Consider the following 138,627-nt stretch of genomic DNA (forward strand, 5'->3'; position numbering starts at 1 on the left):
ACAGAGGGTTTCAATGTATCATCAATGATGACACCAAAGGCTCATACTTTATTGATAGTGAACACTATTTGCTAAGATCTTAGAGGCATATAGTCACACAGGCAATTGGTGATTTATTTGGATCAGCACATATCCTTTCACCCCTTTCAATTGGGATTAGAAAGGATTTTAGTACTGAAACATCTCTGTGTGCCTTGGTAACTAAAATTAAATATTGGTTATATAGAGATATTCAGATGTTGCTGATTCAGTTGATCTGTCAGCAGGCATTTGATGTGAACAATCATGAATACTTATATGGCTGCTAGATGGGATGGTTATAACTAACCCAGTATTGAATTGGTTTAAGGGATTTTTGACTCTTAGAACATACCAGGTCAAAACGCAAAATGAATTGTCTACTACTTGGGCTTCAAGTTGTGGTGTTCCCAGGGATCTCCATTGTCACCCATTATTTTTAATAGTTATTTCATCTCTTGGCAACATTTTAGATAGTACAGACAGAGAGGGTAATACAGTATACAATCAGAGAAACCAAAAGAAAAAGCAACACTGGGCCTTCAAGAATGGGACAACAGGAGTACTTTATTAGCCAAAGACTTGCATTGATTTCGCTATAGCGCGAGAAAAAGCGGGCTCCGGCGAGGGAGCCTTCTCCTGTTTAGTCCAAATAGATTTATCACCCAGGCTTTTTTAAGGCATTTACAACCTCAATTCTGAACGATCGCCATATTTACAAATTTGACCCCTGAGGCAGGCGGCCTTTTGGGCGCCAAAACACGGCCCGTGTCGGGTCTTTGGCTAATAAAGTACTCCTGTTGTCCCATTCTTGAAGGCCCAGTGTTGCTTTTTTCTTTTGGCAACATTTTAGATAGCCATGCATTGAAGAATTTTATTTACGCAGATGACATCACATTACTTGTCTCACTAGATAAGGGGAGAGTCCACAAGCTGCAAATTGTATTGTTAGTTGAGGACTGGGGTTATCACTCAAAGAGCAAAATTGAATGTAGATATAACTACTACGTTTTTTTTATCGCTTCTAATCCACAACAAGCATGTTTTATATCTTCAGTAATAGACTGGCTAAAGTAAAGTACTAAAAATGGCTTTAAACTAAATTTGCTGTGGATGGTGAGAAAAGCCCCAAAGTCATTAATAACCTTCAGAAAGGTAAGACATCAAATACCTTTATAGAAAAGGGGAAAAAAGAGTAACATCTGGAGATCTTGTATCCAATGCTCATAGTATGGGGAAACAAATTTCTAGATTTAGAGGCTACAGTGATAGAAGCCGATCTTGGATTTAGTGGCAGTCAAACGGAGAACCATGACTGGGATATAGTTATACCTGGCTATAATCTATTCAGGAAGGACAGGGTAGTAAAAAAAGGGTGAAGGAGTACCATTATAAGTTAAGAATAATATTAAAGTGACAGAATTGCAAGACATACAGGGATAAGGAAGTAGTACTGTGGGTTAAACTGGTAAGAGGGAAAGGAAAATGTATTTACATTGGCGCAATATTACAGGTCATCTTCACAGTCAGAAGAAATGGACAGAGACTTAATGAAGACATTCACAAGATAGCTAGGAAAGAAGAAGTACTACTGAAAGACGATTTTAATATTCCAGACATCGATTGGGGTGTCCCTGCTGCAAGGTCTATCTAGAAGCAAAGGGATCTTGGATTTTCTACAGGAAGAACTGTTCCAGCAGGTGGATAACAGAACCAACGTGGGATGGAGCTATTCTAGACCTGGTGCTTACAAACGGAAGAATGTTCTGATGTTATGTTGGGGGAGATCATTTGGCACCTAATAATCACCAAATGGTGTGGTTCAATTTTAAGACACGGGAGGAGAGGGCTTATTCAAGATTGAAGGTCCTAAATTTCTAAAGAACTAACTTTGCCAAGATGTGGGAATTTCTCAAGGAAGAGTTAGTTGGATGGGAACATTTGAAGGAAATAGAGCATCAGTGGGCAAAACTGAAGGAGCTATTTTAAAGGCGACAAACTTTTATGTTCGAAAATTACATAAAAGTAAGAGGAAAAGAAGGTCGCTCTGGTTCTCTAATGTAGTTAGTTGAAAAGGTAAGGGAAAGAAGGTTAGCTTTCATACGTACAGACAACTCAGAAAGAGGAAGACAGGCAAAAATACCTAGAAAAGCTAGAGAAGCTGTAAAGGCTGTCGGAAAGCAAAAGGCAAATAGAAGAAAAGATTGCCGAAACGGTAAAGTTTGAGGACAAGACATTTTTCAGATCTGTGACAGGAGGGAAATGCCATAATAGCATTGTGAAGCTCAAAGCTAAGGAGGAGGAATATGTAGAAGCTGATAAGGATAAAGCTGAACTGCTTAACGATTATTTCTGTTCTATGTTCATGGATGAAAGGCCAAGGGTTAGGACATAGAAAACAAATGCTAATGGGAATGGATGTATAGTAGACCAGGACCGATTCTCAGAAGACTGTGTTCATGAGGAGCTGGCTAAACTAAAAGTAGACAAAGCGATTGGGCCTGATGGAATACATCTGAGGCTACTCAAGGAGAAGTTCTGGCGGCTCTGTTGTCTCAGTTCTTCAATGCTTCCTTAGAGTCTGGAGTGATCCAGGAGGGACTGGAGAAGGGCAGATGTGGTCCCTCTACACAGTAATGAGGGACGTTGGGAATTTCAGACCTGTCAGTCTGACCTCAGTGGGAGTAAACTAATGGAAATACTTCTAAAGCAGAGGATTGTGAGGTTTCTCAAATCAAATGAACTGCAGGGCCTGAGGCAGCATTCTTTCACTAGAGGCAGCCACACAAAACAAGCAGAAGTATCCCCATAACAACAAACCACAAAAAAATGTGAAACATAAAGCAAAGAGCATGGGGTAGACCAAATCTGCTTCCAAACAGTGGGTTTATTTTTTAAAAAGGACTCAACGCATTCCTGCATTTCAGCGCCAACAGTGCCTGCCTAAGGAGTCACACAAATTGTCTCAGCCACTGATGACAACAGTACACAAATACGCTTAAAAAATCCCAAGGTACAGTATGGTTTATGCTGTATCTTTGGATTTTTTAAACCCTATTTATTTACCTTGAAGGGCCCTGGTGCTCTTTGCGGTCGCTGTGGGGCAGGAAAGAATCACACTCTTTCCTGCCTGCTACCACTACTCTGCTTGGCACTGCCATTTTTTAAAAATGGCTGCCCAAGACTGCCGAGACCTGCAAGACTACTGCAGGAAGTCTCAGCAGCCATTTTGAAAACATGGCAGCACTGGCCCGGGGCACAGTAGCGACATCAGGAAAGTAAAGAGTGGGATTCTTTCCTGCCCCCCGAAGCCACTAAACACCAGGGTCCTTCAAGGTAGGATCCACTTTGGCTCAGGCAGAGGTCTGTATGTGTGGGAGCGGGGCATTGGTGCAGCAGTGCGGCAACGGGCAGTGGCCAGGAGGGGGTGGGGCCAATGAGTTTTACTGCCCGGGGCCTCGACGCACTGTCAGTCCGCCCTGGGTACAAGCTTAGACTTTATAGGTCCTCTAGAGTCAGCAAAATACTCACAGAACCTGAACAGAACTTTTGCTGAGATACAATTGAAAAAGATATGAGATAATCCCTTCCCTTCTCCCATTTCTATGCATGGAGTTGGAGCGGTCCCAAGTGACACATGGATGTGCTCTGTACCTCAGGCTCCAGACCCAGGTATTCAGCAGACTCTTAATTTCGTCTTCTAGGGACCCTACCACATCCAGTACCAAATTCTTCAAGGGTTCCTACACACACTTATATTCCACCTACTCCTCCATAGACAGTTTACTCCTTCATTATGATAAATCACTTATTTGCCTCAGCAGTGCACATAACCAACCTTCACTAATGTTGAAAACGTCTGCACCAAATTCTTCATAGGCTTTTGAATATCATAATATTTAAAATCAAGTTTTTATCTTATTTATTCTTTTAGCTTAAAGTACTTAACTTAATAGTCGGTAATCGGACCAGGGGTTCTAACAGGCTCCAGAGGCAGAACAATTCAGAATGTGTGACATGCTTCCACCCCAGCCAAATAAGTAATGTCCCTTCACAACCAAGTGCTCATTCCCTGGGCAGCTCCAGAGACAACATATCAAGAGGCACACACCAAACTGCACAGCTAGAAGTTACAATAGCAATGAACCTCTTCTGTCAGTCAATGTGACTGGTACTCCCTGAAAAGCACAATTAGCTAGGAGAGAAGAGGGAGAGCAACAGAACTACAACTGTCTAGGAAAGGTACTGTATTGGGGGGGTAGAGAATAAGGAAAGAAAGAGCAAGGAGACCCCAGCTGTCCAGGAGAGGAAGAGAAAAGGGTAGGAGGCTCACAGCCACCTAAGGAAGGACCAAGAGACTTCTATCACACCATCTCCTTTACTAAAACTGGATGCTGTCTCTCCTTTTTTCTTTCATGCCCCAGATACATTTATGTTTTCCCTAATTCTTATCATTCTCATTGCTTCTTGTAAGTCTTTTTTCTTTTAACCTTTCTGTGTCTCTTGTTGTATTCCAGGACCCCTGTAGAGTTGAACACTTAGAATGAGGATGTTATTCTGGGTGAAATACAATAAAAGCTTTCAATGCTTCCTGTTCAATTATCTGACACACACATACAACTCTTATGGCCAACGTTGCCCAAAAGAGGGCAGCAAAAGGCCCGAAAACCACCCTGACTTGATCAGAGCTTTGGCAACTGAGCATCTGAGGGCATGAAGCAGAACCAGGGTTGTGTCAGATCCAGCTCCCAGCCGCAGCCTGGGTGAGTGGGTCTGGCTGCCAGGTTTTCTGTCCTTGTTTTTATTGAGATGGACCCCACCTTAGGCTCTGGTTCTACAGAAATTTTATAAAAAGGCAGAAATTGGCAGCCTCACTTTCTCCTCAATGCCAGACCCTGGCAACTGGGAATTCCAAAGCTGTCATAACACAGCACTTCAAAGTTTCAGGGTCTCATCACAGACCCCACAGATACCTCAGCAAGGCCCTCACAACGGGTGAGTGGCTCTGCTCATTTGACCTTCCTGCATATACTATAGCAGGACATGTCTATCCACTCCTAACCTAGCTAAGATCATTTTCAAGCACCATTCTGACCTCATGTGCAACTTTCTTTAAATGTATCCCTTTATTTTCTTACTCTTATCTATCTATATGTTCCATCTTTGCTTATACCCTATGCTATCTATTAAAATGTTTTATCATGTTTTTGTTGACATTGTGATGTAGCATACTATGTCATGTTTTGTATTGTTATTTTAATATTTTTACTGCTGTGTCTATTGTCTATGTTTGACTTACTCTTACTGTACACCAACTTGAGTGAATTCAACTTAGGAGAAAGCTAAAAACATTTCTTTTCCCAAAACCTTCGCCCTGATACCCAACACCACACTGTACTCATGAGTCTTCCTACCCATTCTTTATCTCCCTCCTAATCACACTTCTCTCGTCTCTCACAGCCTTCTACCAAGTGTCTTCATGCCTTGCTTCAATTAATGTGTTCTAATCACTGTAAACCGTACTGAACCCTAAATCAGGGATATTAGCAGTATATTCACCAGGGGGGGGGGGGGGGGGGAATAGGTTTGGAAATGGGTGTGAAAATAATCAATGCTTTGTCCTGAAACTACCTTGGGCAACAGGAACTGACAAGAGTAGCCCTGAATTTGTCTCACTGTATTGTGCAATCTATAGTGCAAGCAAAGAATGAATAAAGTTTACAGCACATGAAATGGATTTTCTAAAAGAATTACTGGCCCTGAAATACCTGGGTTCACCTGCTTGTCTTATTTCAGTACATGGCTCCAGAGTCAGAAAGAACAGGCTGAGCCAGTCCAGTTTTTTTCTCAATGTATTAAAGGTAGTGGGAAGGTACAAAAGTGCAGTGTTGAACACCATAATGTAACCCACAGGTGCTGGAGGGGGTTGGGTAGGGCCATTTTAGCCATTAGACCAGTGGTTCCCAAACCTGGTCCTGGAGGCACCCCAGCCAATCAAGTTTTCAGGATATCCACAATGAATGTTCATGAGAGAGAGATTTGCATGATGTAGAGGCAGTGCATGCAAATCTCACTCATGAATATTGATTGTGGGTATCCTGAAAACCTGACTGGCTGGGGTGCTTCCAGTATCAGGTTTGGGAACCACTGCATTAGTCAGATTAGGTCCTTGGTCTTCCCTCCAAGCCCTCAAGGGCCACCAATGGGTCAGGTTTTCAGGATATCCCTAATAAATATGAATACAGCATAATACATTATCACTTGACACTAGTTAAACCTTTATTACAATCTTCAAAACTACTTAAATAATCAATATAAGAAAATTATTAAAACAATCTGACTGCAGAAGTGATTATTTAAGTGGGTTTGAAGATTGTAATAAAGGTTTAACTAGTGTCAAGTGATAATGTATTATGCTGTATTGATTTTTTTTATTATATCTTTATAGATTGTGAGCCCAGTTATTTTTTACATTAATAAATATGCATAAGAGAGAGATTCTCATACAATGGAAGTTGTAAGCATGTATTGTTGGAAAAGGTTTATTTCCTTATCATCCATAGCTGTCCAGTCCTGACAAGTGGATGTTGTGTGCATCTCACCAGTGGAAGGACACAGAAAAAGAAAGTAGTTCTATGCGCTTTGTCCCTACAGGGGATTGTGGAGACATATAATACAATGTTCAATATTTCTCTGTCTCCAAGCAGATGGTGAACGAACCATGCAGCTCTTGGTTGGTTCTTCTCAGGTAGCTCCTGACCCAGATTTTGTTCTGTTGGTCAGTAGAGCAGGGTTTGTTTGTTTTGTTTTTTAAAGATTATGCTCCTCTTAGTGGAAGAGTAGCCTAGTGGTTAGTGGAGTAGATTGAGAATGAGTGGAACTGGGTTCTATTCCCACTGAAGCTCCTTGTGACTCTCACTTAACCCTCCATTACCCCAGGTACAAAATAAGTACCTATACATAATGTGTAAGCTGCACCTGCCGCTTACATGCATTCTTTCTCACACACACAGCCACACATTCACTCTGTCTCTCTCGCTCACACAGTCACTCTCACACACTCTCTCAAACATACATACTCCGAGGAAAACCTTGCTAGCGACCGTTTCATTGGTCTCAGAAACGGGCCTTTGTTATTAGTTATTGAATATCTCTCTTTTAAACAGTAGTAATAAACAATATTAAGTGCATTTTTATATTATACCACTGCATTCCACAAAACAAAAGGAGCAAGTTCCCACAAACATCTTTCTATTTGATCTAGGCAGAGGGAAAAAAAAAAAAGATTTTAAATGCTCCCAGGTTTCAACCCAATTCATGTTTAATGTGGGATATAAATGTCATAAATAAGTAAAAGAAATAAATAGAAACTCTGAATGTTGAGCACCTGATTCTCATAACATGATGTCTGTTTTAGAAGTGGCCCTTTACCAGGAGGAAAAAAAAATCTCTGCTACGAATATAACACATGCTAGGGCAGTGATGGGCAACCTTTTGAGCTTGGTGTGTCAAAATTCGCCAAAAAACCGAGCATAACTCGGGTGGTGTGTCACTTCGAGAAAAAAACCATAATTTCGCGATATTTATAGTTTAAATAACAAAAATGTATAATTGTAATATAAAACTGTATTTAATAAACCAAAAACTAATTATTTAACTTACCTACTTAGTGACTTCTTTGTTCATCTGTCAGTCGGTTTCTTTTGTTGGTCTTGATATTATTTAACTTGTGTGGGGTGCCATGAACTAAGATAAGTGAGGGGGAGGAGGAATTCTTTAACTAATCTGCCTATTAGTGACTTTTTTGTTGCTGAATTTCATTGGCTAAATCTTCAATTGAAGGTTGGTATTTTGTACACTTCAAGCCCAAGCAAGCGCTACTAACTTCATCTGTCAATCTGTTTCTTTTGTTGGTTTTGATATTATTTAACGCTGAGAATAAGGTTTCACAAAAGTACGTAGAGGGAAAAATTGTGAGTAAAGCCATTGCTATATTTTTCAGGGTGCTAAAAGTGTCTGGTAATCGGATCCAGGCACTCCAAATTTCCTGGTAACTCAGATATTCTCTTAATAATTGCATCTTTATTCTGCATATCGTGAAATAGAACTGGTGCACATCTTAGGAGAGTTTCTTTAATAAATTCTCCCTCACTGAGTGCTTTTCCATGCTGAGCTATGGAGTGAGCAATGCTCAAACTTGCAGATGTTAAATTTGTAGAACCTTTTACAAATTTAAGGATGGACTTAGATTGGCTCTTATAAAAGTGTAGCTGCCTGGAAATGTATTCCTTCCGTTCATCCTCACTTTTTTTCAAGAGCTGGGAATGATTAGTTTCAAAATGTCTATTTATATTCCACGTTCTGCTTACTACCGTTGCAGTACATAGAACGCAAAATGATTTGCCATTTTTTTCTATAATGCCATACATCTCGGTCCATGTCTCTTGAAAGGGTCGGCTACTGCTACTACCACTTCCTTTACTTAACCTTGGTTTTTTATTTTTTGAGTTCTCCATCAGGGGGGCAGAGACAGAAGATAGAATTATAGATAGCCTGTTAGCCCTAACTAGCCTAACTGACCACCTTATGTAAATTAAGATGGCTGCCGCTATTTCTAATGGCGGGAAACGGCACCCATAGCACATGCCCCTCGCCTCTCCCAGCCTCCCCCTCACCTATCTCAGTAATGGTGGTCAATTACAAATCCACGACACACCAGAACAGTAGATTGGATGATGGTTGCTGGTAATGGTGATCACAGGGCCCTCAGAGATGCGTCCCCCACGGCATTCCGCTGCTCTCTGCTCCGCCGGCCGGAAGTGAGGAGCCGGGGCAGAGGGAGCAGCAGGGAGGGAGCCAATAGGAGCGCACACGGCACACCCCCAGCGGGTAAACATGCACCGGGTGATTTCGCCGGGGGGGGGGGGAGGTCGCGCTGCACCGGGGGGGAGGGGGGGCGCATCGGCGATCCGCCCCGGGTGTCAGCAAGGAACTCCGCTGCTTCTCTGTATGCGGCCACATGCGGCCGCGTGTCACTGAAAATGGCTACACGTGTCAGTACTGACACGCGTGTCATAGGTTCGCCATCAGGGTGCTAGGGTGTCCCCTCCAAATGACACACACTGATTACGGTTTATAACAAATTACTACTCTACCTATGAAAAGTTATTCCATTATTATACTTCCTCTGTGTATCTCCGTATGCTGCACACGCTGGCATGTTTGAAAATAAAAGCGAGATTAAATAAAAATGCTACGAACAATCTAGAACGACAACGTGGATGCAGCAGCTCATAGGTTTGTGTTTGCTTTGTTTAGAATGTATGCAGAACGACGGCTGCGCGGGAAAGGGGAAACAAAGACTAACTTAATTGGCTTCAACGTTTTGACGTCATGCCGTCTCCTCTTCTCAATCAAACCTCTTTGAATACAATCGTCTGACTTCCTCATCAGCTGATGAGCTGCCTTGCTCTAAGATCACCGTTCAGACACACACAGGGCTGGAAACTCAAAGGAAGCTTTTAACGTTACCCAAGAAGTTTTATTCAAGACGAAACAACACTTTTCTGTCTCAGGAGAGGTGAGCGAGGAGGAAAGAAATGCTGATCTCGGCAACTGCTTCACTGCTTTTGGGGTTTCTTTACTCCTCAGCAGCTTTGCCAAAGCCAGGCAAAGGAAGGATCAACGAGAGACCCATCATCGGTAAGCTGAGGATGTCAATGATCATACAGGTCCAGCAGGTCCAAAGGGGCAGTTGAGCCACTCCTACTTTCCCAACTCCTGTTTCTAAGATTTCCAGACTGAAGGGTCGAAGCAGAAAGCTGCCACAAGCCTAACCACATGCACATTTTACTGGCCACACAATGCAGAGAGAGGGGTTGAACCCAGAACTTAACCTGTTCGATACCCATGACTGCACGGTGTATTAAAATGAATGGTAATGAGTCCACTAAGTATTTCTCCGCAGTGCACTGAAAGAAACAGTGGCTTTTCAGACCCACACAATGCAAGAAATTTTTTGTGAGGTCTGGAGCAGCATAGAAGGGTTGGTTGAGAGGATTTCGTGCCCTTTTTTGTGATTTAAATGCCTGATTTTTCTTTTTCTGCACTGCAGCCAAAGTATCAGCAACTTTAAAGACAGACCAGTGGTAACACCAGTACTGTGAGCATGTCTGAACAAAAACAAAAGTGTGATCACAATATCAGCAGCTGTAGTTCTGATCATAAATAGCCTCCCAAAAATACATTTTTGTAAGGCTAATATTTATGCACAGAACAGCTATAGATGTGTGCTAGCACTTCCATTTTCTTTGGTCATGCATGCAAAAAGCTGCACTTGCTGCTGAACCTTTTGGACTAAAAACTTTCTTATTTCAAATCACCTTTGGCCAATGACACTTGAGGCTAGATTCTATATATGGTGCCAAAAAAGCACTATTCTATAAGTCATGCTTAGTTAGGCATGGTTTATAGAATACAGCTTATGCCTGGAAATCACGTCTAACTTTAGACGTGACCATTTGCATCAACTGCAAATGCATGCACCTAAATTGGGCACATATCACCCTTTAATGTATAACAATGGATGTAAATACTAGAACACTCCTGTTCCGCCCATCACCCTCCCATTTCTGCTCCTCTGTTTGTTACTCGTGCATAAAATTTAGGTGCAGATCCCACGCTTAAATTTACACAAGTAAATTCCAATTAAATCTAATTAGTGCCAATAATTGCTTGTTAAAAAAAGTTATTGGTGCTAATTTGCTCATTCAATTAAATTGTGTGCTCAAATGGGCACACACCTAAATTTTCACATGTAGTTTTTGGTGACTTTTATAGAATTAGGTGGTTTATGCTGGCCGCCAATACTGGAGCTTGCTGAGCACAACTGTGTTGGATTGGCAACATGGCTCCACTCCCCCCCCCCCCCCCTACTTATCCACTCTCCTTCTTTCTCTGTTCTATCTTATTTTGTAGTTCCATTCTGTTCCTTAGTTTATGCCAGAGGAAAAGAGGGAGGGATTTGATGGTGACAGTGTTGGATCACTTCCCTGTCACCAGCAGTAGTGTGAAAATTCACTTTTTTGGAGTGGTTGTTGGGGGTTGGGTGCAGGCTGAGATTTGATATGAATATACTTAAAGAAAACTTTTACAAATTCTACAGAAGCCACTTCAGAGACATAAGATCTATTAAACCCATTGGATACTTGTTCCTTGTAGAGACTTCACACCTAGCATAGTGAAATAGTGGTTCTTGACTCCTCCCTCACCAGAACTGTCCATGTCTTCTCCCACAGGGATCCTGACTCAGGAAACTACAGATGAAACACTGAAGCCCTTTGGGAAGGCCTACATCCCAGCATCTTATGTCAAATATCTGGAGTCTGCTGGATGCAGAGTGGCCCCCATTAGGTAAGGAAAGGACTGCAGCCCCTGCCTCACTCAGTCCCTGCAGCTGATTCCTGATAGCAGGGTCAGCCTGTTGAGGGGGGGAGGGGTAGGCCAAGTGCAAAAAACAAAGCTGCTCATTGATAGAGCTGGCCCTGCCTGCCAGTGAAGCAAGTTTCATTAACCCTTTAGTGTCCAATGTCCCCATAATAAGCCATATGGGAACAGATTGATGGGAACATTGGACACTAATAGTAAGACTATCAGGTGGTGCCATATTATATAGATAGGCCAGTTCTTTGCTACATTAGGGAATCAGATCATTACGTTCATTAAATGAAGCAAGGCAGTAATCTGATATTTGTATAGTACTACCAGGCGTGCCCATCGCTTTACTAACACTAAGGGGCCCTTTTACAAAGGTGCAGTAGGGCTACCGCGTGGCAAAAGAGCATCACCGCTGGGTACTCCCAGGCGCCCTATGGTAGTTCTGCTTTTGCTGCATGCTGGTTCCCACGCTAGAAAATGATTTTTATTTTCTAGCATGGGGGGCACGGAGTAGGCGAGCCCGGCGGTAATCAGGTACACTGATATGCGCTGCCTGTTTACTGCACGAGTAGCGCGTGAGCCCTTACCACTTACTAAATAGGTGGTGGCAGGAGTGTAGCCAGGCTTGACATTTTGGGGGAGCTCAGAGTTCTCATGGGGGGTGGGGGACACTAGCATATAGGTGTGACTAGTGTTTAGGAGTATACCAAATAATGCCTTAGAGTGAACTTTATGATTGATTTCTAAGTAAACAGTCCGTTCTGTGTTAATATAAACCACATTCACAGTTATGGAAGCTTTGGAAACACTGACATTTGTAAATCTCTTACTTCAGTCACTCACAGAACACAGACCTATCTTCACCAATTACAGAATAAAGAACCAAAAATTAGAAAAGGAAACGCTAAGAAATCACATTTTCTATAAGCGGTACAGCACAGAAAAAAATAAAAATGCATTATCTACTGTAGGAAGGAAAATGCAAGATCACTTTCTACCCCAAAATAAAACCCACAAATAAATTATCTGGATACTCGTGAAATGTTAAAAAAAAAACTTGTGGGACACAGTGGGCCCGATATTCAGAACGCAGGATGCAGCAATCAGCACTGACCCTGGATATTCAATGCCAGGCTGTTTCCAAAACAGTGCAAAACAAGTAAAGTCATAAACAACACAGTTTATACCAAATTGTTTAACCGCCCTTAGGTTTTGCCTTTGGGTTTAACAAATAATACCATCTGCATGTAAGGTCTAGATAAACAAATTTAAACAATCTACGTTGAAGGTATATGCCCTAAGTATCTAGTACTTGGTAGCAATAATGAAACAGTGATGGAATATTCACACAGCAGGCAGCCAACAGATTTAGGGTCCTGTTTACTAAGGTGCGTTAGCATTTTTAGCACGTGGATAAAATTAGCGCGCGCTGTGCAGACACCCATAAGAATATTGTGGGCGCCTACATAACACGCGCTAAAAACGCTAATGTACCTCTAGTGCGACTTAGTAAACAGGGCCCTTAATTTCCACTGAAAATAATTAACTTTGTATGAACATGAATGTCATTCAGCTCCAACTGTTCTACTGCTGCTTCTCCTTAGTCATCATTATTCCAGGGACTCATCTATATACAAAGATTACTCAACCCCCCCCCCCCCCCAAAAAAAAAAAAAAAAAAAAAAAACCATGCCTTTTACAACCAAACAGACTTGAAGAAGAAATAAATATATACCACAGAAATGGAAAATGTTGGCACATTTAGACTGACTCTGGACTTCTGCATAAAGGTAGCTCTGCCTTCATTATTCAGTATTGTTCTTATAAATAGTAATAAACAATATTAAGTGCATTTTTATAATATACCACTGCATTCCACAAAACAAAAGGAGCAAGTTCTCACAAACCATCTTTCTCTTTTGATCTAGTCACAGGAAAAAAAGATTTTAAATGCTTCCAGGTTTCAACTTATTTCATGTTTAATGTGGGATATAAATATCATAAATAATTAAAATAGTTGAGCACCTGATTCTCATAACATGTCTGTTTTAGTGGCCCTTTACCAGGAGAAAAAAAATCTCTGCATGAATACAACATGTGCCAGTGTTGGCCCTATAACCAGCTCCTCCAAATCACACACTGATTTATAGCAAATTACTTTTTTACCTATGAAACGTTATTCCGTTTTTATACTTTCTCTGTGTACATCCATATGCTGCCCAAGCCAGCATGTTTGAAAACATAAGTAGGATCAAATAAAAATGGTACCAACAAGAACAAAAACATGGGTGAAGTAGCTCATAGGTTTGTTTGCTTTGAGGGTACAGGGAATCGATATGACGGTTGCGTGGGGGAACGGAACGAGAGAGAGATTAACCTCCATGGCTTCAGCTTTTTGACGTCTTGCTCCTATTCTTAAACCTCCTTGAGCAGTGAGCTATGCAGGCAGAGCTGAAGACATCTGCTTCTGGCAGCCCCGGTGACAGTCTGTCTCACTGCTTTCGGCTGCCCTCCTGATGGTCCATCTTGCTGCTTCGTCCCACTCACAGGAAGTTGAAAACACGACATGAAGCAGCGAACTGACCGGGGCAGCCGGAAGCAGCTGCCTTCAGCATGCTGCCAGCGCTGTGGCTCACTATTGGAAACAGGGAGGAGAGATGTAGCCAGCTGGACCCGAAAGAAGGGAGGGAAAGCTCAACTGCCTGACGCAGGGACAAGGAGCCTGAGGAAACAAAAAAACTGCTTGGCTGGCCACTATTGTTAGGGGGGCCTGAGACAGAACTAGGGGGCCTGGGCCCCCAAGGTATCCTGTTGCTACACCACTGGGTTGGTGGTAAGAGCTCAGGCGGTAAAGGCCATGCGCTAATTTGTAAATTACCGTGTGGTCGTTAATGGCAGAAATAAAAATTCGGCCATTTTAGAGGCATACTAAGAAGTGGCTGGAACATGTGGGAAACCCACATGCTAAACCCACATCCAGCCATTTTTAGTGTGGCTTAGTAAAAGGACCCTAGGCTTAGAGTTAAAACAGAGAAAGTGAGTGGGAAGAATTAAACCAGATGGGTTATAGGAGGGATTACTCAAGGGAGGAGCCACTTAAATTGAATATCAGTGCAAGGAATGATGCCTCTTAAGAGACTGAATAAAATAGCTAAGAGAGGAGCTTAATCCACGAAGTGTTAGCACTGTATTCTCCAACATACCCATCTGTGGACGGATGTCAACTCAAAACAACTAGGGGTGATAAACAATACAATTTTATACTGCAAAATACCAGCTCCCGATATTCAAAACCATTTAACTGGCCAGGAACCGCACCTTGTAGGTTAAAATGGCACTTAACCAGCTCTCCAGCAGTATTCAATGGGGGATAGCCAGCTATCCCTTCTGAATATTCCTGGTTAGCGCCTAGGAGCTAACTGGCTATATTGCGCGATATTTCATATCCTGCTATTGTAAGCAGCCACATCAGGCTGCTTAAATAGCTGGTATGTCTTTAGCCGGTTTAAAGTTAACCGGCTATCTTTGAATATCAACATAGCCGGTTAACTTTAAATCGGCTAAAAATATACCAGATATGCAATGCCAGTCACCTGGCATTGAATATCCAGGCTGACCGCAAGACTTAGCCAGGCCTAAGTATCGGCCCCTTATGTCTTTTCTAATTTTCAGAATTTTGTTTTGAAAAAAATTCAGCTAAGTTGTTGGCTGATAGAAGGGTGATCTGGGGAGAGTCAGTCAATGTTAACATTCGTAAGGTATTCTAGTATTTTAAACAGTTTCCTAGAATCAGTATTATCTAAACCAATAAGATTTGAGTAATACTTGTTTTTAGAATAATTAATGTATTTATGCTCTAAATGGCTTTTTTCCAGTTTTTACAACAGTGTCATTTGTTTTATTGCCATTGACGTCACAAGCATCTACAATTCTGTTTTAAAATTAGCAATTCATTATTGAACCAAGAAGTTTTAGTGTGCCTAAGGTTAAATGCTTCTAAATTACTTCTGCTAGGACAGGCTGATGTGCGTTGCCCAGTACTGGAGGAGATGGAGCATTCACAGAACTACCCCCCCCCCCCCCCCCCCGCATGGCCTCCAGCACGCCTCTGTCTATGTATATGGTCATGTAATCCTGTGCAGGATATAGGAAGTTTCTCACCATTCTGTTTCTTGGACCCTTAGGTTGACCCTTCAAGAGTCAGAGTATGAGAAGCTCTTCTACTCCATTAATGGGTGAGTGAGCAGTGAGCTTTCTGGGAAACCTTTTTCTGTCTCAGTGAGTGAGTCCTGGGCTTTTTCTCAGGTAACTCCATGTCACTAAGAGGTAGATGCACTAAACGTTTTTCATCGTTAAATGAGCCCTCAGGGAAGAATTTCCTATCCTTTCCATGCACTTAAGCCTATTTTCCGACGACAGTAGCAGCTAACGAAAACGGAATGGAGATGAGCAATTAGTGTGAAAACCCCATTGAAACGACATGCACTAACCTTTTCCGATTGCCTTTACGCAGGAAAAAGGCAGGAAAACTAACGAGAGGTCTGGACCACTCGTTAGGACAGCTCTGTGCCAGGAAAAATCATTAAGAGAAAAAATAAACTTTGAGCCAATCCCAGCGCATTAGCAGAGCTAAAAGCGCTGTGATTGGTCCAAAGGACGTCAGAAAAACATAAATAAATAAAATAAAAAAAGGATCGGGAGGGGGCAAGGGCGCTCATCAGGAGCGTCCTGTACGGACGGCCTTGCCCCCCCCCCCCCCCCCCCCCGCTGCTCCCCACTTTCCGCCGCTCCCCCCACCCCCGAAAAAGCAAAATTCAAGCAGCCCCTGCCCCCCTCCCTTCCTCACTACTCTCACCTCAGCTCCGCCTCCCGACATCCTCCGTCCTGTGCCCCGCCCCCTTTTGGGGTCGTCGCCGCCATTCCCCTCCTCCATCGGGCCCCCCTCCCTCTTACCGGGCCCGTGCAGCGCCTCTGTCCTCTGTCCGAAGGCGCTGCACGGGCAAGAAGAAAGCCTGATGCCTGCCTTTGCCCAGCTTCGATGGCGCGTCTTTCTCCTGCTGGGCCCGCCCCTTTCTGACGTCAGTAACCTACGGGCAGGCGGGGCACAGGACGGAGGATGTCGGGAGGCGGAGCTGAGGTGAGAGTAGTGAGGAAGGGAGGGGGGCAGGGGCTGCTTGAATTTTGCTTTTTCGGGGTGGGGGGAGCGGCGGAAAGTGGGGAGCAGCGGGGGGGGGGGGGGCAAGGCCGTCCGTACAGGACGCTCCTGATGAGCACCCTTGCCCCCTCCCGATCCTTTTTTTATTTTTATTTTGATTTGGGAGCCATGTGCTTGTGATTTGACTGTGTTTTGACTGTTTGTGGCATGCGCAGAGCAGCTAACATAACGCTTGGCTGCTCTGCGCATGATTTGGGGGCCGATTAACGATGTGTATTGTGATTCTTTGATACATTGTACGTTTCAATACCGATCTCAGCATGTGTGACTTTTTTTTTTGGTGCATTTTTCGTTATTTTAAAATCGTTAGGGACTTTAACGATTTAGATTTTTTTACGTTTGGTTGCTGCATCTGCCTCTAAGGGCAGACTTATTCAGTCCTAGTTTGGCCTCCATGTACATGAAGACATAGGTCTGATTAAAACTACTTCTCTATATATATGCAGTAGGGTAAAGCTAGCACTGGATCAAGTTGCTTTAGGCGATATGATGTCATCTGCTAACCCTGCTTCTTTTGAGTGACTGGGAGTGTTCTTCTGGTTTGCTGTTCTCTTTCTTCTTAGAAACCCAGGCGATAGCTGTGAAGAAGTGAAGTCGGTATAACAGAACCTGGCAGAACCAAAAATGGGACAGGAAGGTGATGCCCATATGTAGTGCAGTCACTGCTGACTATAGAGGGCTCTGTATGCACTGTTAGTATAAGACGAGGCGAGAGAACCCAAAAGGATTTAACATGGGAGACTTTGCTCTTGCCAGTCAGAGTTTTGTTTCAGTTTCTCCCAGGGAGAAGAATGTAGCACAGCCTCTGGGCATTGTACTAAAACTAAAAAAACAAAACCCACTGATGCACAGAGCACTGCAGGGGATGTCAGGACAGAAGCTGGTGGTGAGAGCAGCAAAATGAGAATCAGGGATGGCAGGGCTCAAATACTGCACTGGCTGCGTTTGATTTCTATTCTTATTTTAAAAAACTCAGGCTAAGTTAGAAAACAAAAGGAAATACTATTGGCTCTTGGCATTAGGAGTTTTACAGAACAGAGTCTAACAATAGGAAGGTAAAATTATGTATAATCATACCTGATAATTTTCTTTCCATTAATCATAGCTGATCAATCCATAGACTGGTGGGTTGTGTCCATCTACCAGCAGGTGGAGATAGAGAGCAAACTTTTGCCTCCCTATATGTGGTCATGTGCTGCCGGAAACTCCTCAGTATGTCGATATCAAAGCTCCATCCGCAGGACTCAGCACTTAGAGAATTACACCCACGAAGGGACACTCTGCCCAGCTCACCACCGCCGAAACGGGGGAGGGGAATTAACCCAGCTCATCCCCACACAAGTGGGGGAGGGGAATCCGTCCAGCTCATCCCCGCGGAGCGGGGGAGGGACACCACACCCGCCGATGCGGGGGGATCTGGCTTATCCTGCAACCGCAACCGCGGGAGGAGCTGACTGACCCTAACACCGCCGAAGCGGGAGGGGTACAAAGCTGCCCTACAGCCGCACGAAGCGGGAGGGAGTGCCGGCAGAATTTATGTCTCAATCCAGCCCCGTAAAACGGAGGGGAGAGGAATGCAGCAGCTCACTGTAACACAAACTCGTCTCAACTCTTGAAGAATCCAAGTGAAAGAACTTGAACACGAAGTCTTTCTGAAATAACTGAAGACTAAACTTGAACCTGAAATGCAACCAGAATAAAAACAGAACAGATATCTGGGAGGGGCTATGGATTGATCAGCTATGATTAATGGAAAGAAAATTATCAGGTATGATTATACATAATTTTACCTTCCATATCATCAAGCTGATCAATCCATAGACTGGTGGGATGTACCGAAGCAGTACTCACCCAGGGCGGGACATTGAAATCCCTGACCTCAACACTGAAGCTCCAAACCGGGCCTCCGCCCGTGCAGCCACAGTCAAACGGTAATGCTTGGAGAATGTATGAGCCGAAGCCCAAGTTGCCGCCTTGCATATCTCTTCCAAGGAGACGGACCCGGCCTCTGCCATCGAGGCCGCCTGAGCTCTCGTGGAGTGAGCCTTCAGCTGGATAGGCGGCACCTTCCCCGCGGCCACATAAGCCGCTGCAATGGCTTCCTTGACCCATCTTGCCACTGTAGGCTTAGCAGCCTGCAGACCCTTACGAGGACCTGCAAACAGGACAAACAGATGATCCGATTTCCGGAAATCATTGGTCACTTCCAAGTATCTGAAGATGACTCGTCTCACATCCAGATATTTAAGAGCAGAGTACTCCTCTGGGTAGTCCTCCCTACGAAAGGAAGGGAGACAGAGCTGCTGATTCACATGGAAGCGAGAAACAATCTTGGGCAGGAAGGAAGGCACTGTGCGAATAGTCACTCCTGCCTCAGTGAACTGCAGAAAAGGCTCTCGACATGAGAGCGCCTGGAGCTCGGAAACTCTTCTGGCTGAAGTGATAGCCACCAAAAAGACTGCTTTCAACGTCAGGTCTTTCAGAGATGCCCTCGACAAGGGTTCAAAAGGCGGCTTCTGCAATGCTCTCAGCACCAGGTTGAGATTCCACGCAGGCACCACTGAGTGCAGAGGAGGGCGCAGGTGATTAACTCCCTTGAGAAAGCGCACCACATCTGGCTGCGAAGCCAGGGAAGCACCCTTCAGGCGGCCCCTGAAGCAAGCCAGAGCCGCTACCTGGACTTTAAGGGAACTGAGCGACAGGCCTTTCTCCAGACCTTCTTGCAGGAACGCCAACACTGAAGAAATTGGAGCAGTGAAGGGAGAAAGTGAGCCTGCTTCACACCATGCTGCAAAGATACGCCAAACCCTGGCGTAAGCAGTAGAAGTAGAGCGTTTCCTCGCTCTCAGCATAGTGGCGATGACCTTGTCTGAGAAGCCCTTCTTCCTCAGACGCTGCCGCTCAATAGCCAGGCCGTAAGACCAAAGGGAGAGGGATCCTCCATCACCACGGGACCCTGATGTAACCGGCCCTGCTCCACTGACAGCCGCAGAGGATCGTCGACTGAGAGCCTGATCAAGTCCGCATACCAGGGACGTCTGGGCCAATCCGGACCCACCAGGATTACCCTGCCGGGATGCTTTGCCACCCGGTCTAGCACCCTGCCCAACATGGGCCAGGGCGGGAACACATAGAGGAGCTCTTGTGTCGGCCACTGTTGGAGAAGAGCATCTACTCCCAGGGATCGAGGGTCCCGTCCTCTGCTGAAAAAGCGCGGCACTTGGCAATTGGCCGATGACGCCATCAGATCTAGGCTCGGCTGGCCCCAGCGCTTCGTGATGTCCAAGAACGCCTGAGCAGATAGTTGCCACTCTCCGGGCTCCAAGGTATGGCGACTGAGAAAGTCCGCCTTGACATTCATGACTCCGGCAATGTGGGCCGCTGAAAGCTGCTCCAGGTTCGCTTCCGCCCACTGGCAAAGACTCATAGCCTCCTTGGCTAGAGGGGCGCTCTTGGTACCTCCCTGGCGGTTGATATAGGCCACAGCCGTGGCATTGTCCGACAGGACCCGTACAGGCTACAACACCAGTACCGGGATGAACTCCAATAACACCAACCGAATGGCTCTGAGTTCCAGGAGGTTGATAGACCACTTGCCTCTGCAGGAGACTAGAGCCCCTGCGCTGTCCTTCCCAAGCAGTGGGCTCCCCAGCCCATCAAAGAGGCGTCTGTCGAGACGACAATCCACTCCGGGGTCACCAGAGGCAATCCTGCAGACAACTTGTCTGTCTGCGTCCACCAGCTCAGCGCCTTGCGCACTGCTGGGTCCACGGGAAGGCGCACAGCATAATCCTCCGACATCGGAGTCCAGCGCAGCAGCAGAGATAGCTGTAGTGGTCTCATATGAGCCCTGGCCCAGGGCACTACTTCCATCGTGGCCGTCATAGAGCCCAACAGCTGCACGTAGTCCCAAGCCCGAATAGGAGAGGCTACTAGGAACTAGTCCACCTGAGCCTGAAGCTTGACAATCCGATTGTCTGGCAGGAACACTCTGCCCACTTGGGTGTCGAATCGAACTCCCAGATACTCCAGGGACTGAGTCGGGCGCAGCTGGCTCTTCTTCCAGTTGATGATCCATCCCAGGGAGCTCACAAGAGCAACTACCCGGTCCATAGCTTTGCCGCACTCTGCATAAGAGGGGGCTCGGATCAACCAGTCGTCCAGAGAAGGATGGACTTGTACTCCTTCCTTTAGCAGGAAGGCCGCTATGACCCCCATTACTTTGGAAAAGGTCCGCGGAGCAGTAGCCAACCCGAAAGGGAGGGCTCTGAACTGGAAGTGTCATCTCAGGACTGAAAAACGCAGAAAGCGTTGGAGAGGAGGCCAGATGGGAATATGCAGGTACGCTTCCTTGATGTCCAAGGAAGCCAAGAACTCTCCTGCCTTCACTGCCGCTATAACAGAGCGGAGAGTCTCCATGCGAAAGTGCCTCACTTTCCAGGCCCGATTGACCCCTTTGAGGTCGAGGATAGGCCGGACAGAACCTCCTTTCTTTGGAACCACAAAGTAAATGGAGTAACGTCCCTTGCCAATCTGATTTTTTGGCACCGGAACGACCGCACCCAGGTGGATCAGGTTGTCCAAGGTCTGCTGCACTGCCACAGCTTGACCGGAGACTTGCAGGGAGAGAGTACAAACCCGTCTCTTAAGGGTTGGCAGAACTCTAGCTTGTAGCCGTCTCTGATGACTTCCAGCACCCAAGCGTCTGAAGTTATAGTGGTCCACTCGCCCAGAAACGAGGACAGCCGTCCTCCAATCTGCACTGGGGCGTGGACCAAGGCCCCGACATTGGGTACGAGACCCTGGGGGAGGACCGGAGGGAGCACCTCCGGGACGGCGGTCTCTGCGAAAGGAATGCTGCTTGGGGAGAAATTCCTCTTGAAGGAAGAGGGGGCAGAGGAACCCGACTTGCCCGGGCGGTACCGACGGGCTTCCAGCAACCGTCCTCTGGAGGTACCGGGACGAGTACTAGCCCGAGCCCTGACCTCTGGTAATTTCTTGCCCTTAGACGTGCCGAGATCGGACACGATTTTGTCCAGCTCGACCCCAAAGAGCAGCTTGCCTTTAAAAGGCAATCTAGCCAGGCGGGATTTAGAGGCGTGGTCAGCAGACCAATGTTTCAGCCAAAGCCACCGCCGCGCAGAGACTGTCTGAGCCATGCCTTTAGCTGAGGCTCTCAAGACATCATACAGCAAGTCTGCCAAATAGGCTAAGCCCGATTCCAATCAGCCCTCAAGGAAAGATCCGAGGGGGAAGCCCGCTGCACCATAGTCAGGCACGCCCTGGCCACATAGGAGCCGCAAACTGAGGCCTGCAAACTTAAAGCAGCTGCCTCAAAGGACGACCTTAAGGCCGCCTCCAATCATCTGTCTTGGGCGTCCTTTAGGGCCGTGCCACCTTCCACCGGCAACGCCGTTTTCTTAGTCACCGCAGTGATTAAAGAATCCACGGTAGGCCACAGATAGGCCTCACGTTCACTCACAGCCAAAGGATAGAGGCGGGACATAGCCCTAGCCACTTTAAAGCTCGTTTCCGGGACATCCCATTGAGCCGCAATTAAGGTGTGCATGGCATCATGCACGTGGAAGGATCTAGGCGGGCGCTTCGTCCCCAGCATAATGGCAGAGCCAACAGGGGCTGAGGGAGAGACGTCCTCCGGAGAGGAAATCTTCAAAGTGTCCATGGCCTGTAAAAACAGGTTGGGCAAATCCTCTGGGCTAAAAAGCCGCGCTGCAGAGGGGTCATCCGCTCCATCCGAGCGGGGATCTATCTCCTCCAAGGAATCCGCAAAGGACCGTTGGGAGACCTCAGACACGCTGCCCTCATCTACATCGGAGGAGACAAAGTCCTCCAAGGCCTGGAAATCAACCCGAGGGCGTTTACCTCTGGGAACCTCAACCTCTTTATCAGAAGAGGGAGCAGGGGCAGCGTTTTGCATGAGGAAAGCCTGATGCAGCAGCAAAACAAACTCGGGGGAGAAACCCCCCAGACTGTGCACTTCCGCAGCCTGGGCAACAGCCCTAGACGCACTCTCAACCGGCGCTCGCAATAGCGGGGGAGAGACATGCTGCGCATCCAAAATGGCGTCCGGCGCGAAACTCCGCGAAGGAGCCGCGCGGGAAGAACGGCGCTTAACTTTAGCCGCTTGTGCCGTCGCCCAAATTAAGGGCGTTCATGGCATTAATGTCTCCAACCTCAAGGGCGGCCCACGAAGAAGCCGTCCGAGCCGCGTGGCCGGCCAAGATGGCGGAGGCGAGGAGCGGGGGATGGGCGTTTATGGCGGGAAAAAACCGCCACGCCGGAGGAACGACCGGGACATTCATCGGTCACTAAACTGTCACCCATCAAGGGCGAATCAGGTTGTAAAACCCCCGCATCCCCTCTAGAAGCGCTCCAGCGATCCGGGGAGCGACCCTTTGCGCCCTCGCCCTCCGACGCCATATGCCACGAGGAGAAGAATCGGGGAACCCCCTGCCCGCTATAAAAAGGTAAAATTACCTGCTTGCCGCTCCGAGCTGTAACGAACTGGTGTCCCAGTGAGTAGCTGCAATGAACGTTTAAAGAAACGCCGAATTAAACGCCTTTAAAGACGTTCAAAATTTTTTTTTTTTTTTTTTTTTTTAAACGGAGCCAGCGGGAGGGGGGAGAAAAGGAGGGACCTGGCACCACCAGGTTTGCACTTGCTCAAAAGAGCCCTCAACCCCAGGCCTCAACAAAACCTAAGGATTAGGCTTGGAGGCCTAGCCAGAGCTGCTGCTGTGTGTGACCACCACCTGCTGAGATAGAGAACATACTGAGGAGTTTCCGGCAGCACATGACCACATATAGGGAGGCAAAAGTTTGCTCTCTATCTCCACCTGCTGGTAGATGGACACAACCCACCAGTCTATGGATTGATCAGCTTGATGATATGGAAGGAAAGTTTTATTCCTCACTGCCATACAAAGGTTGCAGAACAGAGAGAAAGAAGAGAAAGAAAGGAAGGAAGAAAAGATGAATGAAAGATAGATTCTTAGCTGTAAAGAGTTCTTACAAGGGTTGGAGAAGGACACCCCCCTAGAAGTAGGCTGTGGCAAGGATATGAAACTTCTCTTGCCAGCCAGGCCTTCAGAGTCTCTTTAGAATGTGAGCAGTACACTGAGCAGTCACTTACATACTTCCCATCACAAAGGACCACCTCATATATCACCCAATCGGCAATCCTGCAAGTACAAAGGAGTCCTGTGATAGGGCCTTAGTGTCCTTGCCACACCTCTGCTCAGTAACAAATAGTTGGGATGTCATGACAACGGGGGGGGGGGGGGGGGGGGGTCTTGTCTGTTTGTTTGTAACAAGACAGTTGGTTGGGATGTCTTGGCAATGGTCTTTTGTCAGTTTGTGGTCAGCGAGAAATTCCTGTCTTGTAACTATCAGTGGAAACTCACAGAAACACACAGAAATAAGCAGACCCAAAAGAAAAGACCAGAAAATTCCAGAACAATACCTCTTCTCCCACCGACCGTGGGAAAATCACTTCACCCTCTATTGCTTCAGGTTCAAATAGACCTGTGCTTACTACTACTAATCATTTCTATAGTGCTACTAGACGTACACAGAGCTGTACACATTATATACAGGTACTTTCTCTGTCCCTAGAGGGCTCACAATCTAAGTTTTTGGTAACAGGCAATGGAAGGTTAAGTGACTTGCCCAAGGTCACAAGGAGCTGCAGAGGGGAATCGAACCCAGTTCCCCAGGATCAAAGTCCACTGCACTAACCACTAGGCTACTTTTCACCAACCTGACTGGCTGAGTGTGCCCCAAGGACTGGGTTGAGAAGCACTGAAATAGACTTTGGGACTTCTGGTACCAGGAAGTGCTGATGGATATCAACCCAGTTCTTGGGGTAAACCTAACTAGTTAGGTTTTCAGGACTTCCACAGTGAATATGTATAGATAGATTTGCATACAATAGAGGTAGTGCATGGAGATGTGTCTCATGGGTCGTCAGGATTACCCACAGTGAATATGCAACTGGTTGGGAGTGCCCTGAGGATAGGAGTGAGAACCACTGACCTACTGTACATGAATGTAACTTGATGTGCTCTAGTTCAGAAAAAGAGAGTAATGAAATTCACTTTTCATACTTTCCTCCTGCCTACAGGATTCTTTTCCCTGGGGGAGCTGTGGATTTGCAGAAATCAGACTTTGCCAGAACAGCCAAGATTTTCTATCGACTGGCACTGCAGGTGAGTCATATGCACCAGTACCAGCTGTATTAAAAGCACTGGGTGGGACAAGTCCAGTAGTGAGATCCACATGGTATAGTGCAGTGTGGTATCTCAAACTCACTGTATGACAGTGTCTCAACCCCTTGCACTCTTTTTTTCCTCAGACCTGTTCTGTGGTCTGCTCTCTTTCAGGTCAGTTCATTCATCATGGAAGGTTAAAATTAACTGAAATGAGAAGTTGCTGATCATCACCTTGTTTCTTATAATAGCGACCGCTTGTAGGTATCCTGTAGAGTATGTGTTCAGCTTATGCTTCTGCCTACTGGCAGAATAAAATTGCACGTGTTACAGTTGTTCTTCTTTCACCACAATTGCAAAACCTTTTTGCCTGCTCATTCTTTTGTCTGATTTTTTTCTTAGCAACTTTGAAACATGCATCTCTTCAGCTTGCTTTTGTATTTTGCCCATGGAAAAGGCAATTTTCAAACTGCCCACCAAAGTGCAGGGCACTCAGAGAACTGGCGCTTAATACCCTAGGAGAACCTTCAAACATGCGTCCTTCACATCAAGTGGTGGCTCAAGGCCCTCCCCCTTGTGGTTGTCAGCATCTCTCCTTCCTTTCCCTCCCCCTTGTGGTCTCTTGCTTTTCTCCTTCCCTTTCTTCTTTCCTGTCCTCTCCCCCCACCCTCTCCCATGAGGTGTTCCTTGGCTTACCTCCCTTCCTCCAGGGCAGAAATGTGGTTGTCAACATCTGTGAAGTTTTTCGTTGTGGTCAGTGAGGGGCCTTGACATTCCATGGATGCTCAAGGCCTGCTGGCTCCTACCTCTCCATACTTCTGTTTTAAAAGGGGCAGGACCTGATAGACCTTAAGCATACGCAGGTGCTCAAGGCCCCCCACCAGCTACAGTTATCTTCTATAGAAGCTCACTGCAGCATTGGTGCAGGTGCCACCCTCCTAAATTGTGCCACCCTAAGCAGACATCTTGTGGATGAGCCAGCTGCACCCACTGGTTAAAACAGCACATCACGAACAGGAGTATTATAGAGGGGTATTTGCAGTGGCGACCCTACCATTAGGCCGCCTCTCTAACGTAATTTCCTGTTTCCTCGGAGGTGGGCCACCCATAGTAGAGAGAAGGAGCCAGGACTGATGGCAAGGCAGCCTATGAGAGTTGCTGCCGCTGCCTTCTTTTAAAAAGAAAAGAAAAAGGTAATTTCGGGGAAGGGGGTTGGGGAGGGAAGAGAAGGGGCGATGCCACCTCACAAGTGTGCCACCTGAGTCCCCCGCCTCGGGTGGCCTAATGGTAGGGCCGCCACTTCAAACACCCCTCTATACTCCTCCTGTCCCTCCAGGTAACAGTATGTACAGTGTAAAATTTCATGCATACTTTTAACCAAAGCAAGAGGTCAATGCAGTAAGCTGCACAACCCATGAGCTCAATGATTTTCCTATGCTTTATCTTACTCCCAATGCAGGAAGAAAGATTAGTGTGGGAAAATCAGTATAAAACCACTGCACTAAAAGGTAGTTTAGTGGGAATGCAAATTACTGCATAGTAAATACCTCCCAATGTAAAACACAGCGCTAAAATCTTATTACAGTTGACTCATTTTGCAGCACTGAGTTTTTCTGTCACCCCAAGGCTGGTATAAAGATGCAACGTAGGAGCAGAGAGTGATCTGAGGTGAAGTGCGGTACTTTAGCTCAGATTCTGAACTAGGCAAAGTGGGCCACTTAGACCTCATAAATATCCTTGGTGGCCCAATAGGATCCCCGCCACCCCATCTCTTGACCCCACAAATGTTGATAGCCCAAGATGACATCACACACGTGCAGAGAAGGGCAACAAAAATGATAAAGGGGATGGGACGACTTCTTTATGAGAAAAGGCTAAAGCGGCTAGGGCTCTTCAGCTTGGAGAAAAGGCGGCTGAGGGGAGATATGATAGAGGTCTATAAAGTAATGAGTGGAGTGGAACGGGTAGATGTGAAGCGTCTGTTTACGCTTCCCAAAAACACTAGGACTAGGGGTCATGCGATGAAGATACAAAGTAGTAAATTTAAAACGAATTGGAGAAAATGTTTCTTCACTCAATGTGTAATTAAACTCTGGAATTCGTTGCCAGAGAGTTGGTAAAGGCGGTTAGCTTAGCGGAGTTTAAAAAAGGTTTGGATGGCTTCCTAAAGAAAAAGTCCATAGACCATTATTAAATGGACTTGAGGGAAAATCTACTATTTCTGGGACAAGCAGTATAGAATGTTTTGTACTTTTTGGGGATCTTGCCGGGTATTTGTGACCTGGATTGGCCACTGTTGTAAACAGGATGCTGGGCTTGATGGACCTTTGGTCTTTCCCAGTATGGCAATACTTATGTACTTTATGGCCCATGCCTCCTCTCCCCCCCCCCCCCCCCCCCACCTCAGAGTTGTGAGGCAGAAGTGATGGCCACTCATTCTTACCTCTGTAAATGGTGGCACCTGACACACGTAGAGTCAGTCTGCCAAATAAGAGAATCTGCTTATTTGGCACAGTCGACCAGATAAAGCGATGATTCCCTTACTTGGCAAACTGACCTTGCACAATGCATACTGACACACCGTGTGGAGGGCAGATGCCACCATTTTTCAAGATGGCAGAGCAAAATCAGGAGAAAGTGGGTAACACTCCTGTCATAACTCTGAGGTGGGCCTGAAATGTTCTGGGGAGTAAGGGGTTCAGAATGGGAGGAATGGAGAAAAAGAACAAACAAACATACACACACAATCTCCCTTCATGTTAGTTTGTGAACCAATCTCTACTCACACTCTGACAAAAGGGAGATATTTACTTCAGATTCAGCAAACAGCTGCATCTTGCCATTATTCTATGTGCTGTTTTTTTTTGTTTTCTTACATGCACACTTTTTAGTGCAGTGGTAGTTTGCACGCCATTAGTTTACTGCATTGGGAGTAAAAATATTTTTTTAGTGCACCCATTAGAATGCCGTACGCTGGAGCTTAGTGTTTTCTATATCAAGAACATAAGAATTGCTATATTGGGTCAGAGCAAGAGTCTGTCTAGGCCAGTATCCTGTTTCCAACAGTGGCTACTCCAGGACACAAGTACCTGGCAGAATCCCAAGAAGTAGCAAGATTCCGCCCTACTGACCAAGGGATAAGCAATGGCTTTCCCCAGATCAATAGCATGGTTTATGAACTTTTTCTCCAGAAATGTGTCTTCTCTTCACGCTCTCTCTTCACAGGCCTTTCGCTCCGGAGATTATTTTCCTGTTTGGGGAACATGTCTGGGTCTCCAGCTTCTCACAATCCTCACAGCTGGGAAAAACCTGCTATCGGATACCCTGGCAGAAAATGTCTCTCTTCCTCTCAATCTGACAGAAGGTGAGTGCCCATGACCCCTGCCAGATCTGGATTCCTGAAAGCAGTTATCTTCCGCCATTGTCACTACATTCACATAAATCTTCTCCTCAAGTCATTCTGTTGGCTCCCTATCCATTTTCATATATTGTTCAAACTTCTCTTACTGACTTACAAGTGCACTCATTCTGCAGCTCCTCAGTATCTCTCCTCTCTTGTCGTTCCCTACACCCCTCCCTGGCAACTGTATTCATCAAGTAAATCTCTCTTATCTGTACCCTTCTCTTCTGCCAGCTCCAGATTTTGTTCTTTCCATCTTGCTGTACCATATGCCTGGAATAGACTTCTTGAGGGTCAATGTGTCTTTTGGCCCTGTTCAAATCCAGGCTACTAGCCCACCATTTGTGAGGCTGTTTAACCCCTTATTCATCTGTTCGTTCATTCCTAGAATAAATTAAGCCCTCAATCTCTTACTTGTCCTGTTTGTCTGTCTTGGATAGACTGTAAGGTATGTTGAGCAGGGACTGTCTCTAATATGTTTGTGAATGTTTGGTAGCACTGTAGAAATGATAAATAGTAGTAATTGTAGTAATCACATTTAAGGAGAGAATTTCCTGACCATTAATACCTAAGAGTAAAGAAATCCAGATTATTTGGGTTCTGGATGAGGACATGATGATATTAGTTAGTGAGCCAAGAGCACTGGGCCTACAGGAACAAATCCTTGTAAATTGGCCCCTTGTATGTGCAATTCAGTCTGCTGCCTCTGTCGTTATGAGCTTCAGAAACATATTTCAACATACAAGAAGGTAATACTCAAACTGCCTTTTGAAAGCTGCACATATACTAATGACTTGCAGACTTTACATCAGGATTTTGCTGGAAACAGTACACACAGACTGATAATCCAGTTTAGGTGAGTTTTTACATCCTGCCTTAAATGCCCTTGGAGATATCCCCTCTCCATTTGGTAAAAATTGTGCATTCTCTGGGACCCCATCCATGCTTTTAGTTGGATTGATTCAAGGCACATTTCAGACAGTTTTGAAAATTGCCCTCCCAGCTGACTTGAGAAGACCAGCAGGCACTCTGGGCTTAAAATCAAGCAGGGCTGTGCAGTCAGGACACCAAACCTTCGACTCCGACTCTTCTATTTTTCTACTGTCCAATTCTAACTCCAGCTCTGACTCCGACTCCAACTCCTACTGATATTAGGCTTTACATTTTTTGTTTTGGGTCTAAGTACTGGTAAATATACTTTAGATCCAGGGCAAAGATGTGTATCTATAGGTATAAAATGATAAATTTACCAAATATTATAATGTTGTAAGTTTTTATTTTGAAGCTGGAGTCAGAATCGGTACATTTTTACCAACTCCACAGCCCTGAAATCAAGACAAGAATTATTGAATTTCTTTTATTTGAAGTGGTTTTGATGTGGATGGATGTTCTAGCATGGTCTTGAATTTATGGATGTTTGTTGTAACCCACACAGAATTTATAGATAATATGGGATAAAATTTGTTAAATAAATAAGAATTTATTAAATCATCTCTGATTAGCATGATTTTGGAATTCTCCTTCCAGATGCTGTATCTAGCCGAATGTTTAGTGACTTCCCCCCAGATTTGCTAAAAGCCATGTCCCAGGAGAAGCTGACAGCTAACTTTCACCATTATGGAATCGGCACCCAGGAGAGTGGAGAAGGGTCTTGTGCTTGGAGGGGCCTTGGTCTGGTGATGGAGGGGTGCTGGGACTCCTGAGCCTGCATCTGAATAAACCTTTAGAACATCACTGCAGTGAGGGCTGACCTAGGCTTCACACACCCTAGACTGGACTTTTCTTTCCTCAGCCACTGGGGTCCACTACCCTATCTCAGGGTTCACTGAGAGGCAGTGCTGCTGTAATAGAATTACCACAGTGAGGGGGTTTTATATAAACGGCGCTCAAACATCGGCACCGTAAAAAAATCAGCGCCAAGCTCTATTCTATAGAGGGCACACTGAGATGTGTGCCCTTTATAGAATGGCGTTTAGAGCTGATTCCTGCGCCTAACCGTAGGCGCCAACATTTACTCCTGCTAAAACCTGGCACAAATGCTGTCGCCTAATTTTCAGGCGTTGAGCACGCAAATCATAGTATTCTATAACATTGTTCCTAACTTCTAGGAACGCCCCCTGATCTGCCCATACTCCTCTCATGGCCACACCTCTTTCTGAGTTGCACGCTAGAAACGTTAGGCACGGATGTTATAGAATAGCGTCTATGGCAGACGCACATGCAAAACCAATTATTGATTGTTAACACCTCATTAATTGATTTGCACGTGCATCTGCCCAGCGTGCGCAAAATTGTGCGCCTAACTTTTGGTGACCTATATAGAAGCTAGGGGTGACTGTGTAATTGTCCTGTTCCTCACTTGAGTTACGCTGTCTTTTACTGTGTTCCTCATTGCAGGTGTTTAAGGCCAATGATAAACTGCGGAAATTTTACTCTGTACTGTCTACCAACACAGACTCCCTGGGAAAGGAGTTTGTCTCCACCATAGAAGGTAGGGATGGCAGCTTCTGCCTTTTACGTTAATCATGATGGTCAAGAGAGGATAAGTGGGCAAGTGGGAGACGGGGAACAAGTTAAAAAAACTTTTCAGACAGATCGCTGACTGTGTGAACATATCTTTTAAATATACTCGCTCAAGCTCTACAGCTGTGTGTACACACATGCACACAGATAACTAGGAATGGAGGAGTAGCCTAATGCAGTGGTTCCCAAAACTGGTCCTGGAGGCACCTCAGCCAGTCAGGTTTGCAGGATATCCACAATGATTATTCATAGGAGAGATTTGCATGCAGTGAAGGCAGTTCATACAAACCTCTCTCATGAAGTCCACCAGACCTCCAGCCCCCCCCCGTGTTGCTGTCGGGGGGGGGGGGGGGCACTAGGCCACCAGGGCCTTGCCTTTGGGGGGGGGGGGGGTCCCATGGACATCCAGCTGAATGTTTGACAGGTTCGGGCTTTTGACAGCTCGGACCTGTCAAGCAAGTGTGGGAGGATTGTGCCTGAGCATATGCCCGGGCACAATCCTCCCGAACTTTCTCCAGATGATCAACGCTAATAATGCACCTAAATTTGCATGTTATTAGCATTGATCATTGGGGAGTTAATTCCCCGCACTGTTCCAGTGCTATTTTTAGGGCGCTGCTTCAGAACAGCATGGGAAATTGATCATCAGGTCCTCGTTTCCATATGAATTATGTTATGACTCATTAAAGAAACAGCTAAAGTCTTAGAGGTCAATATTCAATGTGATTTAACCAGCCAGAAACAGCTCCTGGCCAGTTATATCACCTGATCGGGGCTAACTGGTCATTTCAGTTTCACTTAATCAGTTAGCACCACTGAAAATATCCAGTTAGTGACAAACTGAAAAACTAGCTATTTTGAGGGCATTCCAAGGGGTGGAGTCAGCACTTAACCAACCAGGTTAACCACATCAATAGGACTGAGTTTTATGCATCCTATCTTTATGCGGCGTCCCATGGCTGGTTAAGTACTGAATGCTGCACTTAACCTGCTATGTGTTAGCTGGCTCCGGAAACCCAGAATTTTCAATGTCGGTGCTTAGACATGGCCCGGCAGTGAATTTCTGGGTTTAGTGCTAATGACCGTCAGCACAACACTGACCGCTGTCGGTTGAATATTGAGACCTTGGTTTTTTTAAAGGATATTTAAAAGAGGTTGTAGTTTAGTGCTGGGATATTGAGGAGTTTGCAAGTTAAAATTACATAACTATGAATTTTTTTTTCCTGTAACTCACCTTGGGCTCCTTTTGAGTGATGCTTATAATCAAATACTATAATGTGGGGGTCGTGGAGACGAGGAGTGTGTCAGAGTTTAAGAAAGCATGGGACAGGCATGTGGGATCCCTTAGGAAATGAAGAGTTAGTGGTTACTGAGGGTGGGCAGGCTGGATGGGCCACTTGGCCCTTATCTGCTGTCATATTTCTATGTTTCTGTGACATGGCCACCAGTGGTCCTTTTTGGGTATTTCACATGCAGCGGCATACCGAGGGTGGGGCGGCGGGGGCAGTCCACCCCGGGTGCATGCTGCAGGAGGGGTGCAGGGAGCAGTCACGCGACTGTGAGCTCTGCCGGTTCCCTGCTTCCTCTGCTGTTACGTTCTGTTCCGGGGCAGAGGGAACCGGCGGTGCCGACAGCTGTGCGGCTGCTCCCTGCACCCCAGCAGGTAAGAAGAATGTGCCGGGGAGGAGGACAACGCTGTACCTGGGGGTGTCATGCTGCACCCGAGGGGGGGGCGCAGCGGTGATCCGCCCCAGGTGGCAGCCAACCAAGGAACTCCACTGCTCACACGAAACCACTTGGGAGCTGTGCTGGGCTGTAGGTCAATGCTTCTCAACCCTTTACTGTGGAGGCACACCCAGCCAGTTAGTGAATATACATAAGAAAAATCTGATTGCAATAGATCCCCAATATATTTATTTATTACGATGTATAACTGCTTTTATAAAGAGATTCACCCAAGGTGATGTACAGCTTGACATAAAACTTACAATTTTGTTAACATTATAACAATAGTAAAACAAACAAACAAATTTGGAAATGGCAAACTGAATCCCAGTAATAGGGCTAACGTGACAGTATGAGAAATATACACATTGAACAGCACTGTAAAGCTATCCTATAATAGAAATATGGTAGTTGTCAGCAGAATGTGAATTATATCATAATAGGCATGGAAAAACATTCATGTATCATGATGTCACCACAATACAAATGAAGCACCTTAATAGGCACATTAGAACATTCAGATGATCCCAAGGGCAACCGGCATGTATGGAGCCCAACTGTTAACGGGGGGGGGATGGGGCGGGTTGTGAGTTTCAACTCTGAGATTGGGCCCTTGGTTATAGTGGCAGGCTGTAGTGAGCCTTCTTTGCCAAGGCACACGGGGGAGGAGTTCGAGCAGGTGAAAGACTTGGGAAGTATTCTGCCCCATGCCCTGCCTTTGCCCGATTGGGCAGGATAAATTTTAAAAACTTGCAGCGGAAAGGACTCCTCCAATATGAGCCTTCCCTCTACCTATAAAGAGAGGTTTGGGCCACAGGCTTCAGAGGCAATTGCCTCCAAGCCTCAGGATTCCTTCCTGTTCCTTTGAGGCAGCTAGCTCACTAGTCCCATCCACTCTCTTTGTTTAGGCTCATGGTTTGTTGCATTTCCTTTTTTTACAGCTTGGGGGGGGGGGGGGGGTGCCCAAGCTAGAAGTGGTTCAAAGGAGGTGTTTTGAGCAAGGCATTAACTATTAGGCCTAAGTATACAATTTTGTCCTAGAGGTCCAGGCTTGCTTTGATCTGGCTGTTTATGGCGGGGCATACTTTACTTATACTTTCTTTGATTGTTTACATGGACTCCTTGATGACAATGGTGGGCAGTCCCCTTGGGTTTGCTTTAAATAAACTTTACATGGTTGCTTGGGTTACATAGAGCCACATTTTCAATGCACATAGACTTACAAAGTTACATGGGTTACTATGGAACTTTGTAAGTCTAATTGCTTTGAAAATGAGCACCTTAATCTTTAGTAAAAAGCTGCAGCCTGGGATTCTTTTATTTATTTTTTTAATTTAAATTATTGCAGTAATGTTGAAACAGGTGGGAAATCAGGAGACGAAAGGCAAACTTTGGTTCCAAACAAGGCAACTTTATTGCTAGCAAGTGAACAGCACCGAGTAGTCTCGGGACACTGTGTGTCATAAATCATCTGACACTTACATTTATACTTCCCCACTGGGCCTGCGCATTTGGCCCCTTACACATCACTACTGGCATGCGCAGTAAACATTTGTAGTTCTTACAGTACAAAATTGTAGTCCCAGTACGTACTCACGTCATAACACTGAAATGATACTGGCAAGAAAAACGAAACTTAGCAGCTTATTGTTCACACACAATACTCCTTTCTAGCACAGGAGATAAGGTTCGGCTCAGGAATGCAGGGGGTGTCAGCACCCTCCAAGGTCGCGTTGCTACATGCAAGCTGGTCTTGTATAGGCCTTGCAAACTACTGTTACAAGCTATATGTCTAATAGTCCTGCATTCTGTCCTTACATTAGTAAACAGCAACCTTCCCTCGTTAGTAAACAGTAAAACTGGATAAGGCACAAATGTCCAGTGCAGTAATAAGGTGTGGCTAACCAGCCAAAAGCAGAGGTAGAGTGCATAAGTATAAGTCCATCAGTAGGCACAAAACATGAGGTTGTCCTGTTGTTCAGCAGTATTCGGGTAGCATTAGGCGTTCCACTCCTTCATTCCCCCCTTTTGATACTTGAACATCCATTCTGGTGGAGAGTATCACCTCCATGAACCCTGAAAAGGAAAGAAAGGACAAGGATAGTCAGCGAGGGAGGCAACAAGCGAGCCCTAAGCCCTTGCGCAGCCGTTGGTTGCTTCGCCGGGGTTGAGACGGAGGGCCCCTAGTGGAATCACCCCCCCTTTGTATCCGGACTTATGCTGACACAAGGGTACTGGCCCATTAAGTGACTCAGGAGGTGAAAGGTGCACGTCAGCCACAAGGTGCTTCATCGTCAGCTTCATCAGACTGGGGAATGGGGGAGTACATCTGGAGAGCCATGAGCTGGGCAGCAGCCCGGCGGTCAGCGATGCTTTCCATGGTGGAGCGGAGACACCTGAAAACAAAGGGAAGAGATAAAGGAATTAGTAAACAGGACAACAAAAACAGGCCACCCATGACAAGGAGGCCTTGCAGGCTCCCGGAGGTTGGCAACCAGCTGGTTAGGGAGGAAGTCCAGTCCCACGCGCTGTTCCAGGTCTGGACGGGGACGTGGGCTAGTTTGACCATCCGGTCAGTTATCTCTTTGATGACATGGCTCTGGTCATCAATCTGTAAGCAGCAATTACTGAGGTTAAACTTGCCACACACCCCGCCCTCCTGGGCTAGGAGGTAGTCAAGAGCCAAGCGATTTTGGTAAACTGCGGTAATGAGCTTAGTGTTTTGTCGGGCTAGGATATTGAGGGCAAAGGCCGAATCGTTAGTAAGGATTTCGAGCACGGCCTGTAGACGAATAATACGATTCAGCATATAGATAGGGGTTCGGTACCCGTATGTACCATCTTCAGCCCATGTGGCCGGTCCATAGTAATGAATGATGCGTTCTGGCGGCCACTCGTTGTCTTTCCAGTCTCCAATTTGGACTTTGGGCTTGGTATCTAGGAAGGACCGTTTACGTCTGGCCGGGTTATCTGGCCCCTTTTCCACGTATAGGGGGATACCCAAAGTTTCGCCAACTCGCAGGGGCAAAAGGAAAAAGCTAGGTCGAACAGTGCCCAAGAGACAGGTACCGTACCAGCGGGCCGGGAGCTGTTCGTAGGCCCTGCGCCCGCAGATATAGTAGTAGCCCTCCGGGGCTACCCACTTGAGGGAGGCGTTTCCTCCGTATGTCCATGTCGTGTTCAAGGTGGGTTCTGTCCAGATAGGCTCCGGGGCGGGCAGGTTATCCGTTTGCCACCAGGTTGTCCGGCTTCCATTATACTGTAGGACCCCCGTGCAAGCAGAATCTCCCACTGGTACAGAGTACCGCTTCGATGGCGCTCGACTAGCGCAGAGGGTGCCTATAATATTTGTTCTCAGGGCCCATTCGTACGGCTTCGGCCGTTGGGGAAAGGTAATGTTAGTGGTGTTGAGTGCATCCCATGTGTGTTGTCGGATCTCTCTCGCTTCCCAGGGCCATTGTTCACCCATGTCGGTGCCTCCACAGACGAAACAGTTGGCAATTCCGAGGGAGAGGGCAATGTTTTCAGCCAAGTTGAGGAACATATTCCGGGCTTCTGGGGAAATGGGGAATTTAGTCTCGGTCTGTTCAGCACGAGCGATTTCATCGAATACGTCTTGGTAGCCGACGACAGTAGTCTGGTAGTGCGTAGGAGGCTTCGTCTCGAGACTCTGATATATGGTAATATATGTCAACGGATCCATTCCTCCGCCGTCAATGCCGAGGCCCCACGTCCCCCTCCATGGCATGTCGTGTCCTCGAATGGGCCAGTCTAGGGACACATAGTTACCAGAACCTCGACGAAACTCGCCCAGGCCGGTACATCCGGCATATCCTCCTCCCGTATAGGCACATACTCGGTCCCAGCCCGAGGCTCGAGTGTCGCCGGCGCATGGGAGCCACACCCACGGGGAGCAGCATCTCATGTCTGGACTGAAGGGGCAGATATACTTGTGGTCGTTAACATATGCCTTACGCCAACTCTGGCTGCCACACTTGCGAGACCAAGGGTGTTTGTCCATGGCGGCACAGACGTCGAAGGTTAGGGTTGCTACAGTTTGGATGCCACCGACAAGGATGCGAGTGGAATTTATGTAATACAGAATGCCATCTCCCTCGACTCCCGGAGGCCCGGCCACATACGCAGGGAGTCCTATGCTGAGGGTGACATTGTAGTATCTCGGCTTGGTAGGGCTATGGCAGATAGTGAGATTTCCTTGGAGGCATCTGTGGAACTGTTGGAGGCCATTCGGAGTGATGAGGGCACAAGTCGGGAGAAGCCGACAATCGCCTTCCGGGGGCTGCGTCTGGTGAATGAGGGTGGTAACTAGGTGATATCCTCCCTCTATACGGTGGCGCACGAGGCGCAAGCATTCAGTGCAATTCAGGCTCAGAGTGGCAGGATAGCTCGGGACTGCACACAGGAGAAGGAAGATGGTCAGCATTATATATGTGGTGGGAGGTATCCGAGCTTTTGCAGCAAGAAGATAATGAGGCCCACGATGAAGGCTGCGATAAACAGAGAGCCAAAAACGCAGTGGGTCCAGAAGCTGATTTCCTGTTGTTGGGCAGGCATGAATCTGGTGGTTCACGTCTTTCTCAGAGTCAGCCGTAAGGGAGCGTCAGGATGTTGGTGCGCAGTCCAACGCTTCAGGGTGCTGCTAGTGGGAGCAGCAGGTTTCAGTCGGGTCCAATGTATCCACACTGGGCTTCCTGCAATTTTAACAGCGGTTGAGGTCGTTAGGAGAACAAGGGAGGGCCCCTTCCATTTGGGCTTTAGGCAGTCAGATTCATCCCACTCTTTTACCCAGACCTCATCTCCTACCCTGAACCGATGTGTGGGACTGGTGAGAACCAAGGGAGCTACTCTTTCAGTGTATTTCTGGATGTCTTGCACTACCTCATGTAGTGCTTTCATCTGTTTCACTAAGGAACTCTCGCCCTGTATCTGCAAGGAGTCGGGAAAAGAGGGTAGTGGTGGTGGCCTAGCATACATCATCTCGTAAGGAGTAAGGCCGGTAGCCTTGGGGGTACACCTAAGATGCAGCAAGGCCAGTGGGAGCAGGTCGGGCCATTTGGCTTTTGCTTCTTGGCATAGCTTGGCTAGCTGGTTCTTCAGGGATCGGTTAGCCCTCTCCACTACTCCACTGCTTTGGGGTCTCCAGGCACAATGCAACTTCCAATCGAGGCCCAGTCTCGTACTGAGCTGTTGTGTAACTTCGCTGGCGAAGGCGGGACCGTTGTCAGAGTTTATTTGCTTGGGGAGACCGTATCTGGGTAGGATTTGATGCAGCAGTAGGGAGGTGACTTCTTTAGCCATTTCCGTTCTAGTAGGCTGGGCTTCAATCCATCCGGTGTAGGTACACACGGCGACGAGGATAGCTTTGTAGCCTCGTGCCGGGGGCATGTGTGTGAAGTCAATCTGGCATACGTGGAAAGGGCTGGTGCCTCGGAGAACATGTCCTGGCACAGGACCGGGCCCCGTTCGAGGGTTGTTCCGGGCACAAGTTGCGCATCGGCTGGAAGCGTTTTTGGTCCACAGGGATAGTTTGTTGATGTAGTAGGTCTTCTCAAGTAAGCGCCCCAGGGCGTCCCTGCCCAGGTGGGTGCGGTCATGAGCCTCCTTGGCCACCGTCCAGGCCAAGGCTTCGGGTATCCATATGCGCCCATCCTGTAGTATCCACCAGCCATTGCGTGACTCCAGACCCTCTTGTTGGGCCCATTCCGTTTCTTGGGGGGTGTAGATAGGGGTCTCCGTAGGGAGCTGGACGACGAGTACGGGGTCAGAAGGGTGAGAGGAGTGGGGGAGCTGACTTGCCCTTTTGCAGCGTCGTCTGCCCGCTGATTTCCCCGGGCGATAGGGTCCGTTCTCCCGGTGTGGGCCCTACAGTGCATCACAGCCACCTTCTTCGGTTTCCATACTGACTCGAGTAACTGGCAGATCTCAGCGGCATTTGCAAGTCCTTTCCCCTCAGCTGTCAGAAATCCCCTCTCCTTGTACAAGGCTCCGTGCACTTGGAGGGTGAGGAAAGCGTATTTGGAGTCGGTGTAAATGTTAACAACTTTTCCTTCAGCCCACAGGAGGGCTTTGGTGAGGGCGATCAGCTCCGCTTTCTGGGCTGACGTTCCGGGCGGCAGGGCCATAGCCTCGATCACATGGTCCTCAGACACGACAGCATAGCCAGCTCTTCGAATTCCCTCTATCACCTGGCTGCTTCCATCGGTAAAAAGGGTGATACCCCCTTGCCAGGGTTGGTCCTTCAGGTCAGGTCTGCTCGAGTGCACAGTGGCCATTACCTCCTCACAGTCGTGGAGTGGTGATTCAGGGGCCGGAAGGAGGGTAGCAGGATTAAGGTTGGTTGTGTCCAGGATCCGCACCTCCGGATTTTCGCACAGGAGGGCTTGGTATTTGACCAATCGGGAGTTGGTCATCCATCTGGGTCCGTGGCTCTCGAGTAGGCCGCGGATGGTGTGGGGTGTGGTCACAAAGAGTGTCTGGCCAAACGTGAGTTTATTGGCCTCGTGTATCAGCAGACAGGCCGCCGCAATGCTTCGGAGGCAGCCCGGCCATCCTCGTGCCACGTTGTCCATGCCCTTGGAGAGGTATGCTACAGGGCGTTGCCAGGTGCCGACCAGTTGGGTGAGGACTCCAAGTGCCAATCCCTTCTTTTCGTCGATGAACAAGTGGAACGGCTTAGTCACATCTGGCAGTCCGAGCGCTGGTGGGGCCGCAAGGGCATCCTTAAGGTCCTGAAGGGCTTTCAGTTCGCTTTTCTCCCACCGGAGATCTTGGCCCTCGAGTTCAGGCCCCTTCAGTTTGGCATACAAACTGTGGGTCAGGATAGCAAAATTGATGATCCAAATGCGGCAATATCCAGCGGCTCCGAGGAGTGCCCGCAATTCCTTCTTATTCGCAGGGGTGGGTTGGTTGCGGATAGCTTGGGTTCGGGGGGTACCGAGCCTTCGGGTTCCTTCTCGGAGGCGGAAACCCAGGTATTCGACTTCGATCTCGCATATCTGGGCCTTTTTGCGACTGGCCCGGTACCCCTGGGCTTCCAGGGTTTTCAAGAGGTAAAGGGTGGCTTCTGCACAGTCCGTGTACGTCTCACGGGCCACCAACAGGTCATCCACGTATTGGACGACCGGCCCGTACTCGTCTTGGTACGTTTCAGGTCCTGGGCAAGCTGGTCACCAAAGAGGGTGGGGGAGTTCTTGAACCCCTGAGGAAGCCGGGTCCATGTATATTGCTGCTTGGTTCCCGTCTGTAAGTCTTCCCACGTGAAGGCAAACAATTTCTGGCTGTCGGCAGCAAGGGGGATGGAGAAGAAGGCGTCCTTTAGATCAATGACACTATACCACTTGGTCTGGGATGGCACTTGGGCTAAGATGGAGTAGGGGTTTGGTACGAGGGCGACTATGTCGGCTACCTGGTTGTTGACTTTCCTCAAGTCCTGGACGGGTCTGTATTCGGATGTTCCTGGCTTCTTGACGGGCAACAATGGGGTATTCCATGCGGATCTGATTGGTTTAAGAACCCCCTGTTGAAGAAGTTTCTGTAGATGAGTGTGCATACTATGCCGGGCTGCATAGGGGACGTGGTATTGTCCTTGGTTGACAACTTGAGCATTCGGTTTGAGCTCAATCCAAATGGGGATAGCGTTAACGGCCAGTCCTCCGGGGTTCACTTCTGCCCATACATCAGGCACTTCATCCATTATGGCTCGCCTCTGCTGGGCAAAAGGGGTATTCTGGTCGTAACGGCAGTCGCCAGGTCCTACAGTTGAGGGAGCGTGTAGTCTCCATTCTTCTCTTACTGGACAGATAAGTGTTACTGGCCGATCTTCAAAGCGAGCTTCCACTTCACCCGTGGTCTTGAACTTCAAGGTGGCCTGGAGCTTACAGAGCAGGTCTCGACCAATCAAGGGGACTGGGCATCCAGGGATGTGTATGAACTGATGAGACACCATCGTCCCTCCGATCTGGACTTGGCGCTCCTTGAGGAGGGGGGCCGCAAGGGATTTCCCGGAGGCTCCCACAATTGGTATAGTTTCTTTCGTAGCTGGGGCTATGGCGGTGGTGATAACAGATCGCTGGGCCCCCGTGTCTAGTAAGGCCTTCATAGACTCTGTCCCCACCCGAATTTCCACCAGAGGGTCAGTGGGGACTCTGCCCTCCCGGTTTCTTCATGCTGTGCTGTCTCGGGTAGCGTCCACAGCCATCTGCCATTCCCTCCGGTCATCCCGTCCTCTATCTCTTCGGCCCCTTCCCCGGCCTCGTCTGGGGGCCCCTGTACGGTCGCCCGCCTCCTCCTCTCTCTGCCGGTCCCATGGTTCCTCTTCTCTCGGGCTGTCCCGTATCTCCTCTGGACAATCAGCCCACCAGTGTCCTTCTTGTCGACAATTTGCACACTGGTTACGTCCTATAGGGGACCGCGTTCCTCTTGTTCTTCTGCCCCTCCCCTTGGGTCTAGACCTCATCCGTTCTTCCAACACTGTGGCCAACACATCTGCCTTCTCCCGCATCCGCCTGGTCGATTCCTTTCGGGCCTCCGTCTTCTCTTCCTGGTCGCGATATCCGAATACGCGATCCGCTATAGCTTTCAGTTGGCTGAGGCTCATCCCTTCGAACCCCTCCGTTCTCTGCAGCTTTCTTCGTATATCCGGTGCTGACTGGCTAACAAAACTCATAACCACGGTTGGGAGGTTCTTAGGGTCTTCGGGGTTTATCGGGCTGTGCCTTCTGAATGCCTCCATAAGTCGTTCAAGGAAGTCCCCTGGACTCTCGTCCTTTTGTTGGACTACACTGTGGATTTTCCCCATGTTGGTAACCTTCTGCTTCCCTTTCTTTAAGGCGGTCAGATACGCCTGCTGGTATCGGCGGATAAGGGTTTGGCCTTCAGCGGTTCGGTAGTCCCACGTAGGGGCAGCGATGGGCGCCTCCGTCTCTATTAGGTTCTGTAAGTTGGCATGGGTCGGGTTCGCATCCCGGACGGCTTGCTCCATATTTTGTTGTAAAAGGCGGCGTTCTTCAGTGGTCAGGATGTGGGCGCTCAACTGCCTGAGGTCTGCCCAAGTCGGATTATAACTGTATATAATGCCTTCCACCAGCTCTACCAACTGCTCGGGTTTCTGGTCGTAGGACGGCCCATGGAATTTCCAGTTGTACAAGTCGGCACTTGAGAAGGGAACGTGGCTATAAACTGTTGATTCAATGGGCTGGCCCCCCCCTTCCACCGGGTTAGGGGTATAGGTGGTAGATTGTCGAACTGGAAATAAGTTAGTGGCTCCCTCTTTCCTGCTCGAAGGGAGGGCATTGCGCGGACTCGATTGGGGGAACCGAGTAATGTTCTTCACAACCCGTTTACTCTTCCGTATGGTTGCGGGGCCCGGTGACTCAGGTGAGTCCGGACGGGACGTCTCTCCGGCCTCCGACTCTGACCCGGAAGCATCAGCGTTATCCGGGCCCTCCTCCAGGCTCGCGATGTCGGGGTATATCGGGGCATACGGCGGTGGCGCGATGTCGTCTTCGTATGCTTCCGCCGTAGCAAGTATCGGGGCCTTTGGAGGCTTCTTTTTGGGCAACCCCTGAACTTTCCCTAGGGTTTCCTTTGGGGGTTTCATTCTAGAAAGTGTGCTGGTCGTACTGGGCGTGGCTCCTACCTTACCAATGGTAGCAGGGGGCGTGGTCTCAGTGGCTTCAGCGCTAGGGGCGGTAGGCCGTATGGGGGCGGTCCCTGCGGCCTTCTGAACGGCAGCGGTTGCCGAGCTTTGGAGAGCGAAGGCATGGGTCGGCAGGGCCTTAAGTTTAGTTTTCCGGCCCTTTCTCTGCTTTACCACCATGATGGCGGCCTTTTCTACCTTCCGTTGGGCCCAAGCCGGCGGGTCCCGGACTACATCCAACCACGCTTCTATATATGGGATGTCCTCGGGACAGCCTGGGTTTCCCTCAACTATAACAATATTCATGACCGCCGCCACTTTTTCATACTCGAATGACCCTTCCGGGGGCCATCCAGCAATTCCTAGCCCTGGCCACATAAATTGACATCTCTGTATCATCCCGGCCCTGCTACATTTATCTAGGTCGAACACTTCGCTAAAGTGTTCCGTCATTAAATCTAACGGTGAAGACCCAACCCCGCCCATCCTAACCTGAGTGCCAAAGGACAGGTGACGGACAAAGGGGGAAAGGGGAGGTGGAGGAGTAAGGGGTCTCGTTCCACCAGACACAGAGGGTCAACACTCGGCCTGACCAGGACGCGGTCGCCCGGCCTGGAACTGCAAGCCCATTCACACACTTTCATACGCCACAAGAAACCCTCCCGTTCGCCGCTCGGTTTCGTCGCCGGAGCCTAGTGAGTTTCGGGACCTAGTCGTATACCAATAGTCCGTATTAGTCACTGGCTAAAAGAGGGTGATCACGCCTCTTCTTCGGTCCTTACTGGGCCGGTCACTACGTAGAGTATACTCGCCTGTCCGCCGGGGTCGCAGGCTGCGCCGTCGTACGCTTCTTTCTGAAATAGAAAAGGTGCCTTGCCGGAACCACACAGCCCCCTCTACAGTCAGGCGGAGTTGATCGACCCTCCTCCGGGAGATGGACGCTGAAATCAGCGGTGGCCACTCACCACCTTCTCGGGTGGGGATCGATAACCCGACTCGACCGCAGTGGGGGAGGGGAAGAATATAATCCGATTCCCCTTTCTACTTCTGTCCCATCTGGGTCGCCAATGAAACAGGTGGGAAATCAGGAGACGAAAGGCAAACTTTGGTTCCAAACAAGGCAACTTTATTGCTAGCAAGTGAACAGCACCGAGTAGTCTCGGGACACTGTGTGTCATAAATCATCTGACACTTACATTTATACTTCCCCACTGGGCCTGCGCATTTGGCCCCTTACACATCACTACTGGCATGCGCAGTAAACATTTGTAGTTCTTACAGTACAAAATTGTAGTCCCAGTACGTACTCACGTCATAACACTGAAATGATACTGGCAAGAAAAACGAAACTTAGCAGCTTATTGTTCACACACAATACTCCTTTCTAGCACAGGAGATAAGGTTCGGCTCAGGAATGCAGGGGGTGTCAGCACCCTCCAAGGTCGCGTTGCTACATGCAAGCTGGTCTTGTATAGGCCTTGCAAACTACTGTTACAAGCTATATGTCTAATAGTCCTGCATTCTGTCCTTACATTAGTAAACAGCAACCTTCCCTCGTTAGTAAACAGTAAAACTGGATAAGGCACAAATGTCCAGTGCAGTAATAAGGTGTGGCTAACCAGCCAAAAGCAGAGGTAGAGTGCATAAGTATAAGTCCATCAGTAGGCACAAAACATGAGGTTGTCCTGTTGTTCAGCAGTATTCGGGTAGCATTAGGCGTTCCACTCCTTCAATGTTAAGAATGTTATGAGGGCTGGTGACCGAGGAGGGTGAGTTTCTCGCATCCCCTATTAAACAAAGTCATGATGCCAATGCTGTTTGTACAATACAATGAAACATCTTAATAGGTAGCTGAGGGGCAAGTGCAGTTGCGATTTATAGTCCGGAGAAGTGAAGGCAAATTATATGAATAAGATATGAGGAACATACAGGGTAGAGTAAGGTAACCTAGGGGTAAAGTGAGTGGCTATTCAGTTGCTGCTTATATTAAAGGTTTCAGAGAGGAGCCAAACTTTTACCTCCTTCCTGAAATAGAGGTAGCTTTGAATTTGGCCTAGCCCCTCTGGGAGAAAGTTCCAGACTGTTGGGCTACTCCTGAGTAGGCTCGCTGGCAATTGTTACATTGTGCAATTTCTTTTGATGAGGGTATACACAGTGAGGCCTTTAAAGCCTTCTCAAAGAGCATCAAAAGTATGTAGAGAGCTAACTTATTCTTTAGGTACTCTGGCCCATTTTGTCTGAGCACTTTGAAAATCAAAACCTGGCCCTGTATGGTATTGGTAGCTACTGCAGTTCTTGCAGGAAGAGTGTGATGGGGTCATGCTGCTTGCAGCGGTTGCAGCCCTCTTATCAGTCATGTTGCAGCATTTTAATTAGTTGGAGCTGGTGTAAACCTTTTGGTTTGACCAATGTACAGAGCATTGCAGGAGTCCAGTCATGAGGTCATCATGGCATGGACCACTGTGCTCAGAATATATATATATATATATATATATATATATATATATATATATATATATTGGAGAGAGAGATTTTATAGTTGTCTCAGGTGACAGCTTTTAAATATTGTTTGAATTTATGGGATCAGAGTAAGTGATGAGTCTAGCAGTATCCCACAATTTCATTTTTTTGAGAGGGTTCATACTTTTTTTTTTTGTTACATTTGTACCCCGCGCTTTCCCACTCATGGCAGGCTCAATGCGGCTTACATGGGGCAATGGAGGGTTAAGTGACTTGCCCAGAGTCACAAGGAGCTGCCTGTGCCTGAAGTGGGAATCAAACTCAGTTCCTCAGTTTCCCAGGACCAAAGTCCACCACCCTAACCACTAGGCCTTCCCAAAAGGTATTTTGAAATAAGGTATTTGTCCATTTGCTTAAGGAGCCCACAGAATCTCTGTTTTACTTGGGTTCAGGCCAGAGACTTAGCGAGGTTTTGACGTCAGGGGGACCACAGGGAAGGCACATGAGGCAGCAGCACACATAGAGCTATAACCGCGCATGCAGCTTCATTTTGTTCGCAGCCAGGTCGGGGAGGCAGCAGTGTGAACTCGTGAGTGAGGGGTAGGGAAGGGAAGCTAAGTTTTTATGGTTCCTTCAGGGGGTAGGGAGGCTTAACCTATGGCGCATAGGCACCAGTTTCTTTGAAAATTATGTTTGGGGAAGTGACTGCTCCCCCTGTGCCCCCCCCCCCCCCCCCGAGCTACGCTTCTGGTTCAGGCATCTCCTTTGTGAACCTGATTGTTCAAGTTTGTTATGCCAGGACTGGGAGATCCTGCTTGAGGGTGGCTGCAGCTCTCTGTGAGGTCTCTTCCTCAGCCTGCTGTGTGTTGTTTCCCTGCAGGGAAGGTGTATCCCATGTATGCTGTACAGTGGCACCCTGAGATGAATCGCTTCGAGTGGAAGAAGGATCTTGCCTACCCACACTCTAGAAACGCTGTGCGACTGTCTTCCTTCATGGCAGACTTTTTTGTAAATGAAGGTAAATTCCTGGGGAGGCAGTCAGAGGTCTGGTACGTTCTCTTGTCAGGTTAGAGGGTGAGTCTGCCAAGTTTCAAACTATGAATAAGTGATACCAAGCAGCACTGCCAAAGTCACTTAGCTCCAGATTGCAGGCTTCGCTGAGGAAGGACTTTTCAGCCAGTTGCTTCCCAGATGGCAGGAGGACACAGGTTAGTGTATGATTAAAAACCAAGCAGGTTCACCCCCTCCACTACCACTTACCAATCTCCTGGCGGAGTTATCATTTCTTAATCTTGTGGTTGGTGTCAGATACTGAGGTGAGAATGGGTGACCAACTGTAAGCATATCAGTAATGTACATTTTCTCACAGTCAAGCCCCTGATGTTCCACTACCTTTTGAGCAGTCAGTAGCAGGACAAATGGGCATATGTGACCTAGGTATATGGGCTCTGCTTTCTGAGAGGTAGGAAAAACCCCTAGGGAGATCTCATGGGCTCAAAGCTTCTTCTGGTTCCCCCCCCCCCCCCCTCAAGAATTCCCTAGAACTGAATACTGGTGGGAGGGTCCTTACTTATTATCTGCTGTTGTCACCACAGCCAGGAAGAGTGCCCACAGCTTTACCAGCCCAGAAGAAGAGGAGGCGGCTCTGATTTACCACCATCAGCCCATGTACATTGGAAATTTCTATGAACAGGTCTATTTCTTTTAGAAGCTCTGTTGTCCTGGATCTGGAAACCTGGCAAGAGGAACGCTGGCTTGAGAAGACTGCTCCCCTCCCTGTAACAGAACCATGCACCAAACAGAATTCCTACCACTCCCCCCCCCCCCCACCAGGGATTTTTCCAGGTTCAGATACAAAATTTGCATTTTGCTCCAAGGTGCTGCAGGCTGGGGTTTGCGCAGGAGATCACTGGAAGACTGCACTGGGGATTATGGGCCTTACAGGAGCGCAGACTCCACTTAAGAATTTGAGAAAAGTGCAGCCTTCCATACCACCTACTCCTGGATCGAATGACGGAATTCACAGAATAATATCTGTAGTTTGATATTACTTAGCTGTGCTACAATTTCAATTGGGGTCCTGTTTCCTTCGGGTATATAATCCTAAGCAGACAGGGCTGCTGTGAACTAATAAGTATTGTAGATGTTAAGAGGATATTACAGAGGCCTGCTTAGAAAATGACAGGTTTCAGAGGTAAAGGTGCCTCCTTTCACCCCTTATCCCGCTCTTGGAAAAGGTGACACTGCTCATTAATACTCCTCAAACTACAGTCTCACACTGCCTCTAACACCTAGATCAGTTCAGCCAAATACAAACCACTTAGAAACCATTCCTTCCAGTCCAGTTAACCTGAAACACCTTATTAGAATAATTTTGTTGTGTACAACCATTTTGTATCTAAGCATGTATTTAAATTGATTTTTTTTCTAAATGGTTTCCCAGGGTAGACCTGTATATATATTTTTACTATAAGGTGTTCCACAATCAGAACTATGGATGGAGGAAGTGTAGAGGGCAGCGGATGCAATCTTTGCTCGATTGCTTAAATACATTCACCTCCTGTGCCTGAGAATATTTGGTGTCCTGTGGCCAGGACCGACCTAACCATTAAGCAAGACTAGGTGGTCACCTAGGGCAGCAGCTTCATTTGAGCAGCAAACAGCAAAGGCAGGCAAAGCAAAACAATTATGGCTGTATTGAGTATTCAATAGACAATGGTAGGAGGATCACCATAAAGGACTCCAAAGCATAAGGACACCAAACAGATGAAGAGGAATCCAGTAAAACTTATATGGAAATATAATGTTTAATTTTTACAAAATATTTCTAAAAGGCAAGAAAAAGACCTCAAAATGCCCGACTGCTTACTTTCCATTTTCAGCGGCTTTAACTGGGAGCGTGGTTAAGGACCAGTGATTGAATTACGGTGACTGTTTATAAGCAATCTTATTGATGGGTTGATTGTCACCAGTCTGAGGTCCTTTTTTCCCCCCTTCCATTATTTTTTCACTATCTTGCAAATTGTTTGATTAGATCCACTATTTTTGTTGCTGTATTTCCAAAAGTGGAGCGGAGTTTTTCCCATTTGTGCTACCAAAAAGATTTTAGCAAATTTTATTCTTTTTTTGTAAATTTTTTAAAAATATATTACCACGCTCAATGGTAACTTCAAATTTTATTTGGTTCTCAAAAACCTTTACCAATTCTTATGAAATGCTATGAAGCAGCCATTTTCACAAATAAAGTAAAGTCAAGCACTTATCTGTTGCCCGACGGTGGCCCCATCCGTTTCGCTTACAGGCTTTTTCAAGGGCTGTGCTTCGACAGAGAAAGCATTGAAAACATTTTTTTCCTCTCTCTTGTTCTGATCATGGCTTAGTGCTGCTTCAAAGTTTTACTGGATTCCTCTTCATCTGTTTGGTGTATTGAATATTCGTATTTGATTTGGCCCCAAATAGTGCCCCAATACATTATTCATATTTGCCCGACTAGTGATTTAAATCTGAATCAACTGGGGCTCTACTGTGCTAAATCCTACTGAAATAAACAATTGATGTCTGATTTCACGTTGCTTCTTTTATTTGTTATGTTAAAGCTCAATGCTCATTATTTGTATTCGGCCAAACAATTTCACTCCTAGCCTGTTCTCCACTCAGGATGAGGGGGACAAGAAGGAATCAACTCACAGAAAATAGATAAATAGATGTGGCTCCAGAGGATGTGTGAGAAAGGAGGCTGGCACTATGGGTGTCTATGAGAGAATCGACACTGGGAATAGTGGGAGAATATGAGGGGGATTTTGGCCAGAGGTGTGTGAGGAGAAGAGAGGCTTGGAGAGGGGGAACATTCATTCATTAATGGAGGGAGAGGAAAAAGATTGATGATAGGGGGATAGGATGGGGTTAGAGGTAGGAGTATAGCTATCACTGGGCCCAGCAAAATGCTCAGGGCCATGCTCACCCCCCCCCCCCCTCCCCAGGTTCTGGCATCTCACCCCCCATTCCCATTCCAGTATCCCCCGTGACCCTCAAAGCCCACAGCGGCCAGCCAGCAGAGAGAGCGAGGTACACAGACTGCCTCCGACCAGCACCGCCAGCGCCTTTCCACTGCCATGGCCCGCCTCTCTGTCATCACTTCCTGTGGGTGAGATGCAGCATTGGAAAGACTGGCACTGGCAGTCATTCACAATGTTCACTTATCAAACACTCATGGAGATCTGACAGATGTCCACTCTTGAGCTGTCTGTGCTGCAGCTGTATTCATAATTTAACACATATCAATGCATGGATCTCTGATAGAACTGCAGTTGGGGAGAGCGGAGGAGGTTACTTGCATGGAGTGGTGGTTGGATCCCTAAACAGAATAGCAAGAGGATGGGGGTGCCTGCACTGGTAGACAGTTGTCTGTATTGGCTGGGTAGACTAGATGGGCCACTTAGGTCAGGATAAAATGGTATGGTATGGTAGCTGTGCTAGTCCACTTTTAAGGCAATAAATAGAAATAAAACGGAACAAAAATAAGATGATACCTCTTTTATTGGCCTAACTTAATACAGTTTACATTTTTTTGATTGCTTTTGTAAGTTAGTCAAAAAATATATTAAGATAGTCCAAAAAAGGGTATCATCTTATTTTGTTATATTTCTTTTTATTATAGCCTTAAGATAAGAATTGTCATACTAGGTCAGACCAAAGGTCCATCCAGTTGGGTATCCTGTAACAGTGGCCAATCCAGATCACAAGTACCTGGCAGAATCCTCCCCAAAGTAGCAAGATCCGTGCATTTATTGGTAGCCAATGTAATTTTAGTAATAGTGGAGTCACTTTAGAGTAGCAAGGAGCTCTGAGTACAAGGTGAGCCACTGTGTTCTGGACAGTTTGTAGTTTTCTGATTAGTGAGGTTTTTAGTCCTGCATAGATGGCATTGCAGTAGTCAAATTTAGATAGAACTAGTGATTGGGAAAGGGATCTGAAAATTGAACTTGGAAAGTATGGTCTCAGTCTTTTTAATTTCCATAGCGATTTAAAGACATTGGATACTACTTTGGATACCTGTGGTTCAAGCGATAATATGGCAAGGAGAAGTAACCTGAGCATGGGACAAGACTAAGGAACAACCAAAATATGGATTTCCAACTCCGATTTCAGAAGGGAAAGGGGCATCTATGTACAAAAAGGATAGATGTTGGTATTTAGACCTGGTACCGAGCACATCTAGGTTACAGAATGGTATTCCGATTGAGTAGCTTTACACTGGAGAGATTAAGGGAAGTAACCCCTTAATCCTCCAGTGGTTGCTGCTTGGGCCCCCCCCCCCCCCCCCCCCTCCCATCTGAATTTGAAATAGCAAGGCATACTGAGGTCTATGACAGCTTCAGGAACTATGGACATTTATGGTACTAAAATGTCATTATAATGTATTTATTAATTTCCATGTGGCCTTTGCTTTAAACTTTGTTTTAATTTGTTTATCCAGACCTTACATATACATGGTTTGCTTTTTAAACCCAATGGTGAATCCTAAGGGTGGTTGAACAGTTAGGTATAAACTGTGTTGTTTCTGACTTTACTTGTTTTGGAGTGCTTTGGGTCCTGCTGATCTGTGTATCTGCTGTCTGGAATTTTGGAAGATGGAAATAGGAAAATAAAAATTACATTTTGGATGTACTCTGTGGAAGTTGTTTACTTTTGCAATGTGATGGATGTCTGTTCTGGTGTATGCATGTGATAATCTTTGAATAACTGCCTATACTTATGGCTATGATTTCTGCATCGTTTTAAGAACAGACTTTTAAATACCCAGTTGGGTATAAATGCTAATCTCAACTTTGTTAAATATTTCAGACATATCCATCTGTTTGCTCCCATGATATAATTGAATTCTATTCTGTCTCACTGTATTTTCAAATGTAAGTCACATTGAACCCGACTTTGCTTGGGATAATGTGTGATGTAAATGTAAAAAATAATCCGTTATCCTCCACCTTTTAAGACATTGCCTATCCAGCTGGATAGTGATGGCACAAGGAAAGCAAGTTTGATCCAGTGAAGACTAACTCAAAGTAACCTGTTCCTTAGCTGGGCCCTAGTATTACCATATTGAAAATGCGACCATACCATGCCTTTTTGGTTACATTCCACTAATAAGTTAAATGATTAACTGGCTTATATATATAAACTTTAAATGCATGACTAGGGACACAAGCATACATTTATTTATTCAATATCACAATTTGTCAAGAACAGCCACAAAACAACCTTTTAGGGTGGATAGTGTTCACAATGAGCTCCTTTTATTATCGACCAGATAGAGATAAAAAAAATTCAGTTTGGGCACAATATAAGTCATCACAAGAACAAAATATAAGAAAACCAATGGACTGCATTTGGGGCTTATAGCCCATTTAGTTATGTTTAAACAAATGAGATTGCATGAAACAAAATATTTATTTTGACTTATAAAACCACTTACCCCTGAAACATGTTCAAAAAACAGAATAATCCATTTGTGTATCTAACATGTCAAATTCTACAAAACAGATGAAGATGTGATTCCATGTGCCCCAATAAAAGGAGAGTTTAATTTTACTTCCATTTAATTTAAATATTTTCCATCTTTATAACACCAAACTTCCCAAGGTGAATTACAATAGTTAAAATGAACCCATCAGGAGACAGGATATCTTCACTGAAATGTGGCCATCTGTATTGTATAGAACAGTGTAAAAAAGTGAACACACAATACAGAGTTTACAACTGCTTGTGCTACTATGTACAATAATTTTTATTATTGTAAAACACACTGCCTCATCATCTCATCTCAACACAACAAATACAAACTCACAACCATAAACACCCTAGAACACACACCCTCCCTACCTCAGACAGCCTAAAAATACTCGGCGTCACAACTGACCGCAACCTTACCCTTGAGAGCCAAGTAAACTCCGTAAAAAAGAAAATGTTCTACTCAATGTGGAAACTTAAACGAATAAAACCTTTGTTCCTGAGGGAAATCCTTCGCAACCTAATACAATCAATGGCCCTAAGCCATGCAGATTACTGCAATGCAATCTATGCGGGATGTAAAGAACAACTTTCAAAAAAAACTCCAGACAGCACAAAATACAGCTGCCAGGCTATTTGGTAAATCACGCTTTGAAAGTGCTAAACCCCTCCGAGAAAAGCTGCACTGGCTCCCAATCAAAGAATGGATCATCTTCAAAATTTGCACCTTTGTTCACAAAATTATCTATGGCGCAGTTCCAGGATACATGATAGACCTTATAGATCTACCAACCAGAAACAGAACCCGATCATACTTAAACTTACATTACCCAAATTGCAAAGGACATTAATACAAAACAACTTTCTGAGGTTTTTGCAACTACATTCAAAGCGGTTTACATATATTCAGGTACTTATTTTGTACCAGGGGCAATGGAGGGTTAAGTGACTTGCCCAGAGTCACAAGGAGCTGCAGTGGGAATCGAACTCAGCTCCCCAGGATCAAAGTCCACTGTACTAACCATTAGGCTTACTCCTCCATTCCTGGAAGCTTTCAAATAAATTAAACATTTGTCCATTAAGTTAAATAAATAAAATATTTTCCCTTCCACATTTTAAGGCACTGGCTATCCAACCAAAACAGCTTTAGATTTGTTAGATAGACTACGCATAGGCAGGCCCTTATTTCTAATAATCTTTTGCTATTGTTTTCAATGTATTAAAACCATGGGAAGCTCCGCTTACTGGCTTCAGTTCAAACAACGGACTAGAGATAGGCTCACTTCGTCTCCCGTTTTATCCAACCACCTTGCAAACAGCACATCATGTTAATGTAGACTGGGAAGGTGAGAAAGACGTCAAGACGGGGGTGGAGAGCAGAGGCAGAAATGACTTCCCATGCCCCCCCCCCCCCCCCCCCACCCGGAGCTGCGGGGCCTAGGGCAGATGCCCCTTGTGACCCTGCTGCCTTCAAGATTCCCAACTCACCCTCTGTACCCGATCTTCCACCGTGCTGCGCTCTATCATTTTCATTTACAGACCAACCATCGGAAATGCGAGCTCTGATTGGCTGCGGGATGTATGATGCAGCCAGGGGTCGGGGGATTTCCTGTCACACTAAACAATGCAATGTATGGAAACAGGGAGGTGGTGGGAGCCCAGTGCAGAAAGAAGGAGGGAGTGGAGGGACGGACGAAAACCCAAGCCACCTCCAGATCTTAGTGTGCTCCGATCTCAAATAGAGCCAAGCTGGCAGACACAAAGGCACATCATAGAGAGACACAAAGAGCGATCACAGGCACAGACACAAAGAGACACATGATCGCTCACACAGACCTGCTCACGGAGACGGGGACACAGACACACCCACACTTTGCTGTTTGCTCCTGGGTGTTGCTTGGGTTTTGTTTGCTGAGTGGGGACATCAGGCAGCTGTATGCTGCTGTTCATTCCTGGTGCTCTGGAGCTGCGTTCTTTACCTGTGGCTGCCTTTTCATTTGAGGAATATTTCTTTGGGGCTTACTGATGCACCCATTCCAGTGGTGTAACGGTGAGTAGCGTTGAGCGGGACTGGGGTTTTAGATCCATGTAGCATTCTTGACATTGCTGCTTCATGGGTCCATGGAGGGGGTAACAGTGGGTTTTGCCTGCTGGTAATGGGGTTCTTGCATCCATGCAAGATGCGGGGCTTAGCTTTGCTGCTTCTGTGGTATTTGGATTCAAGCACGGTGCAGGGGTTAGCCATACTGCTGCTGTGCATCCATGCAGGGTGCGGGCTTGTCCTTGTTGCTTTTCGGTTGTGTGGGTTCATGTAGGATAAAAGGGTTGTCCATACTACCTCTTGGGTTCCTATATGGATCTAGAGTACGGGGCTTGTTCTTGCTGGTTGTGCGATTTCCGGATCCATTGAGACTGCTTCAGGGGTTATCCATGTGCTGCTGGGGTTCTTGAATCGGTGCAGGGGATATGAGCTGGACTGGCTGAAGTCTTCTCCAAGTATCTTGTGCTAGTAATAGCAGCACTTCAGAAAATAAACATCAGTTTATAGAAAATCTTATTCTTGTTGGGCAGACTGGATGGACCGTACAGGTCTTTATTTATCTGCCGTCATTTACTATGTTATGTGACTATGTTGTAAGGACGTCAAACAGTGTCCGTTTCTTAGCACCACAGGGCCCTCCTGGTGACGACCTCAGCTTATGTTATGTCAAATGTTATTTGTGCTTTGGGCATGGACTGCTACTAGTGAAGCTCTAGGAGAAGTTATTCTATAGAGAGAGAAAGGGGATCAATAGGAGAGACAGTAGGGCACTTTTGGTCGGTCTGGCAAGTTTTCATAAAGGGCAAGGCAGGAAACCGACCAATGGAAGAGTCGATTTTCTACCACTGCAGCATTGAAAAAAAAACAATTTTAAAGTGCTCTGCTTTTGTCACTGACAAATATATATATATATATAAAGCAGCAGCCAGAAGTAGCAAGTGTGGCTGGGGGAGCCACGCCCTCCAATATCACATGATCTGGCCAAAAGGGGTGGGATGAAGAGGAAGCCACCTGCTTCTGTAGTGCTGGTTGCTGATGTCTGGCCTCTGGCTTGTGCAGGAGGATTTCTTACCTGGGTCCTGATGTAATGAGGTAAACACACAACAAACAAATAGGGAGCAGCTAGAGCCAAGGTCAGCAGGAAAGAAAGGAAGGGGGAAGGGAAGAAAAGTAATGCTCCTGGAGCGTGTGCATGGGAGAGAGAAGCATGTTCCCCCGGAGCTGAGAGGGTGAAGGGCAGAGAAGAAGAGCAATTCTTCCGGGGCTGGTGATGGCTAACGTTCGAGCCAGAGAAATCTGTATGTTGGTGGCCAGAGGGTAGGAGAGAGAAAGGAGGATACTGGCAGCTTCTGGTGGCAGGGAGAAAAGAGAGATGATGGGGGAAGGATGCTGCCAGCAGGGCACAGGAAGTGAGAGGTTCTCTTTTGTTGGATGTGATTTTATGTGTTTGGGATTCTAAACTTTTACAGGCTTTAACTGTTGCTATTCAATAATTGTTTTTAGTATGGCTGTACTATTGATATATTTGATATGTGTAACATAAAATATTGTATGTGATTAACATCTTTTGTTGTGGTGATGGTTCTGTTTTTCCATTTGTTTCATCACCGGAGGCGGTTTACGCCTCTCGGTACTATGTAAGCCACATTGAGCCTGCAAATAGGTGGGAAAAATGTGGGGTACAAATGCAACAAAATAAATAAATTGTACTGCATACTGGCTTTTTGCAGTGTGTATTTTATAAATGTTTTCAATCATTGTTCTGGTTGGCATCACAGTGGCATGCAGAAATATACATTTCATTTTTACTTTCAGAGACTGCTTTGAATATCTATTTTTATAGATATGCTATTGTTTCAGAAAAACACATCTATTATAAAATTTTATTTTTTTTATACATTCAGATTTTTCAAATTTATACTGCTCAACATAAATTTTCATAAGTGTTTGTGTGTGTGTGTGGTGGAGGAGGGGGGGCACAATTAGAAGTTTCACCTAATGCACTGACTCTGGCTTCTTCCGCTCCACAATTAGAGCCTCTATTTCTCCAGTGCCACAGCTGCTTGGTTCTTCCAGCATCAAACTCCGGAGTTTCTAACTGCAACCTTATGATTGAAACGTTTACTGTGGTTCCCAAACCTGTCCTGGGGGCTCCCCAGCCAGTCAGGTTTTCAGGATATCCACAATGAATATTCATGAGAGAGATCTGCATGTGCTGTCTCCACTGCATACAAATTTCTCTCATGAATATTCATTGTGGTTATCTTGAAAACCTAACTAGTTGGGGAGCCCCCAGGACAGGTTTGGGAACCACTGCTTTACAGTTTGAACCACAGGGCTCTATAATATATGGATCCCTCAATGGCTCGAACAGCAGCTGTTTGAGCCACCCAGGCTCCAAGCTTTGGTGGGGGTTGGGGGGAATAGGGTTGCCTGCTCACCCTAGGTCAAGACTGCCAACTGAATCCAGATTCACAGAACAGTGATCCATTGCATGCAGGGACTTGTAATTCTGATTTCCCCATTGCATTCCCTAAGAAAAGTAAGACTACAAGTCCCAGCATAGATAGCACTAGATCAAGCTTGTCCTGTGAATTTGGATCCAGTTGGCAGCCTTACCCTAGGTTGACCATAAATGTTAATGTAATCCTGTTTTTGCCCTATAGCATGCAGAGAGATGTAGTTTTATTGGTCCAATTGGGTTAGTCGGAGGCAATCCCTGAATCCAATGTGACAAAGTCAAAGCTGCTGCAGCGGTCTGGGGTGAGCTGGCAACACTGGGGAAAGAAAAACTGTCTTTGATGCTTCTTTATGCATATTGCAGACTGGAGGATCCTATGTATGGTGGATGGGGAATTTGGGAGATGGCATAACTTCAGATCTCTCCATACACATGATCCAACTGCCCCACACCTCCTGCAGTAAAAGTTAATATGCCAAATTAATATTTACAATACTGTGCACGATTATATTTTTATAGTGTAAACAGGGCTCCTTTTACAAAACCATGCTATTGATTCCTGCACAGCAAATGCGACAAAGCCCATTCAATTCCTATGGGCTTTGTCGTATTTCCTGCACTGGAATCGTCAGTGTGGCTTTGTAAAAGGAGCCATTAGAGATCAATAATCCTAAGCCCTTTCTATTAAAATTGCATTATGCCAGCAGAAATCAAGGCTTTGATCATGTTATTTTGCCAGCCGTCTGAAGTTGTGATCCAGGAGGCAGAACTGGAGTGGGGCATGGGGTGTGGTTGGGGGGGTATGAATGTGGCGGGTTTTTCTCTAAAAATTGGCAACCCTAGTGCTTAGCCCTGCTTTTCTTCTGGTGGCTTAAGAATTGCAAGAAAATACTGGTTTAACCTTTGTAACAGCCACAGAATGCAACAACACTCTAAAAAGCTATACAACATATTGGTTTTAAATTTTCACCCCACCATCACTCCCTCCCCAGTCACAGACTGCAAAACAGTCGAAACAGACCACACATGTTGATTCTTTATGGCAATCTGAACTCGCACAATCATAATTATCCCAAACTGTATCACCCCCCCCCCCCCCCCCCCCCCCGGAAAAAGCAAGTACTTCGTTACAGATTCAACAAGTAGTTAGGATTCAACAAGTAGTTAGGCGTGTGATGTGACAAACGATCCCACACTAGGAAAGAAAACACTTTTAATGAGGTTATCGTGTTACTCATTCACCACAGAGTTACGTAATGTTTTGTTCCGTAGATTTTCGGTTGTGGGATCTTCTCTGGACCAATCAAAAGTGTATGTGTAGAAAGTAGCTTCAACCTAAATATGATGCATTGATTTCTTGGTGGCATAGCAGCTAACTTTTTTTCAGAATGATTGGGGGTGCCAAACCCAATGGGAATTATCCCTCCCTGGACACCCTCAAGTCAGTTGCTGCATAGTGGAGGTGCTTAAGCACTCATAGCACATACAGAGCTATGAGTGAACCTTGATTTGGAATTTTTGAAGGCCTCTTTATAATGTTTATTTAAATGCTTTGACGGAGCCTTTATATAGAGGGTTTGTCTATCCTCAGCTGAATGGGGCAAATTTCCTTCAAAAAGAGGACACAGAGAGCAGCCACTTGGAACTCTCTGCCCCTCTAACAGAAATATTATTCATTGTATAAATAGATCTGCTTGTCCACTGCCTTTCAAACACTAAGGAAATCATATCTCCCTCTGAAAAGAATAAAACTATTTTTCCCCTAACATCAAGTAACTATTTTTTGATCTGTGTACCACCATTTTTTTTAATGTCTCATCTGTAAAATGACACGCTGACCAACACAGTGCTTCTAAAATCATGCTGGGACACTGGGTCAACCCTCTCTTAAGGGAAAGAGGGTCTCCCAGTATCGTGCTGGGACTGTCAGCACTGTCTCTGAGGGAAGGGTCTATAATACGATGCTAGGACACTAAGTCAGTACCGGCTTACTGGAAAGTATTCTCAGATACCATGCTAGGACACTGGGCTAATACTGGCTCACTGGAAAGAGCTCCCTAATATTATGATGGGACTCTGGGCCAGTACTGACTCACTGGGTGGGAATTGCCCCCTGATAGCATGCTGGCCACTAGCATTGTTACTGGGCCTTCAGACACCCTGCTGGGACACTGGGTCAGTACTGTCACTGGGAAGAGCTTCCTGACACCATGCTGGGAATTGGGTCAGTACTAACTTGGAGATAACAGTAAGGTGGTGTTTTGGGCTGATGATACTGGAATGGGTGAAAGCTCTGATTCTGACTGGACTCCAGGTTTGGCTCTTTTAATTTTATTGAACATCCTAAGTCTGCTTTTTCCTTGTTGTAGTCTGACTCCATTTATTTTAGGATCTGAGTTGTATGAATATTGACAGGAAAGAAGCATGGGGGTGAATGTCTTAATAACATTACTGGATCAGAAAGCCGTGACACCTGTCACCATGTACATCTGTACTGAGCAGGGGATGGCAAAGTGCAGAGTTGTGCTTTTGAGGGCAATATACGATGGGGGCAAGGAAATGACAGGGACCCAACAGGGCAGAGACCTTGGGTAATCAGATTTCTTGAAGGTGACCAAACAGCAGTAGAAGAATGGCAGCACCGCCTCCTCCACCCCCTCCCAACTTTCTTGTCATCTTTCACACTAATCTCTGTTTTGCACTATGTTAATTTATCTCTCTGACTGTATATCTCTCTTGCTCTTTCACACTCCCCTCCCTCTTTTTTTTTAGTTAATTAGATGAAGACCTTTCTTAACTGGGGTTAGTTATTCTGAGAGAGTTTTGTTCCTGGCTGGATGTCCCTCCCTTATGGATCCCTTCCATAAAACTTAACTAGGGAGAAATACAATGAAATAGTTACTCATTGCAGACATTAAACAAACACCATATCTAAAAATATATCTCTTGCTTTTATGTATTCTGCAGGCCTACTTCTCTATCTCTTTCCCCATAGCTTGTCTGTCTCTGATGCTTTGTTATACACAGAACCTGTGTACAGCCTGTGGTAACTTTAGGACTTGTTTGGTTTACAAATACAGTCCACATCCCACCCAAGATTAACACCCCCACACACTCCCACACGTACGCACTCGTTATCCATGCACATATGTATGCCCAGATTCTCAAACTTTCTCGGTAAGTTCTTCAGGCTTAGGTGCAGAATCCTGAAGAGGGGGGTTGCGGAGGAAAGTCTGGTACTGGGCTTCTGTAAAGAACTATTTTATTTCTTCAGAGAAAGGGGGGGAGTGCAAATAGGGTTGCCAACCAACCGGCATTTGGCCGGCCTGGTCAATTTTCATAACAGGAAGCCAGCTGCCGGCAGGGCAGGAAACTGGCCAATGGAAGAGCCGCTTTACTGCCACTGCATCATCGAAAAACAATTTTAAAGTGTACTGGTTTTCAGTGGACTTAGCCAGGAATTAAACAGGGGGTGCGTCTCCCATGTACCCCTCCCCTTTCCTGGTACCTTAAAATCACCTCTGCTTCAGTCTTTACCTGGGCAATGGCACTCATAGGCGGCCTGGACCGGGACTTTCTCTCTGAATGGTCTGGCCTCTCTCTCAGTCTGGACCATGGCTGGGATCTGACACTGAGGCTTCATTGCATTCATAACCCTAGTGGTTCCAGACTGCAAAATACAAGATACTTGACCCTGAAATCAAACCCAGTGCCCAGTGCTGCCACTGCATTCCTGGGCTGGCCCAAATGTCATATTCTGTTTGTATGTAATTTCCTTCTCTGAATAGGACTAGGTTAGTAAATCAACATTTAAGTAGTTTAGTTGGTAGTTACAACAGAAGTGTTAGGAGCTACCTGTTTGTTTTACTGCTGAATGAATCACGGTGTTGCTATGCTGATCATCATCAGAATGCAATGTAGGCATCACACTGATGCAGGTAATGCAGAATGTAGAGTGTTGCACATGAGCATGAGCCCACCAGTGAAGAAACAGATGGCATGATTTTTGTCTCTGGACCAGAGTTTTTGTGTGGAGTGGAGGAGCCTAATGATTACAACACCAGCCTGACAACCAAGGAAGCCTGGTTCAAATGGCACTATGGCTCCTTGTGATCTTGGGCAAGTCATTTAACCTCCATTGCCTCAGGGACAAACAGACTATAAGCCCTCCAGAGACAGGAGAGTACCTATTGTACTTAAATGTAACTCACCTTGAACTACTACTGAAAAAGTTATGAGTTAAATCCAAGTAAATACATTTTAATCCAGGGTTTTTGTATTCTGCCTAACCTTTTTAGTAAACATCACTCTACAGCTCATACAGCAAATACAATCTAATATAATCACTACTACATCATCATCAGCCCTAATCAGTCTAACTCAAATAGAATACATTCTACAGAATAACCATGTTTTCAACACCTTCCCGAAATCTTTTTAAGTAGGTAAATGGCGTATCCAGTGGCAAGGAATTCCACACCACAGGCCTTGACCTTGAATTGTTTTACGCTGGGTATCCCATAGCTGAAGATCTTTTATGGCTGGTATCACCATCATAATGTTAGTTGTGGAGAACTGTCTTTTTGTTATACAGAGCTTTAAAAAAAAAAAAAGACTCAGATAAGACAGGGCATCCCATATAAAATGTTTAACACAATCAACATTAATTTGAATGTGATGTGCTCTTTCACCGGTAGTCAATATAAGTCAATCAAAAAGGGTGTAGTTGCTAATGGTGAGAATATGGTAAGGAAACAGTGGGAGACGCGGAACAGCAGTTCACCCCAAAACAGCAGTAAAATGACTACATTGTGCTTTCAAAAAGCCTGGGGTAAACTGCACAGATCAGCAATTACAGCTCTGAATGGGGGGACGGGGGTCGTCACCTGCATGGAGCAGCAGATAGAACCCTGACCACGTTGCTGGGCAGACTGGATGGGTCCTTTCAGTCTTTATCTGCTCTCACAGGCAGATAATCAAAAGCTCCATGCTGTTCCAAACAACGCTCTAAAATAGCGCTGGAACAGCGCGGGGTTCTATTAGACCTATGATCAGAGATAATGCATGCAAATTTAAGCAGCGCAATCATCTCTGATTATGGGGTAGAAGTGCGGGAGAATTGTGCCTGAGCATGCGCTCAGCACAATCCTCCCACACTTGTTTGACAGGTCTGGGCTGGAGACTAATGAAAAGAGAAGGACGCCCATCTTTAAATCGGAAGATGGACGTCCTCAACTGCCCTGTTGCAGGGACGGCCAAATTTCAAGGGGGTGTCGGAAGTATAGCGACGGGGCAGTTGAGGACGTCCAAAATTTGGACGTTTCTGCAGTGGGCAGTTAAGGACGTCCAAAATTGGATGTTTCTATGAGAAAGACATCTTTCTCATAGAAACATCCAATTTTGGACGTCCTCAACTGCCCTCGCTGCCAGGTTTGCTGTAGGGGGGAATGGGGGCCTGCCAGCATGCAAATGCATGCTGGACAGGGCTCACCATTCCTCCCCAATGATCTGCAAACCCTAACACCAGCTCGGAGCTGGCATAGGGTTTGTCGCAGCCAGCGACCCAATCTTTGGCGCGCTGGACGCTGATCATTGGGGATGAATGCGTTAAGCGCTGATTAGCATGCATTTGCAGGCTACTTGCGCTGAGCCCTGTTTAGCATGCATTTGCATGCTACTTGTGCTAAGAGCCCTCGAACGCGTTGTTTCACGCACTCAAGGGCTCTGATTATGGGGCGGTAGCAAACGCCAGCTCTAGTACGGCGCTAACAGCCTCTAGCGCCGGCGTTTGCTTTTGATCATCTGCCTTTCAGTTCCTATGGGGTAAATATTCTGTTGGGGGTCTTCAGTGATTTTTGCACCGCCGCCAACTTTATGCCTGGATTTTCATTTCCAGGCCTTGTCTGGGTATCAGTCACTGGTCCCTCTAAGCTGAGCAGGAGGAGTCCTCAACCTACACTAGTGGTTCCCAAACCTGGTCCTGGAGGCACTCCAGCCAGTCAGCTTTTCAGGATATCCACAATGAATATTCTTGAGAGAGGTTTGCATGCACTGCCTTCATTGCATGCAAATTGCGCTCATGAATAATCATTGTGGATATCCTGAAAATCCAGTTGCCTGGGGTGCCTCCAGGCCCAGGTTTGGAAACCACTGACCTACACTCCTGCCAGTGGGGGGTTCTGTTTCACTATCATTTTCAGTAGTGAGGGACAAGCAACAGAGGCGTAGTCAGGTTTTGACATGGGGGGAGCAGACTTTTATAAAATATGCGCCGGTTGGTGTCAGCTAGACAGCAGTGCCTGTGTTGTTTTCAAGTGTAGTGGCTGTGGTGGGTAATGATTAATACAGGCTGTCTCTGTTGCGTCCTGCCTACAAGGAAACAGGACACAGAAAAGATCCTTGGACTGGCCAGAGCAGGCAACCTGCCTTCTTAACTACAAGTAAAAATATTAGAATTGTGACCATCACCTCAGGAACAGCACATCCAGTGCTGGACACTTTGTTTAAATCAGATGGGCTCTACAGGATGTGGAGACCACTAGCCTTGAGCATTTTTGTTTTGTGTGACAAGGGCCACTAAAGGCGCCCCTTGCCCAATAGGGCCAGACACTTTGTGAAATAACACAAAACTCTGCAAAATGACACCCAAAACCTATACGGAAAACTTACAACACCATAATAGCCCTAAACCACCTATGAAAACACGGTGCTACAAATATTACACTGGGCCCTAGAGCAGTGTTTCCCTAGGTGGTCCTGGATTATCCCCTTGCTATTCAGGTTTTCAGGCTATCCACAATGAATCTGCATGTAATGGAGGCAGTTTATGCAAATCAATTTCATGCATATTTATTGTGGATATCCTGAAAACCTGACTGGCAAGGGGGTACTCTAGGTCCAACTTACGAAACACTGCCCTAGAATACCAAGCTTACCACACCATAACAGCTCTAACCCACCAATGTAAAGACAGTGCTATATGTATTACACTGGACTCTAGAGCACCAATATACCTACTAGAGCACCAGTATACCTACTGTTGGGAAACTGGAACAAGCTACACTGTTAAAACATTCCTACATAGGCACTACATGCTAGCAGAATCCTTCATCTCAGTCACACATGCAGAACATGGACAGACCCTCATCTCATCTAATACAGAATAGGGAGCCACAAAAAAAAACCATACAAAAGTTGAAATAGAGACCTCCTCCACTCTGTCCAAGAAAGCCAGACTCAGTGCAATACTGGTAAAAGAAAAACAGAATGAATTTTCTCCTGTACTTCGCAAAATAAAAATAGAAAAAAATGTACATATTACAAAGCAGGTACATCTCAGTCCTTACAAAGTATTATATAAAAATATTTTTTTTCTTTTCTACCTTTGTTTGGGAATTTAATTTTCTAATTGGGCTGGTCCCAGTCTTTTTTTTTCCATGTTCCATGAGTCTGTCTTTACGCTAACTGCTGTTACCACACCCTCCGGCAAAGAGTTCCAGAGCTGGTGTTATAAAGATGGAATATGCTGAATTTAAATGGAAGTAAAATTAAATTAAACTTTCCTTTCATTGGGGCATATGGAATCACATCTTAACTTCATCTGTTTTGTAGAAGTTTACATTGTAGATACACAGCTGAGAGATGCGACCAGAGACTTACCCTGTGCATTGAGCTGATGTCCTCATCTTGATTGAGGAAAGCACCCTGCTGGTTTTTTACGTTTCAATCTCATGTCCTGCTTGGACTATTAGCCCCTGACGCAGCCCTTGTGGGCGAAACACAGTCTGTGTCGGGCGAATCTCTGAAAATAAAGTTTTGAACCATATCACTGATTGATCTGCTTTGTTTGTCTCCACGTTGGATTTTGCGGATCGCTTGCCATCTTGTTTCTTATTCCGTTTTGAGGCATGTTTCAGGGACAACTAGTTTTATAAGTCAAAATAATAAATATTTTGTTTCATGCAGATTTCTTCTGTTTAAACATAACTAAACAGGCTATAAACCACTAATGCAGTCCATTGGTTTTCTTATATTTTGTTCCTGTGATGACATATACTGTGCCAAAAATGAAAACTCTTCTGTCTGTCTGGTCAGTAATAAAAGGAGCTCATTGCAAACACTATCAACCTTAAAAGGTTGTTTTGTTGCTGTACATGAGGAATTGTGATATTGAATAAATTAAGTATACGTCTGTATCCCTAGTCATGTATCCAAAGTTTATATAGTCCCTTCAAGAAATTCAGTTAATCGTTTAACTTATTAGTGGAACATAACCACAGAGGCATATGGTATGGTCGCATTTTCACTATGGTAATACTAGAGCCCAACTAAGGAACAGGTTAGCCTTCACTGAACCAAACTTGCTTTCCCTGTGCCATTGCCACAGAATTCAGTTATATTATGGGAGCAAGTACATAGACATGTCTGAAACATTTGACAAAGTTGAGATTAGCATATATACCAACTGGGATTTTAAACTCTGTCCTTTAGTGATGCCGCTTGTTCAGAAATCATAGCCATAAGTATAGACAGTTATTCAAATATCACATGCACACACCAGAACAGGCATCCATACACACACTGCAAAACAACGTCTACAGAGTACATCCCAAAGTTCTAGACAGCAGATGTACAGATCAGCAGGACCCAAAGCAGTCCAAAACAAGTAAAGTCAGAAACAACAGTTTATACCTAATTGTTCAAGCACCCTTAGGATTCGTTCACCTTTGGATTTAAAAAGCAAAACCATGTGCATATAAGGACTAAATAAAGGAATTTAAACAAAAGTTTAAAGCAAATGCCCTTAATATGTAATACTTAGTAGCAATAATGAAACAATGATCAAATAAAAATGCTGCCAATGATTAAAATCAACAACATGAATAGAGCAGCTCCTCCTAGATTTGCTTGCTTCGAGTGTAACGGCTGCGCGGAGCAGAGGAAAGGGAGAGAGACTATAGAAGCAAAAGGTAAAAGATGGATACAGCAGTGGCTTGCCTTTCAATGTTTTCAGTTCGACCTCGTTGCCTTGCCTCCCCAACTTGGCTGCAACAAAAATGAAGCCGCATGCGGGGCCATAGTCCTACACGCGCCACTGGTGCCTTGCCTCTGCCGGTTTCCTTCCACCGCTCCCTCCTCCCAAACAGGAAGTTACATCTTTGGGGGGGGGGGGGGTGAGAAGGGAAACTGGCAGAGAGGTGGCACAGTAGCGCGCATAGGGCTATCAGTGAACAGCTTCATTTTGTTGCAACCAACTTAAGTTCCAAGTCAGTCGGGGAGGCAGCGGATTGAGTGACCCAGTCAGTGAGGGGTAGAGAAGGGATGCTTGCGGTTCCTCCAGGCTGCCACAGACTCAAAAGGCAGCAGCTGGAAGGAAAGGTTAATACAGCACGAGACGGCAGGAGCCTTTGGTGCATAGGCGCCATTTTTTTTTTTTTAAAGATTGTTTAGGGGAGCGACCGCTCCCCCTGCGTCCCACCTAGCTACGTCACTGACAAGCAAGCTCTGCAGGATTCCAGGGAGCCTGCCTGGCCCTAGCAATTGAAAACACGATATTGAAGCTGCAACCCCCACTGGCAGCAATGCAGTTGCAGGACTCTCGTTCAGCTTAGAGGGAACAGTGGGCCAACATAGGAACCAATTTACTTATTTATTTCATTTATATCCCACATTATCCCAATAGATCAGGTTCAATGTGGTTAACAAATTATTGTAATTAACAGTACAAAAAGTGATGCAGTATAATATATACGTTAAGTAGTAATAAAGTAAGGGCCCTGTTTTCTAAGGTACGTTAACATTTTTAACGCGTTATCTGTGTATGCGCCTATAGTATCCCTATAGGCACCTACCCAGCGCGCACACTAATTGTAGGCATGTTAAAAATGCTAATGCACCTTAGTAAACAGGGCCCTAAATTAGGATTGATTATTACAATATGTAATACTAGTAAAAAAAGACCCGTTTCTGACACAATTGAAACGGGCACTAGCAAGGTTTTCCTCGGAGTGTGTATGTTTGCGAGAGTGTGTGTGAGAGTGACTGTGTGAGAGAGAGAGTGAATCTGCGAGTGTGTGTGTGTGACAGAGAGAGTGAGACTGGGTGCGAGTGTGTCTGTGAGAGAGTGTGTGCGCCTGGGGCTCCAGTGTCCCCCCTTCCTCCATGTTCCAGGGTCATCGTTCCCCCTCCCTCCCTCCCTCCGAGTTCCAGGGTCACCCCCCCCCCCCCCGTTTTTTTTTTTTAGTTTTTGTACAGGTGGTGCACTCCCCCCTTCTCCCCTCTCGTCCCCTCCTCCAAGTTCCAGACCCCCTCCCTCTGAATTCCAGACCCCCCCTCCGAGTTCCAGACCCCTCCCACTCTCCGAGTTCCAGATCCCACCTCCCTGCCTCCCTCCCTCTGATTTGCAGACCCCCCTCCCTCTCTCCGAGTTCCAGACCCCACCTCCCTGCCTCCCCACCTCCCTGCCTCCCTCCGATTTGCAGACCCCCCTTCCTCCGATTTCCTGACCCCACCCTCGAAGTTCCTGACCCCAGAACCCCCCTGCCGTGACCCTCTCGAGCCCCCCTTCCCGCCGCCAACCCTCGGGGCTTCAGAGCCCATCTGTGAAGAAAGTTATGGACACAGGCAGGCAGACGCATAGAACGTTGAGAGTTAGAATTATATAGGATGCGTCATAATGGGTCTAGTGACATCAGCTAGGGCTTCGGAGCCCATCTGTGAAGAAAGTTACGGGCACAGGCAGGCAGACGCATAGAATGTTGGAGGTGAGAATTATTATATAGGATGGAAACGAATATTAGACACAAACAGGTTACAATTTATAGTTGTCCATTTATAATAACAATTAGAACTGAACTGAGAAATTGGAATAATTTTACAATTAGAGGTTTAAATTAATTATGATCATCCATGAGAAGTTGCTTAAATAGAGAGGCTTTAAGGTATTTCTGGAATATCAAATAATTAGGCTTCCATCTGATGGAGGGAGGGAATTCCGGAGGGAATTCCACCATTTGGTACAGAGTTAAGGGAATCCTGACATCTAGATTAATTTGTAGATCACATTTTTGCAACTGGGATATTGGAGGATTAAATAATCTCTTGAACCAGGGAGAGCATTGTGAAGAGGGAGATCAGTTAAAAATTGCATATAATCAGGGGTTAAGCCGTATAGAGTTTCCAAAACAAATGTAGAGGAGTGTGGTAGCCTCTCTTAAGGTTATCAATAGAAATCAAACAAAATAAAACATGGAAAAGAAAATAAGATGATACCTTTTTTATTGGACATAACTTAATACATTTCTTGATTAGCTTTCGAAGGTTGCCCTTCTTCGAAAGCTAATCAAGAAATGTATTAAGTTATGTCCAATAAAAAAGGTATCATCTTATTTTCTTTTCCATGTTTTATTTTGTTTGATTTCTATTGATAACCAAAACAAATGTACAAAGTTTGAATGTTATTCTGGCATTGATTGGGAGCCAGTGTAATTTATAAGCAAAGGGGCTGCACTTTTCAATCTCATAGCCTTGTAGACTAATCTGTAGCTGTATTTTGAGCTGTCTGCAGTTTTTTCCAAGGAAGATTCCTTATAGCCATTATAAATGGCATCACAGTAATCGAAGTGTGATAATACTAATGTTTGTACTAAGGTTCTAAACATATTATTAGGGAAAAGATACCTGATTCTTTTTAATTTCCACATTTCTTTAAAGGTTTTTGTGATGATGCTTGAACTTGAGTGTCAAATAACATGTAGGAATCAATTATTATACCACGTATCTTAGTTGGGACTCCAATAGATAAGCTACATTATCAGTTGTGAAGTTTTGACAGTTTAAGACATGGTGAAGATTAGATAATAACAGACATTTTGTTTTCTCTCTATTCAATTTTAGTTTATGGTTCAACATTTTTTATTGATGACATAATACATATAACCACAGCATGATAAATTGACAATTCAACTCAACAGGTATCGAATGAGCTAGAAACGTAGAAAGGAGAAAATTCCATCATCAAACTTTCCATAAGATGCATCAGTGTCCTAACTCCTATCCCCTCCCCCCCACCCCCCAAAAAAACGCCCTGACAAATCTGAAGCATGTGCGAACAGAGGTGACTCGCTGTGTCCTACAGATGTGCACCAAATCAGGAGGAATTTAGAATTAAGCTCCTGGCCCTATGCGAAAGGGACCGAATGTACACATCCCACACTGCAAAAAAAATGTTGCAAACGTTTGGGAGAGCATTTAGTATGCTGTTGTTCCAAAAACATCAATGCATGCATACGATTTCTCCAGGCCCAGAATGAAGGGACTTCCTCTATTCAATTTTAGTTTAAAGGAGGCCCAATTCTCCATCAGGTCTAGACCATATTTGATGATAGATAGCACTTCTTCAATAGAATCTTTGAAAGGGATGTAGATGGTTACGTCATCTGCATAAATAAAATTATTATATCCATGGACATCCAGCACCTTTCCTAAGGGGGGGGGGCATTACAATATTGAATAAGATAGGTGAAAGGGGGATCCCCAGTCTAGAGCTCATGAGAGGAAGATGGAATTAGGAGATTTGACTTGATAGGCTCTAGATTTTAAAAATCCTCGGAACCAGTTTAGGACAGACCCTTCTATACCCAAGTTGTCCATTAGTGCAAGTAGCAAATTATGGTCTACCACATCGAATGCACTTGACATATCAAATTGCATAAGGATGATTTTCCTTGTCTAGGGTAATTTCTTTCCTGAAGTTAGCAATTAATGTGGTTAGGCCTGTTTCTGTGCTGAAATTCGGTCTGAAGCCAGATGGTGTATGGTGAAGAAGGGAAAAGGAGGACAGATAATCCATAAAATGGAGAGTGACTATGCCCTCAATCACCTTTACTAGTAAAGGGATAGATGCCACTGGCCTATAATTTGTTAGATCATTTATTTTTGCCAAGAGAGTTTTAGGGATGGGGGGCGGGTTAACGTACACTCTTTTTCTGTGGGGAAGCTTTTGAAAATGATTGGGGGGTACTGATCTCATAACTGTCAACAAATTTCCTCTCACCTAGCAAATTTTTTTAAAAAAGGAAAAAAAATACACCTGGTAGTGAATAACAAGCCTGTATGTAAATACCAAGAGTAGGGCAGGTAATGTAAAAGCTATGGTCCTGCCACTCTGTCCTCCCCCTCCCAGTTTGTCAGCATCATTCTCTCTCTCTCTCTCTCTCTTTCCATTCAGGCCATCCACAGCACTCTTCTCTTCCCTCAGCCTATCCACACCACACTCTTTCACCCAAGTTTTTTTCATTTCCCCCTAATTTCTTCTTCCTTCGTGATCCTCCTTGTCCTCTTCCCTCCACCAGCCCCCATGTGCAATTTGATATTTTATTTGTGGGGACAGGAAGTTTAATTGTTCTTTGTTTCTCTAATCCCTACATGTTTTAGCCTCCTCTGCTTCTCACTTCCCCCTTGACCCAGCCTTCTACTTCCCTCCGCTCCCCAGCAAACTCCAGTGCAGTTTTCCCTAGCCGGTGGCGTTCCATGTAGGTTTGGCTCACCCATCCCTTTACTGCTTCCCAACTTCTCACTCTCCTCTATAGATGAGACTTTCTTTTGTTGACAGCTTTAACTCGTCTTCAGTTTGTGACTCCCCATTGCCCACAGGCTTGGATCATTTCCCTCCTCTGCTGTCCCTGGTTGTATTCCTGTTTTCGGAGACTGGTTCCCCATCTCCTTTTGCACTGCAGTACTTCCCCTACCAATGGGGCATGCAACAAAGCTACTAAATAGTAATCTAAAACAACTAGAGAAAATATTTCTTCGCTGAACATGACATTTTAACCAATTAGCTTAGTAGGGTTTTAAAAAGGGTTTTAAGCCATTATTAAGATGGACTTGGGAAAATCTACTGCTTATTTCTTGGATAAGCATCATAAAGTGTGTTTTGCTGTTCTAGAATTTTGCCAGGTACTTGTGACTTGGATTGGTCACTGTTGGAAACAGGATACTGGGCTTGATGGACCTTCAGTCTGTCCCAGTATGGCAAAGCTTATGTTCTTATGATTCCCACTGCAGTTCCTTGTGATCCTGGTCAAGTCAGTTAACACACCATTGCTCCAGGTACAAAAAAAATAAAAAAAACCCAAGACCTTAGATTACGAGCTTACTAGGGACAGAAAAATATACTAAGAAATTCTATATATGGTGTGTAATGTTATGTGCTAATTTGACTCGGAAAAGCATTATAATTGAAGTAAGGCATGGAAACGGGCCAAAATTGGCAGATCTGCGTGGAACTACACTAATGCACCCAGTTATCGAATAACGCCTAAGGGTTTCTGCGCAGATCTGAAAAGGAAGTGTAACAATGGGAGGGACATGAGCAGGTCAGGGGCGATATGATATTATATAGTATTCTGCCAACTGTCCCCAAAAAAGTTTCAAAGCGGATTACAAGAAATCGATATAACAGACAATGATTGCAAGAATCGATAACAGAAAAGTTAAGATATTTTCTAAATAAGTTTTCAATTGTTTTCAAAAAAACAAATAAGAAGACCAAGTTTTTAATTCACTTGGGGGGTCCTTTTTGCAGAGCTGCGGTAAGCCCAATGCGGGCTTACCACTTGCTCTTTTGGGACTACTGCTGGCCCAACGTGGCCGCCGGAGGTAGTCCTGCCCCGTGTGCGCCATTTCCGGGGGAAAATGAAAACCCCTGGAAATGGCTTGCACGGCAATATCCCAGCGGTAATTTGGCATTGCTGTGCAGAGGAATAGCCTAATGGTTAGTGCAGCAGGCTTTGATCCTGACAACCAGGGTTCAATTCCCACTGCAGCTCCTTGTGACTTTGGGCAAGTCACTTAACCCTCCATTGCCTCAGGTGTAAAAATTTAAGATTGTGAGCCCTCTAAGGACAGAGAAAGTACCTGCTTATAATGTGTAAAGCACTGCATACATCTAGTAGTGCTATAGATATGATTAGTAGTAGTATGGGCATGTGTGCCTGGGGCTTTTTTTACTGCGGCGGTATAAAGGGCCCTGGCACACGGGAAAGATGGCCCCCGCCACCAGTGCAGGGTCTTTTTCCCCAAAGCTTAGTAAAAGAACCCCTTGGTAAATCATGCCAAATCTTAATGGCCTGGTAAGATATAGATTTCTCTAATATTTTATTGTATTGCACACCAAAGAAAGGGGAAAGAAAACAAACAAGGTATCCTTGCATGAGAGGAATGAATTGGGATGTAAGGGAAATAAGCTCAATAAATACACTGGGTTCAAACCATCAAATAATCTGAATATCGGACGTGCTAGCTTAAATTCAATATGGGCTTGAATGGGAAGCCAATGTAAATTATTCAGTGATGGTATCGCCCTATCAAATTTCTTGAGATGAAAGATCATTTTGGCTACAGCATTTTGAAGCATCTGAAGTTTAGAAAGCAAGTCGGTTAACACCCCATTAGATGTTATAATGCCTTTGTATCACTCCATGGTGCAACCGCACCTCGAATATTGTGTGCAATTGTGGTCACTGCATCTCAAAAAAGGCATAGTGGAATTAGAAAAGGTACAGAGAAGGGCGACAAAAATGATAAAGGGGATGGGACGATTTCCCCTTGAGGAAAGGCTGAAACAGCTTGGGCTCTTCAGCTTGGAGTAAAGACAGCTTAGGGGAGATATGATAGAGGTCTATAAAATAATGAGTGGAGTAGAACAGGTAGACGTGAATCGCTTGTTTACTCTTTCCAAAAATACTAGTACTAGGGGGGATGCAATGAAGCTACAAAGTAGTAAATTTAAAAGAAATCAAATATTTCTTCACTCGACATGTAATTAAATGCAATTCGTTGCCAGAGAATGTAGTAAAAGCAGTTAGCGGGATTTAAAAAAGGTTTGTCTTAGGGGAAACCCACTGCTTATTTCTAGGATATGCAGTATAAAAAGTATTGTACTGTTTTGGGATTTTGCCAGATACTTGTAACCTGGATTGGCCACTGTCGGAAACAGGATCCTGGGCTTGATGGACCTTCGGTCTATCCCAGTATGGCAACATTACGTTCTTATGTTCTTAGGAAGAGAGAGAGAACAAGATAATTTGTTACAATAATCTATGTATGATATAATCAGTGATTGAACCAAAACAGCAAAATATTTTTCAGAGAACAAGTAACGTATATTACAAAGCTGTTTGATTTTTAAAAAGGCAATTCGTTCTACGGCATTGACCTGAGGTTCCAGTAGCAAAGTTGCATCCAAATAAACTCCTAGCACCTTTGAAATCTGCTCCACTTTTATAGAAAAGATGTCTGACAAAGACAGAACTTCTGGAACGTTCTCTTTTTAAATGCGTGCAGTATTACAGAATTAGTGGTATCCATGCCTAATTTGCGTGCCGGGCTTTACATTTGGTTTCAGTTGGTGTAAATCTTTTGGGCATGAATTCCAGCACTATGCACAGGGCATCCATTTATTTATTGTCAGTATCTATATACCGCCTAAACTTAAGGGGATTACAGTTTCTTTTACAGATACTGGCACTGTCCTTAATGGGTTCACAATCTAAATAGTATATTGTACCTGGGGTATTGGAAGGCTAAGTGACTTGCTCAGTGTCACACGGAGCTGCAGAGGGAATTGAACCAGGTTCCCCAGGATCTCAACCCACTGCTGATCGTTAGGCAGCAGCGGAAATCGAACCCGTTTCCCCAGGTCCGCAACCTGCTGCACTAACCATCCTTAGGCGCCCTTCATAGAGTACCATTTAATGCAGATTTTTTTTTGTTCCACATATTGAATCCAGTTTATAGGGGTGAATTCTATATATGGAACTAAAAAAAAGTGCTATTCTACAAACCGTGCTGAAAGTCGGGCGCAGTTTATAGAATCGTGCCTAACTTTGGACGTGGCCAATTGCACTGACTGAAACGTGGTGCAAATGTACATGCCTAAATTGGGTGCGTATTAGAGAGCTGCACGGCTTCCGTCCCCGCGGGAATCCCGCGGAACCCGCGGGATTCCCGCAGGGACGGAGGCAGTTCTTGCAGGGTTCCTGCGGGGATGGAAGCCGTTCTGCGGGGTTCCCGCGGGGACGGAGTCAGTTCCTGCGGGGTTCCCGCGGGGATGGAACCAGTTCTATGGGCTTCCCGTGGAATTGTAAGCTCCACCTGCACCAGCCTCTCATCTACCGAATACCAATTTCTTTGAGTGCTGTCTCCTCCTCCTCTTCCTCCTTGCTTTAACAGCATAAATGTGGAAAGTCTTTCATTAAGGAGGTGGTAGAGTCACAAATGATGACGGAATTCAAAAAGGCATGGGATGAACACAGAGGATCTCTAATTAGAAAATGGAAGTTATAAAAAACCTAACCTTAAATGGCTGCATGTGTGTGGATGTGTCAAGTGACGCTTAGATGGCGACTCTGGCTGTGATGAACTAGGGCTGATACCTGGCAGACTTGTATGGTGTGTGTCTCATTCATGGCAATCTGGTGTAGGATGGGCTGGAAAGGGCTTAGACAGCTACTTCAGTGGCTGGAACATGAGGACAGTGCTGGACAGACTTTTATGGTCTGTGTCCCACAAATGAGAACATGAATAGGCTGGAGTGGGCTTCGATGGCAACTCCAGCAGTTGGAACATAAGGATGGGGCCAGATAGACTTCTGTGGTCTTTGTTCCAGAAACACGAAAGAAAGACCATAATCAAGTATATAATATCACACTCGTTGATTTAATGATGAATTGATCATGAGTGTGACTATTGGCAGAGTGGATGGACCGTTCAGGTCTATTTGCTGTCACTTACTATGTTACTATTAATCCTCTTTGCTACCAGGCTGGTGCACAGACCTCAGCTCTGACACAGGCACGAGAATCAGATGTCACCTGACCTACCGGCGCGTGCATGTGGCGACCTCTCAGCACAGAGTGCAAGTGAATTGGAGACAAGTCTTACATGTGCGCACCAGAGTGTTCCAACTTCCAACTTCCGTTCCTTCCTTGCCTACAGTGCTATGGCTCAAATCCAGAGAGAGACTGAGGGAGCTGACTGGAACTTTCTTTTATGTACTATTACATTCTTACGGGGATGGGTTAAATTCTTACGGGGATGGGTGGGGATGGGTTAAATTCTTGCGGGGACGGGTGGGGACGGGTTGGGATGGTTTAAATTTTTGCGGGGATGGGTGGGGATGGGTAAGATTCCAGTGGGGATGGGTGGGGACAGGTAAGATTCCAGCGGGGACGGGCGGGGATGGGTAAGATTTCTGTCCCCGTGCAACTCTCTAGTGCGTATCCCCTGTAAATGCTAGGAATGCCCCCATTCTGCCCATAACTCTCCCATTTCCATCCCCCCTTATTTTACTTGCGCATAAAATTCAGGCACCTAAATTCCAATTAAATCTAATTAGTGCCAATAATTGCTTGTTAGAAAGCCAATTATTGGTGCTAATTAGCTTGTTATCCAATTAAATGTTGTGCAAATTTGCATACACAATTTTTGACAACTTTTATAGAAGTAGGGGGATAATGTATATAATAAAAAAAAACAGTAGTCAAAAAATGTTATGGATTCTGTGGATTGGTCCCTCGGTTTGAGGGGGAAGGGGAACTGCTGCATGTCCTATAATCTGACATTTGGATTTAGCTTGTGCCTTTCTCAGTAGTTAAAAGTGAGTTACATTCACAGCATTACCATCTGTTTGCGTTGCAGAGGGTTTTTACACCTGTTTCATATGATTATTCTTAGGGTTTGAGGCCATCCTTATGGAAGGAAAGCTACCCTCTGATAATATCATGGTCCTTTCCCACTGATTTCTTGCCAGGTGTAAACAGGGATGGCAGACAGCTTAGCTGGGCTGGTTAGAAATTTTCTAAATTACCACTGGGGATTACAGAAGGTAATTCAGGCAGCCATATGCTCCCCCCCCCCCCCCCCTTCCTCAATAATCACATAACGCAAGCTCTGGCCTACGTTGCAACTTTATTGAATGTACATACAGCAAACAAATAACCTGTCCTGAGCCAGGTACAATCCACAGTTCCCTTATGTGCATGTAGCTGGGGTCCAGCCAGACTGAAAACTGGGGGAAAAAAGCCCACACAAACAAAAAATGAATCACATTTTTACCTTGTGCACATCTCCAAGGTGGTGGTATTCAACATTTTGTTTGAGTCGCTGTAACCAGTCTGAGACTTTAGCAGGACTTCTAACCCATCCTCACCTGAGTAAGGTAGCCTCAGGTTTAGCTTCTTAGCAGATGTGACTTGCTTACTATACTGCCAAATGCTGTGGGTGATTATTATAGGCCCAGTGATTAAGGAACTGTTCCTTCAGGCAAACTGTCACCAAAAAAGAGCTCCCAGCCTCACATGGATTAAATAAGAGAGTGGAACAGCCCACCTCTGCATTCAGCACAACAGGAAAGTACCTCCAGGCTGTGGGATTAAGGAGGGAAAATTACAGGTTTTCTTCAGTGGAGAATAATCACACCTGTTGGCTTTTTGGCTCTCAGCATCTACAATCTGCAATTACAGAATAAGAAGCCCACACCAGAACAAGCACTAAGATCTGGAAAGTTTCTGACTGGGGGAGGGGGGAATCAACAGATTTCAGGGACTGAGATGGGCTGTGTTACTTCTGCAAAGACCCTGAATTGGAACCTGGAGTTCCATGAAGCTGCCTTAATTTTTCTTTATCTCTTTACTTTTTCTTCTGAGCCAAAGCATCTTCTGAGAAGAAAAAATGAAAAAGGAGCCTGCATGAATGGTGCACAGAAGCACTATTTGCATTTGTTTGACTGTCCCCTCTCTGATAAGTTACTGGTTGAAAGTGGGACTCATGTGTATCATGCATTGACCCTCCCCCCGCCCCCAATTCTATAAACTTGCCCAGTTTTATGCTTACAGTGTAAAGTTGCGTGTGCAGGTTACAGAATAGTGTCAGTTGTGTGCATAATTTTAATTATTAGCTGCTAACTGGCATTAACAATTATTGGTTATAATTGGTGTTAGTGCTAATTGGCACTAATTACATAGTAACATAGTAAATAACGGCAGATAAAGACCTGGACGGTTCATCCAGTCTGCCCAACAAGATAAACTCATTTTACATAGTATGTGATACTTTATATGTATACCCGAGTTTGATTTGTCCTTGCATTTCTCAGGGCACAGACCGTAGAAGTCTGCCCAGTACTGTTCTTGTACTAAGTTCTGAAGCCCCTTAAAATTTACACTCCAGCCCACCCCTATCTATTCAGTCACGATCAGGGCGTAGACCGTAGAAGTCTGCCCAGCGCCCAGTTTGTTTCCAATTACCGGCGTCGCCACCTAATCTCCGCTAAGATTCCGCGGAACCATTCCTTCTAAACAGGATTCCTTTGTGTTTATCCCACGCATGTTTGAATTCCATTACCATTTTCATCTCCACCACCTCCCGCAGAAGGACATTCCACATATCCACCACCCTCTCCATGAAAAAATACTTCCTGACATTAGTCCTGAGTCTGCCCCCCTTCAACCTCAGTTCATGTCCTCTAGTTCTACCGCCTTCCCGTCTCCGGAAAAGGTTCATTTGCAGATTAATACCTTTCAGTAATAGCAGTAAAGGCATCTTATTGCCCTTAGTCGGTATTCTATAAATATAGTGCAAATTCCATAATGTGCAACTGCAAGGAATCGTGGACCTGGGAGGGGCATAGGTGGGTGAAACTGCAAGGGGGCGTGGACCTGGGAGGAGCATGGGTAGGTTAAACCAAGTGGGTGTAGACTAGGGTTACCATATTTTGTCCTCTGAAAAAGAGGACACATGTCACGCCCCTGCCCTGCCCCGCCCACACCACGCCCCTTTCACATCCTCGCCCTGCCCTTTCTCGCTCTCACCCCACCTCCTGTCACATATTCCCCTCCCCCGGGTCACATATTCCCCTCCTCTCCCCTTACTATCTACTACCCTGGTGGTCTAGTGACCTCTTCGAGGAAGGAAATAGCCCCCTCTTTCCTGCCCGGAGCGCTGCCCTTGCCCTGCATCCTGTTGCTGTGACGGTCTTGGGATTCAAAATGGCCGCCGAGAGTTGAAGTCTCGCAAGGCAGCTTCAACTCTCGGCAGCCATTTTGAATCCCGAGACCGTCACACAGCAACAGGATGCAGGGCAAGGGCAGTGCTCTGGGCAGGAAAGAGGGGGCTCTTTCCTGCCCGGAAGAGGTCACTAGACCATCAGGGCAGTAGATAGTAAGTAAGGGAAGGGGAGGCTAGGATAGGTCCGCTGCCCGCCCACCTGTTTGTCCAGAAATCTGGACAAACGGGCGGACTGGCAAAACCTGCCAGAACGCCCAGACATGTGCTCAAAAAGAGGACATGTCCGGGTAAATCCGGACATATGGTAACCCTAGCGTATGGGTGGGTTAAGGGTGTGCCTAGCACTTACATGCACAGATTATAGAATACTAGCAGTTAGAGGCCGACCAAAACTGCAGCTGAAACTTATTGTCTGGTTTTGGCTGAAGCCGAAACCAAAAACTAAAGTTTGGTTGTGTGAAAGTGAATCAGTGAGGCCTAGTAGGGATTGTCAGAGTTTGCAGTTGACAGCCCTCTGCTAAACCCACAGGACAGTTGTTCCCAAACCTGAAGGCACCCCAGCCAGTCAGGTTTTCAGGATATCCACAATGAATATTCATGAGAGAGATTTTGCATGCACTACCTCCCACTGCATGCAAAGTTTTGTCATGAATATTCATTGTGGATATCCTGAAAACCTGCCTGACTGGGGTGCCTCCAGGACCAGGTTTGGGAACCACTACCACAGGAGATTATCCTCCAGTTCCAGGAACTGCAAACCTAGGCTGACAACTGGGAGAGACATTTTAACAAGGACTTTTCAACAAGTCTGATACATTTAGGTTCCCAAGTCAGTGCAGACATAGAAGCCAACTTTTCAAAATTATTGGGGGTGCTAGGTCCAATGGAAATAACCCTTCCCTGGACACATCCAAGGAATTTTCTTAATATTGGGGGTGCTCAAGCACCCACAGCCAGGGCCGTGCCGATGCGGTAAGCGGGGTAAGCACCGATGCGGTAAGCGGGGTAAGCACCGCAGGAGGGCGCCCACCTCTGGAGGGCGCCGCCGCAGTGCTTACCCTCGCCCCGCGCTGCCGAGGCCTTTAAATCTTTTACTTGCAGTCGCAGCAGCGTCTGTGAAAACGGAGCGCTGCCGACGTCTCCCTTCCCTTGCACTCGTTGGTTCCCTCAGTGTCCCGCCTTCTTCTGACGTCAGAAGAAGGCGGACACTGAGGGAACCAAGAGCGCGAAGGGAAGGGAGACGTCGGCAGCGCTCCGCTTTCACAGACGCTGCTGCGACTGGAAGTAAAAGATTTAAAGGCCCCCAGGGCGCGCAGCGATCATCTTCACGGGGGGGGAGAGGGGTGCGCGTCCCAACTGTTCTTCTGCGGGGGGGGGCGCCAACTGTTCTTCTGCGGGGGGGGGGGGGCGCCAACAGTTCGTCTGCGGGGGGGCGGCATAGACCCTTGGCACGGGCCTGCCCACAGCACCCACAGAGTCGACTCCAATGAGAGCAGATATAGTTAAATATCCTTTGAGGCAGGAACTTTGTGAGAATATGTAAAAAAAAATCATGATGACCAGCTTGTTATGCTTACCCAAACTATGTACAAGTAACAAGAGAAAGTAGCACTGAGATGTTTTCCGTTTTGTATTCAGTTATAAAACTGATTAAGGACAGGCATGATATAGATTCTTTTTAAAATAGGGTAAAGGAATCCAGACACCGGTCTACACTGTGGACATTATACCAGCCTGATGCACAATCCAGAATAAAAAAGCAAATTGATGTTATTGAATGCAAAGACTATATGCTCTGAAAAATTACAATCAAGAGCAATTTATATATTAGAAAATTATTTGAAAAATATACTTAATTTCATTGTAATGTTATTTCCCTACTAACACTATAAGCTGACCAGTACTTGTACTTGAAAACAGTCACTGCAGGTTCCTTTCTTATAGATTCTAGCTTCTGCACCAGGGGCATAGCCAGATGGCTAATTTGGGTGGGCCTGAGCCCAAGGTGGGTGGGCATGGAATTTACCTCCCCCGGCCCCCCTCCGGTTGCTCCTCTCTACACCCCTCCCTGTCCACAAACCTCAAATATTAAATACTTGAGCTGGCAGGGATCCCCAAACCCTGCCAGCTAAAGATTTCCTCCTCCTCCTCGAGCAGCCAGCTCCTCCTTCCAAACGGCAGATGGCATCACTTGCCTCAAACTGATGCTAAGATCTGCTATTAACAAGGTATGCAGAAGGGACTGATGTTGGGACTTTTCAGCTGGTGGGGCTTGGGAATCCCTGCCAGCCACATCATAGGTGTGCTGCTACTGGGTGGGCCTGAGCCCAAAGTGGTTGGGCCTAGGCCCACCCTTGGCTACGCCATTGTTCTGCATCCTACAAGTTTTGATTAAAACGCTGCATCTTCATCATACCCAACATAGCCTGGAAGTTCTTTAGAATCGCCCAGATAGCATCCAAACCAGAATATATATATAATAATTTAAATAATGAAACACCATATTTTACCTCCAAGCAAAATAGCTTCTGCATACATGGACCTCAGCTAATGAAAACTGAACCTAAAAACCACAGTGCTTTTACAGTGGCTGACTTTTCACCACATTTGGACTGACAGCTGATGCTGTATCTCCACAGAGAGGTTAATTTCTAAGGAGCTTATCATCCCAAATTTATAGATTTAAATTCCTGCTAAACTTTTATATCAAAAGCATTTATTTGGAGCACTGTTTTTACCATATAAACTAAAGATCTTAACTGTATTACTTGCAATCACATTATACACAACAAAACAGAATCCAAAGAGTAGCCCCCCACCCCCACCCCCAGACTACCTTACAATAACTGGTGGTTTGTGGTATATTCAGGGCAGGAGTGATCCCCAGTTGCTCCTGCCTGTATTGGCTCTACTCTCAAAATGACTGCCATTACCTTTTGCAGCAGTCTCATAAGATTGCCACTAGTGGCAGCCATTTTGAGAGCAAAGCCAACATGGGCAAGAATGACTGGGAATCACTCCTGTTCTAACTACACCACTAGCCCGCCAGGGATTATAAAATAGGCTTGAGGGGGACACCTACAGGTGGACAGGGGGGAAGAGGCAACTCTTGTTTGGAGGAGAGGAAGGGAGGGAGACAAACAGGACAAAGCACGAATTGTCGGCTTCCATTGAAAACACATAGTTTTGACCAAGGCCAAAACCAGGGCTGTAGTCTTTTTCTGCCTGGTTTCAGTTTCAGCTGAAAGGATTTTGGGCCAGTTTTGGCACCATAACTGAAACTATCAGTTACGTGCTTAACTACCTATAGTTAGATGTAAGCATTTCACCAGTATTTGAGCTAGTGTAAGTGCTTGCACCTAAAGTTGGGTGTGAAACTGTGGACTTAAACTGTATTCTATAATAGCACTTTCATGCAGAATTGCTATAACAGAATTACACTCAGTTCACATCGTCGTGGTGCCTAACTTTAGGTAATTTATACAAATTTTCTCCTGGACTATTTCTGTGTGACAGAGTCCCTGAGGTATCTGCATGCTGACTATGTAGTAGTGAGACTCTAGTGTGTTTGTGCACTGAATTCTGTGTGTCAGCAATACCCTTGTGTATCTGGTTCTTAGCTTCTGCCTGGGGTCCTTATGTTATAACCCAGTCATTCACCTTTGCCAGGGCAGCATTTCTCTGTGCTAGTCATGCTGCCCCTAATGTTCTCAGCAAGAAGGCAATCTGGTGCTTTAAAAGACATTTCTCTTGCAGTAACCTGGCTTGTAAAATGATGGTTTGTGGCTTGTGAATGCTGAGCTGATATGAAGTGGAAATCACCAGCATTGAGGGATCCCATTAGTGCAGTATGCACTCTTAATCACCGGAAGAAACTAAAGTGAGTGCTGGATTTATTGCTGTCTAGGTGCACAGAAGTATCCATTTTCCATGGTCTTGTTACAATTCAGGTGCAAGGTTTCCACATCAGTAAAAGTTCATTTTTATCTGGTCAGTGCAGATCAAGTAACTGACCTGGAAGTAGCATGCTGAGACTCTGTGAGCAGTTCTTGTGCTATTCTTCTGATGTTCTGTGCAGAAAGGAGCAGGGTGGGCTGCCTTCTGCTGTGTAAACTGTAGTTACTTACCTGTAACTTAGGTTCTCCGTGGACAGCAGGATAAGTCATCCACATATAGGTGACGTCATCTGACGTCTCCCATTGGACGGAAAAAGCTCTCCAATAGCTCAGAGGGTTTTTTCCCCCCAAACCCTCTGAGCACGTGTAGTGTTCCCCCTTCCTTTCCCAGTTTGTCAGTAGCTAGTGCCGGATCGGCCTTGAGGGAGCACTGCCCGATCTTCGAGCAGCAGTGTGTAGGGTGGTTTGTCGACCAGCACTTGGAGCTCGCTGATGCGTCTGGCCAAGGCAATGGCAGTGAGAAACAGGGTTTTCTAAGTTATGAACTTGGGGGCTGCTTCCTCCAGTAGTTAGAAGGACATAAGTTGTTTTAGTACAGTGTTGAGGTCCCATGTTGGTGGTGGTGGTCTTACTGGTGGATGTAAGTTGGTAAGGCCTTTCATGAACCGGGTTACCAGAGCGTGAATGGAGACTGGTCTGTTGTCTATGTGGTTGTGGTAGGCTGAAATGGCGCTCATGTGTACCTTAATGGATGAGGGTTTGAGGCCTCCCTCCAAAAGGGCCAACAGATATTAGAGGATGGTCGGGATGGAGCAGGAGAGAGGTTCAAGCTGAGTGTTGGAGCATCATATATGGAAACATTTCCATTTGAAGGTGTACGCCCCCGTCTTGTAAATGGTTTACGGACTGCTAGCAGGACTTGTTCAATGATGGGCACAAGGCTCTGCCTTTCAATATCCAGATGGTCAGCTCCAGTGTTCAGAGGTCGTGGTGAACTGTGGACCTGCTGTCCTGGGTGATGAGGTCTGTCGTTTCACGGAGGTGGAGAGGTGGGTAGGTGGCAAGGTGCTGGTGATAAGGGAACCAGGGTAGTCAGGGCCAGAAGGGGATGATCATGATCACTGAGGTCCTGTCATGGATAATCTTCAGTAGGATCTTGGCAATCAGCCATGTCGGTGGGGGGGTAAGCATAGAGTAGTCCCTGCCCCCGTTTGAGAGAGAATGCATCCGAGCAGAGGCGTTGCTGGGAGGGCCGTTTGGAGCAGACGTTGTGGCATTTTGCATTGTGCTCTGTGGCGAAGAGGTCTATGGTGGAGGTTCCCCATTGGTGGAATAGGTCCCTGGCTATCTTGGAGTTGAGGAACCATTCATATGGGTCTAGTTTGCGGCTTAGATTGTTGGCCAATCCGTTCTCCTCCCCTAGTAGATATGAGGCTTGTATGAGGCAGCTGATGGAGTTGGAAAGCCTCCATATCCTGAAGGCTTCCCTGCAGAGTAAAAATGAGCCTGTGCCTCCCTCCATGTTGGTGTAGAACATTTGCAATTTGGTTGTACATCTGAAGGAGGACTGTCTTGACTGTAATCTCTGAAAGCCCTGAGGGAGTTGCCCATGGCCCTGAGTTCTAGCATGTTGATGTGGAGGCATGTGGTTTTAGTGGATCATGTTCCTCTCATGCGAAGGTGGAGGAGGTGTGCCCCCCCCCACCCATGATGTGAGGCATCCGTGGTGATGGTCATATGATGAGGTGGTTCCATAAACGATTTGCCCCGGTGAGGTTGTTTTGGGATATGCACCAGGCCAGCGCTCTGCGGGTGGATTGTAGGACTGGGATTTGGAGTGAGAGAGATTGTGTACGCTGATTTCAGTGATGGTGTAGGTGCCACTGGATAGGTTGCATGTGGAGCCTGGTATGTTGGACAACGCAAACTGCTGCTGCCATGTGGCCGAGGAGGTGAAGAAAGGATCTTGCTGAGGCGTCTCTGCAGGAAGAGATGTATTGGGCCAGGTGGGCGATGATGTCGGCACACCTGGTCGGGATGAAGGCTTTGGCCTGAGTTGCGCATATTTCTGTCCCAATGAACTTGAGAGTTTGGGACAGTGTGAGGTGGGATTTCCAGAAGTTGATGGGGGAAACCCAGGCTGTGGAGGAGAGGTATGGTTGTTCAAAGGGAAGTGTGTGTCTCCTGAGGTGAGTTTCGAGCTATGAGCCAATCATTGAGGTATGGGAAGACACAGATACCCTGTCAATGTAGCTGTGCTGCAGCTACTGCTTTGGATTTGGTGAACCATGGTGCGGTTGAGAGTCCGAATGGGAGGACCTTGTACTGGTAGCATTTGACCTGTACCTTGAATCGGAGGTATTTTGTTGTGATGGATGCATGGGAATGTGTGTATATGCATCCTGGAGGTCCAGGGTGGTGAGCCAGACATTGGGTTGGAACAGAGGTAGCATGGTCCCCAAGGAGTGCATGCAGAAGCATTCCTTGTGAATACACTTGTTCAGCTTGTGGAGGTCCAGCATTGGGCAGCTTTCCTTGTCCTTCTTGGGGATGAGGATGTATCGGGAGTAGAACCCCTTATTGATCTCTTGTGGTAGGACAGGCTCCACTGCATGCGCTTGGAGGAGGGCCTCCACCTCCTGAAGGAGGAGTGGTGTGTCACGGTCTGGTTTGGCGGTGTAGATTGGTGGTCTGCTTGGTGGGGGGTATTGGAACTTGATACAGTAACCCCGTTTAATGATGCTGAGGACCCATTGGTTGGAGGTGATCTTGGACCAGGCACTTTCAAAATATGCAATTTGGCTCCCTACCGGGATGTGCTCCGTCAGTGGGCAAAGGCCCTGGTTCTGTTTGGGGCTGGTGGGTGGTCGTTGTTGGCCTGTCCTTCTGTCGTTGTTTTTGTGAATAGTTGTTAAATTACTGTTGTTGGTGGTGGATGTTTTGTTTCCATCATGGAGCAGCAGAGAAGCGCAGTGAAGGGGGGTGTGTGGTGTTCAGGTGTCTTTTTTAGTGTCTTCTAGAGGGCACAGTTATTTCCAGTCCATCTGTGGCAAGCGTGTGGAGCGTTGTGTAGTTGCCCTTTATATCATCCACCGTTTCCTTGACCTTGTCACCAAACAGGATCTCGCCCGTGCAGGGGGCATCAGCAAGAGAGTCGTGGAGGTCCTCATGAAGGGTCGATGCATGGAGTCAGGCAAGGCAGAAGGAGGAGATCGACGTGCCAGAAGTGCAGGCAGAGATCTCAAAGGCATTGAAGGCTGACCTGAAGAGGTGTTTGCTGCAATCCTCCAGATTGTGGATGAGGGGTGATAGGAGTTCTTGGGTCATCGTGATGTTGGACTGGATATTGTCCTTGATCTTGTTCAATATATTTTATGATACAGGAGCTTCTGGAAGTGGTGGGCAGTGATGGCGTCCAGGGTCTTGGGGGCCCTTCCCCGGTGGTGTGGAGGAGCTGGAGCAGGAGGTCCTGTGTCTCTTGAGAGCTGAAGTGATGACGGTGGACTTGTGGGGTAATTGGCTCTTGTCAAGACCTGGCATCGAGTTTGCATGATATTTGAGTTCTAGTCTCTTGGATGTTGACAGTCTTGAGGAAGGTGTGTGCCATATCTTGTCCTTACAGTGCAGAAGTGTTTTATGTACCAGGACTGCAATCGAGTGTTTGGGTGACTCCAGACATCAGAAGCGTCCCTGCTGTCCACTGGATGGATCAGGTGTCCCGCTGGTGGGGAGGTTGAGGTGGGTGTAAAGTTTCTGGAGGAATCTGGGGTAGGCTAGGTCCTCCTGGTGCATCGTGGGTAGTTGTTCATTGTTACCCCGGTAGTGGTGTTGGGTCATGTCCGCAGTGAGAAGGGGGGTGTTGTGAGTAGAGAGTAGTCCAAGTTGTAGCCTCCAAGGAAGCTGGGTTCAGAGTTACTGCAGTTTTCCTCGTGAGGACCTTTAGGCAGTGCGCTGCTGTTCTCGTCTTGTTGGTCCTGTCGTGGGAGGGGTGGGAGCAGGCTGTGTCAGGTTTTGTTGAGCGAGGAATTGTGTCATCATCTGCAGTAGTAGTTGCTGGTTGCGCAGTTCCTCAGTGGTGTGGGCTGTAGTAAATGGCCCCCCTTGGTGGGACTGGGAGGTGAGTGAGGTACTATGTTCTGAAGTCTGCAGGGTGTGCAAGGAGAGGTGGGGTGTGCCTCCGGGATTGTGGACATCATGTCACTTCTTGGACAGTGAGGAGACTGAAGGCAAGCTGAAGGTTGAGCGACTGCGTTTGCAGTGGCGCTTTCTTTGGCTTTCTTCCCAGTGTCCATGTCCCTGGTGTCTCTGTGTGGAGGTAGAGAGGGAGAAGGATGTATATATTTTGTGCCTGTGGTCGTGGTGGCTCCTTCTTCGGAGTTTGTGCCTCCTCCTGTCCTCCTCTGACTGGTGCAGCGTGGGCTGTCGTGCGGCAGGGCTTCCTTCCCTGGCTGGGAAACCCAGAGCAGTCTCAGGGGGCGTGGTCATAATGTCAGCGCTGACGCAAAGGTCAATCCCCAATGTAGTATGGGCAGTGCTCAATCGGTCCTGGATTTGTCGCTGTGACTGGCCTGCTTGTGCAACTTGCATGGGCGGAGCATGGAGAGGAGCCACGGCTAGGTGCTCACTGGTAGTGAATCCCTCAGAGGAGGGAGTTGTTCCCACCGAGGCGGAGCTGCCAGTAAGGCCCAGGAGCGGAGGAGTCATCCCAGTGGCAATGGGGTTGAACGCAAGACCCGGGGGCATGGCAGGGAGTTTGCCTGATCGGTGCATGGAGCCCGGCTACTTCCTGGAGCCGCAGTAAGAGCCGAGACACTAGGGAGAAGCGTGCTGAAGGCGAGTCCCGGTTCGCCGCACTGTACTGGGGCAGTGAAGGGCAGTGACACATGTTGTGCAACCTGGAGCAGGTCAGGAGGACATAAGTACATAAGTATTGCCACACTGGGACAGACCAAAGGTCCATCGAGCCCAGCATCCTGTTTCCAACAGTGGCCAATTCAGGTCACAAATACCTGGCAAGATCCCCAAAAAGTTCAGTACATTTTATGCTGCTTATCCCAGAAATAAGCAGTGGATTTTCCCCAGTTCAATTTAATAATGGTCTATGGACTATCCACCAGATCTCCAGCCCCCCCCCCCCCCCCACCCTTGTGTCGGGTGGATTGGGGGACTGTGTGTCCACCGGTGTTCCTGTCCGGGGGGGTTATGGGGGCTTCGGGGCACTAGGTCGCTAGGGCCTTGTAGTTGGAGGGGGGTCCAGGGGTCCCACAGACCTCCAGCCCCTGTGTTTGACAGGTCCGGGCTGTCACAGACAAGTGCGGTAGGATTTAGGCACAATCCTCCCGCACTTTTACCCTATGATCAGAATGAATAGCATGCTTAAATTTGCATACCAATAGCTCTGATTATAGGGGTGTTGTAGCCCTGCGCGGTTCTAACGTTATTTTTAGAGTGCTATTTAGAATAGTGCGGGGCTTCTGATCATCGAGTTGCCAGAATGTCAAATCATTGCCAGGCCTGACTTCTCCAAACAGCAAACCCACTGGACCAGGAATAACAAAACAAATAAATAAACAAATCAGTTCAATCTTCAGCTGCTACAACTCAGAGGAAGGCGGGGATTCTCAAAGGGGTTGTGTGTGCTTCCCCTTCCCTTCTGTTTGAATAAACAACTAAAAAAGTTAATCATACCAAGACTTACTCTGAAGTGTTTTCCACCTAGTCATTCTTAATCTTTTACTAACAAAACAAATATAACATTCATACTTCAAAACTTTTGCATTCTGCTCTTTAAACAGTTGTCACAAGCTTGGAAAGTGGATGCACATCCCTGTTTCAGTTCAGAAAATGTTTATGCGCATAAAGAACATGGATGAAACAAAATTTGTGCAGCTAAAGTAGACTTATTTAAAAAAAATGTTTACACATGCTAATCAAATTGTATACATACTGACATCTGAAACAAACCAAGATATCCAAAAATTAGAAAATGATCCAAAAGCAAACCAAAATGTTTTTCTTTGAGCACTGCATCACATACTCCTATATCAAATCTGTTTTATTGCCTCTTCATCAGTCCTGCTAGTGATGTCTTGCCAAAGGTGCTGGCTTTAATTCCCTATGTTAGCTCCATGATGAGAAGAAAGCAGCTGAGCTTTGTCATTAGAGGAACCAGGAGCTGGCAGCAGGAGACAAATGCGCAGCAGGAGAGATGATAATCTTGTGGCAGTCTCCTAATTCTCCCTTTTGGCACAGGTTTTAACGTGCCTACATCAAGAGTTCACATGGGTAGTGTTGCTTTGATTATTGTCCCCCCCCCCCCCTTCCAAATCCTAAGGCAAAACAATGCATATTGCAGCCTCCCCCAACCATAACCCTGCCCCAAGAATGCCTATGGAAGTTTTATCCTGAATTGGCAGGATATAAATCTTTGTAAATGCATATGTTGTTGGCATACATACATATTGTCACGAAACACCTAGACACCTGACTGGGGCTAACCCGTGGCCACTTAGAGGGTCTATCCCTAGCACAGCTCAGATCTGCCTGCACCTGCCGCTTGTGCTCTACACTAGCACCCTCCTCCCACCGACTGGGTCCCAACCGCCTCTGGGTGAGTCTCCCTCTCTCAAATTATCTCCAATGATTCCTAGGTTACCGGGGCCACACTCCCAGTAGTCCCACAGTTCCTAGAAAGCACCCATAGACCCAACACACAAACCACCAGGATTCTTAGTCCAGACAAACAGAGGCAATAAACTAAAAATGTTTACTGTCATAACATTGAACAGAAAAGGTGCAGTCGGCAAAACTAACAGTTAACTGAAATATGGATCAATTATAACACTATCTAAACATTTGTTTACTATCTAAATAGTACCTGGGAAGATCAGGACATATAACTGCTCACAGGGCCTCAGCAAAGAGATCCTTCTCTCTTTTCTCCCTGGCTAATACTTGAGAAAATCCTGTACATCCTAGCTGAAGTTCGAGCTCTTGGGCCAATCAGAGCCCAGAACAACAAGTCTTAAAAATAGCTGGCCACATCACTGCAGGTTACCTCTTCTCTGTGTTAACTAAAGAGGGAACACTCATTTCTTGGTAATAGCTTTAAACATAAACATGCACCACCTGCTGGCCAAACTAGAGAAATACATTTCAAGAAATAATTCAGTTTACAGGTTTCAAAACCCTTGCCACACATACATACACATTTCCATGGATAAAATGCTTGAAATGGCTTTCATTATTGCACTCACAGGGCCAGATTCTATATAGGTTGCCAAAATGTGGGTGTGGATCCCAGATCTATGCACAAACTAATTAGTTAAGGAGCCATTAACACTCATTTGGCTTTACACACAGATTTGCCCTGCGCCCTATTCCATCACTCAGACTTATCACTCGAAAACCAGGCTAAAGCCACTACAAAGAAAATGTTCCACACAATGTGGAAACTCAAACACATAAAACAATTCTTCCCAAGAGATGTATTCCGCAACATGATCCAAGCCACGGTTCTGGCCCATATAGTCTACTGCAACAGAATCTACGCAGGATGCAATGACCAAATTAAAAAAAAAATTATAAACAGCACAAAACACAGCAGCCAGACACATCTTCGGAAAACCCCGTTCAAAAGCGCTACTACACCCTTCTTCAAAAACTACACTGGCTACCGATCAAGGCACAAATATCCTTCAAAATCTGTTCCATGGTCTACAGAATAATCTTCGGCCTATCACTAGGCTATATGACCGATCTAGTAGACCTACTAATCCAAAACACAAATAATTCAACAAGATGCTACTTTAACCCTCCACTTCCCCAGATGTAAAGGCCTTAAATACAAATCATCATACACTTCCAGCCTCTCCTATGTTTGCACTAAGCTCTGGAATACACTACCGAAAGACCTAAAACTCAAGGAATTACCTAATCTTCCAAAAATATCTGAAGGCTCACCCTACCAACCTCCTTCGCTGTTTTTTATAGGTAATTTTATAGTTTTTATCTTTAACTTTTATCAATGCCTGATGTATCGTGATGCACTTCAAATCAAAAGCTAAGTCAAATTATATTTTTGAATATGCTCACAGCCTTGTCCTGGCATTAGATTGTCTCACTGTGTAGCTCCTAATGCGTATGCAACATTAAGCATCACGATACATCAGGCATTGATAAAAGTTAAAGATAAAAACTATAAAATGACCTATAAAAAACAGCGAAGGAGGTTGGTAGGGTGAGCCGATGATTACAACTGTCGCAAACAAGGTTGTAAAAAGTAAAATTAACCTTAGCGACTTATGAGACTCCCGTGCTAAAACAACACCATGCTGATTGCATACGCTGTATAAATTCTACTCTTATAGTTTGGAGGTTTATCACCATAATTTAGTAGAACTTTGCCACCTGTTATTAGATACATCAATTCAGGCATTCAACCCCCCAAAAATATATATAAGCATTCTTGCTGACAAATGCTTCCTATGCTCCCCTCTGTGGTTCAACAACTGTAGCGATGTTAACACCACACACTTCAAGGAATCAAGGGAGTGATCATATTGAATACAATATTCCCACTAGTAGCTCCTCACAGTTTCACCCCGTCCGCCATATAGCCCTAACTTAGCACCATGCAATTTCCATTTTTTTCCAGAATTGAATATCTTTGGGGCATCTTTTCAACTCAAATGAAGAGGTGGAAAGGACTGCGAGCAACTGGTTGAAACGAGATATGCAGTTCTTTTGTGACAGCTTTCCAAAAACGTAGCCATCATTAGCAGAAATGTGTGTGAACGGTGGTGACTGTGAAATGAAAGAGCAAATTTCAAGCATTATTTTCATTTTTTATTCATTACAATATCTTCATTTAAACAAAAGTGATATTTATCTCATGCGTATTCAGTTGGGTATGTGAAAACCTGACTGTCTAGTTGTGTCATGAAGACTGGGTTGAGAACCCCCTGTCCTAGATGAAAAGACTTATGTGCCTAGCATATGCATTTGCACGCCATCACCCTTCCAGCATTCCCAGCAAAAGAAATGACAGCCAAAAAAAATGAACTCTTTGTGGCACAACCTGCCAAAGCTTTATTATATGTAACTGTTAACAAAACACATTAGACGTTGTTTAACAAGGCATCCTCAGTTTCCAAACATGTCAGCATCAACACAGAAACACTCCAGGTTACTCAGTAATGACCTTACCAGGGTTGAGTTCATATTTCCCCATGCATGATCTGTGGTATCGCCAAATCATGCTTGCTCACCAAAGGCCCATGATGGTGATGCATATGAACCATCCCTTCTCCCATTGCTTCCCACAGCATACTTTCTTTCCAGACCCTATAGAACCTTCTCCAGATTAGGATGGCTACTCCAACTCACTGCAACAGAACCTCCCCCCTTCCAAAAAAATGTAGTTAGTGTGCCTGCCTGCCAAAACTCTGTTTTTCTTCTTCATAGACTACTTATGATTGGTGTACATTGCTAGTCCAATCCAAGCACCAATCATAACCCGTTCCCTAAATCAACCTTGTTGCTAGCAAGGTGACTGTCGTCACAGCCACCCTTGAAAATGGGGGTGAATTGTTCTGATTGTATTGGCTAATTCAGCCACTGTTCTCTTTTTTGAAAATTCAATAAAAATTGTTTGAACTGAAAATGGGGTGAGGCAGCTCGGCCATGTTAAAGCACCCCAGTATAGTTCTCTGGGGTGTTCACCAAAACCTTAACCTTATATTTCATGAGATATGAACAAGTTAGCCAGTGTGCCTCTTTCAAAAGTGGTGAAACCCTGTCAAAGTATCTAGCCCCAATGATAATTTTAATAACTACATTTTAAATCATCTGGAGACGATTGACAGTATATTTGGTACACTGAATAAAGAGTTCCCGTGGTCGTGTACTTAAAATTAGTGCATGAACAAGTGACTAGTTCAAATCCCACTGTGGCTGCTCCATTGCCTTAGGTGCAAAATTAAATTCTAAGCCCTCCAAGGATAAGGAGGTACCTATTGTGCCTGAACATAACTCACCTTGAGCTACTTCTGAAAAAAAGTGTGAACGAAATCCAAATAATAATATTATTCCTTGGTGCTACTGACATTGTTAAATGTAGATTTTGTATTTTCTCCGGTACAGGTTGTGGTGTTTCTGCAGCTCTTTATAGCTCTTTTGACTGTGCTAATGAAAAATACTCATCCAGATTCCTGCTTCCCAATTATAAATGCTGATCCCAAAATCTTTCAAAATGAAAGTCTAACACCATCTGTGTTTACTTGAGTGGCAAAGCCTGCATTTGGGCAATTGTGAAACACCTTTTTTGTAACATCCCACACCTCACTTGAATTCATCTGTTCTTTACTGTCCTCCTTTGGGATGGGAGTAGGGGAGGAGGAATGCTAGGGATTCTACTGCACTGATTTACACCTGCACTTCAGATTTATTTTGGCCTGTGATGGGTGGGGTTAGGGCTATAAGGAAACACAGCTGAAGGAACATAGAAAGGTCTATTTTTAGTATGAGTGTAGTCTGACATGGGAAGGAAATACAGTTTAAAGAGCAGCCACAGAGGCAGTAATCCAGCCTGCTGCCTGGAAACATGCAGCTCTAAATGCTATATCAAGGAAATCAGCACATACAAAGTGGAAAACATGTGTTTTATAGTGCCATCCACAGAGGGTTCTGTGCCTTCCTCTGGATCACTATAGAGAGAGCTGTCATGGGAAGAAGGGAAAGCTCCACCAACCTCTGGAAGGAAGGTGTATACCTGTTCTGGAGGATACCTAATTGAGGCCTGCCGCTGCCCTCTCTGGTTTAGGTGGAAGGCGGAAGCGGGTTACACACTGCAGGGAAATCCCTGGGGTAGCTGTGAAGGAAGGCTTGGGGCACAATAACCCAGCAGAGATGAGTTCTAACTGAGCTGGAAACCTAAAGAAGCTGAAGGAAAACTGGGGGAAGGGGAGAGAGACTTGTGTTGAACTGTTTGCTATCAGGCAGTGACTGATCCAGTCATGGGATTCAGATTAAGTGAATGAGGTATGGACCACAGACAGTGCCTTCTGGTTTTGTGTTTACATCATGGGATGTGTTTTCTTGTTGCAGGATGCTTCTGCGGTTTGGGACTCATTTATACCAATAAATCGTGTACAATGCCTCCAATCACCTTCCAGGACCTTCCACTGAATATCTACATGGTCATATTTGGCACCGGGATATTTGTATTTGTTCTTAGTCTGATTTTCTGCTGCTACTTCATCAGGTAGGTGAGCACTGCAGGGTCCTTTAGCTCTCATGTGTGAGCGGACAAGTCTCCTTGACACTGAAGCCAGCAGGAGAGTTTAATATCTATCCACCAGTATCCCTCCTTCCTATCAGAAACTTAGTTCCTGCTTTTGGGCTTGCCAGAGGTATTTATAAACTGCTAAATCTGAGGTAAGCAATGAAATCTGTAGTTTCCTCCAGATGTTGCTCTTGACAAATGGTTTTTGTTACTCACATCTGCCGGCAGGGCATTCTTTTCCCCAGGATGGGGAGAGGGATGAGGGAGGGTCAGGGGAGGCATACAGACACACAAAAATATCCACACAGAGAACAGGCACATAGAAAGAAACATGTGCAGGACAGGCACACAGACAGACATATTTGAATGAACAATCAAACAAACAAACAAACAGAAGTCAGACACATAGAGTGGGAGATACAGGCACACTCACAGACACATTGAAGGACACACCTTCCAGGGACACAGGGTCCAACCAAGCCATCACCACCTCTAAAAGAAGGAAGGGGGAGTGAAGTGGGCATATGCCAGGTCTCTCTGACCTGGAACTGTTGTAAACCTGCTTCCCTGTCCCAATTGTAGCTGGTGTGGAAGGTGGAGGTTGCTACTGGCCCCCCAACCTCATACCTTTTATTTCTTTATTTGTTTACTTTTAATGAAGCAGGAATTATAGGGCTAGAGACGGTGAATTATTGGACCTCCCTTCCTATTTTTGCATTGATTCTTAGAATCGGGTTTGGTGTGGGTTTTTTTTTTTTTTTTTTTTGCAGCTGGGTTGGGATGACTTGTACAATCAGCATCGCCAGTGGTATAGCGGGAGATGGACAAGGACCTACCACTCCAGCCCAAAGACAGCCTGGTGGGTGTCTAGTTTTATACCCACAGATAAGTTTCCAAAACTCCTGTATTACAACATCTATTTTTGTTAATCCTTGATATGCAGAAATCAGTATGCCCGTTAGTGTGCTTGTTAACTTTGGGAGAGAGGCAAAGGATAAGGAAGTCAAAAGTACATAAGTATTGCCATACTGGGCCAGACCGAAGGTCCATCAAGCCCAGCATCCTGTTTCCAACAGTGGCCAAACTAGGTTACAATTACCTGGCAAGATCCTAAAACAGTACAATACCTTTTATTCTGCTTATCCTATAAATAAGCAGTGAATTTTCCCAAAGTCCATTTTAATAATGGTCTATGGACTTTTCCTTTAGGAGCCATCCAAACCTTTTTTTAAACCCCGCTAAACTGACCACTTTTACTACATTCTCTGGAACGAATTCCAGAGTTTAATTACAAATTGAGTGAAGAAATAATTTCTCCAATTTGTTTTAAATTTACTACTTTGTAGGTTCATTGTGTGCCCCCTAGTCCTAATATTTTTGGAAAGAGTAAACAAGCGATTCACTTCTACCCGTTCCACTCCACTCATTATTTTATAGACCTCTATCATATCTCCCCTCAGCCGTCTTTTCTCCAAGCTGAAGAACCCTAGCCGCTTTAGCCTTTCCTCCTAGGGAAGTCGTCCCATTCCCCTTTATCATTTTTGTGGCCCTTCTCTGTACCTTTTCTAATTCTACTATATCTTTTTTGAGATGCGGTGACCATAATTGAACACAATATTTGAGGTGCAGTTGCACCATGGAGAAATACAAAGGCATTTTATTGTCCTCATTTTTTCCATTCCTTTCCTAATAATACCTAACATTCTATTTGCTTTCTTAGCTGCCACTGCACACTGAACAGAGGGTTTCAATGTATCATCAACAATGATACCTAGATCCCTTTCTTGGTCGGTGACTGACTCCTAACGTGGAAACTTGCATTATGTAGCTATAGTTCGGGTTCCTCTTTACCACATGCATCACTTTGCACTTGTTCACATTAAATGTCATCTGCCATTTAGATGCCCAGTCTCCCAATCTCGAAAGGTCCTCTTGTACTTTTCACAATCCTCTTGTGATTTAACAACTTTGAATAACTTTGTGTCGTCAGCAAATTTAATTACCTCACTAGTTACTCCTATCTCTAGATCATTTATAAATATGTTAAAAAACAGCAGTCCCAGCACAGACCCCTAGGGAACCCCACTATCTATCATTCTCCATTGAGAATACTGACCATTTAACCCTATTCTCTATCTTTTAACCAGTTTTTAATCCACAATAGGACACTACCTCCTATCCCATGACTCTCCAATTTCCTCTGGAGTCTTTCATGAGGTACTTTGTCAAACGCCTTCTGAAAATCCAGATACACAATATCAACCGGCTCACCTTTATCCACATGTTTGTTCACCCCTTCAAAGAAATGTAGTAGATTGGTGAGGCAAGATTTCCCTTCACTAAATCCATGTTGGTATGTCTCATTAATCTATGCTTTTGAATATGCTCTGTAATTTTGTTCTTAATAATAGTCTCTACCATTTTGCCCGGCACCAACGTCAGGCTCACCTGTCTGTAATTTTTTGAATCACCTCTGGAACCTTTTTAAAAAATTGGCGTTACATTGGCCACCCTCCAATCTTTCTGTACCATGCTTGATTTTAAAGATAAATTGCATATTACTAACAATAATTCTGCAAGTTCATCTTTCAATTCTGTCAGTACTTTGGGATGAATATCATCCGGTCCAGGAGATTTGCTACTCTTCAAGTTGTCAAATTGCGTCATGACATCCTCCAGGTTTATAGAGATTTCATTCAGTTTCTCTGACTTGTCAGCTTTGAATTCCAATTCAAGCACTGTTATCGCTCCCAAATCTTCCTCGATGAAGACCGAAGCAAAGAATTCATTTAATCTCTCTGCTATGGCTTTGTCTTCCCTGATTGTCCCTTTTACCCCTTGGTCATCTAGCAGTCCAACCAGTTCTTTTACCAACTTCTTGCTTTTAATATACCTAAAAATTTTTTTACTCTGTGTTTTTGCCTCCAACGCAATCTTTTTTTCAAAGTCCCTCTTTGCCTTCCTTGTCAGCGCTTTGCATTGACTTGCCATTCCTTATGCTGTTTCTTATTATTTTCAGTCAGATCCTTCTTCCATTTTCTGAAGGATTTCCTTTTAGCTCTAATAGCTTCCTTCACCTCACTTTTTAACCATGCCAGCTATCTTTTGGTCTTCCTTTCTCCTTGTTTAATACATGGAATATATTTAGCCTGGGCATCCAGAATGATATTTTTGAACAGCATCCACGCCTGATGTAAATTTTTAACATTCGCAGCTGATCCTCTTAAGTTTTTTTTTTCACCATTCTTCTCATTTTATCATAGTCTCCTTTTTGAAATTTAAATGCTAACGTATTGGATTTCCTGTGTGTACTTCCAAAGCCAATATCAAATCTGATCATCTTATGATCATTGTTATCAAGCTGCCCCAGCACCATTAGCTCCTGCACCAGATCATGTGCTTCAGTAAGGACTAGGTCTAGAATTTTTCCTTCTCTTGTTGGCTCCTGTACCCAGCTGCTCCATAAAACAGTCCTTGATTTCATCAAGGAATTTTACCTCCCTAGCATGCCCTAATGTTACATTTACCCAGTCAATATCGGGATAATTGAAATCACCCATTATTATTGTATGTCACAGTTTGTTAGCCTCCCTAATTTCTGATAACATTTCTACATCTCTCTGTTCATCCTATCACTATCCTTTTCCTCTTTACACAAGGAATTTCAATCCATAGGAATTCCAAGATGTGTTTTGTTTCCTGCAGAATTTTCAATCTATTTGATTCAAGGCCCTCCTTAACATACAATGCTACCCCTCCACCAATTTGATCCACCCTCTCATTATGATATATTTTGTACCCTGGTATGACAGTATCCCACTGGTTATCCGCCTTCCACCAGGTCTCAGAGATGCCTAATATATCTAATTTTTCATTTAGTGCAATATATTCTAACTCTCTCATCTTATTTCTTAGGCTTCAGGCATTCACATATAGACATTTCAAACTGTGTTTGTAGTTCCTATTTACATCATCCTCAGTACTTGCAGTAATTTGCAATCTTTTGTCTGATTTTTTTTTTTTAAGGATACCTGATCTACTATACTCTCTTTTGCAATCTCACTATCGGGTTACCCTATCTTCCCTGTTTTAGTGATATCTTTAAAAGACACCTTATTCTGAACCATACGCTTTTGAGGGATTGTCGGCCTTCCCCCAGTCTCTAGTTTAAAAGCTGCTCTATCTCCTTTTTAAATGCCGATGCCAACAGCCTGGTCCCACCCTGGTTAAGGTGGAGAGCATCCTTTCGGAATAGGCTCCTGCTTCCCCAGAATGTTGCCCAGTTTCTAACAAATCTAAAACCCTTCTCCCTGCACCATCGTCTCATCCACGTATTGAGACTCTGGAGTTCTGCCTTCTATTGGGCCCTGCGCGTGGAATGGGTAGCACTTCAGAAAATTCTACCCTAGAGGTTCTGGAATTGAGCTTTCTACCTAAGATCCTAAATTTGGCTTCCAGAACCTCTCTCCCCCATTGTCCTATGTCATTGGTACCCACATGTACCAAGACAGCTGACTTCTCCCCAGCACTATCTAAAATCCTATCTAGGTGATGCGTGAAGTCCGCCACCTTTGCACCAGGCAGGCAAGTCACCAGGCGATCCTCATGTCCACCTTCCACCCAGCTATCTACATGCCTAATAATCGAATCACCAACTACAACAGCCATCCTAACCCTTCCCTCCTGAGCAGTAGCTCTTGGAGATGCATCCTCTATGCGAGAGGATATTGCATCCCCTGGTGTGCTGGTCCTGGCTACAGGATTACTTCCAGCTGCACCAGGGTGATGCTTTCCTTTTAAAAGACCTCCCTCCTCCAAGGCAGCACAGGGGCTGCCAGATTAGAACTGGGACTTCTCTACACCGTCCCTGTACCCACTACATCTATGGCAAAAATACTTATCACAAACCAAAGCCCAAAATGTACACTGTCATTGACAGTACATGCAATGCCCTAACTTATTTAGATTTTGCTCATACCTTTTTCAGTAGTAGCTCAAGGTGAGTTACATTCAGGTACACTGGATATTTCTCTGTCCCAGGAGGGCTCACAATCTAAGTTTGTACCTGAGGCAATGGAGGGTTAAGTGACTTGCCCAAGATCACAAGGAACAGCAGTGGGATTTGAACCAGCCACCTCTGGATTGCAAGACCGGTGTTCTAACCACTAGGCCACTCCTCCACTCCAGAAATATGGACACACAGATATGTACAAGTTCAGACAGACAGATACACGTGTGCGGGGATTCTAAAAAGAAATAGTTATTGTGCTTCCCTTGGGCTGCTTATCTCACATCCTCCTCTCCAAGGTCAGAGCTGAGTAGCAATGGCGCTCATGGACTGTGAAAATTTAGCATTTCCTGCAACTCAAAACTGCTTCCGAAATCAAAACAATTGGAATCGCATCTCCCAGATGTTATCTCTCCTCTCCCGAGTCCCTCTGGGAGTGTTGGCCACAGTGGTGAATCTAGTACATTGAGGGTATGCCGCACGGGCACGCCAGAGACAGGTGCCTGCGTCGCCTGCTCATTGCCTTCTGACTCTTCCTTTCCCTTTCAGAATTTTGGCAAAAAAAAAGGAAGGTTTAAAAACAGGTCCAGCAGTGAATTATTAATGCCTGGGAAAAGGTAAAAACTCCTAAATATGATTTACAGAGACATAGAAGGAGGAGCAGTAATAATGGAAAGGCTGAGAGGATCATTGATGCTATATGCTCCTCAGCATTGCCATGTAAGAGCAGGGGGAGTGGGAGTGTTACAGTGGAAGAGCTGAGGTTCACTGATGGTGTATACTCCTCAGCATTTCCATATAATGGGAGAACAGGAGGAGTTATAGTGGAAGGGGTGAGGATCATCAGTGCTGTATGCTCTTCAACACTGCTATGTAATGCGAGAGAGGAGGAATTATATTAGAAAGGATGAGGATCATCAGTGCTGTGTAATGTGAGGAGGAAGCTAGGGAGAGTACTGTGGAATAGAGGGTGTTACAGTAACAACTCCCTGGGAGTGACGGCTTTGTCCTCATCCCAGAAGCCCGAGAATCATCTTTGTCGTTAATCATTCCTCCAGCTTCAGTGCAGACTAGTTAAAGAATATCTCCCATCTCCTACAAACTTGACAGGAACAATTCCTCGTGATGCTTCCCTGCTGTCCAAACAGCAGCTGTAAATTGCTTTGCTGTACGATTCAAAAAGCAGCATAGTGAAAGTAATAAATTAAACTAAGGCAGTTTCAAAGCCAGTGACCCAGTTACTAACAGACCTGGCAGAATAGGAACCTTAATTCAGCTGTAAGCATGCATGGACTTCCATAGCATGTTTTCGTGTAGCTGCATTTAAAAAGAGGCGTTCACAGGGGTGTGCCTACCACGGGAGAGCAAACAGCATGCATCTATTTACATTTTCCAGTATGTGTGCAGTGTTCATGTAAACATTGCAACTAGACCAGCTTCTCAACATTGCCCCCTAAAAAGGCTCATATCAAAGGAACCATCCCTGAATACAACCCCAGGGGGACCCCTCTCTTTCTTATTCAGTGGTTCAATGAGAATAACGAATTGAGAGAACAGATTCACTCAAGTCCTTACAATCCAGAAAGGGTTGAATAGTTTGTGCACGGCTGATTCCTGTATAGTTTCTGGTACACCTCATGTTTGATTTCCTCCTTTGTAGTTATATAATGCAACTGGATCACGAGCCCTGCTCTGAGTCCTCAGGTCCTTTTTCTGCCTCTTGCCAACCCCCCCCCCCCCCCCCCCCCCCCCCACACACTTGTGGAAATTAATAGCAGATTTTGTTGGCGATGAAAGGGGAGGGAGAAAGAGAGAGAGAAATCCCAGAGTACTGCGGTCATAAACTTAGGCCTAGGCAACTACCTCCAACACCAAATTTTGATAGGCACCAGAGTGCTACTGCCACAACAGCACCTCTTCTTTAGGAAGTAACATCAGTGGAGGCCCAACTCCGTCATATGCTGACAGGCCCATTGGGGCACCATGGTGAGGGGAAGCCCATAAAGAAAGAAGGAAGGGGCCCCACAGGGCCTGTCAGTGTGTGAGGGCAATCAGGCCCCATGCTGGTTACTTCTTAGAAGTTGCTATGGCTGGTTCTGTTCAAGACAGCAGCAGGTGAGCAGGGACAATGGAAGAAGGGGGAAAGGTAACTCCCACCTCCCTCCCATTGCCTGTAAGCACCACTAATTTAAATCTGACCCTGAAGTACTGGAACTGTACAAGCTCAAATTCACTGAAGTTGCTTGAGTGTCCTTTCTCTGGAATCTGTATAATAGATTGAAGAGGGAACTGACCCCCCCCCCCCCCCACTCCACCCCCCAGGAGAAGGTCCAGATTATTATTGCTGTACTTGTATGTGTGTGTATATGTGTATATTGCAGCTCCATGGAGAGGACATGCAGCACAACTTATTTGAAGCCACTGGAATGACCTGCTGCAATTTGAAGGTAGTGTCTGTTACCTTTTTGTTTTTCATTACAATAAATTTTGTTTCTTTTCCTTCCCCAGCAAACTCCGGCACCAAGCACAGAGTGAAAGATTTGTCTATAAAGAGGTAAAACAAAACCCTGTTCTTGTGAATAAATTGCAGATTCTATCAGTGATGGGGGAGGGGGTGTTATGAACAAGCACTAGATTGTGAAGAGCATTCCACTTCAGAGATCCCTTGCTCCTGTCTTGCTATTTTAGTACTAAGATCCCGCCCCCAACAGGTTTCTGTCAGTCAGTGCACCTCACTGCAGCCCAGCAGCACCTCCTGCTCTTCCATTACAGTGAAACACACACATGGCTCTCCCTTACACAGAAACGTACACATCCTTCTTTTCCCCTATCCTGCACCAGTGGCGTAGCCAGCAGGGTTGCCAGGTGGAAAATTTTTTCCCCACCCAATCCAGCCTAAAAACAGCCCAAAACCCGCCCAAACTCAAACCCCGCCCCTGACACCCCCACCCCCGCGTCATCACCCCGCCCCCGTCGTCATCAACCCCGCCCCCGCCGTCACCGGCCCCGCCCAGAACGTCACTAACCCCCGCCCAAAACGTCACTAACCCCGCCCCCCGCGGCCGAAAAAACCGCCCGAAAAACCGCGGAAAAGAAAAAAAAGAAGCCCAAAAAACCGCGACCCCCCGCGGGCAAATATTTCCCGCGGCGGGTCGCGGAAAACCGCCCAATTGGGCGGTAAAACTGCCCACCTGGCAACACTGGTAGCCAGACCTAACATTTTGGGTGGACCCAGAGCTAATATGGGTGGGCACTATGTATATGGGTGTGAGTAGTGTTTCTTGGGACACTCTTAAATAATGCCTTAGAGTGCACTTGATGACAGATTTTTAATAAACAGTCTGCCCAGCAGTTGTCCTGCATCAACATAAACCACATACATACTTGGAACCTATGTTGCAAACTTTAACACCACCAGTTCTGAACACACAAATACCAATAACAGCACCTTTATGTTATTCATTATCATGTAACCCAAAATCCTTCTGTAATACCAAACGTCTATTCTCTTCTTATTTCCACTATTCATGATGTATTGTAAGCCACATTGAGCCTGCAAAGAGGTGGTAAAATGTGGGATACAAATGCAATCTTCTCTCTATATAAAACGCACCTCCAACATTCTGAAGCCTCCACAAGTCCCAACGTTCTAAATGCATGGTGGTGAAACCAGGAATTCGCCCATGAGTGTTGGCTCCGCCCCCCGCATCAGACGTCATGACGTCGAGGGCGGACCAATGACACTCAACCAATCGCATCGCGAACCCGTTACTAAGCGATGGAACGTGACATAAGACACATCGCGGAACAATGAAAACCAGCAGCACACAGTTGCTACGCGACGTCAACAGCAACGCTAAAAGGACCATATAGATCTCTGCTCTCCACACAAACAACGGACACGGAGGGCATAGGAGGGAAGGAAAAAAACCAGCACATACACACACACTCTCACTCTTAACTGGCTATAATGAGCAACTGACCTGCCACTATCACAGGGACTGCTAGCACCTCTCGCTCTCTCTCACACACACATACACACGGGACACAGAGGGTATGGAAGACAACGAACAAATCGTTGGGTATGGAGGGGGCGACGGGAGATAAGGCAAGAACTGCCTCAAATGTTTGTGCTGTGCTATGTACAATTATAATGCTGTCTCTTCATTTTGACCCTACCGTTTCACACTCTCTTTCATACAGACGCACACACACACACTTACACTGTCTCTATCTCACACACACACACACACATATACACATTCTCTCACACAGACACACAAACACGCCTCAAATGGTTCAGCTGTCCTATGTAAAATTTCACTGCTGTCTCTTCATTTTCACCATACCTGTGCACACTCTCTTTCACACAGAGACACACACACACACTTTCTCTGTGTCACACACACACAGACACACATACATATACACACTCTCTCTATAGCCTTGCTAGCGCCCGTTTCATTTGTTTACGAAACGGGCCTTTTTTACTAGTAAATAAAATAATATACACAACAGCAATGTGTTCCATTGAAACAAAACAGACAAGTCAGACTGATACGGATCCCATACAAACCATATGCCAGCAGAATCTCTCACCTGGGTCACATGCAGAACACAGATTAACCCTCATCAATTGAGAATAGAGGACCAAATTTTGAAATTGGCCTGTAGCTCAGTATCAGCCTTGCCCTTCCCAACCCCCATCTCTCTCTGTAGCCTGGCATCAGCCCTGCCCTTCCCTAACCCCATCCATCCCTGTAGCCCAGCATCAGCCCTACCCTTCCCCCCATCACATCATCCCTGTAGCCATCTCCCCTACCCTTCCCAATCTCTACCCCCCCCCCCCACCCTGATGCACACCAGCATTAAATATAAAACCCACCAACATTTATATTTAATGTTGATGGGTTTCTCAGTAGGGGGTGGTCTCTGTCTGCAGTGCCCAAGTTTAAAAAAAAAAGTTTTATATATGAACATTTTTTTAACATCCTTGGCACTACAGAGCCCACCCTCACCCAGAAACCCACCAACATTAAATACACAACATTTTTGTTTAAACCTGGTATTATACAAATTAAAACATTTTTGTTATCTGGTCTTGAGCTTCCTATAGAGATCTATTGCCCCCCCCCCCCCCCCCCCCGATGAGGTCCTAATGAGTGTGCACGTGGGATTCCAGGTTCTAGGCCCGATTCCCCAAGCATAGCAGCAAGAATGTTAAAAAAGCAGGCAGGAAGGCTTCTGAATGGCTGCATGTTGCTGTGCAGCCTAACTTGTGCCAGGATCCTAATTACTGAAGCTATTCATCTCCAATTATCACATAAACTTCAAGATGTATTCCATGTGCAGCCAGAAATTGCCCCATCCTTTCCCCTGTAAGCCACATTTTGTAATTTTGAGCCTAAAGCGGCCCTTACACTCCCATCCCCCCCCCCCCCCCCCCCACACACACACTTATTTCGGCCCGTTTCTGAGAAACCGGAGATGAGGGGGAAAGAGAAAAAGTTTTATTCTAGTCTGCACTGCAGGCAGTTCAAATTCACAATTCACCATTAATTTCATGTAAAATAACATATCTAGACGGCACAAAAATAATAAAAACAAAGAGGGAGTAAGAAGAGGCGAGACATAACGGGTGACCTAAATTCAACTAATATGAACACATTTTAGAAATAAATAAAATGGGAGCTAGAAATAATTTAAAAATAATGAGAGAAGATAATTGTTTAAAATTAAAACTAAAGGCAAAATACAATAGGAGGACAGGAAGTGTGAGAAGGGCAGGGCATAAAGGTGGTATATGTGGAATAAACAAACATCATATGAACCTGTGATTGCAAGAGAAGAACAACTGTGGGTCTGGCCAAAGGAGAAGAAAAAAAAAAGCAGAGCCAAGTACTGCAGGGGAAGAAGCACCCTTACCTGAATATTAAAAGAAGAGAGAAGCTCTGGAGGAGACCTGCAAAGAGCTCAGCAGGATTTAAAAACACCCTGAGAGAAAGCAAATAATGAGCCCCTATATAAACTCAGCAGGGAGACAGGAGACTGTTAGGCTGATTCAATGGCAGCTCAGTTGTAGGCTGTTCAATCCTCTCAGATCTCTCCGTAGTTAGATAAACTCAGCAGGGAAACAGTAGGCAGATAGGCTGGTTCAATCCCAGCTCGGTTATGGGCATTCAGTCACCTCTGATCCCTCCCTGGTGTTTCAGTCAGTGGCCAGAGTCAGAGTAGCAATATAAACAACAACTGGAGAAGCGATTGACTCAGGGACAGCCCGATGGAATAATGAGAGCGGGACAAGGAAACTGAGAGTGAGCTGCTGACGCCTACTACTACTACTACTACTATTTAGCATTTCTATAGCGCTACAAGGCGTACGCAGCGCTGCACAAACATAGAAGAAAGATAGACCCTGCTCAAAGAGTTTACAATCTAATAGCCTAAAAAGACAGGTACCGATTGGCGGGTCAGTGAGACTGGGTGGGCCTGTGCTGAGATTGGGTGGGCCTGGGTCCACCCAGGCCCACCCGTAGCTATGCCCCTGTCCTGCACACACCCGCTCTTCCCTCACCGCAGATACGCACACATTTGCACACACACATGCACAACTGTTCCTCCATCACACACACAGCTTCCCTCCTCAACACAGACATAGGTCTTCCCCTCCCACACACACACACACAGCTTTTTCCTCTGCTCCCCCTCCCCACACAGAGATTTGCATATAATGGCGGCAATATTTGCAAATCCAGTTTATGCATATTCATTGTGGATATCCTGAAAACCTGACTGGCAAGGGGTACTCCAGGACCGGACTTGGGAAACACAGCCCTAAACTATAGCGTTCCCTCGGGTTTTTGCAGCCCAATTGAATGACCCTGTATTTTTTTTAGCATTAAATCTTAGCTGCCAAATTCTGGATCATTCATCAAGCTTCGCTAGGTCCTTCCTTGTGTTATTCACCCCATAGAGCTAGTGTAAGTGCTCCTTCCTAATGTTATTTGCGTAAATGCAGTTATGCTAGCATTCTATAACGGCAACTGTGCATGGCCTTCCCTTTATCCAGGCTTCAGTATTTGAGGTCAGGATGAAGTGCAGCAAGAAATTAGAATAAAGTTAATCTAGTAAAACCTGTAATTAAGCCACCAGCCCTCAAAGCCCCAAGTCCAGTAGTGGTGGTGGAGACAAAAATGGGGGTAAGCACAGAGGATTCTTCCTGGCAAAGATGTAACAGGGAGTTAGGCATTCTTCTGGCAGCAAGGTGGCAGGGCCAGCCCAATCACAGGGCATGACTAGGCAGTCACCTACAGCAGCAGTTGCTGGGGGGCATCAAAGAGCAGCTGCAGGGAAAGCAAAATAGAAGTTCCTGACAATCACAGGAACTCAAGGAAAGAACAGGAGGTACATTTACCAGCAGGAAAGGTAGGCAGTTTAGAAATAGGCACATTAACCCAGATTATTGTGGGAGGGGTGGTGTTGGGGTGATGATTGTTTGGGAGGGGGGAGGGGAGGTGCAAAGGTGATGGTTTGCCTAGGGTGCCTAGTATCCTTCCACCAGATGCGCCTAATTGTTATGACAGAAATACAACATATTGCAAACAAGCTGTTCCTCACTTCCTCAAGAGCAGAGGCAGGGAAAGAAGAGATAAGGGCAAAATGACAGCGGAAGTATAATCCAGCAATACTGCAGGTTCCAGGCTAGCTGGTTTGGTACCTACTACTACTACTACTATTTAGCATTTCTATAGCGCTACAAGGCATACGCAGCGCTGCACAAACATAGAAGAGAGACAGTCCCTGCTCAAAGAGCTTACAATCTAATAGACAAAAAATAAATAAAGTAAGCAAATCAAATCAATTAATGTGAACGGGAAGGAAGAGAGGAGGGTAGGTGGAGGCGAGTGGTTACAAGTGGTTACGAGTCAAAAGCAAAATTAAAGAGGTGGGCTTTCAGTCTAGATTTAAAGGTGGCCAAGAATGGGGCAAGACGTAGGGGCTCAGGAAGTTTATTCCAGGCGTAGGGTGCAGCGAGACAGAAGGCGCGAAGTCTGGAGTTGGCAGTAGTGGAGAAGGGAACAGATAAGAAGGATTTATCCATGGAGCGGAGTGCACGGGAAGGGGTGTAGGGAAGGACGAGTGTGGAGAGATACTGGGGAGCAGCAGAGTGAATACATTTATAGGTTAGTAGAAGAAGTTTGAACAGGATGCGAAAATGGATAGGGAGCCAGTGAAGGGTCTTGAGGAGAGGGGTAGTATGAGTAAAGTGACCCTGGCGGAAGACAAGACGGGCAGCAGAGTTTTGAACCGACTGGAGAGGGGAGAGGTGACTAAGTGGGAGGCCAGCAAGAAGCAGATTGCAGTAGTCTAAACGAGAGGTGACAAGGGTGTGGATGAGGGTTTTGGTAGAGTGCTAAGAAAGAAAGGGGCTACAGCTCTTCAGAAACCAATGATTCAGTGCTGGCAGGTTGGTGCTTGCCAGGTATGGGCACCAAGGGGAATGAATGTCCAGACAACAGCCTCACTAGTTCTGGCAGCTGTTTAGATGATGACAGTGCTTAGAGGTAAAATAAGCGGGCAGCTCACAGGCGTCGGAACGAGGGGAGCCACTAACATTTTCTTTCCCATCCCTGCCTGCCCTACGAGATGTTTCTTACCACCCTTTCCTGGAGTAGCAACAATACAATTACCACAACAGCAGAGGCATTGTGGCTGGCCAGCAAAGGGCCTTGAGCATCCCTGCCAGCTTGGATCCCCTCTGAAACAGGCCGAAAGGAGAGATGCTAGAGAGTGAGGGCGAGGGGGCTCGAAACATGCTGAAGGGGAGAGAGCGGGAGGAAAGGAGATACTGGAGATCATGGGGGAAAGGGGTAAAGCGCTGCGTTCGACTGGTAGCGCTATAAAAGTGATTTATAGTAGTAGTAGAGAAATGCTGGACTCCACAGAGGAGGGGGGATTTTGAGAGGTGGAGATGGAGAGATGCTGAATGCCATTGTGCCACTGGCGGGGGGAGGGGGGGAACTATGGGATGATAGGGTAGGGAAAGGGAGTTGTTGGGGGTGGAGCCAGGGCCCCCTAAACAAAAAGGTGTTCCGCTGCCCCTGAGGAAGCTGGATGAAGGATTTAATATGATATCTTGTGTCTTCAAGACAGCAAAGACTAATTTGATAAGGTTTGATATCCTACAACCAGCAACTATTGACTGATTAATTGCTGTCATCGAAGTCGACTCGTGGTGCTCATAGAGACTAACTTTCTACAGAATGTTCTGTCCTTTCTTCTATTTGTTTGCAAAGGCTTTTTAGTGGATCATTCATTGTTGTTGTTATTGTGCCAATTCATCTTATTGCCGGTCTTCCATGCTTCCTTTTTCCTTTGTTTCCTTTTCCAGGGACTCTGGCCATCATATAATATGCAACTAATGTACTATAGGGATTTTTTGTGTAGAAAAACCAGAGTCAGTTCTAATATATACTCACTAAAGACTCCAGAACTTATAAACAAACTATTACTTTATTAACAATAAATATCAATCACTCACACTCAATTGCATACATAATAGTGCATTATCTCACTTAGACATCCACACGTTACCGCCATCCATACAGAGGTGTAGTGACAATATGAAACTGTCAAAATTAACCTCAACCATGATACACCAAATAATACATAAATTCTATTATGATGCTAAATAATCAATCACTGCTTTCATTGTGTATATAGGGTCTATAAATAGAAACCCGCGTATAGTCTTATGTCCATTAGTCCATTATAGCATCAATGATTTTATGTACATCCAAACAGGCGCGTGAAGGATTGGACAGTTCCACCTTCCGCAAAGATGTTTCTTGTTGAGAGAAAAATGTCACTGAAAATGCTTGAAATCCACAAATAATGATGGCAAGGAACGTGTGTCCAAGTTTGAAAACATCAACTTGCCGGTTCCTCAATGCTGATCGGCATTTCGCCGTATCTGCTCATCGGTTAGTGAATTTAAAACTCAAGCTCGCATTATGAGTGATAGATTTATAGAGCGTGGTTATCCAAAGCAAATTATACGAAATGCATACAAGAGAGCTTTGTACGCTCATCGTCCGTGGCTGTTTCAATCAGCACAAGTCTCACCTAATAATGCAATGGCATGCATTATTCCGTTTTCACACAGAGCAGTGGGCATCTCTTCAATTATTCATAAATATTGGCATGTTTTGTCTGTCCATGCTGAGTTTAGGGAACGTCCTAAAGTGGCTTACACATGACAGGCCAATATAGGGGAATTGCTTAAACGCCACACACGTCAAAATCATACGGGAAGACACTCCCCCTGTGGCAGATGCGTATATTGCTGTTATTCAGTGGACACTAACATAATTAAGATTCCACATAGCGATAAACAATTTTTTCTAAGACAAAATACAACATGTACTAGTGAATGCGTGGTCTATTGTATATGGTGCCCATGTGCACTTTATTACATAGGCCACACAAAAAGACAATTGAAAAATCGCTTAGCGGAGCATGTCAGTAATTTAAGGTTAGGCAAAAAGGAAAGCCCGCTAGTAGCTCACTGGCAGCGATATAATCATTCGATCGAACAACTTCAATGTGTTGTATTGACGCAGATTATACCCACTAATAGAAGTGGTGACATAAGTGCCCGCTTATTACTTTTGGAACAACGATACATCTACACTTGGGGAACAGTCACCCCGAACGGCCTCAATTTGGAGGTCGAATGGGTGTGACGTCATGACGTTACGTTAGTTTCTTTTTGGGTATTTAAGTCTTGTTCTTTGGTTCGCTTTTGATAGTTTCCGGTGGTGTGATCCTAAGGCGGAAGTCCGGCCGATCCCCACTCGGCGTGCAGCCTGACACAGTATTATTAGTAAGTGTTATTTAAATGAATTAGAAGATATATAATAGAATTAAAGTTAGATTTGAATACATAAGTATACATAGAAGATAATTGTTATTAATGTTGTTATAGTTGTGGTTCCTCCTGACGAAGGAGACGAAATGCCGATCAGCATTGAGGAACCGGCAAGTTGATGTTTTCAAACTTGGACACACGTTCCTTGCCACCATTATTTGTGGATTTCAAGCATTTTCAGTGACATTTTTCTCTCAACAAGAAACATCTTTGCGGAAGGTGGAACTGTCCAATCCTTCACGCGCCTGTTTGGATGTACATAAAATCATTGATGCTATAATGGACTAATGGACATAAGACTATACGCGGGTTTCTATTTATAGACCCTATATACACAATGAAAGCAGTGATTGATTATTTAGCATCATAATAGAATTTATGTATTATTTGGTGTATCATGGTTGAGGTTAATTTTGACAGTTTCATATTGTCACTACACCTCTGTATGGATGGCGGTAACGTGTGGATGTCTAAGTGAGATAATGCACTATTATGTATGCAATTGAGTGTGAGTGATTGATATTTATTGTTAATAAAGTAATAGTTTGTTTATAAGTTCTGGAGTCTTTAGTGAGTATACATCATATAATATGGCCAAAATATGATAGTTTCAGTCTAGCCCTGTGAGCTTCTAGTGAGAATTCCAAGTTTTAGTTGGTCAAGGACCCATCTCAGCAACTATAAAGATCCCAAAACTAATAATAAATCTATAGGCCTTACACTGAGGTCAAAATGAGGAGCAACAATAAGTTAGAATAAAGTTCATCTGTTAAAACAGGAGCGACCTGCCACCAGCTGGACAGAAATAGCTGAGCAGACTGAATGGGCCTGTTAGTCTTTTCCTACCATTACCCATTGTGTTTATATTGTGTTCTGTTACTATAGGGTTCGTTTTCAAAGCACTTAGACTTTGTAAATCTAAGTGCTTTGAAAATACGCCTCCACATATCATTCTAGTCTAACTACAGATAGGTCTGGAATAAGATCATAGTGTTAATACACAAGAAGAAATATATGTATCCTAGAGAGCTGCACGGGAACGGAGTTAGTGTGAATCTCGCAGGGATGGATACAGGTCTTGCGTGGTTCGCAAGGAAGTCTAGTGGCAGGCCAGCCTACCTATCCTTTCCTTGTGTTTCTAAGCTAGCTTAGCAATTATAATAGCACTAAAAAAATTAATAGATATGGTGTATAACAGTGAGAGGAGAAGTTATCAACATGGGCTACTGTTAAGTTGGGTTATTTTATCACAAGTCGGGTTATTTTAGTACAGGGGATGGAAGGGATTCCAGTGGGAACGGGCGGGGCTGGGTGAAATTTCTGTCCCTGTGCAACTCTCTAACGTGTACATCTCCATGTAATGCCGCAGAGGGGACAAGTTAAGGGGTGTCTGGATTATCTTGTGCAGAGGTGGGTGGTAAGGTTTGGTGCTCCTTGTAAGGTTGTTTTCCTCCAGTTCTGTCTTCTCTGATAACTAGCATGATCACTTCAGTCTTCTGAACAGTTTTCTGTTTCCTCAGGTGGTGTTGAAAGGTGATGCGAGGAAGTTAAATTTGCACGGAGTAAGTGAACTCTACAGTCAATCACCTGTTGTACAGTTAGAAAGATGAGTCATCCAAGATCCCAGACCCCATCTCTGTTCCTAGTTGTTACAGGGATGGGAGGAAATGCTCCGATTGCTTGTCTTGACTCCAACTCACTGGAAAATTCTTCATAGCTGTAAATTATTAGTACATTTCCCTGGAATGAATGGGGGAAAGTCTAGGAGTCCTGCTTTTGGGAATCCACATGTATAACCTTTGAAACCCTTCACAGAGTGACCTTATTATATAATGAGGCATTGTGCAAGTTTATGATTTAATCAGAGAGACCTCAGAAATCCCCTTCAAGGCTGGGTTACGTAGCCCAGCCTATCATTATAGTAGCCATATGCTTTGGTGGTCAGTCTTTACCCAGTAAGAGTATGCAGTGCTGTTTAGGGTGAGTGCAGTCTCCCCTCCCTTTGGTCTCTGTAGATCAGGATGGACAATCATTGTCCTTGAAGGATACAACCCAATTGGGTTTTCAAGAATTCCACAATGAATATGTATAAGGCTTACAGTGGAAGCAGTACATACAAATCAATCTCATGCATATTCATTGTGGAAATCTTGAACCCCGACTGAGTTATGGCCCTCGAGTATTGTTGTTGCTCACCCCAAGGGCCAGCTAGTGTCTCTCATGAAAACACTACCATAGCAAGGTGCAGTGAGGAAATAGGTGTCCATGAAATGCATTACAAATAATGTTTGGGAGAGGGGAAATCACATTAGGCCGTGTCAATCTTTGTGTGACCGTGACCACATGATAACCAAATAAAATTGTGTGGTCCTTACCCCCCCCCCCCCCTAACGAGGTGCAGAATAATGATGCAGCAGTGAAGAACTCACTCAGATCAGGACCCCAAATGTTGGTTTTGTGACCCCCATTGGGTTCCTGATCCACAGTTTGGAAAGCTGTGGTTTATCCCCTCTCACCTTTCCTGTCATCTCTCCCTACAGCAGACTTGTGCAGTATGCCTAGAAGACTTCAAGATGAAGGATGAGCTGGGAGTGTTACCATGCCAGCACGCCTTCCACAGGAAGTGAGTATGTGCAAGGGTGCTTTTATGACATTCTCTGGAATTCGGTGCCAGAGAATGTGGTAAAAGCAGTTAGCTTGGCAGGGCTTAAAAAAAGGTTTGGCTAATTTCCTAAAAAAAAGTCCATTAGCCATTCATTAAGAAGATAGACTTGGGAAAATTCACTACTTATTTCTAGGATCTATTTTACTTGGGATCTTGCTAGGTACTTGTGACCTGGATTGCCAATGTTGGAAACAGGATACTGGGCTTGATGGACCTTCAGTCTGTCCAGGTATGGCAACGCTTATGTTCTTATGTTATAGCACATGTGTAGAGTGTAGTGCACACTGGAAGAACATATGCATGTAGTATGCCTCCTTTGTATGTCATGGCTACATCATTCAAGATATGGGAGGGGACTTCAATTAATAGTAAGAACTGACCTGGGATTATAACTTGCAGGATTGTGGAGGAGATTGTAGCCACAGACACCAAGAGTGTAGAGTCTTTGGCCCTTAAATTCAAGTGTCCTCAATGTATTGGGGCTGAGGGTGACCTCAGGAGCAGGTACACACATTCTTCTTGGTGTCTGTGGCTACAATCTCCTCCACAATCCTCTTCCCAAGCACACAGAACAGGTATAAAGAGTCCCCAGAGGCAGGCTGTATAGTCTCTGGACAGGAAGAACTGCTAATATGGGTAAAAATAAAAAAACACAAGAAAAGGACTTCCACAGAACCAAAGAGTACAAAACACAGCAAAGGAGATGAATAACGCTAGATCTTCACTATGGTGCAAGATAATCTTCATTGGAAAACAGATCAAAGAGTGTACACAATCGTGTTTTGACTAAATGGCTTTCCTCAGGAGTCTGTCAATTTTTTTTGTAGAACACAAGGAAATATAGAGGGGCATAATGGAAAGGGACGCCCAAGTTTTTCTGAGGACGTCCTCGCAGGACGTCCCCTTGAAGGGGCGGGGAAACCCGTATTATCGAAACAAAATGGACACCCATCTTTTGTTTCGATAATACGGTCGGGGATGCCCAAATCGTGAAATTTAGGTTGACTTTAGAGATGGTCGTCCCCGGTTTTCTGCGATAATGGAAACCAAGGACGACCATCTCAGAAACGACCAAATCCAAGCCATTTGGTCGAGGGAGGAGCCAGCATTCGTACTGCACTTGTTTTCTCACATGCCAGGACACCAACCGGGTACCCTAGGGGGCACTGCAGTGGACTTCACAAATTGCTCCCAGGTGCATATCTTCCTTACCGTGTGTGCTGAGCCCCCCAAAACCCACTCCCCACAACTGTACACCACTACCATAGCCCGTATGGGTGAAGGGGGGCACCTAGATGTGGGTACAGTGGGTTCTGGTGGGTTTTGGAGAGCTCACATTTACTAACACAAGTGTAACAGGTAGGGGGGGATGGGCCTGGGCCCGCTTGTCTGAAGTGCACTGCACCCACTAAAACTGTTCCAGGGACTGCATACTGCTACAATGGACCTGAGTATAACATTTGAGGCTGGCAAAAAATATTTTTAAAATGTTTTTTGAGGGTGGGAGGGGGTTAGTGACCACTGACGGAGTAAGGGGAGGTCATCCCCGATTCCCTCCTGTGGTCATATGGTCATTTAGGGCACATATTTGTGGCTTGGTTGTAAAAAAAAAAGGACCAGGTAAAGTCATCCAAGTGTTCGTCAGGGACGCCCTTCTTTTTTCCATTATCGGTCGAGGATGCCCATGTGTTAGGCACGCCCCAGTCCCGCCTTCGCTACGGCTCCGACACGCCCCCATGAACTTTGGTCATCCCCGTGTTGAAAACAGTTGACGCCCAAAATCGGCTTTCGATTATGCCGATTTGGGCGACCCTGTGAGAAGGACGCCCATCTTGCGATTTGTGTCGAAAGATGGGTGTCCTCTTTCGAAAATAAGCCTGTTAGCGTCACAAATAGCCAGAACGTCACGCACTGGTTTAGAATTAAGTCAAAATATTTGCAAATCCAGGGGGAGATTGGTTTAGAGGAGACTGTTCTAGAAAGGGCATTGCATGGTGGTGCGGGGCAGGGATGTGCTTCTCGTTTATACCAGGCTTTATTATTGGCATACTCTCCTGTGGATTATGTTTAAACGGTTTTTATTGAAACTCCAGCATATACACCAAAACATTACATGATATAACTGTACTAACCCATCATGCTGTATGTATTCAACTCTCCTGTGGATTATAACACACAGTATTGGGAACAGGACCTGGGTACACACTCTATATGGGGAAGAAATGGGAAAAGTGTTTTAAATTTCTACTTAAGCCGTCTGTCAGTAGAAATTGAGGATGGGCATAAACTGCTATACCAATGGTATTATACTCTGTAGCACTTGCTGTGTATTTTTAAGATTGGCACAGGACTTTGTTGGTGTAATTGTGGACAATCAGGAGATATGTACCACATTTGGTGGTCCTGCCCCCTTGTTTAGCCATATTGAAACTCTGTCCATTCTTTGGTGCAGCAGATTATAGGGGGCTCCTATCCTTTGAAAGCGGAAAATTGTTTGCTCCATCACATACCCATTGAAATACAACCCTTACAGCTATTTACAGCAGCTCATCTGGCACTGGCGGCAGCATGGAAGAGCCCTCAGATCCCACCTTGAGTTCTCTATATGCGTAAAATTCATTATTTTTGTTTGATGTCTGAGCTGACAGCAGTCAAGAATAGCTAGCTTTCTAAATTTCATAAAGTCTGGGGCCCTTATCGAACCTGGAAATCCAACCCACAGAGTCTGGAGTGATTGACCTCCGCTTTGGATTTCTATTTTTGGCAACTGTATTGGGAGTTTATGGTTTTATACTGAGACCTAACCAGGAAGCGTGTAGGGTGGGAATTGGGGTAGGGATATGGGGGACTTGTTTATTGCTGTTGTGGTTCATTCATATACGGAATGTATATTGCCAGTTTTCAATAAAGTTTTTTGAAAAGCAAAAAAAGAAAAACATTTGCAAATCGCCACTATCATACACTAATACAACAAATCTGCACATAAGTGGTTTCTGTGCATATAGCTAAAGCGCTAAGAAGCGGATTGCTTTCCCATAGAATTTATCTTGTACCATAGTGAGGATCTAGTGTCAGTCATCTCCTTCGCTTTAAAATACCCTTTTACTGGACCCGTAGCAAGCGTATAAAAATATACAGAAGTAGAGCAGTGAAAACTCTTTGGCATATAGAGATCAGTATTCAGTGTGGTTTAAGCAGACAGGAAGGGTTCTTGCTTGCTTAAAACAACGCTGAGTGAGCCATCCTCAGATTTTCAGTGGCGCTTAACCACACAGTGCCACTGAAAATCCAGTGTGACTGCCGGAATATATGTGGGCATTGGTGATATTCAATGTCGACACCTACATACCTAACTAAACAATTAGGACTGTATAAAAAGCAGTTCTGTCTTTCTCTGGATAGGTATGTGGGTGCCGGCACTGAATATCAACCAGCCACCTACATTACCTTTGGGTCCACTGAAGACCCAAATAATCAACACCGGTTCCCAGACATGGTCCCGGCATCAAATATCCAGGTTAAATTCAGCCTGTGGCTGTGAGCAGTTTTAAGTCCTCTGACTGCCAGCGCTACCAATTAGTACGTATAGGTATGGATACAAAAGTGACCTGTGAATAGAGACCTCAGCAGTGACTCCTTTCATGCCACTTATCTCATCATCGGTCTCGATCACAACAGTCTGCACAATTTATTTAATTTACAAAACTTTTTCATACTTGTATCAAAATAGAAATTGTTTTAAGAACTTATCTTAGTGCAACTTGATTAATGTCACAATTATCTTGGACCTGCGCCAGCATGCCATGTTTTGCAAAGGTGCGTCAGGGCCTGGTCCTACAAAAGATAGAAATCCAGACAGTTAACCATATCCTAAAATACTGAAGAGTTAATATCTAAAACTCACTTCTCTAAAACGATGCTGTAATAGTCCCAATGTCAGCAATTTTTTTCAAGATGGCGCTTATTTAGCACCACCCTTATACAAACTTACACAAAGGCCCAACCAATAGGAGCTTAGGCAAGTTTAGGTGGCAGAGCCGGTGGTGGGAGGCGGGGCTAGTGGTTGGAGGCGGGGATAGTGCTGGGCAGACTTATACGGTCTGTGCTAGAGCCGGTGGTGGGAGGCGGGGGTGGTTGGGAGGCGGGGATAGTGCTGGGCAGACTTATACGGTCTGTGCCAGAGCTGGTGGTGGGAGGCGGGACTGGTAGTTGGGCGGTGGGGATAGTGCTGGGCAGACTTATACGGTCTGTGCCAGAGCTGCTGGTGGTGGGAGGCGGGGCTGGTGGTTGGGAGGCGGGGATAGCGCTGGCCAGACTTATACGATCTGTGCCCTGAAGAGGACAGGTACAAATAAAAAGTAGCACATATGAATTTATCTTGTTGGGCAGACTGGATGGACCGTGCAGGTCTTTTTCTGCCGTCATCTATTATGTTACTATGTAAATCTTACTCCAGATGACATCATATTAAAGAGGCTCAGTCTACTTCTAAATTTACCCCTCCCCCACCTTTCCAGGAGCTACTGTGTCTAATATATAGATCCACCGTTGGTGATGAATGCCAATGGTGTGATACCACCATTACAGGATTTTGTTGGGATACCCCTAGACATGACAGATTCGTTTTCTAGGGGTAATACAAATGCAATAAATAAATAATACAGATTGTAATTCAGGTATTATGATTTATGCCATCCAATGTCCATGGGGACTTTATGTGGGGAGGACTTCTCGACCTATAAAACAGCAATTAACGGAACATAAATCTAGAATTACCTATAAGCACAAACAAGCCCCTCTGATAATTAATTGACTTGAAAAAAAAATCAGGCTGTTAGTGATATATGTTGGCAAGTTCTGGAACAAATACATTTAGGATTTGAAGGGGGTGATGGTGCATCTTTGCTAAATTTTAAAAAGCAAAGATGGATCTTTGTTAGACACGGTAGCTCTGGTGGGTTTTAAATTTAGAAGTAGACTGGGCTTCTTTAATATGATGTCAGCTCCTTAATAAGTGCAGTGAACTATTGGCAGCCCCTCCCTACCCCTTGCTTTAGAAGAGAGGAAAATGCAGTTTTATTCAGATGTTGTGGTCTAAGTGTTAAGCAGTGTTGCTTAGGCAGATCCTGTGATGGAGCAGTTGTAACAAGGGTAGGCACAAAGACCATACCACCACCTAGAGGCTGACTCTATCATTGCATGCTAGACTAGATACCTAACCTTGCTGCTTCTTACCACCCTGTGATGTACAGATTGGTAGTGCACATAGCATGAGAAATACCCTGGGCTTCTACTCCCTCTCCCTTAGTTCACTACAGTGTCTCCACTCTGTCCGGAACCTTTTTCCTTCTACTGGGACTATGCTTCTTCTCTCTGAACCAAGCTGGATGGTTTTACACCCAGGGCTTGGGTCCTACCTTCTATCAATCACTCAGGTCTGTTGCACTTACAGTTCCTCCACTCCTGAGCTCCAAATCTTTCCCCGACTTGGATTAAAGAGCTAGCAGCAGCTTCACTCTCCTCCCTTCTCCTGGAGATGGGATCTCCCCTATGATCCTTTTCCCCCTCCTTTAAGGTGCACTGTGCCCCAAGATTTAACTACAGTTTTAAACCCCTTATCTTCCATGCTTCTACTTATGGGAATAAAGCCACGCTCCAGCCTTTCCCTGTCCTGTTCCCCTTGTTTGTCTTCTCCCTGATCTCTGGAATAGAAGGCCAACGGGTGTAAAAAAAAAAAAAAAAAAGAGACAAAGATGATCCACAGCCAGTACTACCAAAGGAAGAGAATGGATCACGATTGGTAGAGTGAAGCACTTCTATTAAAATTAACCCAACATGGCCACATTTTACCTATTGCAGACTGCCACGTTGGACTAATTTAGCATTCATTTTACAAAGGTTCGCTAGCATTTTTAGTTTACGCTAAACGCTAGAGACCCCCATAGAAATATATGGGCATCTCTAACGTTTAGCACATGCTTATTTTTAGTGTGCACTAAAAACGCTACCGCGCCTTTGTAAAAGGACCCTTTAATGAAAGTGCTTCATCCTATCTATTGATCCATTCTCTTGTTTTGCTATGGAAGGCCAAAGTCCTGGTGAGCCCCTATTTGGTAGAACCCACCACCCTTCCTACTACCTGTTACTGAACTTCCCCATGGGCAACTCCCCGAACCCAATTGTTATACTCAGACTCCCCTGCTGCAAGGGTTTTCCCCGACTAGACCACTCATTAGTTTTATTTATTTATTTATTTTAAAATGTTTATTACGCACGCTATCCACAGGTCTAGGTAGGTTAGTTTGACTTGCACTGCTTTGGAGCAGGGGCTCATCCCAAAATATCTTCTTGTCATTGTATAGGAAGGGACATTGTGACATCCTGCTGCACAAGTTTAGATATTGTGGAAGATATTTCTGCTTTACATCCTTAGGCAGATCTTTACCTGTATCCACCGTGGTGCAGTGAATGACCAGAACCGCAGAGACAGTGAGAGTTTAGCCATCATGCCTGAAAGAGGGTTGTATTCCAATGGGTCTGTGATGGAGCAAACAATTTTCCGCTTTCAAAGGATAGGAGGCCCCTATAATCAGCTGCACCAAAGAATGGACAGAGTTCCAATACGGTTGAACAAAGAGGCAAGACCGCCAAATGTGGTACATTTCTCCTGACTGTCCACAATTACACCAACAAAGCCCTGTGCCAATCTTAAAAGTACGCAGCAAACACTGTGGAGTGTAATACCATCAGTATAGCATTTTATGCCCATTCTCAATTAAGCCACTACTGACAGACGGCTTAAGCAGAAATTTAAAACACTTTTCCCATTGCTTCCCTGTATAGGGTGAACCCAGGTCCTGTTCCCAATACTGTGTGTAATAATCCACAGGAGAGTATGTCAATAATAACGCCTGGTATAAACGAGAAATACATCCCTGCCCCACACCACCATAGCCTTACAAAACTACCTTACCTTCCACCCTGACTAACACCTGCCATCTCTCTTCCATTACTTAATCTTTGCACACTACTAAATGTATCTGGTATAATGGAATGATTATGTCATAACCATACTCTGTAAGCCACATTGAGCCTGCAAATAGGTGGGAAAATGTGGGATACAAATGCAATAAAATAAATAATGCAATGCCCTTTCTAGGGTCTCCAATGGCTACTCTTCATATTGGGACATGTTAGGAAGGCAAAAGACAGTGTAGTATGCACTGGGCAGGGCTAAACAACATATAAGGAGTTTTTTTCCCTTATATGGTGTTTAGTCCAGACCAGTGCATTCCAGAATTCACTGGGCAGGGCCTGGGCACCACCATTTTGTTCCAGGCAGGCCCGAGGAAGGAGCCGTTGCTCCTGTCCGCCTGCCTCCACCTTGTTGTAAAGGTACAGGGAGGGGCGGGGGTGTCGGTCAGGTGCGGGAGGGTGGGAGGGGTGTGTGCCTGCACAGGGGAAGGGGTTTGGTCTACTGAACCACCGGGAAAATGTTTTAAAAAAGGTTCCGGGGTCATTGGGGGGGGGGGGGGGGGGGGGGGTTGTGGTCCACTGGACCACCAGGGAAAGTTTAAAAAAAGATTGGGGGGGTCAGGGTTCATTTGACCACCAAGGAAATAACAAGATGCAGGAGGGTGTTGTCTATTGGACTACCAGGGAATCTTTTCTTTTTTTTACAATTCGGGGGGGGGTGGGGGGGGGGGGGGGGGGGGGGGGGGGGGGGGGGGGGCGCCGGAAGGTGAGAGGTAGGAAGCACAAGCAGGCAGCCTTTATAACTTCCTGCTTGTGCTTCTCTCCTCTCCGACAACTCCTGAGCAGACGTAAAATCTGCTCCTTAAATTAGGGCTGCTCTGGAGCTGTGCATCCCCTGGAATACACATTAGATTACAAATGTGCTCATTGTAAAACATTTTCATGAGGTTCTAGGTGGCTGCTAAGGGCACACGTTAGAACCACAGAAAACCCCTTTGTGCATTCTTAGCTACATAAATATTTGCTTCACACTGGCTAGAACCAGTCTAAAGCAAACGTTAATAGCAAGGTAAACTTTGTGTATCTGGACCTGAGTCACTTGCTAACTGTGCACTGTTTTCCGGTGTAGCTTTCTGCATCGCCTCCCCAGTGAGGCCGAATCTATCATTGCAGGCTAGACTGGATCCCTAACCTTCTTGCTTCTTACCCCCATGCAGGTGTTTGGTGAAATGGTTGGAGGTGCGCTGTGTCTGTCCCATGTGTAACAAACACTTTGTGGGTCCTGCAGAGCAATGTCAGGGGGTCAGCACTTTGTTAGATGAGCTGGTGTGATAAGACCCTTTGCAAATGGAAACAAATTCTCACAGTTATTAAGAGAGCCACGCTGTCTTCCCCTCTCCACTCCTGGATGGGCAGCACCCAAGATACAAGGGCCATGCAGTGGCAAAGGGAACTCAGGTGTTCCATCATTTGGAGACCTGCAAGTGATCCTGTCACCCTGCATCTCACCTCATGGAGAAGCCAGAGCAATGGACTAGTGAAAGGCTATTTGTTGGATTGGGATGAAGTTGAAGGTCACAGGGAAACCATATTTACGTTGTCCTTCGTCTTGGTTCAGAATCGGTGAATGGACAGAAACCTCCGCTGATGCAGCTGTGGATAGAACATAAGCAAAATACACTAAGCAGAGACAATATATTTGATCTAAATGCTACAACAGTACAAATTTGGCTTCTGGTTTATCATCTTCCTACAAACTTTTGCTCCTGTTGCCAGGACTCAGTTCAATCTTACAAAGGCTGGTGCAGAGAAATGATTCTGCTGCAGGGGCATCACAGTCATGAGAGTGAACACATTGACTGCTTTAACTACTGTACCCTAAATCTACCTGCCTCTTCCTCACAGTACAGGGGGCAAATGGAGAAGCTCTCTTACCCCACTCTCTTCCCTCCACACTCCTTTCTCCTAATGATGCTCAGGAATACTGAAATATGGGTGTAACATTTAATATAATTTCTCTGTATATTAACAGCACCTTTCATCCAAATTGGTTACTATGGCTATCTATAAATTGTAACATGTCAGATGCTCACCTATAGTCACCACTGGGGGGAGGGGGGTAATGGGGAGAGTATGATGGGAATAGCAGATGGTGAGTTATGTTTCCCTTCATCTCTGCCCCACCTCTGGCTCCTTCTGGTTTACTGACAGCTGATTGGTTAACTGATAGATATAGGCACAACTGGGACACATTGAGGGGCATAACTGAACGAAAACGTCTATCTCCATGGGCGTTTATCTCCGAGAACGGGTCCGTGAAGGGGCGGACCGAACCGTATTTTCGAAAAAAAATAGACGTCCATGTTTTTATTCGACAATTTGTGAGCTGGGCGTTTTTGTTTTTCAGTGATAATGGAAAATGAAAGCGCCCAGCTCAAAAACGAATAAATCCAAGGCATTTGTTCGTGGGAGGGGCCAGGATTCGTAGTGCACTGGTCCCCCTCACATGCCAGGACACCAACCGGGCACCCTAGGGGGCACTTTTACAAAAACAAAAAAAAAAGGTAAAAGAGCTCCCAGGTGCATAGCACCCTTCCCTTGTGTGTTGAGCCCCCCAAATCCCCCTCAAAACCCACTGCCCACAAGTCTACACCATTACTATAGCTCTAAGGGGTGAAGGGGGGCACCTACATGTGGGTACAGTGGGTTTGGGGGGGTTGGACGACTAAGCATTAAGCAGCACAATTGTAACAGGTAGGGGGGGATGGGCCTGAGTCCACCTGCCTGAAGTCCAGTGCAACCCCTAACAACTGCTCCAGGGACCTGCATACTGCTGCCAGGGAGGTGGGTATGACATTTGAGGGTGAAAATAAAAAGTTGTGAAACATCATTTTTTGTGGTGGGAGGGGGTTAGTGACCACTGGGGGAGTCAGGGGAGGTCATCCCCGATTCCCTCTGGGGGTTATCTGGTCATTTAGGGCACTTTTTGGGGCCTTATTCGTGAAAAAACAGGGTCCAGGAAAAATGCCCTAAATTCTAGCTACAAACGCATACTTTTTTCCATTATCGGTGAAAGGCGCCCATCTCTCCTCGGCCGATAACCACGCCCCAGTTCCACCTTCGCCACGCCTCCGACACGCCCCCCTCAACTTTGTACGCTTCCGCGATGGAGTGCAGTTGAAAACGTCCAAAATCGGCTTTCCATTATACCGATTTATTCGTTTTTGTGAGATAAACGTCTATCTCCCGATTTGGGTCGAAATCTAGGCATTTTTCTCTTTCAATTATAAGGTGGATTGTGTTTTGAGCTATGTCCTGCAACTTCTAGAAACATAGAAATATGAAGGCAAATAAAGACGATATGGCCTATCCAGTCTGTCTATCCATCAGGGGCGTATCTGGACTTCAGCGGTAGGGGGGGGGGCCAGAACCGAGGTGAGGGGGCACATTTTAGCCCCCCCCCCCCCCCCCGGCACTGCCGACCCCCCTGCTGCCATTGCTGACCCCCCCCCCCCCGCCGCCACCCTCTGCCGCCGCCAGCACCACCTCTAACAAGTTTGACCCCCCCCCCCCCCTCTCGACCCTCCCACCATCCGTCGCCATCTGTACCTTTGCTGGCGGGGGACCCAACCCCCGCCAGCCAAAGTCTTCCTGCATTTGGTTTCTTCTGAGTGTGATGTCCTGCTGCACGTACAACGTGCAGGACGTCAGTCTCACAGAAACAGAATGAAGCCCTGCAGATCGCAAGGCTTCGTTCTGTTTCTGTGAGTCTGACGTCCTGTACGTTGTACGTGCAGCAGGACGTCAGACTCAGAAGAAACCAAATGCAAGAAGAAGACTTCGGCTGGCGGGGGTTGGGGTCCCCCGCCAGCAAAGGTGGCGACGGCGGGTTGGCGGGCAGGGGGAGGGGGTTGAGAGGGGCGTTGACAGGGGTGCCAGGGCCAAATTTACGGGGCCCAGGCCCCCGTGGCCCCATAGCAGCTATGCCCCTGCTATCCATACCATCTACTTTCCCTTCCTCTCTCCCATAGAGATCTTATGTACTTGTCCCAATCTTGCTTGAATTCAGATATAGGGGCCCTTTAACTAAGCCTCGTAGGCACCTATGCGCACCCAATGCGCGCCAATTTGGAGTTACCGCCCAGCTACCACAGCCTTGTGGTAATTTCATTTTTGATGCGTGCTGGAAAATAATTTTTATTTTCTGGTGCACGGCAGAAACTGGGCAGTAATCGTCATTCTATGTATGTAGATGATTACTGCACAGTTAACGCGTGAGACCTTACCGCTAAGTCAGTGGGTGGCGGTAAAGTCTCAGACCCAAAATAGATGCGTGGCAATTTTTATTTTGACACACGTACATTATCGGCAACAATTTTAAAAAGGCCTTTTTTACAGGCACACTGAAAAATGGATCTGCGTGTGCCCAAAACATGCGCCTACATTAGCACAGCCCATTTTTCGGCGCACCTTAGTAAAAGGGCCTCATAGTCATTGGCTCTACCATGAGGCCGAGCCACGAATTCACCACCCTTTCCATGAAGAATTATTTCCTGAGGATACACCTTCAGCCTATACCCCCACAAAGCAGAGCTTCCTTTCAATTGAAAGGAGACTCACCTCCTATGCATTCATGGCACAGGGAGATATGAAATGTCTATCATATCTCCCCGCTTCCAAAGTAAACATTGAGATCTATAAGTCTGTCCCATGTGCTTTAATGTTTGACTGCAGCATGTTAAGTCCCTGATTCGACACCCCCTGCAGGTGCTGGAGTATGGTCTGAACATCTGCATTTTGCATTTCACTGCAGTGTTTTCAGCTCCTGCATGTTGCAGTTTAAAGCAGGCGCAAACTGTGTTCTCTGTCAGATGTACACCCATATACTCTAGGATTGGAGTTGGTTTAGATAACCATTCTGTTCCCTTCAGTAATCAAGTCAGAGTTAGGCAGAATTTGTGGCCTTGTCAGGCTTCCAGGCAGTGGCGTACCAAGGTGGGGGCGGTCCGCCCCAGGTGCACGCCGCTAAGGGGGTGCCGTGGCGCGCGCCTGTTGCCCTATCTCCGAGTTCGTAATTCGCATGTGTTCACTGCTCCCTCTGAGTCTGCCCCTGGAACAGGTTACTTCCTGTTCCGGAGCAGACTCAGAGGGAGCAGTGAACACATGCGAATTGCGAACTCGGAGACAGGGCAACAGGCGCGCGCTCCGCGGCACCCCCCCTCCCCTCAGCGGCATGCACCCGGGGGGTTGTCATTTCGCCGGGGGGGGGGAGAGGTGTCATTTCTTCGGGGGGGGGGGGGTCGCGCTGCACCCGGGGGGGGGGCGCATTGGCGATCCGCCCCGGGTGTCAGCCAGCGTCAGAACGCCACTGCTTCCAGGCACACCAACCAGTAAACTGATTTTTTACTAGTTCTACTTATACCACAGCCCTTTTTGACCTCTGACACTTGCCAGATTCTGAAGCTGCAGGTCAGCTGGTGTTTTTGTCCCAGGGCCTTCCAGGTTTTTTTATACTTCTTGGTATTTGCACTGTGCCTGGTCTCCCACATTAACTCCTGGAGCTCTTGGCCTAGTTACAGCCTGGAGAACCCACAGAACAATCCTGTTCCAGCCACACCCACCACAAGTCTTATTATATACCTAGCAGACTGGCACAGATCTTTCAGAAACTTACAGACTATGTGATGGCAATTAAAGCTGTTTTTTTAAAGGACTAAACACTGAAACAGAGGCAGAAAGTTTTCTAATAGTTGGTAAATACTGCCTCCTTGTTAGCTGAGCTTTGGCCCTCTGATTCTTGATGTCCTGCTAGCTGTGGTTTCCAACATTGCTGGCTTCCATACCCAACTCTCAGCTGGTAAAATAGTACGTATAAAGAAAAGGAAACAGAAAATTATTTTAAAACTAGTAAAAAAAGGTCTGTTTCTGTAGGCAAGAAAACGGGCCCTAGGCAGGCAATCCCTCCCCCTCCCCCCGCACTACGGCCCCCTCGCCCCTCCTTCGGCGAACCTGTCGCCCCCCCCCCCCCGGACCGCTGAAAACCGCCCCCCACCGCCATTGTGTACTACCTGTGCTGACGGGGGACCCAAACCCCCGACAGCCGAAGTGTTGTTGTGCCCTTCGCGTTCCTTCCTCATCTTCTCTGGACGCAGAGGAACTTCCAGAGAAGATGAGGAAGGAACGCCGTAGCGCGGGGGGGGGGGGGGGTGACAGCTGATTCTGAGGCAGTGTTTCCCTACTCCTCCCCTTGCCTTGGAATCAGCTGTCATGACGTCAGTGCGTATCTGCCTAGCAGACCACCTCCAGCCTAGGGAGCCACGGTCCCAGGCACAGAACATTGGAGGTGAGAATTATTATATAGGACTCACCTGCCTGAGAAGGTGCTCTCTTAATCCCCAATTTTAGCTGTACTCTACCACATTCTTTTTCCCATTTATATGAATCTGAGAACAGCTGCGCAGGAATTCAGACCTTTGTAAATAGTAATGTTTTTGTACATAATTTCATGAATTTGTAGTACTTTGTATACTAGGAAACACCCCATGGGCTTCCCTACATTTTTATGTATAAAAAAAAATGTAATAAAAAATGTTAAAATTTAAAAAAATTTCATCCCAAATGTCAGTGGAGTCCCATTCCCCACCATTTTCTATTCAGGCAACTTAGGTTGAATTTTGGTTTCTGAGGGCTCATTAAACCAGAGAAAAAAGTAGGATGTTCTAGATGTGAGGAGGCTGTGGGTACAGTGTCCATGCACAAACAGAGAAAAATGCCTTTGTGTAGGAAGTTTGTTTCCACAACACATAATCTAGCTCTGAAGGACCATTCACTTTCCAATATTTTGGCACGCAGCTGACGTAAAGTCCTGTGTGTGTATTGTGCTCTGTTTCTCAGAAAATAATATCTGCCAGCCATGAGATTACAGCCCAGGTGTGTATGTTTTGCAACTCCTTACTTATTGAATCACTTCCTCATATTTGGAGATTCAGATGGGTATGGAGGTCAGCTCAAGGTAATGACTGTTGGCTGTCTCTTCTGGTAAGGGATAGAATAAAAGCTGGGGATGATTTACTGTGCTATCTCTTTGTAAAGCAGCAGCGTTAACTAGGGATGGGCTGTCATTTACAACAAATATTGTTCGCCGGTTGTGGACACTATCTGGAAAGAGTGCACACTCAGCAAATAGGGGGCAATTCTATAAAGGGTGCTAAAAATTAGGTACCCACAATCTGTCATTATGATAATCGAATATAATAAAACGCACCCTCAACGTTCTGAGGACAACGTTCTGAAGCCATCTGACGTCACTCCCAGGCTGAAGGGTTCGTGGATTCGTGGTGTGAAGCCTTCAAGCCAGCCAGCCGTCTCTGCCCCACCCTCGCGTCAAACGTCATGACGTCGAGGGCGGAAAAAAAAAAAACAAATCCGGCAGCGAAGCGTCAGGGAAGGAGGCGGCGCTCCCGACGTCTAGCCTTCCCTTCGCTGTGTTCCGCCTTCTTCTGACGTCAAGGATGACGTCAAAAGAAGGCGGAACACAGCGAAGGGAAAGCTAGACGTCGGGAGCACCGCCTCCTTCCCTGACGCTTCGCTGCCGGAACCGCCACGGAGGTAAATTTAAAAAGAAGAAAAAAAACAAAAAGGGATGTTGGGGGGGGAGAGAAGAGGGTGGCCAGTAAAGTAGAACAATGGGAGCGGGAGGGCAGGGGAGAAACGACAGCATGGATGCGAAGGGGGGGGGAGAAGAGGGCGGGCCAGGCTGGGACATGGGAGAGAGGAGCATGGATGCGAGGGGGGGTCATGGAAGGGAGAGAGGGGACTTGCTGGAAAAGGATGAATGGAGGTGGCAGGGGACAGAAGAGCATGGATGGGCATGGATTGGGAGGGCAGGACTCAGGGAGAGAGGGGAATTGTTGGATAGGGATGAATGGAGGGGACAGATGGGCATGGATGGATATGGATTGCAGGGCAGGCCTCAGGGAGAGAGGGGAATTGCTGGATAGGGATGAATGGAGGGGCCAGGTGACAGAGGAGCATGGATGGGCATGGATTGGAAGGGCAGGACTCAGGGAGAGGGGAATTGCTGGATAGGGATGAATGGAGGGGACAGATGGGCATGGATGGATATGGATTGCAGGACAAGGCTCAGGGAGAGAGGGGAATTGCTGGATAGGGATGAATGGAGGGGGCAGGTGACAGATGGGCATGGATTGGGAGGGCAGGGCTCAGGGAGAGAGGGGAATTGCTGGAAAGGGATGAATGGAGGGGGCAGGGGACAGAGGAGCATGGATGGGCATGGATTGGGAGGGCAGGGCTCAGGGAGAGAGGGGAATTGCTGGATAGGGATGAATGGAGGGGACATGGGCATGGATGGATATGGATTGCAGGGCAGGCCTCAGGGAGAGAGGGGAATTGCTGGATAGGGATGAATGGAGGGGACAGGTGACAGAGGAGCATGGATGGGCATGGATTGGGAGGGCAGGGCTCAGGGAGAGAGGGGAATTGCTGGAAAAGGATGAATGGAGGGGGCAGGGGACAGATGGGCATGGATTGGGAGGGCAGGGCTCACACTCTCTCTCTCATATACAATGTCTTTCTGACTCTCACTCTCACACACTCTGTCTCACACTGTATCACATTCACTCTCTATGTGCCACACAGTCACTCACACACTCGCTTGGTCTCATACAGTCACTCTCACAGAGAATCTGTGTCTCACACACACTCTCTCTCTCGCCCACACACACACACTCTCTCTCACACTGTGTCTCACATACACACTTGCACACACTCTCATTCTCACACACACACTCTCTCACAAACACACTCACACCCAGACTCACTCTCTCTCTCTCACACACTCACACTTTCACTCTGACTCTCAAACAGTCACTCTCACATACACTCTCCCAAACATACACACTCCGAGGAAAACCTTGCTAGCGCCCGTTTCATTTGTGTCAGAAACGGGCCTTTTTTACTAGTATTGTATAATGGCCTCTGGGTACCCAGATTATGTTATAGAATAGAGTCTTAACACCATATAAAAGTCAGATATAAATGTTAGCGCCTAAATGTTGTATGCAAAGGAAGTGGGAACTTAGGAAGGCTAGACAACCCTCAGGATTAAATAAAGTCAAATATTTATTGCTCAGGTATATATATATATATATATATATATATATATATATATATATATATATATATATATATATATATATATAAATGAATAAAACTTATTACGTAGAATCCAAAATATGTAAAACCATATACAAAAAAAAATCAGTACTAAAATGGCATTTCTCAATACATGTAAAATCAATATTCTAGAATCGACACGGCACCATGTTTTGGCATATAACGTGCCTGCTTCAGGAGTCTGGCCCTGCTTCAGGAGTCTGGCAATGGGGTAGTAAATGTCAATTGATAATGCCAGGTAAAAAACAAAAAGGGTCTTTAAAAAGACCTTGCATATGGAAACTGATGTGTTATGTGATCACCAAGAATATCGGAGATGAAAAAAAGTACTCCAATAGCTTGAGATGCAGCATAAATGCTCATTCACAATGACTTTTTGCTGTTCAGTTACCTTTTAGCGCCTAAGTGTTGGCACCTAGGCTTGCAGCATTCTAGAAGCTTGGTGCCTAAGCGTGTCACCCGCCCATTCCCCACCCACGTGCAGGCCTGCTTTGCAATTAAGTGCTAAAGCATGTAGTTGTTAACTTCAGAGGCGTAGCCAGGTTTTGATCTCAGGGGGAGCAGACTTTTATAAAATAGGCGCCAGCTGGTGTCAGCTACACAGCAGTGTCTGTGTTGTTGCTCAGGAGCTGTAGCGAGCACTGATTAATACAGGCTGTCTCTGTTGTGTCCTGCCTACAAGGAAATAGTAAGTTTCATCAGGAGGCAGGACGCAGAAGAGATCCCTGGACTGGCCAGAGAAGGCAACCTGTCTTCTTAACTACAAAGTAAAAATATTCAAATCGTGACCATCACCTCAGGAATAGCACACACATTCCTTCCATTGCTAGACACCTTGTTTAAATCAGATGGGCTTTTGTTTGTGTGGTGAATCTACAGGATGTGAAGAACACTAGTCTGGAGCATTTTTACTTGGGTGACAAGTGCCACCAAACCTTGCCCTAGAGTCTACTTTCAAATAGGGATAGACACTTTGTGAAATAACACTTCAAAAAGACACCAAAAAACTTATACTGAAAACTTACCACACCATATCAGCCCGTAACCCACCTATGAAAAGACGGTGCTATAAATATTACAGTGGAACCTAGAGAAGTGTTTCCCTAGGTGGTCCTGGAGTACCCCCCCCCCCCCTGCCATTCATGTTTTCAGACTATCCACAATGAATCTGCATGAAAAAGATTTGCATGTAATGGAGACAGTATATACAAATCAATGCCATTGGTATCTATTGTGGATATCCTGAAAACCTGACTGGAAGGGGGTACTCCAGGACCAACTTAGGAAACAATGCCATACAACACAAAACTTACCACACCATAACAGCCCTAACCCACCTATGAAAAGACAGTGCTAAATATATTACACTGGGCTCTAGAGCATCAATTAACCTACTATTGGGAAACTGGAACAAACTGCACTGTTACACATTCCTACATAAATGCTACATGCTTGCAGAATCCTTCACCTCAGTCACATATGCAGAACATGGACAGACCCTCATCTATATAATATAAACCAATGGTCCATCTAGCCCAGTATCCTGTTTCCAACAGTGGCCAACCCAGGTAACAAGCACCTGGCAGAAACCCAAATTGTGACAATATTCCATAATACCAATCTAATACAGAATAGGGAGCCACAAAAAGAAAACAGAAAACGCTATCACCACCACCAACAAAAATTGAAATAGAGACCCCCCCCCCCCCCCCCACACACACACTTCTCTCTGCCCAAGGAAGCCAGACTCTATAAACAGTGCAAGGAAAGCAAGTTTGGGCCAGTGAAGATTAACTCAAAATAACCTGGTCCTTAGCTGGGCCCTAGTATTACCATATTAAAAATGTGACCATACCATGCTTCTGTGGCTATGTTCCACTAATGTTAAACTAACTGGATTTCTTGAAAGGATTATATACATTTAGGATGCATGACTAGGGACACAAACATACACTTATTTATTCAATAGCACAATTCCTTATGTACAGCCACAAAACAACTTTTTAGGGTGGATAGTATTCCTATTAGCATCGACCAAATAGAGGTAAGAGTTTTTAGTTTTGGCACAGAATAAGTCATCATCAGAAGAATAAAATATAAGAAAACCAATGGACTGCATTAGGGGCTTATAGCCCATTTATGTTTAAGCAAAAGAGATCTGCAGGAAAAAAAATATTTAATTTTATTTTGACTTATAAACCACTTGTCCCTGAAACATGCACAAACAACAGAATAATCCATTTGTGTACCTAAAAGGCTGTGCGGGGGAGTGAAAACAAATTAATCAAACTGTCTGGCTTCCTTGCATATAGTGGACTAGATGGCTCACTTTCACTTCAATCTAATAATCGAAATTAGCCAGCTTTTTCTTCCTTCTCCTCCTCCACCCCCCCCCCCCCCCCCCCCGCGACTTACATCTTTCTCCACTGCCCCGCGTCTTACACCTCTTTCCCTCTCTTCAGCTCGCTCTCTCCCGTCTGCATGGTCATTTTGACTGAAGCATTCTTCTTCTACCACCGGCGATTGACACAGCCAGCCAGCGTTGGGGCCTCTCCTGAGGCGCGTCCCACCTCTGTGGAAACAGGAAGTTGCATTACAGTAGGTGGGACGCGCCTCAGGAGAGGCCCCGATGCTGGCTGGCTGTGTCAATCGCCGGCGGTAGAAGAAGAATGCTTCAGTCAAAATGACCATGCAGACAGGAGAGAGCGGCAGAAGAGACAGAAGACGCACGACTTGCGCGGGAGGGGGCAGAGAAGATATTGGTTTGCATGTGGCATAGGTGCCATTTTTCGTAAAAATCTGTTTAGGGGAGTGACCGCTCCCCCTGCGCCCCACCTAGCTACGCCACTGGTTAACTTATAGAATCGTGCCTGAGTGCATTTAAGATTTTGCTCACATCTTTTTCACAGTGCAAGGTGAGTTCACATTCAAGTACAGTAGGTATTGCCCTGTCCCTGGAGGGGCTCACATTCTAATTTTGTACCTGAGGCAATGGAGGGTTAAGTGACTTGACCAAGCTCACAAGGAGCAGCAGTGCTGCTCTAGCCACTAACTCCTGGATTCTATAACTTAAGTTGGGTGCGCAAATCCAGTCATATTCTGGATTTGCGCATGCAGCTTAATTAGTTAACAAGCCAGTCAGCACCGATATTTGCCACTTAACAAGCAAATACTTGACACTATTCTATAATGTTATCTGCGTAAATTCTAAGTCATATAGTTGAAAAGGGGGCGTGGCCATTGGCGTTTCTAAAATCTATGCGCATTGGTGTAAATGCACACAGACCAGGTGTATTCCATAACAAGTTTTACCTGGTGTAACTGCCCGCGACTAAATTTAGTCGTGCAGACAGGCACTCAGTGTATTCCATAAATTATGCAGAAATTTAGGCTTATTCTAGAAAGTATGCCTAAATTTAGTTGTAATTTATAGAATATGCCTAGGCATATTTTGGTTAGGTTTATAGAATCTAGTTGTTTCTGATGTCCATTAGGTGCCTAACTTTAGTCATCTAATTGGCACCTATTTTGTGGCACAGTATATAGAATTAGAGGGATAGTGTGCGTTATTTAAGAAAAATGTGCACTGTATGCACATATGTAGGAATTCTACTGTGCTGAAAATTCAGCGTGCAAGTGTTTTAATGGATGCAAGATGCTGAGATGGGGCAGACATGGCAGATCTGTGCAAGAACATATGGGTCCATTTGTAGAATAGTGCCTAAGTGTTTTCATGTGGAAATGCAGAGGGGGTGGCCATGGGAGTGGCATGTGCAGATCAGGGGCATTTCCTTAAAATGCATGTAATATTATAGAATAATATGGATTGGCCCTCATAGAAACCTCGATAAGTTAGAAACATAGAAAAATATAGACAAATGTGAATAAAGTTTAGCCAGTCAATATGGTGTATCTGGATTTTCAAAAGGCGTTTGACAAAGTACCTAATGAAAGACTCCTAACATATGTATAAATGATCTAGAGATGGGAATAACTAGTGAGATAATTAAATTTGATGACACAAAGTTATTCAAAGTTGTTAAATCACAAGAGGATTGTGAAAAACTGCAAGAGGACCTTATGAGACAGGGAATCCAAATGGCAGATACCATTTAATGTGAGCAAGTGCAAAGTGATAGATGTGGGAAAGAGGAACCCAAACTATAGCTATGTGATGCAGGGGTCAACAATAAGCATCGCCACCCAGGAAAAGGATCTAGGTGTCACCGTTGATGATACGTTGAAGCCCTCTGCTCAATGGTAGTGGCAGCTAAAAAAGCAAATAGAATGTTAGGAATTATTAGGACAGGAATGGAAAACAAAACTGAAAATGTTATAATGCCTTTGTATTGCTCCATGGTGCGACCGCACTTCAAATGCTGTGTGCAATTCTGGTCACCGCATCTAAAAAAAAAGCTATAGTGGAATTAGAAAAGGTACAGCCAGGGGACATTTTGCTTCATTTCTTTGAAGGTGTGAATAAAGGTGAGCTTGTGGATGTAGTGTATCTATTTATTATTTTCATTTTGCTCACATCTTTTTTCAGTAGCAGCTCAAGGTGACCTACATTTAGGATTCTGGATATGTCTCTGTCCCAGGAGGGCTCATAATCTAAGTTTGTACCTGAGGCAATGGAGGGTTAAGTGATTTGCCCAACATCACAAGTGGTAGTGGGATTTGAACCAGCCACCTCTGGATTTCAAGACTGGTGTTCTAACCACTAGGCCACTCCTGCATGCCTAGATTTTCAGAAAGCTTTTGATAAAGTTCCTCATGAGAGGCTCCTGAAGAAAAGCGTTATGGGACAGAAGGCAAAGTTCTGGTGTAGATTTGGAATTGGTTATTGGACAGAAAATAGAGGGTAGGGTTAAATGGTCATTTCAATTGAGAAGGGTGAACAGTGGAGTGCCGCAGGGATTGGTAGTGGGACCGGTGTTATTTAACATATTTATAAATAATATGGAAATCAGAACGAGTGAGGTGATTAAATCTGCAGATGACACAAAACTATTCAAGGTTGTTAAAACATGCGGACTGTGAAATATTGTAGGAAGACCTTAGGAGATTGGTCTGACTCAGTATGGCTATTCTTGTATTCTTCTGTTCAATAAGTGTTCCTTTTACTAAGGTGTGCTAACAGATTTAATTCATGCTACTGTTATTAGGTATACAATGGGCTGAGTGGCATTTAGCGCATGCTAATACATAAGTATATAAGTGTTGCCATACTGGGACAGACTAATGGTCCATTATGCCCAGCATCCTGTTTCTAACATTGTCCAGTCCAGGTTACAAGTACCTGGCAAGATCCAGAATCTGTTATTGCACTTTAATAAAGCACCCTTAAATGAAATCATCTAAAGTGCTATTGACCACTTTGTTATTTGTACTGCAGACCAGAATATTTTTTGATATTTTCGAAAAGACTTGCGGCTCAGCTGGTGCCAGTGCTTCTTCAATAGTATTCATATAGTTTCAGGAGGTTTCTTTTTATTTTTTTTATTTGTTTCCTTTTTTTTAATTAGTGCTTGCATTGCTTTTTCACTTGGTTCTTTCCTGTCATGGGATGCACAAGAGAACCACTTCTTCCAAAGCTGCTCTCTCAAATTTCCTGCTAGTTGTTACTGTCCAGGTCAGTGCCCAGTGCTTCTGTCTAGTGTCACTGACCTGTATGACCTCATAATCAGTTAAAACTCCTCCTCCTTTCACAGTAGAAAACTTTACCACTAGAATCTCTTTTACGTAGGCACGCTGGCGTTTTCAGCACGCGTTAAAATAGGCACGCGCTAAATGCTAAAGACACCCATAGGAATACATCGGCGTGTTTAGCGCACACCTATTTTTAACGCGTGCTAAAAACGCCAACGTTTCTATGTAAAAGACCTCAATTCTTAGGCAAATCTTCTTTACTGCAATTCTCCCAATACACAAAAAGAATGCAATCTACAATTCAGCTGCCTGTAAGAACTGTGCCTATTGCAACATGGAGTCCGTAACCAGCCACCTCAGAGGCAAGGAGAGTTTAGATCTCAGAACTGCTGAAACTCAAACCGGGAGAAACAAAGGGGATAAAGCCTTTTGCAGCAAGCTAAGGGAGAAGCCTCTAAGAGACTTGGGAAGGGACTTGCTCTAAGGAAAGAACCTAAAGAAGAGAGAGAGAGGAGAAAGAAGTAGAGAACGAGAAGGTAAAAACCCTTGATGGACCACAGTGGAACTAAGGGGGGTCTTTTAATAAAGCTTAGCTTGAGTTATCTGCAGCAGGGCCCATATGAATAAAATAGACCCTGCTGCAGATAACTGGAGCTAAGGTTTAGTAAAAGACCCCCTGAGAAACGTCAGCTCTCAGAAAGCTGCCAGCACATGGGAATGTGGCATGCAAGCACACAGACTGAGTCTTTCACACCCAGCCTGCAGGGCAAAGAGAGTTGGTCCTAGCTCACAGCTGACAACCAATAGGGAAATCTCATAAGGAGTCAATCACAGGAACTGCAAACTATAGCGGGGGCAGGGAAGCCCCAGCAGTGGCATACCAAGGGGGGGTGGTGGGGGCGGTCCGCCCCAGGTGCACGCCGCTGGGGGGTGCCGCGGCGTGCGCCTGTGGGCTCCGACTTCGCAAACTTCACGAACTTCGCTCGTTCGCTGCAGCTCCCTCTGCCCCGGAACAGGTTACTTCCTGTTCCAGGGCAGAGGGAGCTGCAGCGAATGAGCGAAGTTCGCAAAGTCGGAGCCCACGGGTGCGCGCCGCGGCACCCCCCCCCCTCAGCGGCGTGCACCCAGGGGGGTGTCATTTCGCAGGCGGGGGGGGGGGGGCGCATCGGCGATCCGCCCCGGGTGCCATCCATGTAGGAACGCCACTGAGCCCCAGCAACAGTGCTATCCATTCAAATAACATTCCCATTAAATATATACAATAATGCCCTCACAATAGTGCTTTTAATAATTGCATTGTGTCAAGGAGCCTCCTTCAGGAGCTCATGGGTGTAATACATTCAGACAACATATTGAGCTGGATGATTCTTTTGAATCAAGCTGGTCTGGCTCAATTCAATGGAGACTACTTTTGTGTCTCTTTCTTGTGTTTTTGGGTCTTTGTGTCTCTTTGTACTTAGTAATATTCAGTTTCTCCATAGATAGTCGTCTGGTACCGAGATATCCTATATAATAATTCTCACCCCCAACGTTCTGTACTGCCTCCCTCAGAGGTGGCTCCCTCAGAGGTGGTCAGGAAGACTCCGTAGACCAGTGTGAGACGTCACTGCTGCATTATGACGTGATCCCACACAGCTGATCGACATCGATGAACTGACATGCTAAAAAAAAAAAAGGCTCGAGACTGGCTGCCGCCCTCCCCAACCTGCCCTGCTCACCAACCGAAGAGCTGGCTCCTTAAAAGTTTTTACCTCCTGCACACAGGGATGCCGCTTCTGTCAGCCTTTTCTTTCGCTTCTGATTCAGCTGTTCCTGTGGTCCCACCCTTGAGGGCAGGACCACAGTAACAGCTGAAACACAAGCGAAAGAAAAAGCTGTCAGAAGTGGCGTCCCTGCGTGCAGGAGGTAAAAACTTTTAAACAGACAGCTCTTACAAAGGGGAGGGCCAGACAGGTGGGGAGTGGGAGGGGGATCCTGAAACGAAAGGGGGGTCAAGAACGACACAGGGGGGGGGGGGTCCTGAAACGACAAAGGGGGGAAGGGGGTCCTGAAACAACATGCAGGGGGGAGGGGATTGCTGGAAATCCACTGGAAGGGGAGGGGCAGTTCCTGGAACTGGAAGGGGAGGGGGGTCCTGGAAATCGGACAGGGGGGGAGAGGCGGAGCGGGAAAGGAAGAGGGAGGATGGAAGAAGTGGGAGGGGGGTCCTGGAACTCGGATGGGAAGAAGTGGGAAGGGGTTCTGGAACTCGGACAGGGGGGAAGGGGAGGGGGGAGGGGGAAAAAGGGGGGAGGGGGTTCTGCAAACTCTCGGTCTCATACACTCTTGGTCTCACAAAGAGTCTGTGTATGGCACACATACTCTCACACTCGCTCTCTCTCACACACACACACTCTCACACACACTGTATCTGTGTGAAACACACTCTCTCTCTCTCACACTCAATGTGTCTCACATACGCACTCGCACACACTGTCATTCTCACACACACTCTCTCTCTCACAGACACACTCGCACCCAGTCTCACTCTCTCTCTCTGTCACACACACACACTCGCACACTCTCTCACACAGTCACTCTCACACACACACTCTCTAAAACATACACACTCCGAGGAAAGCCTAGCTAGCACCCGTTTCATTTGTGTCAGAAACGGGCCTTTTTTACTAGTTTATATAATAAGACAGCAAATGTTGACTGGATGATTTCACCATAATGCTAAAATTACCCCAGAAACATATCTTATATAGGGAGAGGTAGCTGTGTTAATACACACTAGCAAAAATAATATAGAGGCTGGTGGGCACCTTACAGATCAGTGGAATTAACTCCCACTTCTCAAAGCCACCAACAGTTAAACTTTCAAGATATCCCTAAAGAATATGCATGACAGAGAAGTACATACAATGGACACAGTAGGTATGCAAATCTCTCACATCCATCTTTTTGAATTGTACTATATCAAGGCCCAGATGCATCAACCATAAGTAAAAAAATCAAAAACGTAAAAGTCCTTACCGAAGTTGAAAAAACGAAGAATGCAGTAAAAAAACCAGTCCCACATGTTCGGTTCGGTAAATGAAAGTCGAATGCATTAAAGAAGTGTAATCCCTGTCGTTAATGTGCCCGTAAAACATGCGCAGAGCAGCCAAGCGTTATGCTGGCTGCTCTGCGCATGCCAGAAAACGTCAAAGAAGCTGAGGATCGGGAGGGAGCAAAGGCGCTCGTTAGGAGCATCCTGTATGGACGCCCTTGCCCCCCCCCCCCGCCCAAGGTCAACGCTGCTCCCCGCTTCCCCCTGAATTAAATAAAAAATCAAAAGAAAACTCCAAACTGTAGCAGCCACGGCCCCCCTCCCGTCCTCTCTCTCTATTTCTCCTTCTCCCACACAGCTCCGCCTCCCGCCATCCTCCGCCCCATGCCCTGCCCCCCTGAGGTCATCGCCGCCGCTGCCCCCCTCCACCGGACCCCCCCTCCGCCTTACCGGCCCGTGCAGCACCTCTCACCTCTGTGTGAAGGCGCTGCACTGGAAAAACAGCTGATCGGCGATCAGTGATGCCTCCTCCGACGTCCCTCCGTTCTTCCTGGGCCCGCCCTCCTCTGACGTAAGTTACCTACATAGGTTACTTACATCAGAGGAGGGCGGGCCCAGGAAGAACGGAGTTACGTCGGAGGAGGCATCACTGATCACTGATCAGCTGTTCTTGCCCGTGCAGCGCCTTCACCCAGAGGTGAGAGGCGCTGCGCGGGCCCAGTAAGGTGGGGGTGGGGTCCAGTGGAGGGGGGGAGCGGCGGCGATGACCTCAGGGGGCAGAGCATGGGGGCAGAGGATGGTGTTTGCACCTGTTCCTGCCGCCAGCGGAGTCCAATCAGGCCAGCAGTACTACGCAAACAAACCCTCTCAACTGTTATCTTTTTAGAAATCGGACAGCTGGATTATGGACCATTTGCACTACAACAAATAAAAACAAAAAGAGAAAAAAACCAAGAGAAGCTTCCGTTGGGGGAAAAACACAAGTTTATTCTTTATCCAAAGATTTAGGATAAATAATAAGAAATAGTCATAGAAATAGTCTAGAATATGACAGAAATGAGAACATATATAGAAATGGAAATTGCAATGGAAAGTGGGAGCAGGACATTCTTTCAAACTCCCTGGCTTGGGAGCCAAAAGAGATGTACACTGCCCAACCTCCTATCTGGCAGAGAAATATTATATAGGGTTTCTTTTCCCTTACAAGACAAAAAGGGAGCACAAGGGGGAGGGGTTGTCACACCCCCTTAGTTAGCACCTTACAGTCAGTCAGGATCTCTAGTATCAATAAAATACACAGCATCTGTTTATATTTCCTTTTGAAGATGCATTTGGTCTGTTGTCCAAATGTTTTGGACCTCTTCTATTCATCTATACATACATTTCTCAAACCTTTAATTAGTATTTCCCCAATTCTAAAAGAGGAGACAAAAGTTAACTACTGCTTCCAGTTGCTATAGAGGTGTTAGGTTTCTCTTGTCAATAGAACTATTGCTATTGACTCCAGGGATCAGGGAGATAGTGTTTGAATTGTTCTAGGCAGAGAAGGAAATAAGGTGTTACCTGCAATAATATTTTCTTATCCTGTCCTGACTACAGGATTTCTCTTTCTCTCCTCTGTCAGCCCTGCCCCCTTCACCTGGAACTTCCTTTGATCTGCATCCTAAAAGTCTCTCGAAGGCTAATAAACACACTCATGTAAACAGCAAATGGACAACAAATGGCAGGAGCTCATTGTCTTTCACTTGCTTGGTCAGAGGAAGGTGGGAGAAAGAGGTGGGGGTACCTGGCCTGCTTAATATCATTGTAATTTACAGAAAAAAAGAGAAATTTCCACTTCTCATCGTCTGTACATTAATTCTTCGATATTAGATACTTAGCAGCACTGAAACTGCTTGGTTCAGGCCTTCATAAGTACAATGTATAAGTACAATGTACACCTCCACCAACAATGGCGGGAGGCGGAGCTGTGGGAGAAGGAGAAATAGAGAGAGAGAGGAAGGGAGGGGGGCCGTGGCTACTACAGTTTGGAGTTTTCTTTAGATTTTTTTTAAATTTAATATAGGGGGAAGCGGGGAGCAGCGTCGACCTCGGGCGGGGGGGGGGGGGGGGTCAAGGGCGTCCATACAGGACGCTCCTGACGAGCGCCTTTGCCCCCTTCCGATCCTTTTTTGCTTTTGGGGTTTTTTTTTTCAATTGTATGCAGGGGGAAGCTGGGAGCCACGTGTTTGTGTGGGGTTTTTTTTATTTTCAAACATGCCAGCTTGGATTTTTATGCTGCAGGGAGAAGCGGGGAGCAGTGTCTGTATGACAACTCAGGCCTTAACGACAGGTCTGACTTCACGTTAAATATATCACGGTAAATGATTCGTTGCAATCGTCGGTATGGTTAGTGCATTGCGAATTGTTTACATTTCAATTGGAAGTGACTCATTTGCATTCTGTTTTCGTTAGCTGCTAGCGTCGTCAGAAAATACTACTACTGCCGCACATCTTATATTCCGCCAGAACCGATATACTCATATCATCCCTCTCCTCAAGTCACTTCACTGGCTTCCGATCAGATACCGCATCCAATTCAAGCTTCTCCTCCTTACTTACAAGTGCACCCGGTCTGCTGCTCCTCAATACCTCTCTACCCTCATCTCCCCCTACGTTCCTGCCCGCAACCTCCGCTCACATGACAAATCCCTCCTCTCAGTACCCTTCTCCACCATTGCCAACTCCAGGCTCCGCTCATTTTGCCATGCCTCACCCTATGCCTGGAACAATCTTCCTGAATCCCTACGCCAAGCCCCCTCCCTACCCATCTTCAAATCCTTGCTTAAAGCTCACCTCTTCAATGCTGCATTCGGAACCTAACCTTTCGACCATATAGGTTGCCCCAATCTGTCTGACCTTTCAGATTAACTGTACATTTGTCTTTTAGATTGTAAGCTCTTCGAGCAGGGACTGTCCTTCCATGTTAAATTGTACAAAGCAGCGTAACCCTAGTAGCGCTTTAGAAATGTTAAGTAGTAGTAGGAAAATGGCCTTTATTGCATGCTACGGTTGAAAATTTCTTCGTTAAAGGGTCGTTAAAGTTTTGTGCATCTGGGCCCAAGTCTGTGAATAAAGAATATTATTTTTTAAAATGCCTATTCCAAAATAAACTGAAGTGGTTTACAAAATAAATAAAAAATTAATAATAATCTCACTAACTCAAGAATAAAACCACTGCACAAAAGTTTAAAAATCAGGGTCTAGAGACCTA

The 138,627-nt window shown here is 45.8% G+C and overlaps 2 protein-coding genes across 3 annotated transcripts; both read left to right on the forward strand.

Annotated features, from left to right (window-relative positions):
• The first annotated feature begins 9,463 nt into the window (after window positions 1–9,463).
• LOC115469379 (gamma-glutamyl hydrolase-like) lies at window positions 9,464–48,225 on the forward strand. Its single transcript, XM_030201963.1, has 9 exons — window positions 9,464–9,720; window positions 11,316–11,430; window positions 15,639–15,689; window positions 24,813–24,897; window positions 28,123–28,261; window positions 29,825–29,931; window positions 30,695–30,788; window positions 45,544–45,681; window positions 46,259–48,225. The coding sequence occupies exons 1-9, from the start codon at window positions 9,618–9,620 to the stop codon at window positions 46,369–46,371; spliced, it is 945 nt and encodes a 314-aa protein (XP_030057823.1). The 5' UTR covers window positions 9,464–9,617; the 3' UTR covers window positions 46,372–48,225.
• A 4,913-nt stretch (window positions 48,226–53,138) lies between these two features.
• On the forward strand, window positions 53,139–119,800 carry RNF122 (ring finger protein 122). Of its 2 annotated transcripts, none has more exons than XM_030201964.1 (6): window positions 53,139–53,220; window positions 91,741–91,897; window positions 99,435–99,480; window positions 109,377–109,418; window positions 110,397–110,479; window positions 118,714–119,800. In XM_030201964.1, exons 1-6 carry the CDS (start codon window positions 53,196–53,198, stop codon window positions 118,826–118,828), a joined length of 468 nt encoding a protein of 155 aa, XP_030057824.1. In that variant the 5' UTR covers window positions 53,139–53,195; the 3' UTR covers window positions 118,829–119,800. The 2 variants fall into 2 exon arrangements, with proteins under 2 accessions (XP_030057824.1, XP_030057825.1); XM_030201965.1 differs by lacking the exon at window positions 53,139–53,220 and adding an exon at window positions 54,237–54,303.
• The last annotated feature ends 18,827 nt before the right edge of the window (window positions 119,801–138,627 follow it).

Source organism: Microcaecilia unicolor, chromosome 4, assembly GCF_901765095.1.
Source record: "Microcaecilia unicolor chromosome 4, aMicUni1.1, whole genome shotgun sequence".
Classification (NCBI taxonomy): domain Eukaryota; kingdom Metazoa; phylum Chordata; class Amphibia; order Gymnophiona; family Siphonopidae; genus Microcaecilia; species Microcaecilia unicolor.

What these genes read in the sequence shown, in the direction of transcription:
- LOC115469379 (XM_030201963.1), top strand. Translation starts at nt 9,618, where the DNA reads ATGCTGATCTCGGCAACTGCTTCACTGCTTTTGGGGTTTCTTTACTCC. An exon ending in CTCTTCTACTCCATTAATGG is followed by an intron (nt 15,690 to 24,812) that starts GTGAGTGAGCAG and finishes TCCTGCCTACAG; the next exon opens with GATTCTTTTCCCTGGGGGAG. An exon ending in AGACTTTTTTGTAAATGAAG is followed by an intron (nt 45,682 to 46,258) that starts GTAAATTCCTGG and finishes TTGTCACCACAG; the next exon opens with CCAGGAAGAGTGCCCACAGC.
- RNF122 (XM_030201964.1), top strand. Translation starts at nt 53,196, where the DNA reads ATGCACCCATTCCAGTGGTGTAACG. An exon ending in CCCATTCCAGTGGTGTAACG is followed by an intron (nt 53,221 to 91,740) that starts GTGAGTAGCGTT and finishes TTCTTGTTGCAG; the next exon opens with GATGCTTCTGCGGTTTGGGA. An exon ending in GGAAGTTAAATTTGCACGGA is followed by an intron (nt 109,419 to 110,396) that starts GTAAGTGAACTC and finishes CTCTCCCTACAG; the next exon opens with CAGACTTGTGCAGTATGCCT.